This window comes from Vulpes lagopus, chromosome 7 (assembly GCF_018345385.1).
Source record: "Vulpes lagopus strain Blue_001 chromosome 7, ASM1834538v1, whole genome shotgun sequence".
NCBI classification, from domain to species: Eukaryota; Metazoa; Chordata; class Mammalia; order Carnivora; family Canidae; genus Vulpes; species Vulpes lagopus.
The window spans coordinates 70,805,936-70,950,114 of record NC_054830.1 but is presented as its reverse complement, the minus strand read 5'-3'; positions in this window follow the sequence as shown (position 1 = coordinate 70,950,114).

Below are 144,179 nucleotides of genomic sequence, written 5' to 3'. Positions count from 1 at the left end.
AAAAAAATCAAAAAGAAAAGAGAAAAATATATAAAGAAAAGTAAATATTCTACAACACAATATCCTACTTTTTATATAGAAAGAAGGGAAAATTGAGAAAATTGAGGCATAGGAGCTTCAGTAACTTTTCTTGGCCCAAACATATACAGTGGAAATATATATTAGTGTCATTTATACTAGAGAGAGGTTAGATACAATCTAAGTATTCAACAATGGAGAAATTGATCTGAAACTTACAATAAATTGATTTAGAAGGCTATTATGTGATAATTACAAGATACAGAGCAATACATAGACATTCCAAATATATAACAAATAAACAATAAAAAATAATGTACATCTTCAGGAAATCAACTGTGTCTGAACATAAATAAAGGCAGAAAGCGAACAAAGACATAAAAATGCCTGTTTTGTTGAACATGTAAGATTTTTATAAGTCTGTTTTCCACTTTTTTATTGTGATGATATCATTATACAATATATTACATAACAGTCATCACTATATTCTCTTTGGGCTCCACAGCTTAGTTCCATTTCTGTTATAGAAAAATTGCTTTTCATATTTTAATTATATGCTTGCCCAGTTCTTCCATTAGATAGTAAGCTTCCTGAGGGCATTACTAGCACTAGTAGAGTGCCTAGCACAGAGAAAGTACTCATTTACTATTCGGTGAATGAGCGATTATAGTTAATAGTAAATTGAGCTGTGGAATAATGGAAAGAATCCCCCTAAAATGAAGGAGGCAATGACCACAAGGCCCTAATCCAATCAAAGGTCCTATTTCTTGTGTAATACTATAAAATATTTTTTATTCTGTTGTGTTTTGGTGGGGGGGAGGGGGTTGGCAATTGGGAGAGAACTAAAGCAGCAAAAGAGAAAACAGGAATCTTAGTATGAATTTGCTTATGAACCATTTGAATGAAATTGGTTTGGATTCTCAACTGTCAGAGCTTGATAACAGTTCTCCTAGCCACAAATTTGACAACTAAAACAAAATGGATCTTCCTTCCATCAGCAACACAGGAAACCCTGTTCATGGGTCTGTGTGAATGACCTCAATTAAGCCAGGCTGTGAAATGTAATATCTATGGAAAATAGGGTAAAGAGACATGTTTTCTATCCACTGCTTTATATTTAATCTTTGGGTCAAATTAGCTCCTCCAAAATGCTATGACTTTGGGCTCTGTCAGCTTAGGAACTCACAAGGAGATCTACTTGAAGCCCAATGTCATGGAGATTTGAATATTTCAATTTTAAGAACTGTTGTTTGAAAATAACATTAATGTCATTGAGAAAAACCCTGTTTGTTTTAGAACTCTAAGCTCTGTGAGACCAGGAACTCGTTTGTTTTTGTGCCTGAGAACTTTAGCATCTGGCCTGATGACAGTATTGAATAAATGGATAAATTTGTTGACAGCCACATTCTTTCTTCAGCTCATTATCTTTTATTTAAAGTTTCATATAAGAAATTTTACCTTTGAGAAATTGAGTGCTTTCTCTTTTTCTGATATAGATGTTAGGAAAATTAGCTTTTCCCTTCTCCTCTTCCTCCCTTTCCTCTCCCCATTCTCTTCCTCTGACTCTCCTCCTTTTCTCCTCTTCCTCCTTTGTGATGCCTCAGCTGTTAGTTTGAAACCAAAAACATTTGTAGCCAATTATAATGCACTTATAGAAATTCTAATGGCTATTATTATTTTCCTATTTTCCTCCTATTTTTTTTTCCAAGGCCCTACTTAATTATTATATATATATATATATAATATATATAATTTTATATATATATATATATATATAATTATTATATTATAACATAATTTGTAGCCTAATCTCTCCACCTAGCTTCTCTTAGCCGGGTTCCTCATTTGTAAAATGGGCATACTCTCCCTCCCTCCCTTGACCATGGTGAAGATTAAATAATCAAAGAGCTATGCAATGGGCCTTGATCAATAAATCCTTGTTTCCATTTTTTTCTTACTATCTCAAACCATTTTTTGAAAAGCAATAGGATTTAGACACGTATTAAAATACCTGACTGGTGAGGGCTCTCAGATTGCATGGCACTGTACCAAATGCATGTTGTGTGTTTGGGAGATGGAGACGATGATGGAGGATGTGCTACCTACCTTCACGTACTTCCAGGCTTGCAGTGGAAAGAGTGAGGTGACTTTGTTTGCAGTGAAATGAGATACCCTGTTCCATGAGACGGTGCTAGGAGGAATTGTGAATTTTTAAAAATTATTATTATGGTGGTCCAGAGAACATGAAGCAAACAAAGGTTTCCTGGCTACAGTTTGGTGTTGTTACATATGTGTAGGTTTTTGCATCTCAGCAGTGGTTTGTCGTTCCACTTCCTGTGTCTAACTTTTGCCACTTAGCAGGAGCTCCTGCCTCTGCCAGACTAGCACAAGAAACAGAAAACTCCTCTCTAGGCATGGACCATGGATGTGGTATGTGTGAATGGCTGAAAAGATGGAAGTGAGTTACCTCCTCTGACCCAGGTAACAAATAGGTACTGGTCCATGGAATACCTTTGTGGTAAACAATGAACAAATGGATATATAATATGTAAGGTGATGCTAAGGGAAGAAGCACTAATGGACTCTCATGAATTGGGAGGGAGACATGTACCAGTGTAGCCTAGGGACTCCCCAAGAAAGCTTTCTGTGACCGCTTATTCCTTGCTTATTATGCATTTGCACTATTGGCTATTTTTTCAGGTATGAAAATATTTAAACTTGTAAGTTATGAGTGATATGTAACTTGCCTCTGCTGTTGGACTTCCATATTATTACCATTTTGTTTTTGTGTTTCTCTCCTCCTGCAAATTGTGAGTTCCAGGAGGGCATGATCTATGTTCTTTTTAAGTTTGAGTCCCAGAGATCCGTACAGGACCAGGGACATAGTAGGTACTTAGTAAGTCTTTGATAAATGTAATTCCGCTCTCTTGGAGCTCACAGTCCAGAGGATGAAGTAAACTAGCCCCTTTTGGACAATCTTTGGTGAAAAGCTATTTTTTCCTGTTTGTTTTTTAATTTTCCAATCTCTTGTAGGATGATACTTGGAAAAATAATTTTGAAAAAAAATAAATACAAAGCACAAGGCTTAACTTTTTACTATTAGATTCTATAAACATAAACTACCTCTGTCAAATTACTAAACAAATTTCAAAGCATTTTTTTTCGTTTTCTCATTGCAGACTGGTAACCGTTTGCATACTGGCAGCAATCCATGGACCACATGGACCACTGAAATACATACAAATACACAAATAATGTGCAGGTGTTGTTTAAATGCTAATGAGTGAAATAGAGCCCAGCAGTGGAAAAGAGAATGATGGAGTTGGAAGGTGGTGGTGCTACTTTTGAAGGAAGACAGAGAAGCTTCCTGATGATGTGAGGTTTGAACAGAGAATGGAATGAAGTAGGAGTGTGAGCTTTCCAGATACCAGAGGAGAGTTTCAGGGAAAGGAAACCATATGAGCAAAGGCTCTGAGCCAAGATTCATGCTGTCTTTGACTGGGGGGCATGCAAAAGGTGGGTCAGATTACTATAGCCTATTAGATCATGAAAACTTCAGATTTTTTTCTTTTATTTAAAATTTGAACTGTGCAATATTGGTTTCTAGAATAGAATTCAGTGCTTCTCCACTTACATATGACACCCAGTGCTCAGCGCAAGTGCTTTCTTTAATCTCCGTCACCCGTCTAGCCCATCTTCCACCCACCACCGTCCATCAACTCTCAGTTCTCTATTGTTGAAAGCCTCTTATGGTTTATTTCCCTCTCTCCTTTTTTTCTTTTCCCCTTTCCCATATGTTCATCTGTTTCCTTTCTTAAATTCCACATCTGAGTAAGATCATAGGGTATTTGTCTTTCTCTGACTTGTTTCACTTAGCATAATATACTCTAGCTCCATCCATATCCTTGCACATGACAAGATTTCATTTTTTGATGACTGACTAATATTCCATTGTGTGTGTGTGTGTGTGTGTGTGTGTGTATACCACATCTTCTTTATACATTCATCAATTGATGGACATTGGGGCTCTCTCCATTGTTTGGCTATTGTTGATAATGCTGCTATAAACGTTGGGGCGCATGCACCTCTTCAAATCTGTATTTTGATATCTTTTAGGTAAATACCTTGTAATACAATTGCTGGTTTGTAGGGTAACTCTATCTTTAACTTTTTGAGGAATCTCCATACTGAAGAACATCAGATTTTATTCTAAGTCTTTGGAGGGTTTTGAGCGAAGGAGTGACGTGAATTATAACCATGGCTGAATAACATACTATCTGCTCATTGGGGAACAGATTACAGGACGGAAAGTTAGAAGGCTCTTGTAAAAATCTATAGAACAAATGATGATGGCTTGGCTAGGGAGGAACAGTAGAAATGGCAAGAAATGGCTGCAGTGTGAATTGACCTTGAAGGTTGTAGCTGATGGATTGGACACAGAGTGTGAGGAAAAGAGAGTGTCAAGGCTGACTCCAAGAATGTTGGTCAGAGCAAATGGCCAATGGTGCTGCCATTTATGTCTTGTCTTCAGTGTGCTCTGTGACAGAAGCAATAGTTTGGAGAGCTTTCCATACCTACAAATTGGTTAATATTTCAGATAAAATATTTTCCTGCTTAAGGGAATAAATTCTCCACTGTGTTTCAGTCCCAGCTACCCAGAATCATTTACCCTGTAGGAGTATCAGATAACTGAATAGCTGCTTTCAAATTTTACCTTTAAAAGACATATTACTGTATACAGAAATTATTTTCCTATATACCATCTCCCTTGAGCTTTACAGCAATCCTCCTGGGTAAGCAGAGCATTTCTTTCAATCTTCATTTTATTGATAGAGAAACTAAGGAAGCAGATGATGAGGCTAGTCAGTGGTGAACCTGGGTCTAGGTTCTAAGCTTTGTTCTCCTGTGTCCAGGGCTTTTTCCTCAACACCCGCCGAAATGTTACTATACTTGTGGAGAGTCAATAGCCTTTAGGCCCAAACGGGATCTATAATATTGTTTCTTTGGGAAAACAGATTTCAATTTATAAGCACTTGAAATTTGTAAACAGTTGGATTCTAGCCTGATAGTTAAGTTAGAGACTGTCTCTGTTTCTCTGTGTTAGCACAGCACCTTGCTTTCCAAAAAAAAAAGGGGGGTCCTTTGTAAGGAACATGTTAATTTCTTTTTTTTCCTGGCCCACATGTCCCTATAGGAATCCCCTTTTCAATCACTGGCATCACCAAAACTAGAAACATCTGTCATTTAAGACTATACCTTCTTTATCTCCAGCATCTCAGGAGTTACCAAATCCAGCCCATTCTACCTCTGAGAAACCTCCAGCTGTCCCCTCCTCTGTGCCAGTGCCCTGGTTTCAGTACCACCTCCCCCCCCCCCCCCCCATCATCTCTACCTGCGAGACTGCAGTAGCCTTCTCACTGGCCTGTCTGCCACCTGGCTTCCTGCCTCTAATCTACTTTCCACAATCCAGCCAAAGGGCTTTCTAAATGCAAATCTAGTCCTATTAAAAACTGACCTTATTTAAAAGCCTCTAGTGCTTCCAATTGCTCTTGGGATAAGATCCAAGCTCTTTAGAACGGCATACCAGGACCTTCGGAATTTGCACATGGGATACAAAAAATGAAAAAATGCAGTCCCATCTTCTGAGCTCACGATTTGATTAGGGAGGCCGGTGCACACACAATTTTAATGCACTATGAAAAATGTTCTCATAGTTATGTGCAAATAAAAACAACTATAATGAAGTGTGATATTTGTAACACTTCTATTATCATGTAGGATGTAGCCCTGCAACAGAGTAGTTTGGCTTGTTAAGGGAGCATTATCCAAAGTCATCTATGTACTTAGTTTACTCACTCTGTGCAGCAAAATTTAACACATGTTGTCTGGCAGGTTCATATCAAAGCAGACATAAGCTTACCTCACACAATACTTAGATGGGTTCTTTGATTTGGGACTTTGAAAAAGTGCAAAAGGACTTGTTGAAAATGTCTTCTTGTGGAGAATTATGTCTATTTCACTACACAGTCCTACTCAAGTACAATTCTGAATACTATTTTGTGGGATTCTAATGTTCATCTCCAGTTCTCCTTCATGAAAAGACTCTAAACCAGTGGGACAAAAACAAAAACCCAAACCAAAAAAAAAAAACCAAAAAAACTGTGTCTTTAATGTTTGCATTGTTCTAGTTCTGCTTTTCCTCTCCTGTATGTCATTCTGGACTGAGATGCCCCGCCCTCATTTCAGGGTTCTTAACTAAATATTTTCATAGTTCTTAGGTTTTGCTTATGCGTTTGTTTAAAGGAAGTTGTTGTTTTTCAAAATCAATTTGTTTTTGTGTTTCTGTTCCTCGTATCTTACAAAGCCCTTACTCAGTGTCTCTGTGAATGATCACAGGGCTGTGATACTGGATTGTGTACTTTAAATCACTATATATGAGAAAATAAATTCCTGTTCAGACTATGAGCTGAAAAAGGCATCCCCATGTGCAGTACACCTGGCACTACCTGAGTGACCTCATTACATTTCTGCAGGATAGCGGTAGCTCAGGGGAATTAATCCTTAATCTAGCATCTCCTACTGTCTGCTCCTTAAAACATGTATACTAAGAAACACCCAGTGAAAAAGAAGGCGTATACTTGAATAACCCTGGAAAACTCTGCACATTATATCTGATCTAAGGTGCATAGAACATTTTAGTGGTATTAATAAATGAAGCAGTAAAGAAACACTGTTAACTCAGTGTTTACCAAACTTACTTGACCACACACCTCTTTCCATGTTGCACCCATTAATAGTCATTAGAAGAAATGATGGCGTCCTCACTTTGAGTTAAATGCCAATAGCATTTGTCACTTACAATTTATTTTTTCAACATTTTATTATTAAGGTTTTTGAAGTGACAAAAGAATTGAAAGCAATGTACAGCAAAAGCAAATATCCCCAGTGTCTAGATTCTACGGTGAACCTTTTGCTACACTTGCTTTATCCATTATTTGTTTCTCTCTTCCCACTAGACTGGAGTGCCTCAATGATTATTAATCTAATTTATCTTTATTTCATTGGAACTTAGCAGCATATCAGGCACCTATAGGTAACCAATAGATATTTGACCCATGAATGAATAAATACATTTTTTTTTATTCCCTCAGGTATCTTCCTAGCACATCCCAGAAACTGAGCTTCAAGGGACGTGAAAGACCAGAGTGTCCCATGGCCTTTCTAAGTCTGAACAAACATACACTCAAGAGAAGACACAGATCCTGAGATAGGTCTTCTCTTAAGCCAAGTGGAAGCCTGTAACTTGCCCACTGTGAGCCGACAAGTGGCCCAGTGTCTCAGACCCCGCTCATCTCTGTACGTACAGTTCATTTTGAGAGGAGGCAGCTTTTGCCGAGCCAATGAGCTCGGATGAATGAACTCACAGCTGGTCTGTCAAGTCTCGTCCACATGTTGGATTCTCCTCCCTTTGCAGGTTTCTTGCTTTCGTGAGATCTTGGTGTCTTCTTAATTTCCAAAGACGTTTAATTTCCACTCTGATTTTATCTGCCCTCATCTTTCATTCCTGGAAACCTGATCCTTGGTTTGTCTGATGATCCACCTTCTTCGTTTGTAACTGCAGATGGAGGACAGTTATTTAATAGGCCTTTTGTCCTTTTATCCCCTAGTGTCTGATTACCTACCACAGGTCCTAGGAAAGCAACTGCCCGTGTCCTTTTATTTCTTTTCTCTTTTTGTATGAGCAAAACCAACACCAACAAAATCTTGATTTTCCTCAATTTTTAAATTTGCTTCACTTTCTCTTCCAATGAACCACATTCTAACTTTTCTAAGATTCTTTATCTTGACACTTGTTCTTCTCTCCTCTTTTTTCCCTGTTCTGTTCTTTTCACATCCCTTTTGATTTTCTTTTTCTGGTAGAAAAGAAGTCAATACTGTATACATGTAGAAGACACAGGCTTGAGGGTTATAACCAAATCAATAAAGTATACTGAATGAGCCTTCAGTGGTTAGGCTAAGGCCTCCCATTTATTTTTTCAAACATAGTTTCTAGTGCCCAATTTCCAAATGTGGCCGAGGTTACCTAAAGCCTGTATTTGCCGCCTCAGTTCCTCTATTTGGATACTGTTTCTGGTTCATTCTGTTGTACTCTTGTCAAAATACGACTCTCGCTTCAAAATTCCATTACAGATCCTCCCTTCAGTATGAAGCCTTCCTTGATTTTTCCTTCAGTATAGAAACTCCTCTCTTTCTCTTTGAATATCCTTAATACTTAGTTTCTGACCTCTCATTTGACATATACTCAATCTCAGGTCTAAAAATGATGTAAGTGGGTTTTATCCCATAAAAGTTTTAAAAAACATAGTAAAGCAATTCTTTACTTAAAAAAGTAGAGTACATATGCTCAGTGATATACAATTCAAATATAGAAAGAATAAATATTGAAATTAAGTCTGTCCTACTCCAGGTACATTGACAAGGGTTTCCATTCTCTTTTCTATCTTTCTGGATATTTTCTGTGTTTTTTTTTAAAAATACGTGCAGTAACATATCATATGCACTATTCTGTACTTTGTTTTTCTTTTTTAATTTTTTATTTATTTATGATAGTCACAGAGAGAGAGAGAGAGGCAGAGACACAGGCGGAGGGAGAAGCAGGCTCCATGCACCGGGAGCCTGATGTGGGATTCGATCCCGGGTCTCCAGGATCGCGCCCTGGGCCAAAGGCAGGCGCCAAACTGCTGCGCCACCCAGGGATCCCCTATTCTGTACTTTGCCTTTTAAACTTAACACTTTATATATTAAAGCTCATTCTTTATCTATTGTGGCACCTCCTTCTTTTTAATGACCTCATAGTGGATATTTAGAATGTTTCCAGTGTGTTTCAGTGAACACTATACTTTAGAATAAACTCTGGGAGGGGAATTGCAAGATCAAATCATATGTATATTTTTTTTCACTTCATTGGTTTGTTTTATTGACGTAAAGTTTGTATATAGTGAAATACAAATACATGAAGTGTACAACTTGATAAATTCTGATAAATGTATGTACCCCTGTTACTCACCACTCTAATCAAGATATTGAGCATTTCCATCACCTCAAAGTTCCTTTTTAAGTCAATTTTTATGCCTCTAGTAGTCAAACACGGCCTTATTTCTAACCACAGATGAGTTCTGCTTATTCTTGAACTTCATATAAGTGGAGTCATACAGTATGCACACTTCTGCTTACTGGATAGTATTCAATTTTATGAATATATCACAACTGTACTCATTCTCTTATTGATGGACATTTCAGTCATTTACAGTTTGAGAATGTTATGAATAAAGCTGCTAAGAACATTCTTGTAAAATTTTTTAGGAGGTATGTGTTTTCATTTCTCTTGAGTAAACATGTAGAGTAGAACTTCTAGGTCATAGGCTAGATGTATTTTAACTTTGTTATAAACTGCCAAAAAGTTTCTACATTCCCACCAGCAACATAGTAGAGTTCAGCTTTTTCATGTTTTCACCAATATTTGGTGGTGTCATTTTAAATATTATTTACTTGAATGAATATGAAATGGTATCTCACAGTGGTTTGTAAATTGCATTTCCTTGATAGCTAATGGCGTTGAGTACATTTTTGATGTGCTTGTTGGCACATATATTTCTATTTTTGTGAACTGTCCAGGATTTTTTGCCATTTAAAGAATTGGGAAAATTTATCTTTTTGCTATTGATTTGTGTGCTTAAAAATATATTCTAGGTACAAGTGTCTTGTCAGATATATGTTTTGTGAATATTTCTCCCAGTCTGTGGCTTGTCTTTTTCTTAGCAATGTTTTTTGAAGATCAGGTGATTTTATTTTTGTGAAATTTAGTCTATCAGTATTTTTTCTTTTGTGATTATAACAGGTTCTGTTCTTACGAAGAAATGTTTTCATAACCCAAGTGTGCAATAATATTATTCCATGTTTTCTTCTAGATATCTTAGAGTTTGGCTTTCATTTAGGTCTGTGATGCATCCCAAATTGTATATGTTGTAAAACAGGTTTGAAGTGCTTCTTACTCTCATATCTTCCTGTGCCTTCCTTAATCCCCATCACCTTTTTCACTCAGGCTCCCCTCTGCCTCCCCTCTGGCACCTGCCTCCCCTATGGCAACCATCAGTTCTCTGTAGATAAGAGTCTGTTTCTTGGTTTGCCTCTCACTTTCTATTTCTCCCCTATGATTGTTCTGTTTCCTAAATTTATTTTTTTCCCTAATTTCAAATATGCATGATATCAATTTGTCAATAGAATACTAGTCCGCCATCAAAAAGAATGAAATCTTGTCATTTGAAATGATGTAGATGGAGCTAGAGAGTATTATTGAAAGTGAAATACCCCCCCCCCCAAAATATCTTTTTATAGTTGTTCCAGCATCATTTGTTGAAAAGCCCTTCTTTCCTCATTGAAATGTGTTGGCATCATTGTTGAAATTAATTGTCCATTTATAAGTGGCTTTATATCTGGGTACTCTGTTCCACTTCTTTTTATGCCAGTACTACATTGTCTTGATTGTAATTCCTCAACTTAATTCTTTATCTTCGAAGATGTCTTGTTTAGTCTAGCTTTGTCTTTGCTTTTCCACATAAATTTTGGAATGAAAAGGAACCCTGTTGCATTAAACTTATAGATCAATTTAGGAAGGAGTAGTATCTTACAATATTCAGTTTTTTTTTTTTTTATCCATTGACATGGTAAATCTATTCATTTATTTGGTCTTCTTTAATTTCCCTCAGTAATGTTGAGTGGTTTTCAGTTTAGAAATTTTCCCCCAGTATTGGTTTTTAAATTGTATGTTTTAAATATATATTTCAAATTGTCTGTGTGCAAAATACCTATCAACAAAATAGTTTCCCTATTTTCCCATCCCCTGAAAAATATAGATTTTTAGAAGGGATTCGGTTTTTGCTAGGTGAATGCTAACTCATTTTAGTTTTTGCATTTATTTTATTGTGAATTTGAACATCTTTTCATATGTCTAAAGTTTTATACCTCCTTTATTGTGAGCATGTTCATGTTCTTCAACAACTTTAATATAGGCTGTAGGTCACTTTCTTCTTGATTTTCAGAAGCTCTCTTTATATGCACAAAAATATAGCCTTTCTATGTGTTATTTATTCTCCCAACTTTTAATCTTAACTTTAATTTTTATTTGCTATACATAAGCACTTGAAAGATATAGCAATCTTTAAAGATTCTTGGGTTTTGTATTATACTGAGAATATCTCTAAGATTATTTTTAAAATTCTGTGTTTTCTTTGTGGAATTTTATGGCTTCAGTTTTTAGAATTAAGCCTTTATCCATTTGTAATTTCTTTTTGGCAAGGATCTTGTAAAATATTTATGTGGACAGACCTTTACTTTCTCTAGAAGGTACTCATTTATTGAATTAATCTATCATATCTCAACACTACCATATCATATGCTAAATTCCTATGTGCATTTTTTTCTTTTTCTTAACTCTCTATTCATGCACAATTACCACACCAATTAAATTATACTGGTATAGAATATGTTCTAATACCTTTTGGAGTAGGTCTCCCACATTACTTTTGCTTTTCAGAATTCTTTTTGTTATAGTGTGCATACTTATTCTCCCACATGTAATTTAGAATTTGTCTCATTCTAAAAATAAAAATTCTATTGGTATTTTATTAAGTTCAAATCAAAAGGTGGGTGCCTGAGTGGCTCAGTTGGTTAAATGGCTGACTCTTGATTTGTCTTGAGTCATGGTTTCTGGGATGGAGCCCTGCATCAAGCTCAGCAGGGAGTCTGCTTGAGGATTCTCTCTCTTCCTCTGCCCCTCCCCCCATTTGTACACTCGATTGTTCTCTCTCTCTCAAATAAATCTTTTTAAAAAGCTTTTTTAAAAAAAGATGAGGTCAAATTTATAGATGTTTAGAAAAAAATAGACATCATCACAATATTGTGTCTTCCTATTTAAGAATGAAGTATTCCTTTAATTTATTACAGCCTTCTTCTGAATTCTTCAACGTGTTTTAAAGTTACCTAAGTTTTGGGCATATCTTGTTAGGTTTATTTCTATGTATTTTTTGTCTGTGGTTATTTTCTGCTATTGTAAACAGGATCTTCTTTTATAACATGATAATAATTTTGTGTTTATACAATTGATAGCATTCTGTAATCCTTGCCTTATTTTGTCTTTGATAGGAATCCTTTAGTGGTTTACTTGTAAATTTGATGGTTGCTCTCTTCTCCTACCCTCTCTTGCTCTCTCTTGCCCTTTCCCACTCTCTTACTTCCTCTACTTCCCTCTCCCTTTCTCTCTCTCCCCCTTTGTTTGCACACACATATCATGTATTATTAAGTATGAACTGATTTATATTTTAGTAAAAATTATAAAAATTAAGAATAGATGTTGAATTTGATTAGATATTTGAGATATATTTGAGTATTTGAGATATATATTTTTTCTAAAGGTTTAGTGGAACTCAACATGAGAGACTTAACCTGACCCACTCTGGGGGAAAGGGGTGATTAGTTCTTTGACAACTTTGTGTCTCCTGTGACAATTTATTTGCCTTTATTTTCTTATTTGTAATTCTTGTTTTCCTGGAAAGTCATCCATTTCATTCAGGTTTTCAAGTTAATACGTAGTCAAGCAAAATAGTCTTTCATAATCTTTTATATTCTATATGCAGTCAGTTCTCCATTCTCATTTCCCATTTATATACTTGTGCTTCTCTACTTTGTTTTTAAAAACTAAAATAATTAATGGTTTATCTTTCTTAATGACCTTATTAATATATAATTAGTACACCATACAGTCTACTCATTTAAAGACAGTCAAATAGTTTTTAGTGTATTCAGAAAGTTGTGCAACCATCACCACAATCTTAGAACATTTCATCATCTTGAAAAGAAACCACATATTCATTTTTTCCCATTTCTCCCCAACTTCCCCCACTTCCTGGCCCTAGGTAACTACCAATTTACTTTCTGTCTATAAATTTGCCCATTCTTGACATTTCAGGTAAATGGAATGTAGTATATGATCTTTTGTGATTGGCTTCTTTCATCTAGCATCATATTTTCAACTTTTATCCATCTTGTACCATGCATCAGTACATCATTCTCACTGCCAAATAATATTCATTTTATGGATATACCACATTATTTATCTGTTCTTCAGCTGATGGATGTTTGAGTTATTTCCACAAGTGCTGTTATGAATAATGCTACTTTGAACATTTGTGTATAAGTCTTTCATGGGCATATGTTTTCATTTCTTTTGGTAGGAGTAGAATTGCTCAATCATGTGTAACTCTATGTTTAACATCCTAAGAAATTGATAAACTGCTTTCCAAAGTAGCTGTGCCATTTTAAATTCTTATAAGCAGGGATCCCTGGGTGGTGCAGCGGTTTAGCGCCTGCCTTTGGCCCAGGGCGCGATCCTGGAGACCCGGGATCGAATCCCACATCGGGCTCCCGGTGCATGGAGCCTGCTTCTCCTTCTGCCTGTGTCTCTGCCTCTCTCTCTCTCTCTCTGTGACTATAATACATAAATAAATAAAAAAATTTAAAAAAAATTCTTATAAGCAACATATGAGGGTCTTAATTTCTCCATATACTTACCAACATTTGCTTGTGTCTCTTTTTTATTATAGCCATTCTAGTGAGTGTGAAGTGATCTCTCATTTTGGTTCTATTTTTTTTAAAGATTTTATTTACTTATTGAGAGACACAGAGTCAGAGATATAGGTAGAGGGAAAGCAGGCTCCCTGCAGGGAGCCTGATGTGGGACTCTATCCCAGGATACTGGGATCATGACCTGAGCCAAAGGCAGATGCTCAACTGTTGAGCCACCCAGGTGCCCCTGTGGTTCTAAATTGTATTTCCCTATAATGGCTAGTGATTCTAAGCACTTTTCTTTAGTGTTTTACTAACTATTTGTATATATTCTTCAGAGAAATGTCTATTCAGTTCCTTTGTCCATTTTTATTTGGGTTGTCTATTACTAAGCTTTAAGATTATTATATATGAATATATACGTATGTGTATTATTAAGTTATAAGATTATATATATGCATATGTAATTGACACATAGCATCTTCTCTGTATATGGTGTGTAGTTGTATTTTATTGTGTTTTAGTTTTTTTTCTACTTATTTCTGACTTTATCTCTTTTATATAATAGCTTTAATAGTTTAATCATAATTTTGCAATAAAATCTTGTAGCATGGATTCTTTTTAATTGGTTCTCCTTAAAAATCTTTTTTTGTTCAAATCTGTTTTTCTAAATAATTATTTAGGTTTATATTCTAAGATTTATTATCTTTATTATTATAACCTTGTATAATTAATTCCTCATTTCTTAAAGACAGTATGTATTAAGCAATGATGAAAGCCACATTCTTAATTTTCTCCTACCCTTGTTCATTTTTCCTTTTTTTGGTTCTTCTGGTGTTTAAAAATATATACATATATTTATATATAAATGTAATATATTTATATATATATGCTATATATTTATATGATATTTATATCACTTATACATTGTAATACTTTCCAACATTTGTATTTTACACTTATCATTATCAGAATTATTTTAGACTTAGGTTTGTGGCTACCTGAATCCAATAATCACTGCCAGACTTTCTGTAATAGTTTTAAATTCATTTCTTAAATTGCATAGGTTTTTCCTCTCTGTATAGTTTATATTCTTTGGGTCTTACAAGTTCAAAATGTTTTTCTCATGTCTTTATACCTGAATTTTTCAAATTTTTCCTCTAGGGTTTTTAAACATAGTGTTACTGGATTCTGTTCTTAAAAATTGTGCTTGATAAACTTGAGATTAGCTTGGTATGTCTTATTCCTTTTTTTTTTTTTAAGTACTTTCTCCCAACATGTGGCTTAAACTCATGACCCTGAGATTAAGAGTCACATGCTCTACCAACTGAGCCAACCAGGCCCCCTTAGTATGTTTTAGTCTTATAGTTAATATTTTTGTTTGAATGACCAGAAGTTTTTTGTTTTGAAATGTGATAACATTATTGAGATATGTTTGTAGTTAGTGGTACTGTAATATATTCATTTTCTCAGACAGATTGGACTATATTAATTTGGATTCAAATATTTTCTTTCTGGAAATTTTATTTATATATTTATATCTTGATTTTGTGTGTGTGTGTTTTGTTCTCTTAGGAACACTGATCATATGTATAAAAGATCTCCAGTTTATTTTTCATTAATATAATTTTTCTCCAAGCTATTTTAATGAATTCTTTCTATTTATTTTGATTACTTTTTGCAATCTCATCCTACTTTACTATGTTTACATAAGATTTAATTCATTTTTGTGTACTGTTTATAATATGGTCTTTATTTAATTACTTTTCCTTTCCTTCTTTTCTTAGGCCTGACCTCTTATACTTCACTTTCTTCTATCATTTCACCACATAGTCCCTAAGCTCTTGTATCTCTACTTTGGGTTCTTTGATTTTTTTTTAACGTTCTTTGATTTGTAACAAGTTTTGTCATGATTTTTCTCTGCCTCTTTTATACATGCATTTTTTTTTTGAGAAAGAAAACAACTTTTTCCATTTCTTCCTTTTTTTTTTTCTTAAAGAATCTTTGGTTCTTTTTGAATGTAGCTTGAGTGAAATAAATTATTGGGTTCTTGGATTGCATGCATAGGAAGTTTATGAGAAAGGAACAAACTTATATTGCAGATGAATAGCAGTCTCCTCCTTTCACAGTGAAATGAAAGTCTCTCTATTTCTCCCTTTTTTTCTCTCCTCCCTGTGTGTGTGTATGTGTGTGTATGTGTCTGTGTGGATGTATGTGTGTGTGATGTTTTTTTTTAAGAGTTTAGACATTGTTATTTTCTCAGTGTTTGACTTTTTCTTTCACTACAATTCATCAATAGACTGTTTCTTGTAAATATGGAATGTCTTCCTATTTCATTGCTTATCTCTTGCTACTTTACATTGCCTGGGCCTCTCAGTCTATTTTTTTTTCCAAAGATGTGATTATTGTTTTTTGCTTTTTTTAGTGCACCATCTGTTTTGGTGATTGTACTCCCCTGATATGTTTAAGATTTGCTCCTGCAAGCTTCTTTTCTTGAGCTAATCCCGCATCTTGACATCTTTTAATCATATACAGTGGTTTGAGATTATAGATTTTCTAAATTTTGCAAAAAAAAAAAAAAGACTATGAATTCTGTTGTTTATGTTTCTTATTACTTTGGGAGTGATAGCTGAAAGAAGAAGATATCTTAACACTAGAAGTCTCTTTATTACGTTGATTTTAATGTGTTAATCTTTAAATAGATGTGAAGAATAGAGAGTAATTGAGACATTAAGAGGAAGCAAATGTTAAAAATAATTACATTAATAAAAAGATTAAAAGAACAAAAGACGGTATTGGCATGTTGGACCCATCTATTGGTCTATTTTGAAACTTATAGAAAAGTTTAGAAAATATGAATATAGGACCCAACATTGGAACACTTGAACTTAATTTATGCCTCTGTTAATTATTATTTTCATCATCTTGGACAAGTGCCTTAGCCAGTCTAAATCTCAGTTTCCTAATGTGTAAAATAGGGACAGTAATGTATTTTTTGCAGTCACTTGTCACCTAGAACATATTCAATAAATAGCTGCTGTTTTGAATATAGCTTATATTCATTCCAAGTGCTTTAGCCCCCCTCCTTTTTAAAGTTATAGCTTTTTAAAGATTGAAGACATCAAGAAAGCTGAACCTGAAAATGTGAAGACATGTGCTCTTGTTTTAAGAGGATTATATCCTGGTAAATCTTTGGTTTTCATAATAGACTGAATCCCTAAAAGTTCTCCGTGCTTGCAACATTTGACTGTTCCTTTAAACATTAAACTCCAAACTTTCAACCCATTTTGCAGTATAATTATAATAGTGTTATTATCAATTATGTTTGTCTTTAAATTTTTTGTGTGCAAAATGTAAAATAACCTTTTTTTTCTAACTAGACAGTTCTTTCTGTTATAAAAGAAGCCCTTTATCTAACTGTCTTCTATGTTTATAAGAGAAATACATTTCACTGGTAACAACTAATATTAACACAGTGCTTTTCAGTTTGCATATATTCTCATTTGACCTCATTTAATTATGGAAATTTGGGCCATGAGATAATGGATGTTTGACAGAAACAACTTATTCAGACATATAGACTGCTAAAAAAATCTGGATTTAAATTCTTCAGGGGTTCTATTCTAGAAACCAAAATTAATCAAATCCAGGTTTTCTGACTAAGATGGATAGACATCTTAATGGAAAGATACCCAATTTTGACGTATATCATATGGCCTAGTGTTACTTCATGATAACAATATGGAGTTGGATGGTTTCTAAAAGATCCACCAAAGAGTAGAAGAACTTAAATAAATGTAACAGCTTTTATTTGACAGCTGGCAAGTCTTAACCTTACTGAGCATCTATTTTCTCATGTTTTTAAAAAGGATAATAATTATTAACTCTGTTCATTGTAACAAGCATTTTTTGAAAGCCTCCAATGGACAGAGATGGGATTAAAATATTTTATAATCTGAAAATCAAATGAACTTTGTGTGAAAATATTTTGTATTCTGTAAAAAGTATATGTAAGTCTCAATGACATACTTACCTGCTAAGCTATTGGTTAACAAGGAAAATACTTTATTGCTCCTTCTTGGATAAAATCTCATGCATTTTATAACAAATGTGCTTTTCAGAGTATCTGTGAAAGTATTGGCTGGCATGCTGTTCTCATTCAGTACACAAGTTTTTCTACTTACCCAATTTTCTATCCATTTGCAAGTAGTTCTGAGCACAGGGCCTCATTGACTCTACAGGTCTGTTCATAACTTGATCCTCAAGGATATTGCTTCTAAGAATGACTCTGCGTAAATGGCATGAAGGACATAGTTATTTGAAGTTATCCTGGCAATAGACATTCAGAGACATGGCCAAGTGCTTTCAGAATGAGCCAACCAGTTTCTTCTTCCTTCAGGTACAATTTTGACTCTATGGAGAGATTTTTGACTACATTTGCTTGCTCTATGTTGTTACTTAAGAATAGTGATTTGGAACACTTTTGTGATCTAACCTAGGAGTTTCCAAATAAAAGGCTATTAAGAGCTATTTGTACTTTATCACAGTCTTCTCCACTCTGAATGACACTGTATGTGTGTGTAATGTACAGTTGTATCAGTGTCTCACACTTTTGAGTTGGAATCAGTTCTGGTGCTGATTAACTTCAATCTCTTTTAAGCCATTGTTTATACATCTATAAAATGGGTCTACTTCCTAATTTTCATGGCCGTGGTAAGGATTAGAACTCATGTATATAAAATGCCTAGCAGATGATAAACCAGGCACAGGGTAATGTTAATTCCCTTTTCCTGAATTCTGAGGTAGTAAATAGAACACATATTTGGAATCAGAATAAGGCTCAAATCCTGGCTCTGCAGCTATAAGCTTTGTGACCTATGAGGAGTTACTGAATCTCCTGGGGTTTCTGTTTTCACATTGTGAAATAATAACATCATTCTCTGCCTTGAGTGCTGTTACTAGGATGAAATGAGATAATGTAGTTAGTAAAAATGTATTTTGCTATAAGAAATAGAGAGTTGTTAGTATTGATTATTAAGTAATACTTATTTAGTATTAAGTAATACTTATTTACTTATTTAGTGACAGAGTAGAAGGAGCACCGGATTTGTTGTCAGAAAGTCCTGGCTTCTTCCTTGCTCTGTGGCATGTTACCCAATCATCTCTTGGTACTTCAGTTTTCTGAATGGTGGACAGAATTAAAATTACTTACTTCATAGGATTGTTCTAAAAATTAAATGAGATTGCATATGAGAAAGCACCCAGAACGAGTTTGGCACACAGTAGGTTTTCAAGAAATGTTGGCTGATTTTAGTTGCATGCGTACAGAGGGATTTAGGTCTTCTAATGGAATTTGAGAGGCGCATTTAAACACACAGTATTTACAAGTCTTTCCTGTTTTCTCTAGTTCCCATACAGTTGGCCACATGAAACTACTTCCATGTGCTAGAAGTTGGTCTTCACATTTCTTTTTGTAGGGTTAAAAACATCCACAGGAAAAGAGTAGAAGCTAGTTTGCATATAAATACAGGGTACATCATGTATAAATGTTTTAATGCCATCTCCTTGGAGACACCTATAAACAATGTTCTAAGCCCATGACCTTATTCCTGAAATTGAGTGAGGTATTTTGCACACAACATTTGGATTAGTATGAATTCAATTTTGATTTATATATTTTTGGTGTCTAAGATATGACAAGATGCTAATGTAGCTTAAAACATTAAAACAACTTGGATTAAGTCTCATTATATTTTCAATCTCAGCTCTTTTGTGACCCTCAAATTCACAAGGCCAGAAAGTAGTTTCCAATGATATTCCTACTTTATAATTTTTAGACCTACATAATAAGCTGTTGGAGGTAAACTTCTATAGAAATAAGCGGGAGTTTTCACTATACTCTGAGTCTAGACTCTAGACTCCTGGGGACCTATATCAAAATACAGATAAGTGGTTCCATAATTTTGTAGTTCCCACTATTGCAGAGATTCTGCTTCAGAGTCTGGAATGGGGCCCAATAATCTTTATTTTAACAAAGGTCCCAAGTGATTTCAATGAGGGTGTTGTGCAGGACTTATTTTGAGACACTTTGGTCTATACCCACACCTGAGAGTACCACTAGTAAAAAGACAAGGCGCATGAGTAGTTTTCAATATGAAAATACCCAGTGGAGCCCATGCTAAACCTTATGGAGTCCAGTAAAATGACAAGTTCTATGCTTTTCTTTGCATTTGTGGATCTCTGTCCATTAAATTCATGGTAAACTAATTTTCTGGGGCCATTCCAAGTCCTGGAGCAGCTCTAGGCCATTTGGCATAAAGAGGGATTTCCAGATTTAATAACCAGATGCCTTATAAAGCAATTCAGGGGGCACCTGGGTGGCTCAGCCAGTTGAATGTCTGCCGTCAGCTTGGGTCATGGTGTCAGGGCCCTGGGATCAAGCCCTGCATTGGGCTTCCTGCTCAGTGAGGAGTCTGCTCCTCCCTCTCCTTCTGCTGCTTTCCCAGCTCTTGTGTGTGCTTGCTCTCTCTCTCCCTCTCAAATAAATAAATAAAATATATTTTTTAAAAAAGCAACTCAGTTTCCACATCTGATGTCAATGTGGCAGATACTACAGATTAGTTTACCCAACAGCTACTTCCACTACCTTTTTTTTTTTTTCTCATACTTTTCTGTACTATAGGGGCTGGAAAGCCAAAAGCTACATTCTGACATTACTGTGCAGTTAAGATTTTTATAGGTTACCTAGATTCTACTAAGCTGACACAATGATAGGAGATTTGGAGAACATGCATGAAACCAAATTTTATCACAGAAGTACTTGTTTCTCATAGGGCATCTATGCTGGACATTCTATTTTCCAGTCCCTTTTGGCAGCAGCAATGGGACATCTGCTGAAGTCCAGTAGTGTGGTTGGACATTTCTCCTGAAAATGTAATTCCAAGGGGCGTAGCATTCAGTTTTATTGTCCTGACTATCCAATACGTTCTGTGAACTATTTACTGCCCTCCAATATAGATCTCTTTCCTTAAGCCAGATATAATGGTTTTTGTTGTCTGCAACTAAGCTGCCTTTAGGGTAGCTGGCTTGAAGCATATAATGAGTTTAAAGCTAAAACATTTCTTTTACCTATCTACACAGACTAGTCTTCTCTGGCCTTTCTTGGTACAGGCCACCAACCTGTAGGTCACTCTGGAGTCCATAGTTCACTTCTTTTGATGTATGGCACGATCCCATCCCAGGCATGCTGATATCTTACTTTACTGGTCTGAATTTGGATATAAAAGATTGCTGACTTTCCCGAGTATTTGTTGTAAAGGTATAGTTTATACTTTTCTAGGAATTTTTTTCCTGTATACTTTTTGTTTAGGAAGGATGATTCTCTTCTATCATTTTCCCCAATTCATCCCTGGGAAATGAACCCATATAAAACTGAGATAATTTTAGAATCATGGATATGCAATGGCTTCCAAAATCAACTGGAACAATAATCAATAGTAATAATGCAATACCAGTAGCTGTAATATCTTGAGTAATTACCAATCTCCAAGCAACATGCTAGAGTTTGGCAGAAAGCATCTCATTTAATAATTGGTAAAGTCTCAGATGGTCTCATGGCCTCTAATCAGTTTTGTTTTTGCTGCACATCTCTGTTGCTACCAGAAACCTTAAGTCGTGAAAACATAATTCTGTACTATCCATAAATGTTATTCTCTAATTTCTGTTTCTTCTTCTCATAGACACTGTGTGAATATACTTCAGGGAGTTAAAAAAAAAGTAAGCAACAGTGTTATTTGAATATAATTGGCAGGCAGCCTGCCCAAACATGCCCTGACAAAGCAATGTTCTTTAAGTGTCTGTCTTCCTTGGGAGTCCATCTTAGTTGCTTTTGTTGGTTGGCATCTATCAATGCAGCCTGCAAAGAAAATTGTCACTGCTATGGTCCAGGACGGATTGATGATTTTATTGTATAGTGCCTGATAGGTAGTAGGTAGTCAACATGAATGAGCTATCCTGGTTCCACTGGGTATAGCCTCAAGGGACATAAGGTTGACTGTAGGCCACTACAGGACACTGTGTGCCCTCAGCTGTGGTTGCCCCAAGTAGGTCTGCTCTGGGATGTCAATTCTTTCTGTGAGGCATTTATTTCTATTTGCAGGAACTTTTCACTCTCTGTGTCTGTTACTGCTCAAAGGTCACCTAAAATGTAGAGCTTTTATTAGCTGCAGTGAAAGGATGTACTTTCCCCTGAATGCTCTCTGCCAAGTGCCTTTCCCATTCTCTTATTAGCAAAGGAATGGATTATTTCTTCACTTGCCTAGTCTGTGAATCTCTCTCTCTCTCTCTCTCTCTCTCTCTCTCTCCTTCCCCTCTAATTCCCCTCTTTCTTTTAGTCTCCCTCCCCCTCTCTCCTCAAACTTAATTGTCCTCCTGTGTTCTACCTTTTCCCTGGGGGGAATGATGGAAGGATCTTTTTTTTCCTACTTTTTTTTTTTTTCAGGTAGAGGGTTCACCAATTTTACAGAGGGATATAAACGCAAAGGATTTCCCCCATTGCTGAAATCATGGTTGTTATCCTTCTTCTGCATGGTACTATTAAATTATTCTGTGGTGTGTGTGAGAGATTGTGTTTAGCTACTACCTTCCTTGTCACACAGATGACATGGGCAGGGAATAATTGTGATAATACAAACAAGTAGAGGCAATGGAACAAGACATATATTTGGCTTCTGCCCTGTAAGCCTGAGAGTCCAGGTGAAAAGAGGTAGATTTATGGCTGACGTTAAGCTCTTGTGATAAGACTTTTTCGACTTCTAGCTGGTTCCTCATTCATGGCCCCAAAACAGGAGAAGTGAATATATATTTGAGAATTTGAAAACTTCCCAAGCTGTAATTCACATTTATTTGCATTTCTTTTCAGAAGAGGAGATGGAGCATGGGAGAACATTCTGTTGATGAGGATCAAACTCACAAAACAGGATGGGTTCACATAATTCCTAGAGTTATACCAGTATTACCAGTTATTAATATGGAATGTTACTGGTACCAGCTTGCCAATGGGCCTTGGAAGCTTCTGGGCTGCATTCAGCTGGCATTGGCTAATTACCTGCACAGCCATTCCTACTGTCAGGATCATTTTATATAATATTTAACAAAAGAAAAAAAGAAGGCTGCAAAGGAAAAATAAATCCTGATTTTTTTTTTAAATCATGGTTTCTTTTTCTAACCTCTCCTAAGCAATAGATGTTATACTTGGAATCCTACCTGGGTTCCAACAAATTACCTATATCAATGATTTCTCCAAACATGTCTATCAAAGAAAAAAATTTAAAACCCATAAAAGTGGGAGTGGTTGCATAATGTTCAAGGACACAATTCAAGGTCCAATTGAAAGGCTGAAAACTAAGGTAAGGTACAAGATAGCTGGACATTACATCCCTCAGTTAAGTGAAAGAGTCAATTATCTAAGTTCAGAATGATGCAAGCATTACTTCATTGTTGTTCTTGTGAGAAATACCCAAGAGGATTGAGTTGACTGTAAGGTCATTATGAATCAGTTGTCTGATGTGGCACTAGACTTCTAAACTTGAAGTTAAAAGTCCTATCATCTTTGAGTTATTGCCAATACCTAGCATCGTTTTGGGAAAGTATCAGTAATAAATACATGTTTGTGGAATGTGACTGTTATGGGTGATCTTAGAGATATAGAACAAGAACTCTATGAGAGAAACATTAGGATAAAAGAGATAAAAAGAATGTGACAAGGATGCAGATGTATGCAGAAACCGTATTACAAAAGAAGCAAAAAAAAAATGGAGGGTTGCTTTTCTTGGCAAAGTAAAGATTTAGTAAGGGGAAAGCTACATGGCAATTGTATTTAATTTTTTGAAGAAAATAAGTTTGTCTATTTTGTCTCCAGAGAATAAATCATTTTCAGTTGCAAAAATGAGAGAGAGGCAATTTTACCTAAGTACAAGGAAGAGTTTTAAACCATCTATGGCTTGGGATCCCTGGGTGGCGCAGCGGTTTGACGCCTGCCTTTGGCCCAGGGCGCGATCCTGGAGACCCGGGATTGAATCCCACATCAGGCTCCCGGTGCATGGAGTCTGCTTCTCCCTCTGCCTGTGTCTCTGCCTCTCTCTCTCTGTGTGTGTGTGTGACTATCATAAATTAAAAAAAATAAAAATAAAAAATAAATAAACCGTGTATGGCAGAAATTGCCAGTTGTCCTCTAATATTAATTGTCTCTTATTTACATTGCAGTAGAACCTTTTTTAAAAAATATATATATGTCTATGATGGTCTAGAATAAAGACTTCCTTTTAACCATGTATGGAATGTAATTGAGTTCTGGTCAGCTGGAACTGAGCAGGAATTATGATTGCAGCTTCTGATTGTACTGTCAAAAAGAAGGGATGTGCATTCCGCTGTCCTCCTTTCTCCTTGTCACTGGGAATGTAAACTCATGACGATAGGAACTGAAAAAACTACCTTGTAGCATGAGATGGAAGTTGCATGTTGAAAACAGCAGAGTGAAAGATAAATAGAACCTGGGGCTCTAATGACTGTTAGAACTGCCATATCAGACTTGGACCATCTACTCACAAAAATAAACTACTAGATTATTAAAGCCAATATTATTTTGGGTTTCCTTATAATGGAGTAACTAGTACCTCATCTGTCTGTTCTTTCCAACAAGTGCTTTGGAAGATAATGATCTCTTATTAGCAGGTGAGGTCCAAACAAAATTACTGTAGAGGAAAGTATTTCATTGAATGGGTGGCCGGACAAAATATCTTATGTGATTCATCATCATAGGTTAGATATAGAGCATTTGAATGATACTGGAATTGCTTAAGTTAGTCCATACATTCAGAAGCTACTTTTTTTCTGATTTAAATTCTAAGAGGAGATAGAAAAATGTGCTTTGTGAGGACTAGCTGAAGGAACTGGGAATATTTACTTCTGGAAAAGATAAACCTTAGTGGTTTGGGTTGGCAGCATGTGAGAGCTATCACCAGTTTGCTGGTGGGCTGTGATGTATATACGAAGTAAATTACACCTCTTGGCCTCCACAAAGGACAGAATTTGGGTCACTGGGTGGAAACATCAGGATCATAGTTGGAACTATAGCTGCTTATGCAGGCTTTTTTTTTTTAAATTTAATATAAATGTCAACCAAGCTTTGGACTTTTTTTTTTTACATTGGATCGTATTTTGTTGGTTAGAATTCAGTCTGTTAAGGTCTTTTGGAATCCTGGTGATGACATATGATCTAGCAAAGTTTTCCCAGATATAGCCCATTCTTCCTACTTATTAAGGCTAAGAATTAATGAGGTGATATTTTGGAAGGAAATTCTAAATGTTGCTAGAGTTACTTGAAAGGATTATCTTGATCGGTTCTGTTAATGACTCCAATCTAGAGTTTTATGAGTCTCTCACCGGGTTTCATAAGTGTCCCACCCTGGAAAATCTGACAGTAATCCATATACTGAACATATCTTAGTCATATATCTTTCAAAAACTAGATGCAAAGAATTATGGTAGTGAACTTTACTGACCAAATTAAAAAAAAAAAAACCTAATATTAAGACAGTAGCTGGAATAAGAAACTGGCAGATCTCCATTTTCCTCTTCATAGCCATGTTTCGAGGCTTAATGTGGGGCTGAGACTGTGGGAAAAAGCTTTCTCTTGCGCACCCTTTCACTGCTCCCATTTTCCTGGAGTGCATGATGTTTAAGGAGAGAGAGTTTTGGATCTCTCCTTTGCTCTCACCATTGACTTTCTCTACATTTTTTATCCCTATTTTTCTGTCTTCTTAGGGTTTTTTCAAGCTTCATTGCAGGTTTCTTCTTCTCCTATGAGCTATTCTTTCATTCAACTACCTTTTTTTTTTTAATTTTTATTTATTTATGATAGTCACAGAGAGAGAGAGAGAGGCAGAGACACAGGCGGAGGGAGAAGCAGCTCATGCACCGGGAGCCCGATGTGGGATTCGATCCTGGGTCTCCAGGATCGCGCCCTGGGCAAAGGCAGGCACCAAACCACTGCACCACCCAGGGATCCCCTCATTCAACTACCAATTCATCCAACAAACATTCACCTATTTGCAGTGCACACACTCTGCAATGCACTTGGCTCACAGAGATGAGTAAGATTCATTCACTCATTCCACAAACGCTTATTATGCTAGGCAGAGCGTATACAACAGTGAACAAGAGAGATTCTCCAAGAGCTTTAAGCTAGTGAGGTGGCTTTAACCTAAAGGAGGATTACAGACTCATCAGCAGATAGTAGTAAATATTTATGGGATGATTATTTAATCATTATTTAATCCTAGTTACCATGCTAGGTGTTTTACCTGCTTTGTCTCATGCAGTAAAACCAGCAAGGCAGATGGTTTTCTTGTACCCATTTTACAGAGGAGGGAACTGAAGAACAGTAAGATAGATAAGTAATGTGCCCAAGGTCATAAGTGATGTTACATAATGGAACTGAGTGTTTCATTCCAGGCCCTGCATTATTAACCAGAGGTAGAGGTGGGAACCGGACTGCCCTGGTGGAAGTGGGTGTTTTATCACTGAGATTGTTTAGAATTTCAGGTACATCAAACTTTTAGTGCTTTTTTACTTTCAACTAATTTTACATATTCTACATACAATACACTCTTTATTGCCTGCACCCAGGGCAGATGACTCCTGTCACTGCCCTTGGTACTTCCTCTCCGCTTAACCCCTATACTCTACTGCTTTCCCAGGTCACTGTAAAACATGCAGAAGAAATGTAAAAGAATCAGGGGAGCCTGAAAGAAATGAATTCATCCAGAGGGTTAGAAGAAACTGGAAGAGTTGATGCTTTAGCTAAGCCTTTTAATGCTACGTAGAAATTTGCTAAGCAAAGTAGGTGAGAGGTGAGGGGTATAGGAAAGGGTACTCCAGGCAGAAGGAATTGCTTGAGCAAAGACATGGATACAAAAACACTACGTGCAGAAACTGACAAATAGTTTGATGTTTACAGGATCCAAAAGTCAGAAACAAGAGTGGACAAGTAAGCAGGGGCCAGGCTACCCGGAGGGAGACATGCTAACCTAGGAAGCTTTAAATTTCATCCCAAGTGCAACAGGAATCATTGAGGTAATGTCAACAGGGGTGATGCATTCAGATCCGAGTTTTAGCAAAACACACTGGAGGACAGATTGAAGGTAGTTAAGACCAGAGACAGAGACCTTTTTTCCAACGATCTCTGAATCCCACACTTCTCCAAATTACCCTCCTTTGCCATCACCATGTAACAGCCGAGTTGGCAAAGTCAGAAACTGGAGAGCAGATAGGGGACTGCCTTCAAAAATGCAACAGCACTGGTCAAGGAGCTATTGCTCAGAGTGTGTCGCCAGGGAGACGGGAGAGTCACGGTTAATCTAAGGAAGGCTGCACATCTGAATAAAAGCATCTCTGTGAGGTAACTGTGTCAGCTTCTCACTCCAGCCGGTAACAAATTACTCCATCTCTGGCAGAGGTGTACTTGCTGACTATTTCATGTGGTAACATTGGATTTGCAACATGAAACACTAGTGTTAGCTGAGGGTATAGCTAGCAATTTGAAATTGGTACACACAGCAGTCAATCTATTGCTCCCCATTTCCATCGTCCCCAAAGTAAGCTTGCCATTAAACGCAGTGTGAGATCTTGCCCAGTGGGGACACTACTACCCACAGCCAGCTGCAAGCTCTCCACCCTCTCCCCTTTCTCTGCTTCTCTGTCTGTCTCTTACAAACATGGAAGAAATAAGATAACCTTGGTATTTGGATAGGGCTTTTGAGGGCACTTTTTCTCCCAGCCCCTTGCTTTCTCATCTCTTCCGAGTGCATAGGAAGGGAGCAGAGGAGATGGAGAGAACGAAAGGGAAGCAGGGAGGCAAGCAGGAAAGGAAAACACATTTTATCTACCTGAGGGGCCAGTTTATTATCTTGATTGAGGACAAGTAAAGAATAAACAGAGACGTCAGCTAAATTCATTTTGACAAGCACTTATTAAACCCTTATGCTAGGCTCTGATAACCCAAAGATGATTAAGACAAGCTCTACCTTGAGCTTGCCCCAGTTTGGTTGTGAAGATACATGTACCATGCAAAATGACAGAAGTACATGATTAGTACAAAAGCAGCCCAAGGAAGGACTGGAACTCTGAGGGTTTGAAAAAGATTCTTAAAGAGAGGGTATCTTGGCTAGAAGTTTGCCAGACATGCGTAAGGGAAGAGGAAATATCCCAGCCATGGAGAGCATTGCGAGGATAGATACAGAGGCAAGGAACAGCATTGCATAATCTAAGAACCAGAAGTGGTCCAGTGTGGCAGGATCGGAAATTGTGAGGGTTGTAAAGCAGCAGCATGGGACAAGATCCAAGAGGTTGTCACATGGCAGAGGAGAGGCTAGAAATGTAGCTCTAGGATCCATGGGCATTTTCCTAAAGAAAAGAGGGAGCTGGTGAGAGTCTTCAAGTTAGGGAGTGACATAATTAGATCCAAGTTTCTAAAGGATTCCTCCTGTGGCAATGTGGGGAATGGGTTGCACAAGGGGGAGGACATAAGATGCTGTCTAGGGGGAGGCCTGATGGCTCTGAATTCAGGTGTTTTAAGTGGAAATGGACAAGAGCATTAGGTTTCAGGAACAGGTAGTTGATGACCATTATGGACAATGATGTTAACGCCTTGCAATTCTGTACTGTTTACAAATTACAAAGGGAAACTGGCCCTATATTTTTCTGTCTTCTCTTTATCTTATTAGGCATTGGCTGTAGGATCATGGTTAATTCCACCAAATCTGGGGTCAAAGAACCTGAATGCAAATCTCAGCTCCACTGCTTACTGGTTGTGGGTCCTTTACCCAAGAATTATAACTTTTTATTACCTTATTTAGACAATGGAGGCATATATAATGATGTCATCTATTTCATTGGATTGTTACAAAGTGGCTTTAACTGTAGTTGCTGGAGACCAGTTGCTGGAGTTGTATTTGTTTCGCTGTCTTCTAGATTTGTGACTTTGGACATTAACATTTAAAACAGGCTTTAGAAAAGACAATAATTTCTTTTTTTTTTTAAAGACAATAATTTCTTAAATGGATAACTGAATATTTTATCTTTTATCTTTGCAGTATTTTCCAGTAGCCATCTTTGAACTAATAACTATAGTTTTGGGCACCAAGCAAAAAAGAATCCATTATTAAAATGGTAGCAATTGCTTTTATTTGCATATCACTTTACAGCTTTTAACATATTTTAGTAATCATTTCCTCATCGACAGTGGCTTATACTTCTCAGTATTTCTGTGAAGTTACCGGTGGATGAGTGGTCACTCAAATATCCCAAGAGCTGGAATTGACAAATTAATGGTCAATGTTTATCTTGCATCTCCTTGTTGAAGGCACATGTTGTAGAGACAGCTATTATGCAGTGAAAATTGCTTAGAATGAAGAGTTGGAAGACCTGAGTTTAAATCGCTGTCCTGTCATTTATCAGTCAGGTGGCTTGATAAATTGCTTAAATCCTTTGACCCTGTAGAGTTTCATGTATAAGCACCATATGTGAAAGTGCATATGCAAATAGCTCAAGTGGAGCCTCAGAGAGCAGGGAAAATCAGAAAAAAAAAAAAGGGAGAGATGAGAAGGGAGAGTTTTCTAGGAACGAATAGTTGTCTTGTAGGCTTTCAATTAATTATTCAAACTATTCTCTATAAGCCCAATTCAGGGACTAGGAATTCTCCGATGTTGGCCCATTCTAAATCCTCAATCTTTTTTTTTTTTTTTCCACTCTAATAGGGGCTCAGGAAGCCTTCTCTAAGGCAGTTTCCAATAATACTTCCCCCTTTCCCTCTTTTGGGGTGCAAAAGAATCTAGTGAAAGCATGTTAATTTTGGAGTCATTGAATCTGAGTTCAAATTCCAGCTCTGTTGCATTCTAATTATGTGATCTTGGGTATGTTAATTAACCTCAGGACCTCCAGTTTCTCCATGCATCATGACATTGTCGAGAGCCTTGATAGGAAAATGAATGTGGACCTCCCAGCACAGATCCTGGCATATAGCAGAGGCTCAATGTTCCTTTTGTTCTGAATTTCCTTCTTTCTTTCCTTCCTTTCATCAGTTGGTCTTTCCTTCCCCTCTCCCTCCCTTCTGCTGGCTCCCTTAACCCTCTGCTCCTTTGACTAAGTGGATTCAGTTCTGGAGACAGAATGGCTTACAGTTCATTTCAGGACACAGATATTTTGAGCTGTTTGTTTTCCAGCTTACACTCATGTTTTCCAATTCAGGTTACGTTTCCTGCTGGAAAACTGGGCCCTCACAAGAGCTTTTGGCAGCCACAGACTGATTTGGTTGAGAACCATCCCTTCCTTGGCAGGCAGTCGAGGAGAGCCACTCTGTGTGTGCGGGCGGTAATTCACACTCCTCTGAGGTTGGACTGCTCGCCAAAGTCACTACCCACACAGCTCCATCTCCCTTGAGATGGAGACATCCTTTTCCAGCTTAATAGTTATGTGCTCTCTTGGAAATGGAATACAGAGACACTGGAATAGATAAAGCTGGGCTTTGCTCATATCCTCTCTTAGAAACTGGGTATGGACTACTGGGTCTTTAAGATCCCAGAAAGGGGATGAAGAGCCGAAAGGCCCAGGTCACTAGGGCAATTTTGTGGAAATTGGTCCTAATCTACTCAGATGCTCCCTTGCTCCTAGGCTTTGCCTCTTAGCAATCTCTGCTGGCTTTGATACTGGATTTATTTGAAACTTAGGTGGCCACACATGGTGCTATCTCTACTTTATGTCTTGTCTCCCATTCAATCTGTCAACCCACCCAGAAGCTTACCAGTATTTTATCTTAGCTTTTTCATTCTTTATTTTTATCTTCAGTGTTCCCCTACTGAACCTAACTTAGCATGTCTAAAACCAAACATTGTAATTGTCCCCCTGCTTCTCTTTGGTCCCTGAGTTTAGGGAAGACCATCATTAGCTCTGCAGTAAAAGCTGGAGACCTGGGGGGTGATCCCAGACTCTTCCATGTTCCTATCTGCCCTCTCTCCACCCAACTGGTCATTTAGAACTATCTCCTAAATGTCTCTTGAATTTGTTCTTTCTAGTCTTAGCTACCCAATTCCTCCTCTCTAGTTAGACTTTATTATTTCTCATTTTGATTGTTGCAAAGTTCCTTCCTCTATTTTTTGGTATAATCTTGATGTAATGTATTTAAAACTCAAATGTGATTGTGTATTTCCTTTGCTTAAAATGCGTCACTGGTTCTTGCACCATTAGCTATAAGATTAAGTTGAAATGAGGGAAATGAGTTCATTCTTCACCTTCCCCTTCTCTTCTCTTGCACCTTGGCTACAATAATATCATGACTCCGATACCTTTGATCCTGTAATTTCTCATACTTGAAAAGTCCTCCATCACATATTTTGTCTTGTTTATTCATTTATTCACTCAAATCACCAGTTTCAATGTCTAGTGTAAAGACCTCTTCTGTTTAAAATAGGGTTTGCAAACACTGGACTCAGTAATCCCTAAAGTGCTTTCTGGCTGGAAAATCCATGATTCTGTGAAATCTTGTACTTCATATTTAGAGTCACCTGCTTTCTCCCATCCTTATTTTTTTTTCCTGGAAGCCAGAACAATATCTGCTTTAGAAACTATGTTGTGGACTGACAATGCCCTTTAAAAGAAGTCAGAAATTGAAGATCAAATCCATAGACATATTGCCGGCACTGTTTGTGGAAATGAGACTCAGAGCAGAAATGGTAGGAAAAAATGCCCCAATTCTAGTAGAAAGAGAATGTGAGCTCAGAGATCTCATGGGACTTGACATTTCCATCGATCATGGCTAGCAAGCATGGAAGGGGAATGACTTGGTTTAATGCAAATCCTCTGGATCTAGTTAACCATTTGGAAATCATGAATAACAATCACCTTCTCCATTAAGACCCAATTCTTGTCACCAGCCATAATAAATACATATCATATTGCCCATGCATCAATGTTACAGTGTTCTTCTGAAACAATCCCCTGAGATATACATCCACCTACGCGTGCACTTGCATGCATGCCCATGTGCACACACGAACTTATTTATATACCACTTGCCCTCTAAAACACAAAATAAGGTTGATTGATAAATAGATGAATAAGTGCTGTTGCTCTCCGTCTCAATTTATAGCACCCTATCCAAACCGTACCTTTGACCTTCCCGTCAGTATTCAGCCATCCCAGAGAGACTTTTGACAACCAGGTCCTGCACATTTCTGTGTCTTCTTGTTTCATTACCAACTAGGCTCCCCATGCCTTGCTGTGCTCCCAAATTTCCCAGACTTCTACAGTTTCCTCCCCCAACACTAACTCCATAGTCCCTCTCACCCTAAAACAAAATCTGGCTTCCCACTTTGGGGTCTTGCCTCACTTACTTGAACTCAGTCTTCCTTTGATTTGGTTTGTTCCCGAATGTTCTAGGAAAGTCTTTTCTCCAGTTCCCATATCAAGTTCCTTGCCTCAGGAATCCACCCTGGTAGTCACTGCTGGAATTGCCATGGCCTGGCTGGGTCAGATATTGAACTATTATCTCTTGGCTCCAAACTCAGTCTTCTGCACTCAGGTTTGTTAGGCAGGGACTGGGAGCCTGTACACCTCTTTTCTGTTTTCCCACCAGGCTCCATGGTAGATTTTGTCAATAGGGAGAGCCAGAGTCAGACTGCAAGGCAGGAGTCTCTTCCCTGTGGGCTTTTGGTGGGTTACCTCAGGCTTCTTGTACCTCCACAATAGCAAGGTGTTTCTGCAGCAGCTGCTGAATCCAATTTTTCCAACACGAAGAATCAGCTGCATGGCACCTTTTCCAAGACACAAATGCAGCCAAGCAGTGGGCATCCCTACCCTCAGAGATCTGAGGGTCTCTGGGACCCTAGTCTATTCATGAGATGTTAATCCACACTTCTAAATTTTAATTTCCCCTTTTCTCTTTGTTCTTCCTGTCCTAGGGGTAGTAGCTCTTTCTACATTTGCTATGTCTATTTATCTCTTAGTGTATCATATTTTGTCTTTTGAGATATCTAGTTAATATTTTTTTTACTTGAATTACAATTTTTATATTAAATTCTTCCTGTTAAAATAGCTGGGGTTATTCTTTCTATGAGATATCAGCTATGGAGGAGATGACTTATAAAGGAATTCTCTTAAAACTCCCAACACTGTACCCATGAATATGCTGGTGTAAGACCCTTTCTCAAATGCTTAGGGAATTTGTTAACACTAATGCTACAGTCTAAAGAGTTGGACTTGCCACTTACCTATCCCTCTGGTAGCTAAAGAAAGAATAGCATTTCCAATTTATTTTGGATCCCCCTGGTTTGTGACAATGCTAACCTCAGTTCAGGCATGAATATCATTGGGGACTGGACTTGACACAGGAACCATGGATGTAATGTACCCTACATACTGTAGCCAGCTAAGTGGACAATGGGAATCTGTTGTGTAAGAGACTTTAAGCTCTTTCCTTCTCATTATCAACACTGTCAGTACCTATCTGCGGGACAGAGAGAGCTTATGTTCACAGATACTTGCTTTCCCACCATCTAGCACATGGTAAGGTTGCACTTTTGCACTCGTCTCAAAGTTAGGTGTGATCATGGGATTTGCTTTGCTGTATTAGTGTGTTGGTATTAAAATTGTCTTTTGTACAGCATATAGTTGCATCTTGACTTTTTATACAACCTAACAATTTCTACCTTTCATTTGAGGGTTTAGTCCATTTGTGTTACACTAAGTATTGATATTATTGAATTGATCATGTTATTACTTATTCCAACTACTTTTTTTTCATTATTCTCTTCTACATTTCTTGCCTTGTTCTGAATTAATCAGTTTTAATATTCAATTTTACTTTCATAGCTTTTTAACCATACCTCTTTTCATATCTTTAACTGACTGTTCAGTTTTTAAATAATGATTACCAATGCACCTTTAGCTTCACAGTGCTCTTTACTCCTTTGCATGAAGCACAGGAAAATTGCAACCTTGATTTCATCATCCTTTGTGTTATAAACATATATACACACATTTTTCAATTCATATATACTATAAACACCATAACAAAATATCGTAATTTTTGTTTTTGTTTAAACAGTCATATTTTTGAGGAAAAGGAAGAAAGGAAAGGAAAACTCTCCCCCATATTTGTGCAATATTTATCATGGTTAGTGCTACTCTTTTTTTTTTTTTTTTATCTGTCAGACTGTCTATCTAATGTTATTGCCCCTTAGCCAGGAGAGCATCCTTCAGAATATTTTGCACAGTAAAAATCCTGGTGACAAGTCCTCTCAGCTTTTGTTCATTTAAAAATATCTTCATTTTGCCCTTATATTTTTAGAATAATTCTACAGGGTATAGAATGCTTGGTTGTCAGTCTTATCCTTTCATCATTTTAAAGGTGTCAATTCCATTGCCTTGTGACCTTCATGATTTCTGATAAGAAGTCAGCAGTATTTGTATCATTATGCTTCTGTATGTAATGTATGATTTCTCTCTGGCTGTGTTTAAGATTTTCTTTTAACCTTTGGATTCAACCATTTTGATATGATGTCATATGATAATGATTATATTTATTCTACTTGAGGTTCACTGGAAATTTTGTATCTATAAATTGAACTTTCTCAAGTAATTTGGGAAATCTTTGACTTTAGTATTTTTCTCTGCTCCATTCTTTTTGACTTTCTTTTGGAACTCCAACTATAAATGTATTAAACTTCTTAAACTTCTTGATATTGTCTCACAGGTCATTAACATTTTGTTAATTTTTACTCAGAATTTTTCCTTTCCCTTCTTTAGTTTGGATAATTTTAGTTCATCTGTTCTTGAGTTTACAGTTTCTTTCCTCTGAATTTTTTAGTGTTCTGTTTCAGTTCTAAAATTTGCTTTTTCTTTCTTATAGTTGCTACTTGTTTGCTAATATTCCCCATTCTTCACTTACTAACACATATTTTCATAGAAGTTCTTGAACATACCACTTTTTTGAAGAAGAGGTCATACATTCTTTTTACCTTGAGTGTCTAGTAATTTTTTATTATATGTGTACAATGTGGAAGATATATTGTAGAGACTTTTTTTTTTGGAAGAGTTTTGTTATTTGCTTAATTAACCTGGCTGAACTTAACTCTAAACTGTGTCTTCCTTGAGAGGAAATAGTTGAAATCTCTGCCCAATTACTTCAGCTTTCAGTGCTTGTATTTTTCCTTGTTCAGCAGTCAACCAATACTTTTAGCAGAATTTATTTGCAGATTTTTGCACTCCCTCCCTCTAGTACTTCCCCCTTTCAGGATCTTTTCTGCCCCTCCCCCAACACACACACACACACACTTCAGCAATTTTGCCAACTCAGCACTTCATTCTTTAATATCTCAAGATAGCAAGACGAATTTCCTACCACCCTGAGCTACAGAGATTGGGACATGCCCTCAGGTAAAAAGCTGCCAACTACAGATCTCAGCAGTATACTTCTGTCTTACAAGAATTGATCTCTCATCCAATTTCTGCCAGGTTGTGTTATTATCCAATGCTCTTAAAAATTATTTTTAATACATTTTATTATTGTTATCTGTAGAAGAGTTAGTCTGGCTGAACTACTTTGCCATTATTGGAAGTTGGAACTTTATTAAATTCACTTTGCCTTTTATAATCTTAGCAACCTCTTTGAGAAGTCAGCTATAAATAAATATTATAACATTGTATTGTGCTTTCAGTTTATGAAGGATTTATATATATATTTTCTTTTTTAAACTTTGACTCAATCTAGTTAGGAAGATATTTCATTGTTCCCATTTTACAGATGAAGAAATTGAAATTCAGAGACATTATCTTATATAAGCTCATGCATCTAATAGAATTGTCTTTTGAACTCAGTTTTGCTAATTCTAAGCCGTGGGCTTCTTACACGACACCAAAATTGTCTCCATAGGGAACTTCTGCCTCCTAACTGAGGCCTGGATAGCTTTCATGACCTGCTCATAGAAAATTTGTGGCTGGATGTGGCTGAATGGCAACTGGAGAGGGAAAGTCTTCTCTGAAGCCTGGGCACGTACCACTGAGCAGGGTCTGCCAATTCCCACGGATATTCAGCATATGGAATTCTCAGGACTGCATATTTGTTCCTTTGCCATGAACTGGTCCCCTAAAGGTTGATGGACCAATGCCTGCTTAATGCAGGTTCCCCAAAGCATCATCCTAGGGGGCTTATCTGCAGATTTAGATTCAGAAGAGGCATGAAAGTGGGATGGGTCTGGCATAAGATGAAGACCATTGAGGAAACTGTCCTGGCTACAGTGATTGGCTCTGGAAGTACAGCCAAGCAGGAAGGCACTGAGCCCAGAGAGCTTGGCAAGCTTATCATGTACCAAGCCTGGCTGAGCACAGGGGTGTGGGGTGTAGGGGTAAGAGGCACCTAGGCATCCCATGGTCATAATCTTGGGAAAGTGGGCTCTAACCCAGACCAGACCCCAGAAAAAGAGCAAGACCTTGCCGTAAAGATCCTGCTGAAGCTTTGGGGCATCTCAGACACCTGGAAGAATCAGATTTGGGGCTTCCATTCTACTCTTTGCTCAATAACAAGCCCTATGCCAGGTATATGTTTTGTTTTGTTTTGTTTTGTTTTGTTTTGTTTCTTAAATTTGATTAAGCAGGAACTTACAACCAAGTCTGATAACTGAGCCAACACAGAGAAAGAGTTCTATATGGAGGGTACTGTTGGGGGTCTCCCCAAGGGCTCTGGGGAGCCAGCTTGGGGCTAATATTGGAGCTTCATCACAAATAACATGAAAAGCCTGCCAAAGTTTCTATCCTAGGCATTCAGTGACCATAGGTCGCTAAAGCCCAGATTTATGTCTATTTTGAATGATTCTCTTCTTCTCTGGCCTCTCCACTCATCCATGTCCCAAGGATTGATTTTCTGGCCCTTCTGGGTTATTGGCAGCTGGAGAAAGCATGGGCCACTATTCTGCTTGACAGGCACTGTCTGTGCAGAGCTGGATCACAGCTTTCATAGGCTGCCAGTCTGACTCGGAGGGGGCTTGATGAATTCACCATCCAGAGAGTGCCCCTAGCGAGCCTGTTCCTGGAGACTGGGGTTTGCTCCAGAACAGCAATTCTGACAAATTGACAGGGCAATGGGAGACCATTAGACTGCCAAGTACCTCTGTAGGCAGAGAGTGGGACACTAGACCCATTTACCACCTTTCCATAGAAGTCCTAGGTGTAACATTAATGTCCAAACTGACCCACTGAGACCCAGTTGCCACATCATTCTGTACAGATGGCCAGATCCACTGTTATCTGGGCATAAGAACTCCTATGAGTGGCTCATCCATGTCTGTCTATTCCCACTGAACTTTTTTGCATGCATTCTGAATGGCCCAGAAAGCCTTATACCATAGCCTTTTGTGTGCTAAGCTCACTCTTGATTTCATATTCTATTACTAATAAAACTCTCATTTTCTCTTTGTCCCACTTTCCTCATCTACTTATTTTAAATTAGATTTTATCTACTTTTATATTGAATATATTTCGGTAATCCATCTTAAAGTGTTTTATTGAAAAAAAGGTATAAATAAATAAACAGGCAAATAAACATAATTTCTGTAGGAGATAGGCTTGAGTTCCATACAATGGTGAGAATTTTTCTCCATAGCTCTAGGTAGTAGAGAAAGTTACAAGTGAATTTTAAGCATAGGTGGATTTTCTTGAGTTCCTCCTGTAGTTTATTTTGGGAGATGATAGTTCATTTCGAAGGATAAATATTCCAGTAATGTGCTAGAGCTTGTTTGTTTTCATGAGAGAGAATTTGTTAAATTTTAAGGGATCTTTCAAGTTGGTTGATGACACTCTGGTAACTTTAAGTCAGCCAGAGAATTTTTTTTTATATGTAGGGTTTTTTTTTTAAAGATTTTATTTATTCATTCATGAGAGACACAAAGAGAGAGAGAGAGGCAGAGACACAGGCAGAGGGAGAAGCAGGCTCCATGCAGGGATCAACATGGGACTCTATCTGGGGACTCCAGGATCATGCCCTGGGCCAAAGGCAGGCACCAAACCGCTGAGCCACCCAGGGATCCCCTATGGTAAGAGTATTAATGCAATAAAAGTGGTAAAAGGTTACAAAAATAAAACTTTTTTTTTTTTTTTTAGAATTTGTTTACCAGCATATCTACTGGGTGTTGCCCTCTCCCCTTCCCCAAATTTGGACATGAACTAGTAAAATTGTCCTTTTAGACTTAAACTGCAGACTAATAAATTATGGCTCAAAATAGAGGGTAGTACAGTCTGCTGCTTTCAAGTGCCTCATGGAGAGAGATGTGGGGAATACAACCAGTCTTATAGAAGTACCAGTTTTCTGTTGAGTGAGTACCGTATATGATGCTGCTCAGTTGATGGTACTGAATGTTTTATTTACTGTTGAGGTGACCCTGCTGTTATTACAGGGTGTGTGTGTGACTGTGCATTTGCATGGGAGTGCATGTGCAGATATGTGCAGGAATAGAAGTTGTCTCTCTGCAGTGCTGCCTTGAGTGTGGTCATCAAAAACCACATAGACCCTGAGCTTCTGATAGTTCCTTTAGGTTCTCAGAGGGGGAGCGACCTCATTTGCTCAGTATTACACTTGGAGAATCGTGTTTCATGCCATGTGTAACCTGACTTTCCAACAGGCAGCATTTAGGTAACTTCCCCAGGAGTCCTGTGGGAAGGGTAGGCGGCTGAGGAGAACCAGTTCTGGGATCTTCCTCACCTAAGACCATGCCCATTTTCTACTGAGGAATGATGCTTTTTCTGATGACAGAGATCCAAAGCAACAATGTGTTCATTGGAACAGGGTATGGTAGCCATGGAGGTATGTATAAGTGAAACATTACAGAGGTGGGTGTGGAAGTCTCTGTTCTAGTGTTCCCCAAGAAGTGAGTTGGAGACTTAATGTACATTCCATGAGGGTAGGAAAAATCTATCCCGTTGATAATGAATTTCCAATAAGTTATCATTGGCAAATTGTCAAGGCTGTCTCTCTAACATTGCAATTCTGTGGACTCTGAGCCGGATGCTATTTAACATTTAAACACATAAACTCCTCTGATTCTGGTGTTTCCAGGTTGCCTTCTGATTGTGATTAGGCTTCCATGTAGATCTTCTGTAGGGAGAAACTGTGGTTCCTGCTGACAAGATTGTTATGGTCCACGTGACAGTTCTATCTCAGATCAGAATTTTTAAATGGATATTGTGATTTATCTTTCAAAATTGTACTAGTTTGGGTATGAGTGTACTTCCTAGAATTTAAATCAACTTAGGATCCCTAGCAAGAGTGAAATTTTGGACCAACCTGACCATGGACAGATCCTGGAGTGGCACAACCTCTGTGATGCTGCTGCTCTGTGAGACCAGTCCGAACTTGTCCAAACCTGTCCTGGTTACAGCCAGCTTTTAATGTGGTTATATCAGCTAGGGTTCCACCAGGGAGGAAATCACTCCAAGCATTAAAAACAGGGAAGTTAAAGTAGAGAATGGCTTACATAGGTAAAAGAAAAGCTGCAAAGCCAAACTGAGAACAGCAAAGTAACCCACCTTCCAACAAAAGAAGCTTTTTCTGTCTGTAAACTGTAGTGACAGAGGATGGAGGCACTGCTTGCTGTCAGAGTGCAGGGGCTGGGGTCACCAGGGGAAAGCTGGAGCTATGGGAGGGGCATCACTGATTCCAGAAGTTTTGTCCCTTTAGCAAAAAGAGAAATGAGGAGAAATACCTTGGCTTGTCTATTCCTCCTCTTTCATTTCCTGCCAATGCCTGCCATTGGCCGAGTGCAGATCACACAGGTGCTGGGGAAATGTAGGCTTCAGGATCAGTCCCCTACCACAGCCTATAAAAGGGAACAGAGTTGGTAAGGCAAAGGGACAGATCCCATTAGCCACTTTGCCCCTTTCTCACCAAAGATTGCTGGGGGATGTATACGAGTTAGATTAAATCAGTGTTACATTGAGCAATCCCTGAGTTCCCCTTAGGGCTGTGGTTCTCAGTTGGTGTTAAGGGAACTCCTGGTGAGGTAATAAGAGGTCTGGGTAGGAGTTAAGGATTACAGAACAAGAAAGCACTCTCCCTCAATTCTTAGGTCAACTGTTTGAGAGATTTTGCATCTAAGACCTTTGCTTCTTTAGGAGCAACTGTGGAGAGCATGAACTTATCTTTCTCCTTTCCCGGGAGCTAGTATCTTTAATGTGCTGTTTCTCAACAGGATTATTGTAGTTTTCAACTTCTAATGGAATTCTTACATTTAATTTTCAATTTAAAGTAACATTAATAGCTTCCCCTCCCCCATTTTAATACCTTTAATTGGCAAAGGACCTGGTTAGCATTTACTATATGCATTTTTCTCTAACCCTCCCAATAATATTATTAAGTAGACAATAATACCCCCAATTTGTAGATGATCATATAAGCTTCAGAGAGGTGAAATAATGAGTTCACATGGTTATTATTATACATTTGTGTATTTGCTCTCTGTCTTATTCTACAACAGGATTTACAGGAGCTCACATGGCCAGTAAGAGATGGAATTAAAACCAAAACACAAATCTGTGCTCTTATCACTAAAATGAGTTTCTTTTCCTGCTCTATGATATAATACCAGGCTACATAAAATCCCAGAGATTGGAGATTTGTCCTCCTTTACCCACTTGCCAGACTATTTATTGAATATATCTGAGGCCTTTATCTCAGGGTGGAAGCACAGGTCCTGCAGCCAAAGGACTTGAAGAGATCAGATGATCTCTTGGAAACTAAATAGTCCTTCTTTCTTCTAAAAGTTTGGAAACAGAAAAGTTAAGGGACACATCCAAGACCACCTGTGGTGCTATCATTGCAGTGGGATATCTTCTAGTTGCAAGTTGAACAGGATTCTTGGTTTGTCTCTTTTCAGGCAAATGTGCATTGTTTGGGGATCCAATTTTTTTTCTGTTGGTGGCCAATCTGGCTTTGATCCATGAAGAAAACATGGAAAACAAGATGGAGTTTTTTTCATGCAAAGCACCCACATTGGAGTCCAGTTGGATTTGAGTGATCCTGAGGTGGCATATAGCTCAGCACATATTTCTTATGTTCTCCTGAGTGGGATTCCTTTGGATGAGTGTGATGGGAACTTCTAATCTGCTCAGGATGAATCTAACAACTGAAGCCATAGGAGAAGACTCATTATTCTTAGGCCCTTGGCTCTCCACTTGAACGGCTTCCTAGTCCTATCAATCCAAAAAGCAGAATGAATTTACTTTATTTGGCAGCCGAAGTTTTCACAGGGGTCTTTGAGGCAGTCCAACAGATGCCCCCACTCCATGTTCCTGACCTCAGCTCCCACCATGCATAACTTTGTTCACTTCCATCTACCATATCTGCCTCTTCACTTTACAGAAGATATATACTTCTATTATTTGGTTTATTTTCAAATTAAATGTACTTCTCTTTCTGTTTTCTGCCAGGAAGGCTCTACCCCGAAATATTTCTTGGTTCTCTTTTTCTCTTTCGAATCTGTGCTCAAATACTACCTTCTCAGAGAGGCCTTCCCCAAGGTACCAATGTCCACACCTATCACTCTCTAGTCTTCTTTTCCCACTCCCATTTTTTTCAGAGATCTTATCACCCCAAAAAATATTACATACCTGTTTGCTTATTGTTTTTCTGTACCAATTAGACTTTAAATCCTGAAGGGAGGATTGCAGTATCAGCCATGTGCTTGCCCATATCTCCAACTCCTACAACAACGTTTGGCTCATAAATAATTTGTTTAATGAATGAAAGAATAAGTGAATGAATGAATGACCTCTCTTTTTTAAAGATTTTATTTATTTATTCATGAGAGACAGAGAGAGAGAGAGAGAGAGAGAGAGAGAGAGGGAGGCAGAGACACAGGCAGAGGGAGAAGCAGGCTCCACGCAGGGAGCCTGACATGGGACTTGATCCAGGGTCTCCAGGATCACACCCTGGGCTGAAGGCAGGCACTAAGCCACTGAGCCACTTGGGCTGCCCAATGAATGACCTCTTATCTCATCCCACTCTACTGCTCTCCCTGAGGCCTTATCACCCTTGCCTAAATCATTCTAGTAACTTCCTAACTGATATTCCTGATTTGCTCTCCTGATATCTCCTTCATACAACTGCCACAGTGATCATTCTTAAATGGAAATCTGCTCATGTCTCTCTTCTTTAAAAACTTTCGTGGCTCCTTATTGCCTATCAGAGCTAGGTTCTTGCATGCCTCCCAAGCATAATCTCTTCCTTAGTGTGCTTTGTGTTATAAAAAATAAGATTAAATCTCCCATCCTTCTACTGTATTATTTCTCCTGTATTAGTTTCCATTTGCTATTGTGACAAATCACTACCAACTTCGTGGCTTAAAACAACATTTATGGGCACCTGGGTGGCACAGTCAGTTAAGTGTTTGACTCTTGGTTTTGGCTCAGGTCATGATGTCAGGTTTGTGAGATAGAGCCCCGAGTGAGCTCTGTATTCAGGGCAGAGTCTGCTTGAGATTCACTCCCTCTCCCTCGTCCCCTCCCCCTCCCCTACTCACACTTTCTCTCTCAAATAAATGAATATGATCTTTAAACAACAACAATAAACATTTATTATCCATCAGTTCTGGAGGTCAGGAGTTGGCCACAGGTCTCCCTGGGCTATGATCAAAGTGTTAACAGGGCTGTGTTCTTTCTGGAACTCTGGAGGCTCCAAGAGAGAATCTATTTCCTTGCCCTTTAGAGCTTCTAGTGGCTACCCTCATTCACTGACTCATAGACACCTCCTTTCATCTTCAAAGCCATAAATACAATAGTTCTCTGATCTTCTGTAATCACATCTTCTCTGATTCTTTCCTTGTGCCTCCCTCTTTTATCTTTAAGCACCCATATTGGACCCACCCACATAACCCAAGATCATCTCTCTATTTTATTTTATTATTATTTTTAAAGATTTTATTTATTTATTCATGAGAGACACAGAAAGAGAGGCAGAGACACAGGCAGAGGGAGAAGCAGGCTCCCTGTAGGGAGCCCAATGCGGGACTCAATCCCGGGACCCCAAGGTCATGATCTGAGCCGAAGGCAGACGCTCAACCACAGAGCCACTTAGGCATCCCTCATCTCTCTATTTTAAAGTCACCTGATTAACAACCTTAATTCCATCCTCAACCTTACTTCCCCTTTGCCATGTAGCCTAATATATTTACAGGATTTGGGGCATTAATAGGTCATGGACATCTTCGGGCTTGGGCATTATTCTGCCTAGCATAGAACCTCTGCCAGATTCCTTTCTCCCTTATTTCTATATGTATATATCCTATTCATTTATTTCATCCATCCTTTAAAGCCCATCCTCTAGTTAAAAGTAATGCTTCCTTTTACCCCCACAACATATTTTTGCAATCTTCTCTTAAGGCAATACTTTTCATATTGTATTTGTATATGTCTTATTATTCAAATCAGAATGCTAGTACTTGGATCACAATAACTAGGCATAGTTCATCATTATAAAGAGAATACTTCCATAAAGAGAATACTTCCATGTGCATGTAATGTTTAATAATCTGTTGCTGAAGAATGAATTAGAAAAAAAGTAAGAAAAGAAATGAATAGAAAAATTTAAGAAAGAAGTGAGGAAGAGAGAAAAGGAGGGATGCAGATCTTTTGTAGGTAATATACTTTCTTTGCAGACATGGAAAGGAGATGATGGCTAGATCTTCAGGCTACATTGTGACTATTCTGTAGTTATTTCATGGGCAGTCAAATCTGCTTTGATTTAGTCACTCATGTGCCTCTGTGTTCAGCTCAGATGCTGTGGAGGTGATTTGGGCAAAGGCTTGGGATCATTAAGGCTTTAGTTGTTCACAAACTCCTGCATTTACTATCTCATAAATTGTACTACCACCCAGAAATCCATCAACTAGAAACCCTGAGTCCTCCATACCCAGAAGATCCAAATAAAAGGCTTTTTCCAATAGGTCCCTAAAGTTTCTAAGATCCAACTGTATTAAACATCCCTGAATTAAATTATGAGAAATTAAGGGAAATCGGATGACAAAAAGCACAGGTCTGGCATGAGTTTCAAATTCAAGTCTTCACTTAGTAGCTGTATGACTCTGGTCAAGTTATTTTCCATTTCTGAATCTCAGATATTGCCTCTCTAACAGGGAGCTAAAAATACCATTGACCTCATAGGATTGTTGTGAGGGTAGAAGGAAATATATATATATATATATCTCCCACCCACCCACCCACCCACCACAGTACCTACACAAGAGGTGTTTAGAAGAGAGGTTTCTTTTTTGAACTTCTTCTACCAACACCTTCCAGCCTCTGAGGCAATAGCAACTGCATCAAAGGCAGCACCTGAAAAAGGAGCAACTGTGGCTCAAAAGTGACCTCGCATCGAACTAATGACAGTGGCCAGGGGTAAGACATGGAACTTTATCAGCTGAGTGAGGTAGACAGATCAGCCCAGTGATACAGCAGATGTTTCCTTTGCTTGCACTTTGCTTCTGCATCTTATCACAGATAAGCCCCAGCTATTCTTTTGATGGCTGTTATTGTCATTTCTCTCTCAACTGGAAGTTAAGAAGAATCAAACCCAAACTAACAATAAATGTATTAACCAATTAATAACCACCCTCTACTTTGAAGTGTCAGGTGTCATAGAAACATGGGATTTTATTTTCACTGGTCTTGCACCAGGAGTGCTTAGCTACCAAGAGCCTTATTTGTTATCATGATGGAAACTGGATATGGGGATACAGTTAGGGAGGAGAAGACAGCCATCATTTCTTGATGCCTTTTTAAAGGCTTGCCTCATTTATACTAACTGAAGCTGAGGCCAGGAATGGAGAAATTATCGAGCCCCTCACTTGAAAAAGTGAGGAACTGTCAGATATAGTGCCTGGCAACAGAGCACATTTGAAGAAAAGGGATTTTATAAAGGTTTATGATAAATTGTGCCAACTCAAAGCCTCCCTTAATAGGGAAAAGTATTGCTTAGGGCCGGGTATGTGATGACTTGTGGGTAATCATTCTCTCCTGGTTCTTTTACAACTTTGGGGCAATAGCTTTTCACTATGAAACATTCTGACTGTGAGTATCACTTGTTTATATTCTGGACATCGTAGCATAGATGTATATACTGACCACAGTCATACACTTACAGATCTAGAACACTGAAATGATTCGTAGTCACAGAAAGCTAATTGATCGATATGGAGAAATGGCAACTCTTGAGAACTAAGAGTGAAAAGCTGATCCATGCTTTGTTCTTTTTGGTGTGCCTGAACTCACCTACTTTGCTAAATCCTGCGCTGCTAAATCTCCTCTTTGCGCAGGGTTTTCACCTGAAAAGTTGCTAGCTAATGAGCATTTATAATACAGGCAGAGCTGAACTTTTGAACATGTCCTTGGAAATTTAAGTGTGGTAACTGGTGAGGGTTATAAAAGATACGGAGGAATTGGGTAAGTTATAAGGGTGAAGGTATTATAGGTAGAGTGTATTGCATGTACAAAGGAATAGGCTACTCTTCATTCTCCCCTTTATCTCTCAAAAAAATATAATGATATCTTTAAGGAACTCAGAGTGGCTGGAAGTTAAGGGACATAGAAAGGAGTTTGTGGGAGATGGAGTAGGAAAGGCATGAAGGACATTGTTACCAAGTTACAGACACACTTCTCTGTCAGAGAGGACACATGAAAGCTTTTTGGACAGGTGATTTTCATCATCAGATGTTTATTTGGGGGAGTTAGATCTGGCCAAAGGGTTTTTGTTGGTAAGTGGTGCCTACAAGTGGGGTAGGCAGTTTGCCTCAGGTTGCCAATGTTGTAGTCTAGACTGGGGATTAAGGGCCATGTCCAGTTTTGGTGTTGTAGACAAAGAACTAGAATACTAGGCTGATTACTAACCCAGGGATTCAAATAAAGGGCCTAAGGCAGAAACCCAGATATCTGCCCTCAGGGATGAGATAAAGGCAGGTTAGCAGCCAGAATATCTGTGTCATAGGTTCAATGATGACTGGTCTTGGACTCTTTTTATCCTTCATGGCTCTGGCGAAATACATGAATGGATGGCCCAGATCTGAAAAGCTATAATCTGGCATAAAGTATGTTGAGTCTTAAAAAAGAAGGTTAGACAAAAACTATGAGTTATGGAAGGCAGAGAGCATATCTTACTTGAGGATGTGGGATTCATGGAGATTAGGACATCTGGATGTTTATCTAAATGTAAAAAGTTAACGGAGGAAAGGAAGGGAAGGCCAAAGGCGAAAATGGAGTTAGGAGAGGAGTCTAGGGCAAGGATGATGTAGTCCAATTAGGCCATAGAGGGAAAATGACAAAAGGAATAATCTTAGAATTCCTTAATAATTATGACTCCTGAATTGTATGAGTTTTTAAATCACCTAGGAAGAACTAATTTACTCAATATTATCTTAAACATTTACCAAGATCTAAGCATTCTGTCAGTCTCTGGGGACATAGAGATTAATAATAACAGTAATAAACATTTATATAGTGATTCCTATGCACCAGATATTATTCTAAAATTTTTACATATAGTAGTTCACGTCATCTTTGCAGAAATTCTTTGAAGTAGCTACTGTTTTTATTTTCCAATTTGATGTACGAGGAAACTGAGGCACTGGGAGGTTAAACATCTGCCTAAGAGGTTGATTGTAGAGCTGAGATTCAAATTCAGGCATTTGGCTTTTGAGTCTGGGCTCTGGACCACTGTGCTATGCTACCGCTTCAGAGTAAGTCATGGGTTCTACTCTCATACTGGATCAACTACAGAGGCTAATATATGAACCCAATTATACCACAATAAAGTTGATTAAAAGATAACCAGCCCTCCAAAATAAAAGTTGAAACAAAGGCATTTTCAGATAAACTAAAGCTGCAAGGATTTGTTGCCAAAAGATTTGTCCAATAGGAAATGATAAAAGAACTTCAGACTAAAGATAAATGACAGAAGGTGAAAAGTTGGATCTACAAAGAGGAGTGAAGAACATCAGAAATGCTGAATTTGGCAAAGGTAAAGGATTATTTCCTTTTCCCCTAGTGAAACAATGTGTCATAAACCCAGACTTCTCTAAGGAAAACAACCTGAATATGTCATGTATCCATGTTTCACATACAATTTGCCAGTGGAGACTTTTCCTGTGAAAAACTGGGAAAGATTTGATCCAGTTAAGTCTGCAAAGATACTCAGGGATTTTCTCTGATAGCATCCCAAAGCTCCAGTTCATTTATGACTAGAAAGTCTCAGTGGGCAATATGCCAGTCCCACCTGCTCAAAACTTCCTTGTTAGACAGCAAAATCAAGTGGTAAAAGGATAAAAATGCAGTCTGTGAATTCATTACAGTTGGAAGAAGGCTCAGGACCTGTAAGTTCTCTCCAATTACACAGACATAGGTATGTAATTATGGTATGTAATTTAATAACAGTACTTGATCATATCATTACTTTACGAGCCAGCCCTAGGATGCTGATGATTTTGAAAAGTGCCCCAAACTTACAGAAACTACTTGAATATTAGGAAATCATACATGTATAGTCTTGGAATGACTATCGTAAATTGCTTATGATCAAATGTATGTTAGGTCAACTATCAGATCAAGACATTTTGAATGACTTATAGATCCTATTTCATAATTTGGGACTTACCTTAGGTCAGGTTCCCTAAGAAGAAGAACTTGAGATGAGAATTTGAGTACCCAAGATTTATTATGCTCAATGTTTGCATGTACATATTTTTTTCATGTTTTTACTTTAACTTGCCTATCTCTTTGTACTGGTAGCTTGTCACTTGTAAACGATATATTCTTATGTTTTGCTTTTTCAAAAAATCCAGTCTGACCAACTTTGCCTTTTAAGTGAAATGTTTTGTTCACTTATAATTAATGAAATTACTGAAATATTTATGTGTAGGCCTATCACTTGTGGTTTATTTTCTATTTGCTTCATCAGTTTTGTAGTTTTTCCTCTTATTTTCCTATCTTATTTTGGTTAATGGTGTGTTTTCTAACATACTATCTTAATTCCTCTAAGAGCTTTTTAGCCATGTTTCTTCATGGTGTTTTTAGTGGTATTAACTCTAGGGTCTTCATTGTGTATCCTTAACTTATCACAGTGTACTTAGAGTTAATACTGTGCTGCTCATGTAAAATATAAGAATCATTTAAAATAATTCCATTTATGACTACATATTTATGCTACTTTTGTCATTTATTTATAGTTATATATGTTATAAGTCCCATGATACGTTATAATTGCTTAAAATAATTAGTTGTCTTTTAAGAAAATTAAGAGAAAAATAGTTTTATATTTAACATGGAGAGCATTCCTTTCTCTACATCTAAACTTTCACTTGATACAGTTCACATTCACTCTGAGGGAGTTCTTTTAGTATTTCTTTTAGTGCAGGTATCTTGGTAATCTCTTAGTTTTTGCTTATTTGAAACTGTCTTCATTTCTTTAGGTAGGTTAGCTTTTTTTTTAAACAACTCTATGGAAGCACAATTTACTAAAAATAAGATGCATTCATTTTAGGTTTTAAAAGAAGAGTCAGAATGAAAACTCAAAACTCACAGTAGACATGTTTAACAGTGAAACATTATTTAGATCAGGAGTTAGGCAAAGATGTCCATTTTTACTTCTATTCAACGCTACACTGAAGGTCCTAGCCAATTCAATAAGATAAGAGAAATAAAAGACCTGCAGACTTGAAGACATAAAATTGTCTTTCTCTGCAAATGATATGGTTTTATACATAGAAAATCTTTAAAAAATTTCTCCAAGATTTAATAAATGAATGCAATCACAGAGGGTAGTAATAAGGGACAGAGGGCATGAAACATGGAAGAAGGGAAAGCCCATAGTAGAATATATTGCTGTTTTGGCTACTGCTGTTGATAGTTGTTGATAGCTGATTGCTCGTCTTCTGAGAAGTCTTAATGAATCCATTGAGAACCATCTACTCAGGTGAAGAAAGAGGAGTATTTCCTTTCCCATTGGTTGGAATATTACCCATAAAGGTATTATCTCTTCCGTACTCTGGTTTGTATGTGAATGAATACCAAGTAGGTTGCCATGAATCTCAGAACTTTGAAAGGCAAGAAGTGAAAGGTACAAGGTGCTGCCAGGTTCCACATGAGGGAAGCTGGTTAAAGTCTTCATTGAAACTGGTTGATAAAGCAATTCCTAGAAATAGAGGCAAGACCCAGGGAATCTGAAGTGCTACATAAGAGGTATCCAATATAGTACATTTGCTCACTATATCTCCAAGCATGTTTCTGAGGGCAGAGGGAAGCAGCTGCTAGCTAAGATTAAGGTTCCTTTCTATAAAAAACAAACATGTCAGATAGGCCATAAGAACCACAGGCAATGGGAATACCTAAATTCCAAATAGCTTCCTTTCCCCATTCTTTGCTCAAGTTATAGAGTCATGGATCAAGAATAATAAACTCATCAACCCAGATGAGTTAACATGTAAGTGGCTAAATATGCTCATATATACAGAAGTACTTCTAGCAGGTCAATGGAGAATTGCCAAAAGAGAAATTTAGATATTACAGATTGTGATCCTTGTTCTACCAAGCAATTAAAATAAGGCAATTAAAATACTTTGTTCTATTATAGGACAGCCCGGGTGGCTCAGCGGTTTAGCACCGCCTTCAGCCCAGGGCAAGATCCTGGAGACCCGGGATCGAGTCCCATGTTGGGCTCCCTGCATGGAGCCTACTTCTTCTGCCTGTGTCTCTGCCTCTCTCTCTCTCTCTCTATGATGAATGCATAAATAAAATCTTAAAAAAAATACTTTGTTCTAAGATAATATATACTGTTATAAACAATTTCAAATATGCAAAAAAGTGAAAAAGATTTCAACTATAATTCATCACCTGGACACAATCATTTTTAAGATTTTGGTATATAAAACTATATATATCAAAAATCAACTTTTTCAGTGGTTGTATAATATTTCATGTGGCAAATTTATCATGGTTTATTTAAACACTATAATTTCTTGAATTAAGTTACTGGCATTTTTCATTTGCTCTTATAAATAATACTTCTGTATTATTTAAGCACATGTCTTTTTTTATACTTAGGTGGTCAATTATGCAACACCAAAAAGAGTTGGCTTTGTGGAAATACTAGGAAATACTAATGTTTTAAAATTTCAAGTGAAGAAATAAAATGGCTTAGGGACAAATCATTAGTTAGAATCATTGTCATAAATGAGTGGATTTAGATGAAATCTATGTGATGGAATTCCAGAGTAATACATGGGAGTGTTTTTTTTTTTTTTTTTAACACAGGTAAGTATATTGGGGAAAGGCTTCATTTATAAGGGGGCATTAAAGTTGAATGTTGAAAGAAAAGTAGATTTATTTTTCCAGACAAGAGAGGAGAAGAAGGAACAATTTAGGAAGAAAAACACATAGAGTTGTAAGAGTATAACACACTAAGGAAATGGGCTATTTAATGGAGCATATGGTGCATGGAAGGGAGAGAAAGGCAAATTTTGAGTTACAAAATAAGTAGTTGGGATCAGATTGGTCAGGGCCTTAATTTTATGCTGAGTCATTTGAACTTTATCTCATAAGTTATGGAGAGTCATTGAAGATCTTTGAGCAAAGACCATTGATGGATAACAGTTCCATTTTTTAAGATGGAAACATAGTTAGATGGATAATTGAACAAAAGTCAGCCTCATCTAGGCACACTTGTCCCTGATGTCCCCCCCACACACTCAGTTGTGTATTTGTCTTCCTCTCTGCTTTCTGTCCTCAAATCCACATTTTTCTGAATTTTTCTCTAGGATGTGTTGTTGCCCTTTGATTGTTCAAACGCTTTTGAATGCTCTTTCCTTATTCAGTGACTTCAGTTTCCTGCTTAGCTATCAGTAGCTAGATTTTAGTGTCATCTGCAGGTTGAAATAACATATACTTCCTCCTCAAGCCTCATCACCATAGATTCCTCAGTTAATTCATTCTTGTAGCAGTCGCAACAAGAAAACTGTGGTGGTGTGAAGAAAGGCTCAGGAATGGCAGAGTTGACTAGTTGTGACAGACCATATGACCCTCAAAGCTTAAAATATTTACTATCTGGCATTTTACAGAAAATATTTGCTGATGTCTACCCTAGGTCAAAATAAGTGAATGGTTATCAGGCAGTTAATGAAAAGCAATTAATATGTAGACACATTCTTGAAATGTTTTAAACTTTCAAGTAAAGAAAAAAGGCCACAAATATTTATATAAAATAAAAGGTCATCCAAAAAGGAATAAATTCCAGGCTGTTCTAACACATTATGTTTTAAAACAGTAGAGAAACATCTATATAACTATGGAAAAAAAGTTTGTGGCCTAGCCAAGTTATGACATTTGTATGAAAGCTATAGAAAGACATTATCAAATGAGCAAAGACACAGGAAATAGTCTTCTCATTTATCTTTCTTAAAAAATTACTTGGAGATATATTCCAGATATCTCTAAGATGAATAAATATAAAGAAAAGAAAAGCTCTAATGTAAATATCTTAAATGATTCTTGAAAGGGCAAATATACATAGTGAAAATAATAAGTAGCCAAGGACAAAAATTCTATATATTACCAAAAAATAGGATTTAATAAATAAGAGGATATCATATTATGCTGATTTCCCATCATACATTGAGTATGTAAATCTTTGTATGTGTGTGGGCTATGTATCTTATTCTTAATGCTGAAAATTAGAGATATATCAGTAAAACATTTTTACGAAACTTAAAAATATTCACCTTCTAAATAATAGGGGAAAAGGGAAAAGAAAACATAATTTATATGGTAAAGAAAATTGTGGAAGAAATTATTGCTCTTTGTTGCTGCCTGACCCTAACACTATAGAGGAGATTTGAGAAACTACATTATATGCTTTCAAGGAAAAGTAACCTGGATTGATATTTTATAGAGAGATAGTGAAGTGTGATTGTTAAGAGCCTTTGGATATTTTATTTATTCATGCAATTAACATATATTTATTGAACATCTTACTATGTGCCAAGCACTATTCTAGGAACAAGGGATAAAATGGTGAATAAGACAAACAGTATTCCAATCTCATTTAACTTACATCCTAGTTGGAAAGAGAGAAAGGAGACATAAAAAACAACAAAGCAAATGAATGAACAAGATCATTTGAAATATTATTAACTTTTACAAAGGCAATTGAGAGGGATTGTGAGCAGTTCGTATAAAGTGTGCTGAGTGTTCAGAGAATACCTCTTTGAGAAGACACTTGAGCTAAGACTTGAATGTCCCAAAGGATCCAACAATGAAAATATTTGGGGAAAGAGTATTTCAGGTATAGAGAGGACCAAGTGCCAAGGCCCTAAGTGTAAGACTGCACTTATATTTGAGGAACAGAAAGAAGATATATATGTGCTATGGTGTAGTGAACTTGGGTTAAAGTGGTTCCAGATAATGTTGAAGAGATTCTGTAGGGCCTTATTGACTGTTGTGATAAATTTGGCTTCAAAATTCAATAGTAAGTTATTAGAGGCATTAACTATGGCAACAATATGATCAGATCATTCATAATAGGGAAAGGTCACTCTGGCTGTTGTAGAGAAAGGATCCAGGGAGGAAAACTGAATGAATGGAGGTCAATTAGGAGCTTACTACAGTTATGCATGTCAGAGACAGTGGAACCTTCTAATCAAGATTGTAGCAATTGGGATAGAAAAAAACAGATCTTGGGTATATTTTGGAAGTAGAGGAAAATTGATTTGCTTATAGATGGGATATTATGTAGAAAGACAAATCAAGGGTATCTCTATCTTGCACAATTGGGTATAGAAGCATGTTTTGTAAAAGAAATCATGAATGTTGTTTAGGCCATGTTTTTTTTATAAATTTATTTTTTATTGGTGTTCAATTTGCCAAAATACAGAATAACACCCAGTGCTCATCCTGTCAAGTGCCCCCCTAAGTGCCCACCACCCAGTCATCCCCTGCCCTCCTCCCCTTCCACCCCCCCTAGTTCGTTTCCCAGAGTTAGGAGTCTCTCATGTTCTGTATCCCTTTCTGATATTTCCTACCCATTTCATGTTTAGGCCATGTTAATTGAAATTCAAGAAGTCACTCATGAACCAAATGAACATGTTAAGTAGCAATTGAATATAAGTGTCTGGGTCTTAGTGGAAAGGTATTGATAGATGCTTAGGTTTACATTCTAGCTGGATTACTTAATGGCTATTTGACCTACAACAAGACTTACCTGTCTCTACCTTGACCTCCAAATCTGAAGAAAATGGGAAGAAGAATAGTACTTCTAATGGATGTGAAATGTTGAAAGTATATACTATATGTGACTGCTTTTATTATGGGGACTGCCACATGGTAAGCTTTTGTTGTCTGCTACTTATCCTATTAAAATACTTTTAATTATATAGAATTATATAGAGCCTCAACTGGTTTAACAAATAAGAATAATTTATAAGTGATAGAACAAGAAAAAAATTAGATAAGATGGTTATAATATGGATTAATTCAGTGTCTCAATAAATCAAGGGCCAGGTTCTGCTCTGTTTGTTGTATGTTTGTTTTCTGTGCTCTTCTTGATATATCACTATAGTTCTCCTGATTATGACAACTAAATGATAACATTTAGTGGAAGAAGAAAGATTATTTTTTCTTATCCTTCTCTACTTAATGAACTTTTTACTTTGAAAATTTTCAAGAATACAGAAAAATTGAAAGAAAAGTCTTTTTGGCCAAACCATTTGAAATTAAGTTGCAGATATCATGACACTTCATTCTAAATACTTCAGCATGTATCTCCTAAGAGAAAGGATAATATCCTACATAAAGACAATACAATTGTCAGACTTAAGGGAATTAACACTAATTCCATAATATCATTTCAAATCTAATGCATATTCAAATTCTCCACTGGCCTGCAAATATCCTTTATATCTGTTTTTAAAATCTAGGATCTAATGATTATGTGCCATTGCATTTGTTTATGAGTCTTCAGTCTCTTTTAATCCGGAACAGTACCCCTACCTTTTTATTTTTTATGACATTAATGTTTTGAAGAATTCAGACCTTGTAATAAGTACCACATTCTATACTTATCTGATTGTTTCCTTATGGTGTCATCTAATTTTTTTCTCTATTCACTGTATATCCAGATATCAGGCCTAGTGCTTTGGGTAGATTCAGATTATTTTTGGCAAGATAACTTCCTGGGTAATGCCATGTACTGTATATTGCAGCATATCAGGCACAATATCAAGATGTCCTACTATTGATGATATTAAGCTTGTTACCTGGTTAAGGTGATGACAGTCCTATCTCCTCATTACAAAGGTACAGTAATTAATCTCAGGGAAGAGGATAATACTTGATCATCTTGTTCTTCCTCAGCTAATGATTTTAGCATCCACTGACAATACTTAGTTGAATTGATTATTAGTTACATAGAAGGCTATAAAATAGCAAATTTCTATTCTATAATTCATTTCATGTATATTAGTTGTGTTTTTCTGTAAAGACAGGCACCTCTGCTTTTACTTAAATGTTACTATGGATTCATACATTTAGTTATGTTAGTTATATCATCAATTATAGTGATTACTCTTTTTGATATTTAAAATGTCCTACATTTTGCTAGTTGGAACTCCTTCAAGTTGGTTCCTCGGTGCTCTTGACATTATTTCTTTAGTCTTTGAGAGTTCCTTTGCTTTCTGGCACAATAAGGTATCTAAGATTAACCTTGCCCTTTTTTTTATCCCAGACATAGATTAGCCATTTCTACAAGAAGTCATTGTTCTCTCAGGTGGGGACTGGCATTCATTCATTCATTCATTCATTCATTCATTAGATTTTATTTATTTATTCATGAAGGACCCAGAGAGAGAGGCAGAGACATAGGCAGAGGGAGAAGCAGGCTCCTGGTGGGGAGCCTGATATGGGACTTGATCCCAGGACTCTGGGATTACACCCTGAGCCAAAGATAGAGGCTCAACTGCTGAGCCACCCAGGCATCCCAGGGGACTGGCATTTAAAAACCAAGATATGTTGCTGGGTGTGTTTATTGATAATTATTTATCATTCCTTCTATCTTCTTTTAACGGAAAGAACTAGGGTTCACATGAAAAATATATAGTCTATATAATCATAAGTTTATATTGGTATTTCTAATTCAAATCCAGTATTATACTACCTTATTTTACTTTGTTTTCATTTATTTTCCTTAAAGTGAACATATTGATTTCTAATTACTGATATATATATATTACATATACATATACACATACACATATATATGTATCAGTAATTGTATATAAATACACAGTTGACCATTGCACAGCATGGGTTTGAACTGCACAGATCCACTTATACCTGGATTTTTTATAGTACTATATATGTACAGTACAGGACTATATACAGTATTATATATGTATACACTTATACCTGGATTTTTTTTTACAACAGAGTACTATAAATGTGTTTTTTCTTCCTCATGATGTGCTAAATAACATTTTCTTTTCTCTAGATTACTTTATTGTAAGAATACAGCATATTATGCATGTAACATATAAAATATGTGTCAGCCAGCTGTTTATGTTGTTAGTAAGACTTCTGGTCAACAGTAGTCTATCAGTAGTTAAGTTTTGGGGAGTCCAAAGTTATGTGCAGATTTCTGACTCTGGGCTGGGGCATCAATGCACCTAACCCTGTGTTACTCAAGGGTCGTGTGTATATGTGTGTGTGTGTGTATGTAAGCTGAAAACTATAACACCAACATCCCTGTGATTAAAAAAAAACCCCACCCACCAAAACCACCCACAAAAAAAATTTCAAGATATTTTGTAGTGGTATGTGTGGATATGACACTATGAATGTAGTCAGAAAAGTATATTCAAAAGTTACATGATATAATTGTTATAACTTTGATACAGAGTATCAAGTATGTTCAGTTGTTTTATCTGTCTTTTTTAGGAATAAAGAAACCTTTCCTAGAAGCTCTGGGGTGGACTTCCCAAGTCTCATTAGCACCAAAATGGGATTTTAAAGATTGTCCTTGACTAATCACTATTTATTTCTGAGTCACATGGAGGATGGATAGAAATCAGGACAAAATCTGGACTCTATAGCAAGGAAAAAGGGAAGAGCTGGCTGATTGGCAGCATCTCTGTTACACCTATTATTATGACAATTCTTACAAATTTCTAGGACAATTCTTACAAATTTCTAGGTCACTTAACCAGATACCTGCATATATGCCATCCTATACCTTTTAGATTAATATATTTAAAGATTTTATTTATTTACTCATGAGAGAACACAGAGAAAGAAGCAGAGACACAGGCAGAGGGAGAAGCAGGCTCCATGCAGGGAGCTAATGCAGGACTCTCTCCCAGGACCAGGACCCCAGGATCACAACCTGAGCCGAAGGCAGATGCTCAACCACTGAGCCACCCAGGTGCCTGTAAATTATTATTAAAAAAATACAAATCCCCACTGTTGGCATAATCATGGTGACAATGATACTTCATATGTTATTGATGAGTGTGTAAATGGGAATTTATCATTGTGAAAATCAGTTCGATATGAATTTATATAGTTTGGTTTAGAAATATAACTCCTTTGACAGCACCTGGTGGCTCAGTAGGTTAAGCATCTTATTCTTGATCTTGGTTCTAGTCATGATCTCAGAGTTGTGAGATCGAGCCTTATGTTGGGCTTCATGAACACTGGGTGTAGAGCCTGCTTGGGATTCTCTCTCTCCCTCTGCCTCTCCCACCACCACACTCATGTGCTTTCTCTCTCTCTGTCAATAAATAAGTAAATAAATAGATGAACAATAAAAATATGACTTCTTTGAATTTGTCATGTGGAAATGACTAAAATAATATGAACAATTTAAATGTCTACATTGTGAAATGGTTAATTCAATCAAACGCAGTTGCTTAATGGAAGTATGGCTCCATCAAAAGTGATAATTATAAAAACCATGTGGTAATCATGTCATAGGAAAAGTGTTTATAGAGTTGAGTGGAAAAACCCCAGAATATAAAAGTATGCCTGTGCAATTATTGTAATTTAAAAATTATGTTTGTATATAGACATAGACAAAAGGTCAGTTTAATGGAGATGGGTGGATGGTGGACTGTAGGTAAATTTCTAATTTTATTTAGAATTTTGTTAATTTTTTTCAACTAAAGCAAAAACAAAGGCAGTTAGGGGAAAAATATCTCTCCCACGTTCTGAAGTCAAGAGATTTATCCAAGCTCTTAAGCAGATCTAAATCTTCTTTTTAAGAAAATTTTGATTGTATCTGCAAGCATTTTCATAGCCTAACTCGCCCCTTCATCTGGGAAAGTATAAGTCAGATTCCACAATTACCCTAACAGAATGTCAATTGTGCCACTGGAATGTCTCATATCAAAAGCCGTTGGAATTTGCTTCGTTCAGCCACACAGAGGAACTGCACCCTCAGTGCTGCCAGAAAACTCAGTCTGGAATTGATTGCTATAGTTCTCTCCCAGAGCACTGTTGAATTGATTGCTTTTTGAGAAATTCTCTAAGGGATTTGCTGACCATGTGCCTACTGAATTGCCTGTGTCTCTGGCTAGAGCAGAACCTGAAGAAGGAAGATCCTCGGGCTCATCAAGAAGAAGGGTCTTTTGGGAGAAGATCCATTCTTAGAAATGCAGTGCCAGGAGTTGAAATTGGGAACTTGGAAAATATGATAAAGAGAAAAAGCGGGAAGTAACCATTTGGACATCCAAACTAAAAGGCCAGGTAATGGAAACATTCAACCCAGCAGAAAATGAGATTATCAAAGCATGTATGAGAGGACATTTCTCTTATATAGCTCCTGGCCAGAGCAGGGTAAACCTCTCAAGGGTTCTAACTCAATCTGGATCCATTACAGGAGCCCATTCCTCAATTTTTCTGGGCTCTGTTCTTATATGCATGTTTGTGGATTATGTTGGCTTTGTCCATTTAGAATTGCCTTCACTGAGTAGCAATTTAATATTTTCCTCTTTGCTGTAATAAGAATCTCTACAAGAAATAGCTGTGTGAAGACTGTTGTTTTATCTTCTGTAAAGCCACTTTGAAGACATCATCTGTTGTTTTACTCAACATCTAAGTGATGAATTCTTCTTACAGCTATGTGATAAATGCTTTTTAGAATTCTTTTTTAGAATGTAGTGCCAGGAAAACATTTCTCTCTCTCTTGAACTGGTTAGTTATTTTTTTTTTTAACGTCCTATGGTGAGAACTCTGAAACTATGATTTTACTTCTCTTTTTGCCTTCAGTGCTAGGAAACTCACAACTAAATGTAATGCTTTAATGTATAGCTTTTCTTATGGTTTATATCAGGCATAATTATCTTCCTTCCTTAAAAATATGATTTTTGTCATATATGCAAGTTAGGCTATGAAAATGCTTGTAGATGTAATCAAAATGTCCAATTTACTTAAGTGTTGTTTGAGTCACTTAAAATTTAGAAGGGGCAAGAGATTATCTGTAAAGAAATATCCAATGAGAAAGTTGAAAACAGTGATTTGTAATAGAAAGAATAGGGGTTTGGGTATCATACAGACCTGAGTTCAAATTCTTGCTCCTTTACTTGTGAGCCTTGTGAGTCTGGGCATATTGTTGACTTTGATTAATAATCAATGTCCCTATTTGCAGAGTAGAGGTAATAGGTCAGATAAAAATACACAATAAGTTTACTGTGTATGTTAAAGGGTGTTCTATCTCCTTTTGAATAAGCCCTATCATTTTAGCCTGGAAGAGAGAAGAATGTAGGGAGATACAAAGACTGTAATAAAATATAGGGAAGGCTATTATGGTTCAAAGAATTAGCAGAGAGAGGACTAGTGGATGAATGTCCTGAGAAGGTAGATTCTGATTATGAAAAAAAAAAAAAGCAGTTTTCTATTAGATTATTCTAACAATGGAATGAGGTTCTTGGTGCTGCAAGAGGTGAGCAGAATTGAGAAGTGCAGATCTGAAGTACCTGAGACAAAATTTGGATACTGGATGGAAGACTGTCCCAAGTGTAATATGAGGTTCCGCCTGGCTGTATGTGATCCTGTTACTCCACACCTAACCTCCTCAAACTTGTTCTTACTAACCAGACTGATCACATCAGACCACGGTCTAACCAGGAACACTAAAAAAAAAAACTTGGAAAGTAAGTTCATGGTTCTGAGGGTCATTTTTCATTTCTTAAGAGTTGCTTTTATCCAGTATTTTGTAGGTACTGTGAAACCCATGAAAACCGTAACCAAATATATGGAACCTAGAGTTAGTGACAAGAGTTTCTCATGAAAAATTCCTTTCTGATTAAAAGTAGCACCCCTTTCACACTTCCCGTGTTCCTCCTAGATATTCTGATCCAAAGTTTGAGGGTAGATCTTGACTCCTCCTTACTGAGTCTGCCATGTCAATCCTATAACCAAGGCTTATCTAGTCTTCTTTGAAATGTTTTCACACCTACCTTTCTTTTCTAGCTTAGCCTTGTGGGAGGATTTAGGCATTGGAACCACCCACTGCTTGCTTCAAGCTTTAGTTCTAACCTTTTCTAACTGGATGGCCTTGAGCAAGTTATTTAACCTCTGTGAACTTCTGTTGATTTATCTGGGATGGGCTTACTCTTAGAGTTGTTTTAAGAATTAAATAAAAGAATGAGGGCATCTGGATGGTTCAGTCGGTTGAATGCCTGCTTTTGGCTCAGGTTGTGATCCCAGGGTCTTGGGATCGAGCCCTGCATCAGGCTCCCTGCTCAGAGCCTGCTTCTCCTTCTCTCTCTGACTGCCACTCTGTCTGCTTGTGTGCGCTCTGTCTCTCTCTCTCTTATATAAGGTGTTATACTATATGTTGGCAAATTGAATTTTAAATTAAAAAAATAATAAAATCAAAAATAAATAAATTAATTAAATATTTAATAAATAAATAATGTATGCAGTTCACCTAGTATAGGGCCGGATGTGTAATATTTGCCCAATAAATCTTGATTTTCTTTCTTCTCCCTTACCTTCTCTAAGGGCTTCTCTGATTACATTAGTCAAGAACGCTAATATCTTTCATCTGGCAATCAATTAGATTCTCTTATTAAACTATTCTACAGTATCTTACTATCCAGCTTCTGATGATATTACAACTCTGCTCCTAACTAGACTGTAAGCCCCACTCATTCATTTATTCATTTATTTTCTTAATAGTCACTTATTTAAAAGTGACTAAGTACCAATCACTGATTGACACTTTAAATAGATATAAGAATTCTGTTCTTGAGGGGTATATATCCTGGTACCTGGCACATATGCTCATACATATCAAATGAGTGAATGAATACTTCAAGTATCACAATGTAATACTGTAGTAGCTTAAGGCAAAATGGATAAAGAGACTGGAAAGAAACCAGGTCAATTAGGTGATTATAACAATAGGCTATGTGAAATAAAAGCAATATCTGAAGTAGAGAAGGGACAACAGAGAGGGAAAGCCTAGGAGACAATTGAGGGATGGTATAAAGATTTTTGGATATGAGAGTGATTCTCATGGATGGAGTGGATGCATCAAAAATGATCCAGTGACTGACTAAGTTAGAAGGAATGAGCAAATGCAAATGTATAAATCAATATTTTGAGTGTTAGTGACCTTATGGTTAGTGACACCTGAAGTGCCATTAACAGGGACTGGGATTTACAAACTGGAGGATGTTTGAAAGAAAGACGAGTGAAGCCATAAATATGTGTTTGATTTGAGGTGCTATTGGGACATTGAAAGAAAGATGTGGAAGTGTTAGCGAAAAATTTGGGATGAGACCCCAGGGGATAAGTAAAGGATGTAGTCAGATTTTTCCTAGAAAGACAATGTGGAGAAGAGAATTTGAGGGAGAGGGAAAAAATGTGCAAAAGCTCACGGTTGAAAGAGCTGGCACCCTTGAGTCTGTTACAAGCAGTGTGGTAAGAGCAATGTAGGGTGTAGGGGGAAAGATGGGAGCTGAGTCTGGATCTGTATGTCAGCGTCAGGTTATACAGGGCCATGTTGAAAGATGAAGGATTCTAGAATATGTTTTGTAGGTGACTGAAGCCATTTAGGATGCACCTGGGCTGATCATCAAATGGAGAAATACACGATGGATGAAATCTACAAAGTGAACTTGGAAGTAGGTTACACAGGCCCCAAGACCTGAGTTGAAATTACCATTTTCAAGCTTTTCTGAATTCTGGTACTTAAATTCTGCCATCAAGACAGGTTCTTCCCTGTTATTAGGTTCAATTAAGCTTTCTGCTCTGGATAAGAAGCCCCCTTCCTTCTTATTCCTCTCTTACTTCTCCTTCATCTTCTTCTAAGAAAGAGAAAGAAAATGACCTTTCTTACTCTACAAACCTCAGCAAACTCCAACTCTGGATCCCAAAGGAGGGGAATCATTTTTCAAAGTCATCCAGAGGAGATGCTGTAAGTGATGTTGCCAGCAGGGTAAAGTCACCCCTTACACTGTTTTTTGAGTATCTATGATGGGGGTAGTGGAGGATTTGTACAAGAAGATCCAGGCATGGATTTCTCTTCAGACAGGAATTCTCTGGCACAAATCCTGGAGTTCCTATTTCCTAGGAACACTTCTTCCTTGATTGTGGTCACACCTGATCTAATGATTCTGTAATGAGAAGCAGCATGACATTGCCATCTTATAACCCTGACCCGCATGTGAATGTGTTACCAAAGGAAAGGAAACTGGGGAAATCAAAACAGGAAGGATTCTATTATCAGGCCAACATGCCCACCGTTGCAGTGCTACGAACGCCTTATTGGCATTCCTATTCACGTCCAACCCCAGCGTAATTAATCACTGGTGCATTTGCTATCCCAGGCTACAAAGATATGTCTTGAAGCCTTTTCAAGTTTCTTCCAAGCTTCTTGCCTTGGCATTTTCCCAAGCTGCTTCTTGAAGAACAGCAAGCTGGTATTTGGAGCATATGGCGATGGTCTGTTTGTGTGTTCATTAAATCAAGATACCAATGAAAAGAAAGCAGAAAGCTTTCTGTCCTTTAAATGAAATTGTCAACCCAGATATCTGCTGCCTTTCCCAAACCCTGGCCTGAAATGCCTGGCAAGTGGGGTTGTGTTATCATGACAAATTAATTCATATCATACTTTGATCATGGCCTGAAAATTTTTTTGACATCAATTTTCAGAAGTTGCATTCGGAAAATCAGAATTCACTAAAGTGCCTCCAATTCCTAACGACACAGCAGAGACCTCTTGCTCTACCTAGAGTGTCAACCTCTTAGGAAAGAAGGGGAGGGGAAACTTTAGAGCCATGGCAACTGTGTCAAAAGGCAATGTTGGGGGGCTCTTCTGTGTGTGTGGCCAAAACCCAACAGAAGGGGGCCGTCTTGCTGACTTGAGCCCTGTGCACAGCGTGGTGGCTGCCTCTCCCCCCTTCCTTTTCCCCTTGCTCTTTCCTCCTGCCATGTAACGTGTCAAAAGCAAATGAAAATTGAGAGGATTCAGCTGAAAATAGAATTGAATTCTATTAGTCAGCCTAATAGTGAAGGTGCATTTGGAAATACAGTGCAGTATAGCTAATGTTTACCACTTGACTACTCATGCCCCAGGCTCAAAATGCATAATGATGCAAATTAAAACCCAGCAAATGGAGGAGCTGGAATCTCAAAGATAACCATACCTAACGCAGGGTGGGACAAAACATCTGCTCTTTAATTAATCTTACGTAAAGACTGAAGCACTGCATTAAGATGCACAGTGTTTATGACAACTGTGTTTTTTGTGGTTAACATGCTCCTGGACTCCCCCATGTAATTGTTGCTGCTTTGTAACTCACACAAAGCCCCCGCCGAACAACCCCCGTCAGCTAGAGAGGAAAATATGGGCAGGAAGGGTACCGAGAAGGAGAATATGATGATTTTGGAATATAAATCGGGCCAGGCGCCAGTCACAACTCTCATTCCCTACTCGTGGGGTCGAACCAGGTAGTGGAAACTTGTTCAGAACGTTTCATTGTTCGGTGTGGGAAATCAGCTGTACGTTTCTGTGTATGTTGCACACACACACACACACACACACACACGCATACAGGCACGTACATGCATGATACATACCCGTATGTCACATTTTACTATTACATAAAGAGCTCTTACGTGGCACAGTGGTCCACATGATGGGCTCTGGGACCAGACTCCTTGAACCATTGCACTGTTTGCTAAGCCGCAGTACTGGGTAAATGGCTTCACATCTCTGTGCCTCTATTTTCTCATCTGGGTAAAAGGCCAAATCACGATTCCATCTTTGGAAGGTTGTTGCGAGGATCGCATTATTATCATTGTAATTACGGCTTACAGTGCATTTACCATGTGCTAGGCATAAATGTAATTCTTCATTTACGTGAATTAACTCATCTAATCTTCCCAATAACCCTATCTCATAGTTAATAAGCTAGTAGAGCTAGTAAGACTCTTAAAACAGTGACTGATACATTTTAAAGTAGGCAATAGATGCTAGCTATGATAATTCTCATCACTTTTTGTGTCATTGATAATGCATATTATTAGTTAATCCTCACCACTGCCCTGCACGAATGGGTCTGTTGGTTTCTCTACGGAGACAGGTTGACGCTCAGAAAGATTAATTCAGGTTCCTAAAGCTACACATTTGGAGAGTGATGGACAAGGATTCTAGCCCCAAATTAGCTGACTTCGAATTTTGTGCGTTAAGCCCCTTCTTATTCTACACTTGGGGTGATGGGTGACTGTAAAAATTGAAGGGGTAAAAAAGAGGAGAACGGTTTGAAATTCATTGTGATAATGCGTTTGTTCACATCAGTCCCACCGAATCAGGCATGCTCAGCTCTGAAGGAAAATGGAGGTTATCTCAGATGTCAAAACACTTCCCTGTGAACATTACTATTTTGGACACTGGCCATTTTACAAATTTCAATATTCATTTTTGCTCCACCGCTGTTTGATATTCCTGTGGTACTTATTCACCAGGCATGATGGTAATATTATGGAAACGGTGAGGCATCAAGATCTTAATTTTGCTCTGACATGGAATCTATTCCTATTTCATACACAGGTTGGCTGTTATTTTCTAGCAGATGCTTTAAGGTTGATACATATAAAATTCACCCTCTGTTTGGAATTAAGTAGAGGGGGAAAGGGGAACAAAAACAACAGCAACAACAACAAAAAAGGATGAAGAGCGTAGTGAGATGCTTCTGTGGTTTTGGTGAGTTGTTTTTCTTTCTTTCTTTCTTTCTTTCTTTCTTTCTTTCTTTCTTTCTTTCTTTCTTTCTTTTTTTTTTACACTGAAATGGAATCTTTAAGTGTAAGTATTTCAAAGCACCAACATGAATTCTCCTGTTTGCTGGGTGAGCTTCATTTAGTGGTGTTATTTCCCCATGGATATTAAGAGTCTTCCTGAGAGGAGCACAAGAAGCTAATCACAAACAAAGAGAAGACGGCAATGCTTATTCCCAACCACCTTGTTCCTTCCACTGGAGGGGGCTCTCTCAACCCCTTCTCTTAGGATGTGAAAACAAACCAGATGGGTGTGCTATCTCCATCTTTTGGCCTTTAGCAGAGTCTCTGGAACAAAGCAGGGCAGCAGGGCTTCTTGAAGACTTGCTTGGAGAGGGAGAGGCTGGATGGAATCTTGAATACAAATGATAGGTTATGCTTGAAGCTGAATAAAAATAAGCTATCTGGAGAATATATAGAAGTGGCATGCATGCTGCCTTTGGAAAGATTCATTTTTATTTGTCTATCTATGTATAAAGGAGGAAGATAGATAAATTGAAAGGAAAAGTGCCATTTCTGTAATGTTCACTGTGGCAAAGGGTTTGCAAACAATATAAAAATAGCGGCTCTTCCAAAATGACGGCTTCACTGGAAGTTTATCCACCTCTCTCTCTCCATTCCTTGTCACCCCCCCGCGCCCCATCCCATCCCCCCTCCAAATAGTCAAAGCTAGTATAGTCACTATGGGGAAAAGACAGCGATCTTTTGTATGTTGTTATAATTAACCAGGCCCGATTCATCATCAGATTATAGAATGGGATGCAGTGTTAAAAAAAGAACTAAAGGAAGAAACCAGGAGAAATGACCATTTTAATTGCATGTTTATTCTCTCTTCGCTTTCCCAAATTGGTTTCGTTTCCTCTGAGTGGGGTAAGTGCCAGGGTATTCATATGAGCAGGGGGCCAGGGTGGATTCCAACATTTACCAGCATTTGAATTACCTCCGGATGGTTTGGCGGCCTCTAAATTTATACCCTTGAAGGCACAGCAACAAGCCTTCATCTCCTATGGAAGAGACTTGAAAGCATGCCAGAACAGGACCTCCGTCCTCCCTTCTTAGAGTCCTGGCACGTAGAATCACACAAGAAAACAAAAGGCATTTGTGAGGAGCCGTCCAGGAAGAAAGATTAACAATATAAACCGAGGGGGGAAAGAGAAAGAAAAGAGAAAGCCCTTTAAAATGGTTTTGTGCTTATTTTAATAGAACTTGCACAGTCCCTGAATATCCTCTAATCAAAACCAAATGCTTGTTGCTGTACAGCACTCTTTCTTTGTTCACTGGTAATGCCCACTCTGCTCCAGTGGGGGGTGGGGGTGGGGGGGTGAGGGGTGGGGGGGTGGGGCCGGGTCTGGCTGGCTTATCTTTCCACCAGGAATAAACAATGTCCTCAAGGTTAGGGCATGCGGCTGACTTGAAAAACCCTAGGAAAAACACCCATTGGCAGCTGGACCTTGTGCTTCCGTCACCCCAAATGCCTGATGAGAAACTTGAAGATTTTTTCTTTTATTCCTTTTGATCCTGAAACATGTCAAGAAGCAGGGAGAGGAAAGGGAACTCCTTTTTTTCATCTCCATCTCCGTCTCTTATTCACTGTCAGTCCATCTGTTCACCTTTATCCGGGGGTTTTCTTCTCCTTTCTCCCCTCTTCCCCCTCACCCGTCCTCTGTCTACCTCTGTCCCTCTGTCAGGCTCTGACTCACTTCAGAAAACCGATCAGCTTTCAACTTGATTGGGTAACGTTGTCTGACCTTGACTTTATGTGGGCTGGAAGGATTTCAGTCTTGGTTTTATCAGGATTAGCTTTTTATCTGCACAGAAGTGCCCGAGCAAGTAACTCATCTCCTCGTCTTTCACCTTAGACTTGCTGCTTTCTCCTCTAATTTCTCAAACAACGTGGAGAAAATAAACAGAATGATTGAGATGGTTATGGCGATATGACTTTTACTACGGCACAGAAGGGACGAAGCCATAATCTAGTCCTGGGCTCGGGATCAATGTCTTTGGGTTATGCTGGGTGATGTTATTAAGAGAGTCAGCAGTGTGTTTTGTTTTTAATGCCAGACAGTCCTTTTCAAATGCTTATGGGGTGTCCAAGGCATTCTGCATGGGGGGGAACGGGAAGGAAGTGGAAGACCATAGAAACCCAGATACACAGGATCTGCACCTTTTCATGTTGCCCCAGCTCCTAGCAGCACAAATTGACTTTGTAAGATTGGCTCTGAAAATGAATACCCAGGACATCACTCTGTGTTACTTTCTGTGAAATTACTTTTCTGAATGAAAATATTGAATTCCTTTGAAAGCAAGTAGTATAATATCTCTGGAAATGAAAATCCTGTGGAAATCACAAAGGAAAGAAGACTGAAGGATATGAAAGCTTTATATCTCTAAATGTTAGTCAGGCCCTGGATTTTTTTTTTTTTTTCCTTGACAACAATCATAACTGCTCTTTCTGATGTTGATACACTGGGCGCTGGAATCTCCTAGATGCTTCTATTACAGATTTATGTTTTATCTCCAATAAACAGCCAATATCATTATCTTAATTTACTACAGCATTTGTATGCACTCGGCGCTTTTTGTAGTCTACTGGCCTAGCAAGCCTGACCTGCAGAATTTTCCTTGTCTCAAGGGGAACATATTGACTTACCGCCAGGCTCCTGCTGAAAACTGACAGATGAACAGGGCAGATCCTTCTGAGGAGGAAGAAGCGTGGACGACAGCCTTCTCACACTGCGTCAACTACCTGGTACTCACCATTATGCCTCAGATCATCTTGGGAGGATCGACCTCCACCCTTCTTGTTACATTGACAGGTTCACCAACCAACTGTAGAGGGAATTTCTTGCAAACGAAAGTACTCTCTCTTAAAATATGTTCCCCTTTCCCTCTTCTTACTCAAGTTCCTTTGTCTGGATTAGGTGCATCACCTTTGTTTTTTAGGTACATTCTTAGCTTTGGTGTCATTTATTCTTTTGTTTGTTTTTTAAAGAGCGAGGTGTCTGTTGTCAACTGAATGTTGACAATAAAATGCTCCCTCAACTTCTTTCCAAATCAATAGTTTAAAAAAGAGAGGATCTGGAAGCCCAATCGAGACAAAGTGATTCCAAAGGAGTATTACATTTCTATAAGGACGTGGAGCGCTCTGCCCAGATGAACTGCAGGCCTGCCTGAGGCTGAGCTGAGCAGGACTACAGATAAGATGGCAGGGACGCTGTCAGCCGTGTTTGAGGAACATGCAGAGCAAAGAGGAGCTGGGTGACTGAGCCAATAGCTTGATTTCCAAAAGCTTTAGAACACTTGAGGATGCTTCTGATTTTAAAATAGGTTAAAATGAAAAATTTTAAGTAATTGAAAGAGTATGGTGATTCCTGGGAGTTAGCAATCCTCTCTAAGAATACATTATCACCTTCATTTCATTTTGCAGATTAAAAACTGGGCCATTTCTAAAATCCTGTAGTCCCAATAGCAGAATATTTGACCTGGTGCTTTGTAAAATCCTAGAGTGAGGATGAAACAGAGCTCAGTGGTTTTCAATTTGGTGGATGTATAATGGATAGTCCAGAGGAGTGTTGCAGAGGCTGTCAGGAGGGACATCTCTGAAGAAATGCAGAAGCCATAGCTCCTGGATCTGACTGGGGCCAACATTTTTATTGTTCAGTGATAGATTATGACTTATTTGTTACAGTTGCTGCTGATGCAAGTCTTGAAGGAATAGTAAAGAATATGTTTTGTGCCAACATTAGGTATAAGAAAATCTCAACAAACAAGAAGGATGTCATTTAACTTCATAATGGAAAGTCCAATGCTTGAATAGAAGTATGGCTTATTGTGAAACTGCACATTTTCTGAAATGGATGATTTGGGTCAATGCAGTCAGCGTGAAAACCTCCTGATTCTTCTGCCCTTGCCCAAAAGTTTCCCGGAAAATGTTCAGCCTCAGTTCGGCCCCCCAGAGAGGTGGTCAAGCATTCTTTTGGATCCCCCACACTTTTTTAAGTTACTCTAAAATAACTAATAACTAATAATTATACTCTATGTTTATATAATGCCACTATATGATTTTACATATGCACAGATTCTAGCATATAGTGAGTGCTCAAAAAACATTCATGGATTGAGATTCTGAGTTGTTTAAATTCTGTTGCTCTGCTCTCTTGTATACCCTATGCTGCCTTCATCATTTGCTCTTATGCCCGGGGACATTCCTTCTTTGTATCTCCATTTACAGAAGTCTGTCAATGTCCCGATAAAATATTAGTGACAATTAATATCCTAAGTCAAATTTCTGATATTAATTTTTTATACCAAGTATTCTTAAAGTCCTTTGGCAAGGTTAGACTTGTCACCGATTAATGTTCCTCAAACCTATAAATATAATTCTAGTGTCCTACGTCTTAGAGATCAAAAGCTTAGGTGTACAGACATTCCTTGACAAGACCAGTGGCTGAATTCTTTAAAAAAACATGCCAGCCTTGGGATCCCTGGGTGGCTAGCGGTTTGGCGCCTGCCTTTGGCCCAGAGTGCGATTCTCGAGACCCGGGATCAAATCCCACATCGGGCTCCTGGTGCATGGAGCCTGCTTCTCCCTCTGCCTATGTCTCTGCCTCTCTCTCTCTCTCTCTGTATGACTATCATAAATAAATAAAATAAAAAAAAAAACATGCCAGCCAAAACCAAACATACCAAAAGCAATTTTCCAATGGAGTAATGACGTGGACAGCGATTTAGGATATTTCAGCTACTCAAGAGGTATATCACTATGTCTATAGTTACTGAAAGTTGGACTCATTTAATAAGTATATAGGATGGGAGGTGGGGTGAGCAGAGAAAGAGTTGGAGGCGACAAATCAGCTTCCTTGATACTGCCACGGGGGTGATGGTTGTGGGTCATATCTCATCCTAGGAGTTTCTTTCTATGCTTAATTAAAAATCGTTAACACTGAAGTAAGTACCACATGCTCTTATGTAGCTGTGTAATCAAAAGTAGTTAATATAGAGAAAGGAAACTGCAATGCAGGAAAATGTGCAAACAGCACGAATTTGTCTCACTTGAAAGGCAATGGAGAAACAATGGAACATGGTCATTCATGGGCAATTAGGGCCCCAGGTACTGTGGTGCCCACTTCTTATAGTACTTGTCACTTGTTACATTACTGTATTATTTCATTAAAAGGCCTAAATAAAATTATGTTGTACACCAAATATGTAAAACAAATGTATGTAGAACCAGAAGTGTGCACATAAGCTTTTATGAAAATGTTGTAGATCCATGAAATTTTTTTTAAAATTTATCCTTGAGGCTTGAGGTATAATATGTGTATAGTTAAGTGAACATCATACATTTTCAGTCTCAATTTAGAACATTCTTTTCTGGTGTCCTTATAAACCAGCAGTGTGAATGGAAACCTAGTTTTGACACCCAAGCTATTTTTCTTCAGGTTACTTTTTACCAATTAGGAGCAAAGAAGTTTTTTGCTAGACTATGTGTCTTGAGTTAGTTTAGAAAATATGTGCATCAAATATTTCCTACCTCCCTACTGTGATGGGTGCTGAGAACCTGGTGGGAAAGGAGAGACATGTAAAGAAGTTATCAGAATATGGTGTGGTTAGTGGTTTCTTAAAGGTATGTGTGGAATCTCAGAAGAGTGCAGATTTGGGGAGTGGATTTCTCACAGAGGGTTTCCTGAAAGAAGTAGCAACTAGGTTGAGTCTTGAAGCTGGTTTATCATTTTCAGAATTTAAATGAAATGTCAAGCTATAGAAGGATTTTTCCAAACTTTCTAGTCTTTCTGTAAGGTAGAAGCAAAGAGCTAAAATTTACTTCGGTGGCTAAGTTGGATCATCCCCTCTTGCTCTCTATCTGTCAACTCTACTTTTCATTAGAAATAAATTTGAAAATTTGAAAATAAATCTCGAAGTGTCTTGAGCTGGTTGCTAAGATCAGTTCTTGAAAAAGGGTAAGTCAAGATCTTCTCATATGAAGTACTGAGCAAATAAATGAAAGGGAAACAAAACTTTTTAATGGTGCAGTGGTAGTAAATCTCTCTTGGTAGGGGGAACTCTATTTTTCTTTTTTTTTTTTTTTTTTTTTTTTTGTCCTTCAGAGGAGTTTAAGTGGGAGTGGAAGATTCCATGATGGGGTATTTGGAAGGCCTCATATATAGCCATATAGCTAAGTAACCACTGACAGTGCAAAGGAATTCTGGGGAGGTAGATGGGGCTCAGATGGGAAAGGAATATCAGGTGAGTCATTAATATCTATACATTACAATACTACAGTCAAAGCTTGGCTTAAAGCACTAAATGTTGTTACTCCCTCCTTATGTTGGCACAGTATTGGAAAGGACTGGGCAATGTGGGTAGAGAAACGTGGTAGAAAAATAAAGGGATGTTAGTCCAAGTTTTAATTCATCACTTATTAAAAGCATGACCTTTCATTGCCTATTAAACCCTTAGGACTCACTGTTCTCATCAGCGGCATGTTGGGGGGCAAGGGAACAGGTTTGTAATAGATTATCTCTAAAAGCCTATGTAATTTGAAATTTTTTGAATGAATTTTTAACACAAGTTGTTTCCCCTGCCCCAAAGGCTCTTCTTCTCCAGATTATAGTATGTCCCATTCTCTCACTTCCACCAAATCTCTACTCAGTGAGACCTTCTTTAACCACTCTGTAGAGAATGACAATTTTGTAGAACTCTCTTTCCTATCGCTTTCATTTTTCTCCACAGTCCTCAGGACCAGCTGACATAATACTAGTCATTTGTTGCCCTCATCAGAATGGAAGCCCCAGGAGGGCAGGGTCTTGGTTCATTGGTTTTTCCTTCGTGCCTAGAATTAAGCCAAGTGCATAGTAAACTTGTGTGTCTTTCCTCCAGCATCTGCTTATTCTCACCCCAACGTGTTTAAGGTTTCTTTAGACTCATGCCAGCTTGAAACCAATCTGCTTTCCTTCTTTTGGGACCTTATCTCTACTTGTAGAAAGCCCACAGTCTCTTTTTATACTATAGAACATAGGTTTAGAACCTCTGATCTAGTGGAACAGGAAGGTCTGAGCCACAGTGGTAGCCATAAGATTAATGACATATATTGAAAGAAAGGGAAGCGGTAAAAAAAAAAAAAAAAAAAGGAAAAAAAGTAAAAGTATGTATTTTTTATAGAGAACCTCAGAAATACAGATGAATTAATCTTATTAATTTGTTATTGATAATAAATTTTAGTTTAAAAGAGGGCTAATGACTTATATTTAGTTTGGCCACGTGGCTCGGTGGCTTTGGTAAGTAGCTTCCATGTAAAAAATCTGTTAGGAACTTAAAAGGGGTTTTAAGAAATCTACTGTTAAGAAATATGTTAGGGATGCTGGATGGCTCAGTCAGTTGAGTGTCTGACTCTTGATTTCTGCTCAGGTCATGATCTCAGGGTTGTGAGATTGAGCCTTGCGTTGGGCTCTGTGCTGAGGATGGAGGCTGCCTAAGATAATCTCTCTCCCTCTGCCCCCACCCCTGTTCTCTTTCTCTCTCCCTCTAAAAACAAAAACAAAACAAAACAAAAACCAGTTCATGTTAATAATATGGTACATACTTATTCTTTGTTAAATCCTTTGGAATGATTCATCAAATTTTATCTTGATCTTGTACAGGAATTTAATACGCACAGATTAAAATTGTATCCAGAGTCAATAACAATTACTACTGGTTCACTTCTTGTAATATGACCCTAGTCTGCCCTCAGACACATAATTATTGGGAATCACTGGCCTCTTAGTTTCTATTTCAGTCTGATTATATGTGTTGTTTTTTTCCCCCATAAAATTCTTAAATAGGCTGTACCCTGATCAGATGGGTCATAATCGGCCATTGGGCACTTATATTATAAAACACAAATGGCAAGAGCTATGAAGAGATATGGTTCATGGGTGAAAGAGAGGGGAGAGTAGACATCTGGTAAGTCTATTCATTGAACAAATACTTATTGAGCATCTCCTATGAGCCAGTACTGCATAGGTACTAAGCATATAAAGATAATTAAGGCACACTTCCTGCCCATGAGGGAATTGATTTTGGCAGAAATGAAGAAGAAAGCAGAGGGCATTGGGTGGATAAAAAGATTAAAGCTCAAGACTTGGGCTTGTCAAGTTTGAGATGAGAGTGATACATCCAAATGGTCTTTAGTATGCTTTTGAAATGAATAAAAAGTCTAAGTTCTGTGAGGAAAAAGCAATGAGTAAAATGGAAGCCCAGCATGACATGGATGTGAAATCTGTTTTGTATTGGGAAGTATACATTTGATACTTCATGGATGGAAGAAGGTTTTGTTTTGTTTTGTTTTGTTTTCCTAATTTAAGTTAGGACTTCTTGCCAAGTTTCTGCTTAGGAATTCTGAACTGAACTTCAAATGTTTAGGGGCTTCTGTTTTAAACACATTTGGAGTTGTGGCTTCTTGTTCAAGGAAGAAAACCCCTTCAAGTACATCAAAGAGCTGCAAAAAAAGATACAGTATGTTGACAATTTGTGTAAGGGCATCAAAACCAGAAAAATTTCTCTGCTGTACACACAAATTTCAAAGTTAGGGGGAAGGTTTCTGGTGAGAGGCTTCTGTTGCTATATTAAACCCCAAATACTTGGGAAATAATTTAACACATTCACTGTACCAAAAGTGTGACCTGGGCTCACCCAGCAATTTCAAACCAAGGTCTAGAAGATGTTTTCTCTGGTGGGTGACCTTTAAATAAATTGTAAGGCTTCTCACTACTGTACCCAGGTGAGAAGTCAGGGAAAAGAAGCAGGGGGAGAAATCTTCCCAGAACATCAGAAACCATTTGACCCAGAGCCTTGGGGAAACTGCTTAAAAATTCAATTTAAATCACAGTGGCCAGGATCTAGTGAGGGGATAATGGAAGAAGATTGCTTGTGCTGATTCAGGACTCATTTCACTCCTTAATCCTATTGAGGACTTGGTAAAAGCAGGTACAGAATAAAACCTACACCTGCAAGGGGCAAGCCCACTATTAAATTTTTGGCAAAAGAGCATGAGCGTCACACCCACACTGATATGGTCTAGAATCCCAGCTCCATCGCTTACTATCTGGGTAAGCTCAGGCAGGGTTCCCTAACTTCTGCAATTCTCTGTTTTCTCATTTGGAAAGTGGAACCAGTAACACCAACCACAACAGATTGTTGCTGAATAAATGGATGTTGGACATAAAGTGCCTAGCAGACTACTCGATACTTAAAAGGAACTAAAAAAATGTTCCCCCCTCCTCCTCTTTGCCTTTCTGTTTTCTTTCCCTTGAGAGGATAAAATCATTTTAGGACTAGTGTAGGTTAAAGTGAGGATTTCAAGTTAAGAACTCAAGGAGGTAATTATTTGTATCCCAGTTCCAGCTCTGCCACAACTCTCATTATATGACCTGAGGCAAATCACTGAACCTCTCTCACTTCTGTTTCCTCACCTACAAATTGAGGATGGGTTTGCAATTTATAAATATTTATAAATTGGAATAAAAGACTTCAGTTCTTACATAGGAAAATGCCTTAACAAAATGGTCAACAGGGTGCCTTTGAGTTAAGGTTCGTAAGTTGCCACCTGGACTCCAAAACTAACTTGCCATCTGACTTTGGTCTAGTTACCCAAGATCATTGTGTCTCAGTTTTCTTATCTGTTGAACAGAAATAACAGTAATAGTAGCTTATACCCTATAGATGTGAAGAGTAAATGAAATAATGTAGATAGAATATTTAGTGTAGGCCTGGCACATAGTAAATGCTCAATGCATATCTTTATTTTTCTCAGGCAACTTTGTTGGAAACCTCTTTGCTTGTGGTCAGAGAAGAAAAATTGAATTAGCAGAGAAATCCACAAGTGTTATTTTGAGCTACTCTGGCCTACAGACCCTGAATAGACCTTTCAGATTTCTGTTCCATAGTGGAGTGTAGACTACTGGTTGTCCCAATGTTTGGGAATCATTTTGGGAACCGTAAGAACTTGCATTATTCCTGGAACTGCTCACTCCTCTGAGCCCCTCTCTATGAAATTTGACCTTTCCCTGGAAGAAAAGGGCCTCCAATCACAACCTGATGGAATAGTGTTGGGATTGATCTAGTTTGCAGTAGTTTGTCTATAGCTTAAGAAGCCTGCCCTACAATAATCACCAAGACCTTCAAGCACTGAAAGTATAGAGGATCACGATTTGATTTTGTTGTTGGGAAATCAGAGTCTGATACACCGTTGTTCTGATTCTCTTGCTCAAGTACACTTAACACGGGTTCAAACCTGAATTAGGCAGTAAGAGTTGCTAGCCATATTCCCTTATGCAGCCTCACAGAGGGGAGAGGTGATGTCTTCTCGGTTGCTGTGAATGATGAATCCAATTCATTGCACTGTCTAAAAACTCTATAAAGGAGTTCCAAGGAAGGAAATGCCTATGGCAATCAGCAATGCAACCAGAGAAAAAAGGGCATGATCAGGGCCAGACTGAGATCTTTGGAAGACTTTAGGTGCTAAAAAATTAGTGTCCCACCTCCACCCCCATTGCTGTTCTCCACATTACATGCAATTGAAAACAAAGGTAAGTTACAAAGTAAGTGTAACCAAATCCAATGAAGTTATGATTTTTCCATGATGATTTAAAAATATGTCTACACACATATATATTTTTTAAATCCCTGGCTTTTTGGTGCTCAGAGCACAAGTTAGTTTGCCATGGATAATTAAGCCTGGGCTGATTATCCTAGTGATCCTGACCTAGGGATCACCATACAGAGAGAGTATCTGAGATATCTGGGAACTGCCCCACTGATAAAAGAATATAATGAAGTGAATGGATCATTTGTTAAGTGTTTGCTTTTCCCAGTGGAAAGGTAGAGCTGACATAGGAATGATGTCTGCCTAGGAGTACAAGTCCTCAGCAGTAATAGCACGCATACAATGTTGGAGTTAAGTGCACATTCATTCAGAACTCTGGACTCAAATTAACCTCTTAGCTGGTTTCCTTTACTCCAGTCTTATTTACTGCCAATACATTCTCGATATTGTTGCCAGAGTGATCCCTTTAAAAAATGTGATCATGATAGTCCTCTGTAACACTTTATATAAAACCTCACCATTGCCTGCAGAATAAAGGTAAACTCCTTTGCACCTTAAGGTTCTTTACAACGTACTTTCTTCCTTCCTACTGACTTTCATCCCTCTACATTGCTCTAACCAACCCTTGCTTCAGCTGGGCACAGAAACACTCTTTCCAGCCCCTACGTGTTTCCACCACTGCTCCTTCTGCTCCACTTTCAACTACCTGGTAAACTACCAGTTGTGTCTCAGAATCTGGCTTCCCAGAGTCTTTAGGCAGATTCTGTTTCTCTCTTCTGTGTCCCCCACACTGTTGGTTCAGTCTCTCTGGTCACAATTCTGCTATGGCCTTTCAGACATGACGGTTTACATGTCTGCATCCTCTTTGCAACTGTAAGCTCCTTGTGGGTAGGGATTAGACTTTGTTCATTTGGCTATCTTCATTGCCTTGTTCAGTTCCCAGCACACAGTAGATGCAAAATATTATTTACTGAATAAACATAATCACTCATAAATTGACAATAATACAATGATACCTACCTCCATGGTATATAGCTGATCATATAGCTGGCACTCTGTTAGTTGAATAAATGAGCGAGTGAGTGAAAACCTCCTCTGAGCTATTGTGAAAATCAAAATGAAAACTATGGAGGCTTTATGAACTACGAATGGCTGGGTTTGAGGAACTATTACTGCAATTGCAATGAACACAGTCCCCTGGCTTTCATAGCAGGGTGGCCATGTGCAGAGGGCCTTAGGAGGCAGCTTTCAGCTGCCTGACTGTCACCCCAGGTAAGGAAAAGGCAGCGTTCCATCGACTGGACGTGTAATGGGGTGAAAGTGAACCTGCTGCTATACCTTTCACAGCTTGTGAAGGCTGTAATGAAAAGATCTGAGAGACTCTTTCTCCCTGGTCCTGGAAGAAGAGTGTCATAAATGTCCAATTTACCACTGATTGCCACATTGGCCCAGGGACTCCCCATTGAAACATAGCTAACCAGAAGTTCTCATGTTGAGAAAATAACTTAACCTCTTTTGTCACCCTAATTGAGTAGCAAATTTGAATAACTGCCATTAATTGAGCAACTTCTCTGTGTCATGTGTTGTGCTAGCATCTCATTCGATATCCACACAATCATATAAGTGGGTGCATTGTCACCATTTTGGGGACACAAATCTCAGTTGGATTAAGTGTTTTCCCAAAATCATTCTGGGTATCCTTCAGCTTTCATTATCAAACATGTCCCATGACTCAGTGTCTTGGAACAACAAGACTTTAATTCTTAATCATATTACATGTCCAGTACAGTGCCTGATGTCAGCTCTGGCTCATGCTCCATGTGTCGTCTTTATCCCAGAATCCAGACTGAAAAACTGTCTCTATCTGTGTACGTTATTCTCATGAGAGAGAGAAAAGAGCAATGGCCAGCCTTCCAAAGGCTCTTAAAGCTCTTCTGGATTGTGGCATGATACATTACTTCAACTCATATTCCATTGGCCAAAGCAAGTCGTTCAGACAAGCTTGAAGTTAAGCTTGAAGCTTGAAGTGAAGGGGATCAGAGTAAGTGCTTCTCCCATAGAGAGGCCTCTCACAAGTCCCATGGCAATGAGTAGGGATGAATAATTGGGAAGAAATAATTAGGGGCAATAGTAAGTGACAGAGTTGAGATTAAAAGTCCAGTTCTTCTTAATCTGAAATCTAGGTTCTTTCCACTTTACCAAGTGGTCTACTACTGGAACCATGCTGGAGGTTTACTAACTTTGGTGGTGAGAACTCTGAGTAAAATTCCAAGGCTTTTGGATTCCTGGAAGTGCAAAAGAAGGAAGAAGTAAGAACCCTATCTTGTCATTTAACAGAACAAGATTACAAGTGTGTGTCAAGAAAGTCTTGCTCTGTTGTCTGTCAGTGTAATTGACATGAAAAACCTACTCTCTCTCTCTCTCTCTCTTTCTCTCTGCAGCCCTTATTGCTCTAGTAAATCTTCTACTGTACCTCCCATTACCCCTTGCTTAAAGCACCGATTATTCCTTTATTAGAGCTCAGCCACAAGTAGGCCATGAATTTTTATGGCTTTTCCAGATCTCATAAGGCAATGAGAAGCATCCATTTAAACACAGTTACTAAACTATCCCACAGGTTTATGACCTGATATAGCATTTCACCACCATTTACAAGAAGCCGCACCCATTCACCCCGTCTTTGAACATTTAGCTTCCTTCTTGAAAAGAAAGAAAATTTCAATTTCCTACTCTCAACACCCCTAGTGGTTACCTTGGGATTTGGCCGGGTTGCAATAGGACCATTGGCTAAAATCTGAATGTCCTACCTTTGGAAATCACTTCTACCTAGGGAATGAGAGTTCTTTCAGCCTCCACTAGCTCTGTTGTTTATTCTGTTTAATTTATGTGTGCTTTTATTTAGCAATTTATTTATTACACATTAATTTCATAACTGCTGTCAGACACTGTGCTAGATATGACGATGTGTGGGCCACTCAATTTCTAGTCATTTTGCTGTGGGCCATTCTTCTATAAGGAAACCAGGAAAGAGAAAAGAAACTACTGTTTCTTGAGGGACTTCAAGGCAATCCATGTACACGGTCTCATTTGACTATTTCCATATCCTTTGCCATCTCACCTTGGACATGGCATAGCTGTCCAAAAGGCAAAAACATTTGCCTTTGAGTTTTGTTTGGAACCTCAAGAATATGATTGAGCATCATTGGGTGTGTGGGTCTGAACACAGAGCTTAGTTTAATGAAGAAAGAAACATGGTCCTCAAAGCAGTTCAATTTCTGACAATAACCACTGTATTTGCACAAACTTCTAAGAACATCCTGACTCTTAGCTTCCATATAATGAGATTCCTTTCCCCTGAGCTTTTTACCAATAGATTGTAGACCTGCATGTCTATAGTTACTGGACATTCTGGATTTTCACAGGTACTTTTAAACTCAACAGGTCTCAAACTAAATTCACTATCTCCCACATCCACCTACTCTAAATTTGCTCATCTTCTTTTCTTTCCAACTGGTCAGAGGGCAAATCATTTACTCATTCACCTGCTCTTGCAACCTGGGAGATAGCCTTTACTCCTCCTTGGCTCTATCCAGTCAGTCATTGAGTCCTACTTTTTTTGCATTCTTGTTTTATTTCAAACAAGTAGCATCCTCTCCATTGCTACTAAGTCTGCCATTTCTTACCAAGATTCCTACAACACCACCTCCAACTGGTCTTCTTGCCTCCAGTCCTGTTCTGTTCTAGCCAATCTTAATAGATATTTCCAGAGTGACTTTTCTACACCAAAATCTGACCATATCACTCTCCATCATAAGGCCTTCATTGGTCCTTCAGAATGTTCAATGGAAAGGCCTTTCTTCTCACTACAGAATCATAAAATCCTTCATTAGCAGTCTTCTCATCTCCCACTTCTGTGAGTAAATTTCTCATTCCTCAAAATGCACATTTCAAACCATTCATGTCAATAGGCATGCCTGATTCCTGAAATCAGGATCCTTTTTAAAAAAATTCTCACATTTATTTCCTCTGTCCTCCTAGAAAACCCACTCCTAAAGTCTTAGTTCAAACCTTCTTTCTGAAGGAAAGTGCTGTGTGATGTCTTCAGACAGGACAAATCCCTTCTGCCTTTGGGATTCCATGACAATTTGAACTTCACTTGATTTCCTAGTATTTCATCTCTTCTAAACTGCCAGCTCAGGGGAGCACAGTACCACATCTTATAATACACACCCCGTTTGTACTGCTTACTTAGACTTTCCACATCCTTTGTCTGGTTGATCCTCCAACCCTGTCGGAGGGGTCACTGTTTTCCCATTTTACAGATGACAATCAGGTTTACTTAATGTTTCAAGGTTGTGCAGTTAGTAAATGGAAGGCCCAGCCAAGTGTCCCCTCTGCTACATGCTATGTGCTAGTATACCTCTTTACTGTTTGTGACAATAGCAGCAGCTTCTCTCATGTAGACAGGAAGGGCTTAGCAGGGGCATCTCGATGGAAAAGAGGCCCAGCTGAGTTATCTTCAAGCTGCATTTGCGAATACAACCTCTGTTGTATTTGGATTGTGTTATACATCACTAAAAATTGTGATGTTTTCTGAAGCCTTTTTTATTTCATACATTGTATAATATTGAGAAAATCTGAGTTATCTGTATTAAAAAACACTATCATCATTGTACTGTTTTATTCTTGGAAGTGTTCTTTGGCTACTGCGTGAGATTGTGGGGAGGGGCGTTGGCCTCTCTTTAGTGAGGCTGCTATCATCCTTAGTGCATTGCCAAGCATGGACTAGAAGCTCAGCCTAAATCCCCTAAGTGTAGCCCCAGAAGAAATGTTTTCACGAGGTACATGCTTAGGGTTCTGGCCTCAGGCTGACTGCAGGTGGATAGAAGATGTGTCCACATAAACATTTCTGCATCTGAGGAACAAAACTGCTGCCTGTCTTATCTACTGTGCTAATCAAATACCCCTGAATAAAGACACCTATGTGGCAAATTCCTTCTGGATTTTTGAACTAAGGAATTGATTCTCCTAAAGATGTACTGAACTTCTTTTTATCACAATAGTGATAAATAGAGAATAGCAATAGTTACAGAAACTGGTAGAGCCCGAACCTACTGAATCAGTTATTTGGGAGCATAACAAATAAACTTGATTCCTCAATCCCATCCCCAGCAATTCTGATCGAGAGACCTGGAGTGGGCTAAGGAATCCGGTCAGTGCAGATTCCCAGCTCTCTGCAGTGCACTAATGAAGCCACTGTTCAGGGCATGGGCCCCCAATAATTTCAGCCTGAGGAGTGTGCTCCCACAGCTGTCAGTGCTGGGCTGAGGAGGCTCCCTCCTGGTCTCTGGCTGTAAAGAGTTCCACTTGGTACAGAAGGCAGTGTATGCACCTCAGAACCTTGGGAGCTTTTCCTCTCTGGCCTGAGGGCACTACTCAATCTGGTGAAATGTGAGCCCCAGGACTGAAGGAGGTCTCCACCAATTGGCATCTGTGTCTGCAGACATGGAAATGGGGCATCTAGGTCCATAGGGAAGAGCATCATCTCAGTTTCCAAGGAAGCACTCAAGGGTCAGCAGAGCACTGATGGGGAGCCTGAATTTCTCAGAAGTAGACTTGCCCAAGGTCATTGAGAGTTAGTGGCAGAGCCCAAATAGGAATCTGAGTCACTTAACTCTTAGACCAGTGCCTGTACCACCACAGCCTGCAGCTGCCATGGACATTGGAAGGCGGTTCCTGCCCTAGCTCCAGCTCTTGTAGGAAGAGAGACAAAACATGGGATTAGAGTGACTGCTGCATATTAAAAAAATCAGCCCTTTGTCTGTCTTTGAACAGATCGACTGCTCATGCTCCCATTATTAGGACAGAAACTTCCCAGGAGACAGACAGGAGGAAAATGAGAAGGATTCAAGGAAGCTCTGCATTGGGGACAATTTCTTTTTCTTTTTAAATTTCAAGTTAATGTGAACCTGCTTATTTTTCCTCTGCATCCTTAGTGACTACCAAATGCTATTGATTTATGCCACTTTCTCTAACTGGCGTTCTAATGGGTCCACAAGAGGAAAATAAAATATTTAATAAAATAAAATGTGACAAACGAACTCTTTGAGTGAGGCAAGCCATATTACTGAGAGTTGCCGATGCAGCAGAAGGTGGAAGGAGGTCCCGAGAGCTGGAAAGAGGCCCCAGTGAAGACTGGGTTGGGTTTTGAATATTTTTTAAAATTTTAGATTGGAGAGATTTGACCATATTATACATAATCTGATGTATATATGTATACATTTCATCTCCACTCGCCATCCTTTTGTCGTTCCTCGTTTGCTGCAGTCTGAGCAGGGTTCCCTATTATGTAAATAAGGGAATGAGACAGATGGTGCCACAAAGCAATGAATTCATTTGGGGGGAGGGCTTTAATTATGGATGGGTGGGCCCGGCTGTGTTTTGGGTTCAGCAAACGTCCCAAACGTTATGGGATTGGCAAAACCCCAGATGCAGTTTTCCAGGCACATTTTAAAATCCTGTCATATTTGCAGGGGAATTGAAGTTGGGATTTGTTTTCTGTTCTTTATTAAATTCCTCAAGTTGCTGGCCCCGATTTTTAGCCTCTGAAACTGTGGAGGAATTTGAGCAGTGTTTTAAGGAGCTGGTCTACAATTCTTTCAAGACTAAGGTACTTCGTAGGTACTACTGAGCTTTTGATTGATATTTTAAATTTTTTTGGTTTGTTAAGAAAATTGGGGATCCAGGGTACTAAAAAAAGGAAAATTAAAATTATTTACATACCCAGAAATGACTGCTATTAATTTGTTGATACATTGAATTTTAGTATTTTTAGTACACCTTCTGTACACCATTGAAATCTCACTATACTTGCCATTTTATATCTTGTATTGTTCTTAATAGTACATCATAACCATTTCCCTTTATCACATTTTTCATAATTTTCATGAATATATAATAGTTCATTGAGTTTATGAATCACTTGAAAGAATTAAAACCATATATTTTAGTGGGCATTTGTTTCACCCAGAATAATGTAAACTAGAACTGGGTTTTGTTTATGTCCTTGGTCAGAAACAGATGAACAGAATAATCAGAAATGGCTACAGGGACTTTTTTTTTTTTTTTGGGTGCTATTTAAGGTCAGTGTCAATGATAAATTGATTTAAGTCATGTGGCAAGTTCACAGTCAAAGGCAGAAGCTCAAAGAGAGACCTAGGACAGGCTGAGTTGGGAACATAGTATACACAAAGGACTTAGAGCTTTGGATATTATTACATAAAAAGCAGAATGCAAGTTAGGTGAAAACTTAGGGGAACAGAGTAGATCATTAGCATTTGTGAATTTAGTATCCGTGAATTCAGCTATTCACAAGGGACCTTGCAAGGCCAGGATATGGGGTGATTTATCATTTTGCTGCAAGAGCACTTTAAATCACATGGGTTTGTAAAGCTTGCGTTTTGACCAAGCCACTCAGTCTACGAACCTAGCCAACCAGCCAGCTTTTGTGTTTTAATCAGTTTTGTGGCTTTGCACTCCTTGACGAGGACTTAGCAATTCTCATAATGTGATAAATTGTATTTCTTTGTGAAAAAACTAGACAAGAGAAGAACATCAACTGTACGAGCTGGTGCTGAAAGGGAAGAGAAAATAAGAAGCCTTAGAGAGTGATAGTCCCTTGCCAGGAAGCTGAACCCTTGGATTCATTAAGGAAAGGAATGTCACACTTGGCAGTGCTCTGGCTCCATGACATCAACGAGTCCACCATACGCTCTGCACAGCATTAAGCAGAAGATATTTGTGATTCCACTTCAGGCAACACACTACTCTGTGCAAATACTGCTCATTAAGTAAATTATCAAAGTGTAACTTAAATGTTTCAGTTTTTCTTTTTTCTTTTTTTTCTGGGAGAAATTAGGGTGATATTTGTGAATGTCCTGATTTACCAAGACCTTAGATGGAGCAAGGATTTATTTTCACAAAACCTCTTTTAGTGAGAAGTTGCAGTGAGTCCATCTCAACTCTGACAAATTCTGAGTTCTCAGTAAATTCCAGAGAAGTGAGGTAGGATGAGAATAACCTGCTGAGGACAGAGCAATGAACTTAATAGGCAAAATGTGACTGGTGTGGACCAGCAATTCAGATCTCCAATGAGCCCAAAGAAAGCAAGCTGTCTGTACTCAAGTACTGAGTCTACCTGTGACTGATGAGGGTGACCCAAAGACCGCTGTAAACCAAACATGCAAATTCGCTTTGGTCTTGGATTGGAGATCCACAGAGAAGCTGGGCCCAAAGGAAATCACTCTGTCAATTTTAAAAAGCAATACAAACGGAAACTATTGCAGACAGAATCAATATACATAGCCCTGACTGGTCACAGGCAAAACTGTGGAGGAGACAAAGTTGGCTTCTGAAGTCTTCCCACAGAGACAGAGTCCATTGTACAAATATTGATAATATTGATATCCTATCTGTTCATTACATCATACGCTACCTTGTTCACTTCACCTGCCTGAGCCTCAGTTTCCTAATCTGCAAATTAGGGGCAGCACAAGCTCTCTAACAAACCAGTGCTTCACGTTTTCTATCTGTGCCTCCCCAGTACCAGAGGACAAGGTGTTTGTTCCTTTGGAAGGACCAGAAAGTTAACTGCAAAGCAGCTTAAAGCAAGCACTCACTTTTGTTGTTTTGTATGACAAACACACTCACAAGAACGTGCACTGTCTGGCCTTAGCACGCTCTCCAACGTGGTCCACCACCTCTCCTTTACCTTGAGTGCTTCTTTCCATTTCTTTAATATGTCCTATCCCCTACCTGCTTCAAGGCCTTGGCTCAAGCCATCCTATCTGCACCCACCTCCCTAACACTTCCACTCCCTGCCTTTCACAAACTTAACTCTTCTCATCCTTCAGATAATGCTTTAAGTAGATTTTGTAAGAATTGTGATGCTTTCCCTCCAGGATCAGCGGGGACTATACTAGAAAACACCTACAACCAATATGACTAAGAAGGAAAGGGTGTTTCAGGAGATTCCTCTTATGCCCCTGTTGAATCATTACCATATTTAAATCACAGACCTCCCTCAATCTGTTTCACTAAAAAGAGGCTAGATCTTTAGAGTAGATTCATTTCAGCCAATAAGCACACAAGGATGGTGCCTACTGAAAAGAAATTTTTCTTCAGGTAGAGTTGACAAACGGGCCACTTCCCCTTAGATTTCAATTCTGTAACTTATGGTTTGGATGGCATATGAGTCATGTTTGTAAAAGGAATGACCTCAGCTGACTTATGGTTTTTTCTCTCTGTATATAAAAGTCAGAAAGCTTAAATCCCTGGAAAATTATACAGATCATTATTCTACAGTGAACCTTGTTTCGTTTTGTGCCTTCTATCACCTTAGAAAGAAAAGGGAAGTGTTTTCACTATAGTGATGATGGTCTTTGCCATCTACCAAGTTTCTCATGAGAGGAATTCTCTAAACAAAAATGAGGGCTCAGATGGGAAGTGAATAAAATAATAGACACGTGTTCACTGAAGACCTTCTTTCCCAATTATTTTCAGCCTCATTTTATGACAGCCATTCTTTCAGGGATAAAGCTTTTCAACCCATTAAATACATATGTTTTGGGAAAACCAAACCAAACCAAACCAAACATGTTTTGTTATAGGAGAGACCTCATTGTAAGAGTTGTAGGTCTCTAATCGGACTTCCTGGGTTCAAAACTGATGTACAAACTGGCTTTATTTAGCTTTTCTATGACTCCATTTCATCATCTACAAAATAGGATTATAGTAGAACCCATCCTAAAGGACTTGGTAAACCAACGAATTTGGACTAAACCAATGGGTACTGTGCTCGGAATCCCTTGTTGTTTTTTTTTTAAATACTGAACTTTTTTTTTTTTATTTAAGATTTTACTTATTCATAAGAGACAGGCAGAGAGAGAGAGAGAGAGAGAGAGAGAGAGAGAGAGACAGAAGGAGAAGGAGAAGCAGACTCCTCACAGAGCAGGGAGCCCAATGTGGGACCCTGGGATCACAACCTGAGCAGAAGGCAGACACTTAGCCAACTGAGCCACACAGGCGCCCCTGGAAACCCATGTTTCTTACAAGAGTTTCCAAGAGGTACTGATCAAGAAAAATGTGGGGTTCAAGTTTAGGTAGGACCATACAAGAACAAATAATAATAAAAGTAGAATTTTGTGGTGAAAGAGTTGGAAACTCTTTGGAACAAAAAAGATGAAACCCCTTTCTGCCTATTTATCTATCTTTATTCAGTTATTTATACCATAATTTGATCTCTTCCTAAAAGCTACTTCTGAGAAAGGAAGACAACAATTTTGCTTTTATATAATGCTGTAGGAAACATCTGAATATTCTTTCTAGCTTATTAAAGGAGAATGATAAATTATTTTAATTTTAAAAAATTGGGTATCCTCTTGATCGAATAATATGCAATTATTAAAATATTATGAAGGCATAGCAAAATGAAATTTATATTTTAATGATTAATTCAAAAAAACATTTGTTGGGAATCTTATTCTGTTCTAGGCTCTGCAGATACAGACATGAAATGTAACTCCTGATAGAGCAGTTTACATAAAATAGAGGAGGCAGTCAATTAAATAGACACATTCCTGAGGAAAGTGATGACTGTGAGCATTTTAAGGACAGAGTATGATTTGCTAGGCCAATGGGTAGAGGAAGTCAGCTCACAAGAAGGCATGAAGCATGGGAGAACATTGTTGTATTTAGGAAAATAGGTTGCTGGGCAACAGGGAGAAATATGAGGAAAGACAGGTGAACAGATGAAACCCTAAATGTGAAGATGCCATGCTAAGGAGTTAACTTTTACAGTGGAGGGTCATAAGAAGACATTGAAGGGTTTTCATTTAGGAAACTAGGAACTAATGAGTTGCAGAGCCTTTTTTTTTTAAGATTTTATTTATTTATTCATGAGAGACACAGAGAAGCAGAGACATAGGCAGAGGGAGAAGCAGGTTCCCCATGGGGAACCTGATGTGGGACTTGATCCCAGGATCCCAGGATCCCAGGATCATGACCTGAGCCAAAGGCAGACACTCAACCACTGAGCCACCCAGAGGCCCTGATTTGCAGTTTTGAAAGCCCAATCTAACAATAGTTTTAAGGAAGAAGAAGAAAGGAGAATAATATAGTTATGGAATTCATAAGGTAATTGATGCAGTCCTGACAAGGATGAGCAAAGGTCTCAGGAATCCTATATAATGTAGTGTTTTCTTCTCTTACCTAATGCAGAAAATGTATCCCATTTTTAAAAATATTTTATTTATTTATTCATGAGAGACAGAAAGAGAGAGAGGCAGATGGAGGCAGAGGGAGAAGCAGGCTCCTTGAAGGGAGCCAGATGCGGGACTCTATCCCGGGCCCCCAGATCACACCCTGAGTCGAAGGCAGATGCTCAACTACAGAGCCACCCAGGTGTCCCAAAAGCATCCCATTTTTGATAGGCTTATTCTTCAGCTATGCCATTACTCTCATATCAACTCTGCAAAGGAAAGAGGAAAAATAATTATTTAAAAAGTATTCCTTAGAAATTAAGCACTGTGCCAGTTGCTTTCACATATTAACATTGTGAAGTAGGCATTATTTCTAACCATTTCTAGCTGAAAAATCCCTGAATCACACTTTTTGTGAATATATTTCCTCCAGCATAAATATTTTCTGAAAGCGGAAACTGCATTGACTTCAGAACTTTGGAATGTCATTAGAATAGCAATAATTCTGCCCAATATTATTCTTATATCCTGCCCTTCATCCTCAAACTATTCATTTGTGGTATTCATCATATGTACCAGTTCTTCCCTCTTTGGGGCATATGTTAGAATTGCACTTCCTACCTCCTTTTTGCCTGGATGAGTCCATGTGAGCAGTTTTGGTCAGTGAGCTTGAGTGCAGTTGAAACACATCACTTCAAAACTGGATCATTTAATTGGCAATGTGAGACAGTCCAAGATTTCTCTTCTCTTGGCCATGTTACTCTGTTAGCCTGAATCCTGGACTGAGGATGCTGATAATCCCAGAGCAAAGGTGTAAGCTTGTACATGGTAGACATGTTGTAATATTGAATAATAAGCCTTTCGTACTTTAATCTAGAGTTTCTCAACCTTGGTACTGGGGAGGGACACTGAGTAATTCTTGATTCTGATATTGAGCAGTAATCCTGACCTCTACTCACTAGATGTCAGTAGCACCCCTCCCCCAGTTGTGACAACCAAAACTGTCCAGATATTGTCAAATGTTCCCTATGGAGAAAATTGCTCCTGGTTGAGAACCACTGTTTTAAGCCACTAAAATTTTTGTTCATTAGTACAGTATAATGTAGCTTAAGACTGGCACATGCCCCAAACTCCTGTTTTCATCTTTTATTCCTTCCCTTGTAATTCTCCAAATATACTTTTGATCTGTAGGACATTGTGTTTTACATCCTCACTTTTTTTTTAACTTTATAATGTATTTAAAGCTATTTAGCTCAAATGCAATTAAAATTTGTCCTTTAATGATCCCCACTCAACTTAGTCACAATGATTTCTAATAATATATGTGTCCCTTGGTAACAGTTGTCATTAAAATAAGTAGGAAATGTTTTTTATTGTATCCCAGTTTAGTTTATTTACAACTCTCAGCTTGCTACCATAAACTGGCTAATTCTAGTTTAATTGGGGATATACATAAGGAAATCACAGAACACTAAGAAAGAAGTCTCCTGTGCTCAAAGAGTTCGGGCAAGTAATATGCACTCATAAGAAAATATTCATAATGTACTCTGTGTATTCTTTTATCAGACCTGTGAAGTTCTTAAAATAGTACCTGGTACATAGTATGTACTTAGAAAATGTTAAACATTAGTATTATAAGCAATACTATTTTTATACCATTTAAAAAATTTCCCTATGCCCTGTACTATGCAGTAGATTCTTCAAAAGCGAGAACCATGTCTTACTCACTTTGAATTCCTGGTGCTTGGTACTTTGGTACCAGGCAGATATTCAAAAAATGTTGCATGAATGAGCATGAGTTAAAATCAAAGTGAAAATATGCAATACATTTCACTTGGATTTAGGAGAGACAGAGAGAAAGAACTTTGGACAGACGTATTCAGGGGTATTTTATGATGGTACATTCTTTAAGCCAAAGATGAAGAATTTATTATTTTTTTTTCCAAATAAAACACATCGTTTATTGTTTTTCGTCGGTATCATCATAGTAAGCTTACAGAATTTAATGTAAATTGTGCATTCTAAGTAAATATATAAATAAATAGTAGAAAAATCTATTCACTCTATTTCTTTTTTTTTTTTATAATTAACTTTTATTGGTGTTCAATTTACCAACATACAGAAAAACACCCAGTGCTCATCCCGTCAAGTGTCCACCTCAGTGCCCGTCACCCATTCCCCTCCAACGCCCGCCCTCCTCCCCTTCCACCACCCCTAGTTCGTTTCCCCGAGTTAGGAGTCTTTATGTTCTGTCTCCCTTCCTGATATTTCCCAACATTTCTTTTCCCTTCCTTTATATTCCCTTTCACTATTATTCATATTCCCCAAATGAATGAGAACATACACTGTTTGTCCTTCTCCGATTGTCTTATTTCACTCAGCATAATACCCTCCAGTTCCATCCACGTTGAAGCAAATGGTGGGTATTTGTCGTTTCTAATTGCTGAGTAATATTCCATTGTATACATAACCCACATCTTCTTTATCCATTCATCTTTCGATGGACACCGAGGCTCCTTCCACAGTTTGGCTATTGTGGCCATTGCTGATAGAAACATCGGGGTGCAGGTGTCCCGACGTTTCATTGCATCTGAATCTTTGGGGTAAATCCCCAACAGTGCAATTGCTGGGTCGTAGGGCAGGTCTATTTTTAACTCTTTGAGGAACCTCCACACAGTTTTCCAGAGTGGCTGCACCAGTTCACATTCCCACCAACAGTGTAAGAGGGTTCCCTTTTCTCCTCATCCTCTCCAACATTTGTTGTTTCCTGCCTTGTTAATTTTCCCCATTCTCACTGGTGTGAGGTGGTATCTCATTGTGGTTTTGATTTGTATTTCCCTGATGGCAAGTGATGCAGAGCATTTTCTCATGTGCTTGTTGGCCATGTCCATGTCTTCCTCTGTGAGATTTCTCTTCATGTCTTTTGCCCATTTCATGATGAAGAATTTAGAAGAAAACTTTGTACTTAGTAGTAATTTTCATACTGGATTATTTTGTTTGTTTCTTTTTGGGGATCAGTAGTACAAGTAATATAGTATGAGGTAATTGAAGTGAGAGTTTGGATCTGAAGACTCACATTGGAGTCAGCCCCACTGCATACGGTCTGTGTAGGAAAACATAATCTTTCAAAGCTTTGGTTCCTACATCTGTAGAATGATAATTATTAATAATATCTGCTCCCCATACATGGAAGTTTTAAGGGATCTTCATGATGCATATACAACATTTAATAAAAGCTCATTCACATGAATATGTTATTGCTACCAGTTTATAAGTGCTAATGAGAAATCTCTAAAAACCAGGCAAATGAGAGCCTATGGAATAGATATGCAAAGATTGATGGAAATGACTAGCATTTCATACCTGAGCAACTAAGGATGAGATAACAAAATGAGAGAATAGATCAACTGTCTTAAAAATAACAGGAAGCCAGAGTCCACTTACTAATTGCAGTTAGTTGGAAGTACCTGGGGTTAGACAACAGGATTGTGATTCACTACAGAATCTAACCGTTGCCTTCCCATTATCAAGAAGGACAGAAGATAAGGGGTTCTAGTCTCCAGTTATGGTTTTATTCCTGCCTGAGGCCATCTTAATTATATGTGCCTTCCATGCCATTTTCTCACCTGATTTGAGGAAAAGATAAAATGGTTTGGGAACATCTCAAATGGTTTATTAGAAAGGAAGGAAGAAATTATACAGCAGGAAAATGAGGAATGAGAAGGGATTGGAGAGGAATACCAAAAAGCTGACAGACAGACACTTGAGCCTGAGAGGGGGGAAAAAATGAGATGGAGTCATAATCCCTACAGCTAGCTATTCAATATGTAGGAGGTTTTTTTCCCACAAAAAGCAAGCTTTTTACCAAAGTGTTACTTAATACTCCATAGAAAATGAGTGGGATTCATAAGTATGAGTAAGATCAAGAGAATTTCAAGAGAAGAGGCAGACTTGGGTGGTTTTGTGTCATCCTGTGGCTTCTTTGGACTTGATGTGGCCAATCAAGATATAGCCTATGGCTCCAGAGGGTTTGACAAACTCTGTCTGAGATACCCCTCAAACCCCTGACCACCTTCTCCTCGTGCTCCCTTGTGTGATGAGAAATAACATGCTCCAATGATGAAAAGCTTGATCTTTGTCTCTAAATATTTGACAGCCTTACATTTAGGATGGAAGAGGCTGGTTTTGATGGCTCTAGAGACAGAATGTGGGCCAAGCAGAGGTAGGTTTTAGCATAATGTAAAGAAGATCTTTCTAAACTGAAGGTGCAGGGAAAATAAAATGACTAGAAGTACTTGAGTAGAAAGTAGATAAATATCCACTTGATGTGGTAAGGAACTGGTGTATAAATCCTTTACAATTCAGCATTCCTGTCGCTAGTCCTATCTCCCACCCAGCATAGGCATTTTCTTTATAGCATCCTTAGAAAATGGAGCCCTCTAGCCAATATTTTTTGAGTACTTGTTAAGTGTGCATGCTACTTGCTGTAGTTTGATCTTTTAGAGGTGGCAATTCATTGATTTATAGAACAAATTTCCTGCAAAGGGTAGAGGGAATGATTTCCAGAGTGCGGGTGGAAGAACCACATTTAACCAAAAAATTAAAATGAAAGAATATCCTTCGTTTTGAGAAACAGAAAACTTCAAGTTTCAGTACTCAATGTTTCTATTTTGTCTTTTGTTGAAGATACATAAATGCATTGTTTTCTAATGAAGATGTTAATCAACATTTATTTAGCACTTTATAATTTGGGAAGTCTTCACATTGAAAAATTTTCACTTAGACTTCAGAAAAACTATTATTATACCAGTTCATAGGGAAAGATGCTTAGAAAATAATAGTAAAAGTTGAATTCACATCTATGTGCGGGGACTGCGCTGAAGATTTTACATGTATTATTGGTTAGTCTCATAGTACCTGTACAAAGTGGTTATCATTCTCATTTTATTCCCAGGAAGCAGAGGCTAAACGTAGCAACATAGCCCAAGAGGTGAAGCAGGAGGTCTTAATAAATTGGGCCCTCACCAGCAGAACAGAGGGTCAAATATATCAGATCAAAAATATAAGAAACAAGAGTTCAGGATTTTTTCAGTACTCAACTAACATGAGTTTGACACTGTTCCTGGTCTCCGGGAGCTCATGGTCTAGAAGGATCTGGACCACATGTCCACCTTCTAGGCTGGGAGCCTCAGAAAACCTGCCTGGAAGTTCATCTAAAATATCTAAAATATGGCCACAGTAACCTCACCAGAAAGGTATGAAGATCATAAGGATTTGCCAAAAGCACATATTTACTAGGTAGCAAAGCTTGAATTTGTAGCAATTCTATTGGAATTCGAAACTTCAAACTCTTCCAGAGTCTCTAAATTTAGCCCAAACTTCACCTCACTGAATTTAGAAGGACAGAACACCTCACTGAATTTTATTGTCATACTTGAGTGACTCTCTTTGCCTTCAAAGGCTTTTCCCATACAACTTGAAACCCCAAATTTTCAACAAATAAAGTAACCGTTTTAAAACAACAACAACAACAACAACAACAACAATGCACACACATTCTGGCCACTGTCCATATTCCATCTCACAATTTCTTTTTCTTCACCCACCCTGGACTCCTTTCTCTTTCCCCTCCCTGCAGGGTAGTAGCCCTATGCATCTTTATCTCAAGGTGAACTTGTCCAGCAGGTTGATTACTTGCTAGTGTAATAGAGCACCAGAACTAGCATTGATGTGTTGTTCAAGGTGTGCTATTGACTTCTGGGAGGTGCTAGGTCACTTTCCATGCAAGGTATTTTCATTCTTTTTCTTTTTAAAGAGAATTCATTATATCTCCTCTAACCATAATAACAACTCTTCAGATAGATACTATTATTATCTTCACCAAACAAATGATCAAACTGAAACTTGATGAACAAATAAGAAAGATAATCACTGACACAGAATATAAGTGATAGAGTCAAGATTTAGTCCCAAATTATTAGAACTCAGAGACCATGCTCTGCAGTATGGTTCTCCTGGTCTCCTTGGTTGCAATCCCTTTTCTGTAAAATGGAGTTGGGTCAATCAGCTTCGTTTCATTTCTAGTGGTATTTTCTTTTCAAACAAAAATGCTATGAGGAACTTAAATATGTAAAAGGAAAAAGCAGTTTTTAGTGTATTTTTTTAGTTACGATATATTATTTACACATATTTGTACAGACACATATGTTTATTTAATGTATGCTTATTATTTACTATAAAGGCACTAAAAAATTCCCACATAAAGAAGTTTTTTCAAAAGATAACAGTTTTTCAACGAATAAGCATATTTTTCTATTGACAATTAGAGAAGATTGAAAGAGAAGTAATAGGATATTTTTATTTCAAGATTGAGTCACGAACATGATCGGATAGCTGCTTACTTTCGTGACTTGGTAAGCATCTCATTTGGGGACGGTTAATAAACTGGCTCCTATCTAGCTGGTTGAAATGTCTTTGGCAGGAAATACTTTTCAAGTATATCTGATAACAATATAAGATGTCTTGGTGATTGCAGTTTTAAAAAAAATCTCAGATGTCTTAGCACACCTCCGTGTGTCATTTTTCAAGAGTGTAAAAATCTACTTTGTTTTTTATTCAGTAGAAATTTGAAGTTTCAGTTTCCTGCTGACACCTTATTTGCAATTATAAGCATGAAAATACCAGAATTCTGAAAAGCTGTTGTATTTTTGTTAGCTACTTAATAAATGGAATCCCTTCACTGACAAACACAATTTTTTCTCCTCTTTTAAAATCTTTGAAATATTTGTACTAGTACCTTGCCTTCAGTTCATCATATAAGTTTCCTGTAAAAAAAGGAAATTCTGGAATATACTGCCAATATAACACTAACAATTCTGAAAGTTTGTGTTTTTTTTTAATTTTTTTTACTTTTTAATTAATTTTTTTTATTGAGGCATAGTTGACATACAATTCTATATTAGTTTCAGGTGTACAACAGTTTTATACATTACACTATGTTCACCATGCATGGCAAGTGTAGTTACTATCTGTCATCAAACAATGTTATTACAATATTATTTGACTGTATTTCCCATGCTGTGCTTTGCATCCCTATGAGTTACTTATTTTATAACTAGAAGTTTGTACCTCTTAATCCCCTTCACCTATTTAAGGCTGCACCTTAATATAATGGATTATTTATGTGGCCTGGTACAACTCTATTTAGAAAGACATTTGAATGTTTCTAAGAAGTTAATACCTAATATTTGACTATACAGTATTATTAAAGCTTCACTAGACAGCTGAACACATAGAGCCATTACTTCTGTGACTTTCATATCATTTGTACAGATGTAACTATAATTTCGCCAGTTTAAGATAAAATATATATATTTAAATTTCATCTGCGTGAACCTAGCGTAGAAAAATAAGAAATATATGGAGAGGCACACTATTAGTAATGAAGTTCATTAAAGAGTTCACAAACTGGGGGATCCCTGGGTGGCGCAGAGGTTTAGCGCCTGCCTTTGGCCCAGGGCGCAGTCCTGGAGACCCGGGATCAAGTCCCACGTCGGGCTCCCAGTGCATGGAGCCTGCTTCTCCCTCTGCCTGTGTCTCTGCCTCTCTCTCTCTCTCTGTGTGTGTGACTATCATAAATAAATTAAAAAATTTAAAAAAAAGTCTTTAAAAAAAAAAAAAGAGTTCACAAACTGACCAGTTTTCACTAACCCACCATGTATCTTGGGTGTTTAAAACTTTCACTTCTTTCAAGACATATCATCTGAAATTGGAAAAGCTCATATGTATTTTTATTTTTATAATAGTTTCCTCCTCTTACATTGAAGTTAGATTTTTTAAAAAGTACTGGGTTTTAATACTTTCCCTCCATAGAATCTGATTCTGTCATGGGAGGCAGTGCATGTTCATGTCACTAACAGGCAACTTGTGTCAGATTTGAAAACATTAAAACTGTTTAATGAATATTGAAAAAAGCAAATAGACTTATTTATTTCTTATTGCTTTTTATTTGGATATTACTAAACCGTCAGAGACCATATCACTATGTTGGAGTAATTGATTCCATAAAACATACTGCAGACATGGGATAATTTTGTGATCATAAACATGGATTCCTCCAGTTTTTCCATCCACCATTGTAGTTTCTTGATTTTGAGTGAGTTCGTGTGAGAGTTGTCAGCACTTGACTTCATTCCTTATATTATTCTCAATTGGTTGACATTACTTGATACGTCAATAAATGCAATATGTCATATCTAATTTACCTTTTAATTCTTTCTTTCTTCTTCCTCTTCCCCTTCGTTCCTTCCTTCCTTCCTTCTTTCCTCTCTCCCTCCCTTCCCCCTCTACCTTCCTTCTTCTTTCCTTCCTCCCTCTCTCCCTCCCCCTTCTACCTCCATCTTACCTTCTTTTCTCCCTCCCTCCCCTTCCACCTTTCTTCTTCTTTCCTTCCTCCCTCCCTCCCTCTCTCCCTCCCTCTTTTTCCTTCTTTCCTTTCTTTCTTCCTTCTTTCCTTGTCCCCTCCCCCTTTCATCAGTTATTTCTTTCTAGTTTTAAGGGTATTTTTTACACATCCTGAAAAAAAAGAAAATGTTAGACAAAATAACTCTATTTTTTTTTGCTTTATCAATAGAAAGTCAAACCAGAACCCCCAAGATTTAAAATTAGCACTAAAACTATGATATAATATTTTGACTCTACACATTTGTGTTCCCTTCTTATTGCACTATTGACTATTAATTGAAGATGGGAGCATGTGCCCAGCAGATGTAACAGAGTCCTGCTTGGCATGGGCACTGTCTACATGAGCTGAGGTAGCAGCAGGCTTGCTTTTGTTCAAATTTATGAGAGTTGACATATTCAGTCTTGAATTTTTTTTTAAAAGTTCAGTGCCGAGCTGTAACTTTCCTGTCCAGTGGCATGTTTGCCATAAGTTTTTTTTTTCTCTCTCTCATTCTCTCTCTCTCTCTCTCTCTCTCTCTCTCTCATGCACACACATACACATATTCACATACTCCTACCTATTGGAAAAGTGTTGAGATCTGCCTCAAAAGAAATTAAAATGGTAAAACAAGTTTAAAGTTCCAATGACCCACAATATGTTGAAATTTGAGTCTGTGCATTTTTACTTGCAACACTTAAAATATATTTTAAACATTTTTATGCCTTAAAATATATAGATTTGAGCATCTGTACAGAATTCCAGGTCTTCACAAGATAGGATTTGGAAACTGATTGGGATGGGATCCAATCATTTCCAAGTTTCCTTTCAGCCCTTTCTCTGTGATGGTTTCTCTGTAATCATATTATTTTCTCTATTTTCTTTCTAGTTTCTAATTATTCTCTCTTATCATTAGTTTCTTCTTCACTATCTGCTTTCTATCAGAGAATATACACATTTGAAATGTGGCTGGTGTGACTGAAGAACTTAATACTTTAATTTCATTAATTTATATTCAAATGGTCACATGTTACTAATATCTATGTGTTGGACAATGCAGATGTGAGCTATGCTTCTATACATTCATTATATAAAACAATGGAAGAAGAAATTTGAAAGGCCAGTAAACATGTGAAAAGACGCTGAGGCTCAACAGCAACCAAAAATCAGGTATGGTTTTTTTACCCTCTGGACTGACAAGAAACATAAAGATCAGCAATATGTTTTCGAGAGGGTGGAAGAAAATGAGTTCTTTCATACACTGTTGGTGGGAGAATAATGATAGGGTCTTTTTAGAGTCCCTCTGGCAGTATCTGTCACCCATTAAGCCATCCATACCCTTTTCTCTGCAATTCCAATTCTGGGTATCTGACTTCTAGAAATACTGACACAAAGATGGACAAGAATGTTCATCGCAACACCATCTGTATTATTGAAAATTGCAGAAACTACTTACATGCGGGACCACATGGGCGATGGACTACACAACTCCAGTGGGTGCCGTTCACCTGTGGCTTTTATGAATGGTGCCTCTGGATGATGATACTCTTTGGAGTCCCTGATATATCTAATAATGTCAAGGGGGTTAAGTACCTTATGGTACATCTCATCTGTAGCCAGTAAAAAGAATGAAGTAGAGATCTATGTTCTGGCAAGGTATAAGTCCTGCTTATGAAATGAAAAATATCATTTGTAGAACTGTGTGTACAATTAAATCCCTCATGTTTAACAAAACAACAACGTTAAAAATAATTTTTAAAAAATCCAATATTATGTGTGAGGAATTTCAGTATAAAGTTTAAGAGTATAGGCCCTAGAGCCAGACTGTCTAAGATTGAATTGTGTCTCCAACACTTGTTAGCAGTACGTACTTGGGACTAAGCCCACCTGTGCATCAGCTTCCTCATCTGTAAGGTGGGTATAACAACAATGCCTATCTCTGGATTGTTATGATGATTAAATAAATTAATGCATGAAAAGCCTTTAAAACAGTGCATGGCACATAATCAGTATTATTGTTATTAGCATTATTATTACTATATACTTGTGTGAACGTATCTGAATATCCATTTAAATGTTGAGAGAGATATACAGAAGCATACACATTAAATTGTTAGCAGAAAGTTCTACTAGACAGTGCTGTTCTATTTGTTTTTATATTTTACGTGTATTTTTCAAAGATTGTTACCTGCCTTTTAAGACTTTTAATATCTTTGTAATATATATTTTTTTATTTCATGCAGTTTTAATGTCTTTTACTGTATTTGTGATTTGCTTAAAGAAGCTATCTTACTCCATGGTTATAAAAATATAAAGTTTAGTTTATCCCTTTAAACCATATGAAATTTAACTTGGTGTGTGGTGTGAAGTAGGGATTCAGTACTGGCTTTTTATTTGTAAATATATATTTTTTATGAGAGATATTTTTTATTTTTTAAGAAAAATGAGATGATAAGGTTACACTGGGGGTTTAATTCTTCGTGTTAGCATTTGGCTGCAGCTGAGAGGACAATGCCCCATTTATAGGGGCCTATGTCCTCTAGTTCTCATGGATTCTTTTGCTCCTCATCATCTCCAGCATGCCAGATGATAATTTAACCATGATTGCCGTTATTGTTTTTTATAGGAGAGAACCACTTCTTTGCCCCCGTGTCTTTATTAAAACTGTGAATATCAAAGATGGACCCCAAAAAGAATGCAAACCTGGTCTTTAGTAAACCAACCCTACTCTTCTCATGTATATTGCCACATGGCTCTTTACAGGATCAACTGATTTTTTTTTAAGATTTTATTTATTTATCAATGAGAGACACAGAGAAAGAGGCAGAGACACAGGCAGAGGAAGAAGCAGGCTCCCTGCAGGGAGCCTGATGTGGGTCTCGATCCCAGAACCCCAGGATCATGACCTGAGCTGAAGGCAGACGCTCAAACACTGAGCCACCCGGCACCAAGAACCATCTGGACTTTTGATTCATTGATCTGTGTGTCTATTCCTGAGCCCATATCACATCCTTAAATTATCATGGTATTATAATAGAGTATTTTCTACACTCTGGAATAACGGATGTAAATATAGATTATCTATTTTTAACATTTTTTCTCAACCCACTTAAAAATCATATATTTGTAGTCCCATTTAATGAATAATAACAGCTTTTGGAATATTAGTCAGCCACTAGAAAAAAATGAAATCTTGCCATTTGCAAGAAAATGGATGGCTCTAGAGGATATAATGCTAAGTGAAATAAGTGAGTCAGAAAAAGACAAATAGCATATGATTTCACTCTTATGTGAAATTTAAGACGCAAAACAAACAAAAAAGGAGACAAGCAAATAAACTCTTATCTATAGAGAACAAGTTGATGGTTACCAGAGGGAAGATGGTGGGGGAAATGAATGAAAAGAAACAGGTAAAGGGGATTAAGAGTACACTTTTCAGGATAAGCACTGAGTAATACATAGAATTGTTGAATCGTCATATTGTACACCTGAAACTAATGTTAATTATACTGGAATTAAAATTTTAAAAACTTTACAAAAAATAATAGTGTTTATTGATAGCTTACTACAGGCCAGATCCTCACAATAATCTTGTGAATTAGCTATTGATTGAGAACTAGAATCACAGAATAAATATTTTTTTAATTGAGATACAGTTTTTACACAATGTTACCTTAGTTTCAGGTGTACAAGTCTGCACGTTATGGTATCCATGCTCACTGCAAGTATAGCTACCACCTGTCACCATACAATGCTAAAAGGTTAAATAATTTGGCCAAAGTGACATGGCTCATATGACACAGTTTTTAGATCCTCAACATCTCTGTGTATGCCTCCTCATAATATTGTTCATAAAAGTCCATTATTTAGTACCTATAATCCTACTAGCCTAAAATCTAGTTTATCAATCTTTACAAAGAACACATTGAAAATTATTATTATGTTTTTAATAATAAATTTATTTTTATTGGTGTTCAATTTGCCAACATACAGAATAACACCCAGTGCTCATCCTGTCAAGTGCCCCCCCCTCAGTGCCCATCACCCATTCACTCCCACCCCCCACCCTCCTCCCCGTCCACCACCCCTAGTTCATTTCCCAGAGTTAGGAGTCTTCCATGTTCTGTCTCCCTTTCTGATATTTCCTACCCATTTCTTCTCCCTCACATTGAAAATTATTAATATGATCTACTTTTACAACATATTTTATTTCTTTAAATCTTCGGTAATTCCTAGATCACATCTGGGTTGTGTTATTTTGTTGCTTAAGATTTTTTCTTTTTTTTTATTGAGGCATAATTGATGTACAACATATTAATCTCAAGTGTACAACATAATGATTCAATATTTGTACAAATTGCAAAATGATCACCACAATAAGTCTAGTTTACATCTGTCTCTATACATAGTTACAAAAATTTTTTTTCTTGTGATGAGGACTTTAAAGATCTACTCCCGCCCCCCCAAAAAATAAAAAATAAATAAAGATCTACTCCCTTAGCAACTTTCAAATGTGCCATACAGTAGTATAGTCACCATGTTGTCCATCACATTCCCATGACATTTATAACTAGAAGCTTTTACCTTGTGATCTACTTAATCCATTTCTCCGACTCCCCACACTCTGCTTCTGCTGATCACCAATGTATTCTTTGTATCTCTAAGCTTTTGTTTGTTTGTTTTAGATTCCACATATAAGTGAGGTCATCTGGTATTTGCCTTTCTCTGTCTGACTTATTTCAATTGACATATTACCCTCAAGGTCTATATATGTCACAAATGACAAGATTTCCTTCTTTTTTGTGGCTGAATGGTATTCCATTTGTGGGTATACACAAATAATATATACAAAGCATATATGTATGTATGTACACTCATACCATGAATTTTTAAGGCTTTTATTTTTCTAACTGTATTAAAAAATACAGGATTGGATTTCAGGAGTCAAATAGGAGACATGAAAATTTTAAATTATGTTGCTATTTGCTAAAGCAAAATGGTAGAAAATTTTGTTCATGCAAAACTGTTCGAAGGGCCATGGAGAAATGTGTACACTGACTGGACCTGGCTTCCTGTGTGTATGAAAGTAAAGATATTGCTGGCATTCAGGGTGACATGACAGTACTAAACATTTTCCATTCAAGTCTTTTATTTTAAAATTTAGGGAAAAATAAAATGGCTTTCCATCATAAAAAAATTCTTTATTTATTCATCCATTAATAGACACTTGATTCCATATCTTGGCTATTATAAATAATGCTGCAGTGAATATGGGAGTGCATATATCTTTTTGAATTAGTATCTTTATTTCCTTCACATAAATACCTAGAAGTGGAATTGTAGGATCATATGATGGTTTTATTTTAATTTTTTAAGGAACCTCCATACTGGCTATACCAATTTACATTCCCGCCAACAATGCACAAGTGTTTCCCTTTCTCTGCATCCTTGCCAACACTCGTTATTTCTTATCTTTAAGATTATTGAGTAAATGTCTGGGTTATTTATTTTCAGTCTGTCCCTTCTCTTATGAAGAGTTTGATGTCTTTGCATTTCCTTATGAGTACCACTTTGGCTTATATGTTTGTATTTTTCCAATGGAAACATTAAAAAAAATATTTATTTTTTTGCTTATATGTTTTGTCATGAAAGACTTTTTACATTTCTGAATCATTTGTATGTTTAAAAATGTTTTTTGAGTATAACTGACATGCTATATTACATTAGTTTCAAGTGTACAATGTCGTGATTCAGCTTCTCTATATGTTATGCTATGCTTACCACAAGTATAGCTACCATCTGTTACCATTGTACATTTAATTTTGATCACTACTTTAATAGCATTATATGAGGAGACATTCTAGATTTCCAAATGAGTAGATTATTTGTTTTTGGAGTGTGCGGCAGAAAAAATGCCACAAAGTCACCCAATCCTGGTTCAGTTCTCCTTTATTCTGAGCAGATGGGAGCCTGCACTCCACAATCCTCAAAGTTAGTCAGGACCACATGACTAATTATGGCCAATGAAATGTGCACAGAAGTGACATGTGACACATCCAAGCTGAGGCCATGAAAAGCCCTATTTCATTGCACAATTTGCTGGACTTCTTGTCCTCTTGAGTGATAAAGATGGAGGCCTTTGTTGAGATGGCTGAACCACAGGATGGAAGGATCTTTATTGGTGAGAAGGAGAAACAACCTACAATGGATCTTGTGTGAATAAGATACAAACTTTTGTTGTTTGGGGCCATTGAGGTTTTGGAGTTTCTACCTTAGCATAGACCTGGCCTAACCTGATAAGTACAAACTACTATTTTTGCTTCTATCAACATCCTCCTAATCATTAACACTGCTTCCTATTAGTTAACTCGCACATAGTAGCAACATTAGTCAAGAATGTTCTGTATTAGGGAAACATAACAGAAACTTCCCAGTACTGTCAATTTACAAGTATAACAATGGTTGTTCTTGTGTTCTTAGCCTTTTGTATGCAGATACAGTGTCCTCCATTCACTCATTCATTTACCTTTCCCGGGTCCCTGTTCTGTACAGTATTTTATGCTAAGCTCTCGATACCCTCTGTTAAAAAGCATGTACAAGGGGAGAAAATGCAAGTTTTCCTGAAAGTTTTAAATAAGGATAACTGGAAACAGATGCTCCTTTGGCCTTTGATTCCCAAAATCACCACATCACCCATCTTCCTCACTTCCCCCATGATCATGGCTCATTGCTGAATTTTTCTTGTTTTGATCATTTTCTTAATTATCTTGCGTTTTGTGGGTTTCATTTTTAGATAGCAGCCCGACTGCCGCTTCTGATTTGTGCAGTTTTTGCACATGCTATTGTTTGCAGACACATTTTGGCTAGGACTTCATCTGATGAGCCATTTGTTAGTTCTGATTGAGTAGGTCACTTGTGGGCTCAATTAACCACTTGCCCTTCATCTGATGGTGCAAGTGGCCAATTGCACCTGCAATTAGCTAATTAAGGGTTTGGTCATTTCCATAGGCAATTTTGCCTTTATCTAATTGTGGGGCTGTGTAAGATTCCTTTCATCATTTGAACATCTACCAGACAGTGTAGGCAGAAGATGACTCTTGCTGATGGTACAGTTGCAAAAAAGGAAATTAAAAATTTTTGTTTTGTTTTTAATTTCCTCATATGGATTTTTTCCAAATTTTTTATGTTGTGGTAAAATACATATAACATAAAATTTATCGTCTTAGCTATTTTTAAGTGTATAGTTCAATGGTGTTAAATACATTCATGATGTTGTGCAACCATCGCCACCATCCATGTCCGTAACTCTTTCATCTTGTAAAATGAAACTCTGTCATTAAAGAGTAGCTTCCCATTCCCTACCTACCCCCAGGCCCTGGCAACCACCATTCTACTTTCTGTCCCTATGACTTTGGTGACTTTAAGTATATCGTGTAAGTGGAATCATAAAGTGATTGTCTTTTTGTGACTGGCTCAGGAAATTTTGAAAATTGTATTCTCTAATACAGTTATTCAAGGTAGACAAAATTCACAAATTAAAAGCCTAGAATTTGCTCTGTTCAAATTTAAAAGATCTCTATGTAGATGTTTTAAAAATATTTTGCTTAATGGGTATTTAGCTGCCTAACATCTTGTCTCACATTACAAGCCTAGAGAATTCCTGGAGAGAGAGAGAGAGAGAGAGAGAGCGAAAGCATGAGCGCATAAGTGAGTGTGTGTGTGCACCTGCACATGTTGAGGCTTTATGTACATGAACTCATTTCAAGAATTTGCATTCCTGGTCTGAAAGAACTGAAGGTGCAACAGAAGCTAGATCAGGCTCTCAACAGAGAAATCGTAGAGAAAAAGAGGGCTCTGAACTCAGGAAGACAATGGGGGATTTATCACTTCTATCCTTTTGAAAAATGTTTTACGAATGGCTTTTCATGGATTAAATAGTTCATTTAAGAACCAAGAAGCAGAACTAGAAGATACTTAAAAAAATCTTGTTTTAAAATTTAATGCCAGGATGAAAGAGCTGCAAACATCTCAGAACCCCTCTTCCATCTATAATACTAACTGAAAACAGTTGAGTTCTTCCCTTCTAGAAAGTGACCAGTACATAGGCAACAAGCAGAGAAAGCACTTATTGTCCAGATTTTTCATTGTATATAATCTGTTGGAATCATAGCCACACAGTCAATTTCTATGGCCCATCTGTCAGGACATTGAAATTGCTTTATTATACAGAACCCGCTCACAGATTCCATGGACTCAGTAAGGAATATTTACCGAGTGTCATCTGAGATCTCAGAGGTTCCATAAAACACTTAATTAACATACAAAAGCCACTTCAGCTAAGCCTATACCTACTTTCTGAATATCAGTTACTGATTTGATTACTCCTGAGGCTCAGGTCGGCTTGGGGAGAAATTGCAGAAGCTGGAGAGCAAGCTAGAGGCAAAGCAAAGTGAGCAGCTTCTGACAGCTGCTATTTTCTCCCTGGGGCGTAAGAGCTGGTGACATAGCTCCACCAAAGAATCACAGAAAAAAGGTCTGTAGAACTTCTTTTGTTTGTTCTTCATCTTTTGGTTTTATTTGTAATAAGCAAGAATTCTGCCTTGTATTGATCATTAGTTGTTCACGTCGTCTTATCTACTTGCTTTGCTTATGTTTACTGCTTACAAGCTATGTGACCTTAGACAAGTTACTTAACCTCTCTGGACTTCAGTTTCCCTTCTTTTAAAGGGAAGATACAGTCTCCCTCATGGAATTACTGTCATGATGAAATGAGATAATGTTGGATTAGATGGGACTTCTCCCAGCACTGTCAGCCTGTGGAGGGCTAGAGACTAGCCTGTTAAGATCAAGGATTATTGCTCACCACATTGCTCAGCGTATAACAGAGTATTTGCATAGAGTAGATGCTGGAAACATAATTATCGATTGATCGGATGATTATTAATGGAGCTACCTCAGCAGTAGTAATGCTGGTTCTGTAGTGTTGGGCCTCTTGTGTGCACCTGACCTCATCTCCATGTAGTTACTTTACAAGTGTTTATAGCAATTTCCGAGAATATGCTTTCCTAGTGCCACGTTTATTGCCCTGTCTCTAGCAGGGCATTTGCTCAGGGCCACCAGCAACAGGGAAACAACTCCTAGAAGCAAACAGGACCTGGAGCCTATGAGACATTCCAGGGCAGATAGAGAAGACCCCTCTCCCTTGCTTTGTGTCAAATTCTATTACAGGAATTTCCTTGTCGGACTGCGTGTGACTTGACGTTTCATAAACCTTTAGGAAGGCCGTTCATTAGGTGTTTTCTTTAGCCTCCTTGTTTCATAGGATGCGGATGTAATGAATCCCTGTGGGGACTGTGCTTGGAGATAAATCCAACAGCCACCACACCAGTCTCAGAACGATAATGCCCTCCATTGGGCTGCTCCCTCTTCCCTGAGTCCTCTGCCAGGAAACTCCTCGTGCCTTTGTGCAGAAAGACATCTGGCTAGCCTGCCCCATACTTGTCAGGCATATCTGGACATGTCTGAATGCACATTTAGGCTCATGCTGAGACCTATGTTGTATTTATAAAGCTCTAAAAATGTTTGGTGCACAGTAGAAACTTTTAAGATGTAGGTATCTTTCTTTCCTTGTCCACATCATACATTGTGATCGTGGATGATTTTCTTTTTCAGATTTTCAAATTATTTCTTTCTCTCAGATACAGGGGAATTCTCAAACTGAAGTGTTTTGTTTTTTAAACTAAAGTGTTTTGAATCATGGTGGAGGGGTTGGGCTTTCATGCTTAATTGCTCTAGTTACCAGTTCTATGGAGGCCTACAATAGGCTTGAACCCAGGAGAGGACTATTTAAAAATATTTCTTCTTGAAGACACAATTGGGCCCTTAATCTCCAACCATCATGCGGTGTCTCAAACAAGGTGACTTCAGAGAATCTTCACAGTTTCACTAATTTTGGCTAAGTTTGACTGAGGTAGTAAATGATGGTTTCACATGTCTGTCATGGGTTGGCTGTGACTCCATGTCTACATCATGGCAGGACCCACGATGATGGAGCAGCTCCTGTCTGGCACCTACCAAAGAATAGATTCAACCTGTAGTTGATTGGGAGCCACTAAGTGTTTTAAAGCAGGAGAATAACATTATTAAGTCTGAGCTTAAAACAATCACTCTGGTGCTGGGGTGGAAAGAACATGAAGATGAATCTGGTAGCAGGGGAACCAATTATTAAGGCATGTGCCAAGTGTTATGGACAGGATGTGCAATAATAGTATCTGCTGAAAGTTGTTTGTGGCATGATGGAGGCAATAGGGTGTGGGCATGGAGAGGAGAGAATTTGCACCCTTACTACTAGACAGTCTATTAAAGAGAAGGAAAAGGCAGTCCAGATTAGTGACCAGTTGCCGTAGAGACAGGCTAATTCCTGGAATGTATAGTGAATGAAGGGCACAGCACAAAACCCAACAAGACTTCTGGCTTGTGTAAAATGACCCACCACCCCAGAAATACTTTCGGGTTCTTGGAGAGAGAGAGAGCTATTGCTAGCCCGGGGCCTGCAGTAGCAGTTCAGCATCTTGGCAAATGAATTTTTGTCTTCTTGCACCTGTCAGTGTCCCAGTAATGTCCTGCTAATCTCTCAGTCTCATTTGTCCCAGGGTTTGCTTTCCATCGGATGCAACAACTGGCAGCTCAGGCAATTAGGATGGAGACGCACCCTCTTCGAAATACATACGGGGCTTTATTTTCAGGAAGCTGCCCGGGTCATCTCCTTAGGTTATATTTCTGGCTGTGCCAGCCATCTCCTTGAGGCCACCATTTGTAGATATATTCATTGAAATTTTAAGAGCAAGCCTATGCCTTAGGAGGAAGGGAGCTGAGGGGCCTTAGGTATTTAAATGGGCTCTTTGTAATCTCTCTTTCTCTGTGGTTCACTGAGCAAGCTAGCCTTGAAGCACGGCATTGATCATTCTCCTCACAGCCTCCTGGAGAAGAATGAGCAAGCTGTGAGAGATTTATCTTCAGGCTGGACCCTCCTCCAGCTGTGAGTGACACAGTCAAAGGAAGGCTGTCAGTGCCGCCCTTAAGGTGGGGTAGGGGTGGGAAGACATATCCTCCATCAGAAAGTGCTGGAGGTAAGAGAGCCCTCTTGGCTGCCAAACCCCTTCCCCCAAAACGAAAAGGAGGGGGCCTTGAATAGAAGGGGATCTCGGGATGGGCAGAGCAAGAATCACCATCCAAATAATCGACTGTGGTTCTCCCCTTTTGGTGCTGGGAGCCAGGCTGCAGCCACATCTGCGAGCCTTCAGCTCAGCTCAACATGTCTCTGGTGAGGAGACTTCTCAGATTTCAGGAGCCCTGCAAGGCTTCGGAATGCCTGCCAGTGAGGAATTTGAACATCAAAAGGTTCAAAGGTGGTTGGAAAATCCAATCCTCAAATTGTCGGAAGCAAAACATGTCTTCTCTGTCCTATTTTTATGACTTTAATAGTAATAACCGGTGGTACTAAGAATCCAGGGTAGTCTCAACATTTACCTAGCAGACCCTTTCTTTTAAGGAAATCAACCCTGCAGCATTATCTTAATTTTTATAAGCTGGGGAAGGAGGAAAAATTGTTATTTTATTTGGAGACCCAGGGCAGTTTTCGTGATATTCATAATGGAACGTTGTAAATCTGGGGAGTCAAGGTTCAAGTGTGGGTCTCTTTGCATTTGACATAGTTTTATTTTGGGTCCAAGTGAAGTATATTTTTAATAGGCAAGACAACACTTCCTGCCTTCAATCAGAGATAATACCAGACTGAGATAATATTCTGAGACAGCAAGTTGCATTTCAACTTAAGATAAATATGCCCCCAGTAAGATTTCACTCATTCTGGCTTTAGAACATGTCATGTCCAAGGTCAATTAATTGTACTTGCAACTTAAAGCCAATCAAGAGGATGAGCTAACATGAGGTTTTTTTTGTTTTTTTTTTTCAAAATGAAAATTTATCCTCAGTGTTTTCTTTTTCTATGTTATTTCTCAAGAAAAGAAGTGCATGCATTATTCAAAAATTAGAAAGAAAAGAAAGAATGGATTAACAGTGGAACATGACAATGGACCAAGACATTTAAAATAAATTTTTCCATTTAAAATAATTTTTTCCTAAATGGAAATGTATCAACTGAAGAAGCTTTCCATAGCTTCTGTGACCTTGAAATTTATGAGATTGTGCTTCTGAACAAAATGACTGAGCCTCCTGAATGAGCAGATCTCTGACTAATGCATTTCATTCAACATTTATTTTTGAGGACCTTTTTGGAAAGATACATGGGAAAACAAGGTATGGATTCTGGTCTCAAGGAGGTTATAGGCCAGGGGGCTTTGATTTTAAAGTAGATGACTATGCTTCATTTTCTCGACTTCTTCTCAACCTCAGTTTGATCATTTATAGCATTGGAATGAAAACATCTCTTATCTTCCTCCCTGGGTACTTTGAGAACCTCCTTTGAGAAGGAGGAAAGAAGAGAAATGGGAGGGGGTTTGGGGAAGAATTTTGAATTATTATGGTTGTTGATAGTTGCATCCTACTTTTAAAACCGGACAGGAAGTCTTTTTGTGAGTTACTCATAGGAGAAATGTATTATTCCTTTCCTGTGGTTGCCTAGAAACAATAATAATCTGATTTTCTTGGTCCTCACTCTTTTCTCCTCTGCCTGTTCAAGGCCTAATTTGAAACTGCCGTAGCTGAAGATGTATCTATGGTCTGTCTATGTGGCACTTTGGGTATGAGCACCCTCTATGTGCAGACTTTGAGCTAGGCATTTTCATATTAATCATCTCATTAATCCTCTCAGAAACCCTATGAGGCACACTGCTTTCACTTTATGTACAAGAAAACAGAGAAGTTAAGGATTTGTTCCAAGATCAAGAGCATAAGCTAATAAAGAGCAGGGTTGGAATTCAAATCATCTGATTTGGCTTCGATTTTCTTGGAGTAAGTAGACATGAAAGCATGTTCCAGTCCTGGGTTCTTCCTGTGAATTTATGAGCTTCTCCTCTGTTCTTATTCCTTGACCTGTTTAGTGATGTATGTCTGGTGCCCAGTCTCAAACCAGGCTCTGGGTGTGACTAAAGGGTCAGGTGACCTGGGTTCAAGTCTCAACTCTATCTAACTAAGCTGAGTCTTCATTTCTCATTTTAAAAATGGTGATGATGACATGGATTTCTTTTGAGGATTTGATGTTAGAATGCAGTCAGGGCACCTGCCATATGTTAGTAGGTACCCAGAAATCTAATCTGAATTTCGATTCCAATCTCTTCTGAGCTTCGTCCAGAACTAGTTGTGTCCTGTGAACTGAAGGTACACTTGGGGGCATTTTTGACATATTTGGTATCATGGAATCCTCGTTTCCCCAGGGCTTCATATGTAGACAAGTCTGCTAGAAGATGGTGTAGCTTCAAATAAAATGCATCACTGAAAAATACCTTAGAGTCCATCTAGTTCAGTGGTTTTCCCAATCGTTTTTATTAGTGGATTTTTCTTTTTAAAAGAATCTGAAAAAGAATCATATTATGGAAAACTGACAAAAGGAGTTTTTCTACATGGAGGGATGCAAGGAAGCCCAAAGCTGGTCAGCTCAGATGCTCATCACAAAACTTGCCTCTTCAAAACTGAGGTTTTTCAGAGCAGTGTTTGAAAAACATTGATACATCTAAAAATCTTATTCTGCAGATGAGGCCCAGGAAGAGTAACTTCATAGAAATAATCCAACCATTTTAATATATCAAGGCATCATCTGCAACAGCTGGCTTGATCTTATATTCAACTATAGAGTAGGGTGATAGAAAAATTGATGTGTTCTATTTCTCTTCACAAAGGATTTAAAAATCTTTCCCCCCTTTCTTTATCTTTCTTAGAGATTATATATTAATGACTATTTGCCTTGACCACAGAGGAGAAAAAAGTGGAATATCTGAAAGAGACGTTTCTAATTCATCTTTAAGAAATAACAGTTACTCAGTATGTATCAAGAACCTGAAAATTTTTCATGGCCTTTGACCCAGTGACTTCTCTTCTGGACATTTATATAAAGAAACTAATTTTAAATACAAGAAGTGATTTATACACGAATGTTTATCATCATATTAATTATATTAGAATAAAAACTGTAAACCAACTGTATAGTAAACATTAGGTAGATTGAGTGATAATAGTCCTTTAATTCAATGGAATATTATATAGCAATTAAAATTGATTTTATATGTGAAATACTTAAGGATAAAATTAACAAATATGTTCAAGATCTATATACTGAGAGAGCACTGGGGTGGCTCAATGGGTTATGTGAGGGACTCTGCTTTTGGCTCAGGTCATGATATTGTAGGCCATGGGATTAAGCACAGAGTATCATCTGTGCTCATTGGGAGTCGGCTTAAAGATTCTCTCCCTTTGCCCCTCTCCATGCTCGTGCTTGCTCTCTCTCTTTCTCAAATATATCTTTTAAAAAAAGAAAGATCTATATACCAAGACCTACAAAACATTGCTGAGATCAATTAAATAACAAAATCAAGGAGAGATATACCATGTTGGTATCAGAAGATTCAATATTATTATTATTATTATTATTATTATTATTATTATTTAGATTTCTCAAAATTGTTCAATAGGCTCAATGAAATCCCAATCAAAATCCTAGCAGACTTTTTAAAAAATAAATTAGTACTATGATTGATTTAAAATTTACCTAGAAATGTGGAATACAGAATAGCCAAAGCAATTTGGAAGTTGGAGGGCTTGCACTATCTGATTTCAAGACTTCTTATAAAGCTACAGTGATCAAAATAGTATGATGTTAACATTAGAAAAAACATATAGTAGGAACACAATAGTAGTTGCAAAATTAAAGGACAGAAAAAAACAGATTTTTATTCAGCAAACTAGATTTTGAAAAGAAATTTTTAAAGTATTACCAAGAAAAATGTCTCAGAGTCCTAAATATATAGATTTAGATATAGATAGATAATATATATAGATAGATTTATAGATTCCTATAAATCTTGTTTATAAATGTGTGGTCTTGTGTCAGTTTGAGATTTTATGGATTTCGGTCTTGTCTTTGGAAACCCAAATAGTTCAGGGACATCCAAAAGTTGAGAATCAAGATCCCTCTGTATTGCAAAGGTAGGATCAAATAGGCAAGTTTGTTTTCCCATGAGAGTCACATTTCAGATTACATCTCATCTCAGGGTGATTTATTCAAATCCTCCCAATCCAAGAACTTTTGCTTTACTGCCCATAGAAACAAACACTGAACAATTTACAGAAGAGCAAAATGAAAATGTTATTAAGGGAGATATGTATGTGTGTGTGTGTGTGTGTGTGTTTGTGTGTGTGTGTGTATATATAATTTTAAGTAGTCCATTTAAAGTTTTAAACTTTTTGGTATGTAAAATTCTCAGCAGCATAGCAAAGTATAATCTTTGGGCTATGTAACTTCATTCAATTCACTCTATTTATATAACTACCTAGGGTTAACATCAAGCATATTTTTCAAAACGTCTTCTAATTCCAGGTTTGCAATTCAACTGAAAAAAAAAAATCAAAGGCACCTAAGAACATTTATGACTTAAAAAGTTTTCTTTTCTTGAAATAAAAACTACTGCTGGAGACCTCTCCTCCCATATCTTATCAGCTCAACTACCTAGTGTGATTTGAATCGCCCAAACCTTACTTTAGAAAAAAAAAAAGAAAAAAGAAAAGAAAAAGAGAGAGAGAGATACAGAGAAAAGAAAAACCTTTGGTAAAGTAGGTTCCTTTGATCCTTTTCTGCTACTTATGAAAACTCACACTGTATGTTTAACACATTCCCAACAAGCCAAGATAATGAAGCACATGGGACACCAAGACTTAATTCCATGTCTATTTCTTTATTTAAAAAAAAAAAAAAAAAGGAAAAAAAGAAACATGCTCTGTGGGCCAAGGGAAGAATGGAGTAGACTAGCTAGGAGCGAACAGTTAGAAGTGGTTATGATTGCCGAGCTGGGAGATATCATTAAAAAGCAAACTGGGGAGCTCCAGTTTAGGATCTGAGGAGATTATTGATTCAAATCCTTTAAGGCATTCTTCAAAGGACTTCTTAAAAAAGTTGTATTGTCTGAGGAGTTTGGGGCGAGTGGGAGTGTATGAGTGTGTGTGTGTGTGTGTGTGTGTGTGTGTGTTATACAAGGGGGGAGATTAGTGGTTGGGAGGGCCATGCCTGCATGAGGTACAGGGTGATGAGTTGTATGCATGGTTGTGATTATCTTAGGAGTTGGTCTGAGTAAATACAGGTAATTGCATAACAGGTTTTCTGGGTACTGACGTATTTATGGTTCAGGTTCCCTGAACGTTAGCTTCTGTAGCTATAATCAAGGCCCTCCAGGAGTTGGGCTTTCTTCTTCTCCTCCATCATGTCCTTCAGCTCCTCAGAGTGCTGGATTTAAGTGCCATCAAATCACACTGTCTGGGTTCGAACACCTGCCTGCTTACCAGCCACATGACTGAACATCATAGTGTTGCTGGATTAAATTAGATCATTACACGTGTTAATTATTGGGTCATGTAACATTTAAGTATGGATCAGCTGTGCAACTCACAGACACTTTAATTTAGTAGATATTCTTGGAAATCTTTCTGTGTGCTATGTATATATCGTTCTCCCAATCTGAATATCAGATGCTGTACTAGTTTGGTGGGGCTGCTGTAACAAAATGACACAGACTGAGTGGCTTAAGCAACAGATTTATATATTTATTTTTTCACAGTTCTGGAGGCTGGAAAGCCAAGATTCAGGATGCTGGCAGCTTTGGTTGTTTTCTCCTGAGGGCTCTCTCTCTGACTTGCAGATGGCCACATTGTCACTTTGTCTTCACATGGCCTTTTCTCTGTGCCAAGTATCCAGGGTGTCTCTTCCTCTTCTAAGGACACCATTCACATGGAATTAGGTCTCTCCCCTAATGGTCTCATTTTAAATCAATAACTTCCTTAAAGATCTTATTTCCAAATATATTTACAATCTGAGGTATTGGGGGTTGGGCTTTTCACATATGAATTTAGGGAGACACAGTTCAGCCCATAATAGGTATTCAGTCAGAATTCTGCTTTTTCAAAAAGTTAGGAGGACCTAGAATACTTTCTTCTACATTTCCACTTGGCAATCTCTCTCTTATATTCAGCCCAACATAAATAGTCTTTTTCCTCTACAGAGTTCCTGTTGAAATCACATACACAACTAGATAAATTCCTTACGTATAATCTGTTGTAAAAATTAGTATACCACAATATACCCCATGTAATACATATATATGTGTACACACAATATGTATATATATGTATATACATATAGAGAGAGCAAAAGAAACAGGTTTTTCATAGTCCGTATACCCAATTAGAATGGAAGCTCCATGGAAAGGGGCTATTTTGATCACTACTGCCTCTCCAGAGCCTAGTGCCTTGACATAGTAAGTGTTGAGTCTCTTATTCTCAATAGCTCAAAGGTTAGAAACCTCTTCCTAAATGCTCAATAGCCTCTTAAGTACAGGGAATATATCCGTTTTCTCTTCCTACTCGTCATAACTTAATAAAATCGTTGAACAAAATTATGAAAGTTTTCACAGGTTGACATTCAAGTCTTTGAAATTATTTATGTAGACTATAAGCAGGGATGTAAACATGTTTCTTTTGATCCAGGAGGGATATATATATATATATATATATATATATATATATATATATATATATATCTCCTTTTTGATTATGAAGCCATGATTAATGAAAAGAAAGGCTTCTGAGTAAAAATATCAAGCCACGTTTGGGACCAATTGCTAACAGTGTATTTCTTTCTTTGAGAGTTTCTTTTCTGCACACAAACTTGGTTTGATGGTTTTGACTGACTTGACCATGCCTTGAGGCAAAGAAATATGATAACTATGTACCTAGGGGTGGATTAAGACAAAATAAAGGGCCATCACAGGGCTCTATCCAATTCTGGCTTTCCACAACTCCCTCTGGGTAAATCCTATAGCTTACACCTGTCCAAGGCAGCAGAAACCTAGACCATCACATCTGTCAATGGCTGCCCAAATAATTAAAGCCATCTGTGCCCAGCGTCCCAACACGTCTCTGAATCAGTACGCAGCTCCATAATTTTGCCAACAAGAAACAGCTCCAGAACCATTATGGTTAAATAATTTTTAATGAAAGAAACTAAAAAAATAAATTCTCTTTGATCCCTCATGATCAATGCAACAAAAGGTCCCATAAAATACAGCATCTGAGATGTTAGAAAATTCTTCAAGATAGAGATTCTAAATCTCCAAATTGAGTTAGAGGTCAGTGCATGTATATGCCTGAATTGTTTTGTTCAGCACAGGGAATCCAACCTACCTGCTCTCTTTGTGCATCTAGTGATGAATGTGTTGACTGATTGGAATGCAGCCAAATGCTATTTCATGTTGAGTCTTCTCCTCGGGGTATTATGAGGCCTCGCAGGGCAGTGTGAGACAGAACAATGCATGGTTAAGAGCTCAGGCTCTCGAGTCAAACACAACCAGGTGGGAGTCCAAGCCTTGTCACTCTCTTGACCTTGGGCAAATTACTTGGCCTCGCTACATCTGTTTCTTCATCTGTAAAATGGAAATGATAATAATATCTACTTCATTAGTTATAGTGAAGATTACATGAGAAAATGCATGTTATACACTTAGAAGACTACTTGGCACATGGCTGGCATGCAATAAATATCAGTGACTATAGTTTTTGTTATTGTGGTTGTTAAGAATCCTGGGTTACACAGCCTTCTGCTTGCAGTAGACATAAAAAGGACGACTGAAAACGGGCTCCCAATTCTATTTCACATTCAATATACTTGCTGTATTATTCACTTGGACTTGTTAACTGATAAAGTCTCTGGACTGAAGTGATGGAAATAACTCAGAACCACCTACCTTTGATTAATCAATTAGCTAACAAATTTATAAGATACTTTCTATCTTCCAGACACTGTGTTAGGTACATTTTATCTCTATCGATTATCCTCAGGGGAACCCTCTGAAGTAGCTGTTATGAGTGTCTCCCCTCTTCTTTAGGTTAGCTTGCTGGCTTTTCAGTGGCCACACACCTCTAATAATCTCAAAGCTGCGACTATATTGTGGTGATATATTTTTTTGTTTGCCCAGAATTCTTTGGTTTGATTAATCTCTCTTTACCCATTCTACAATAATCCAATCCAATCCCTTTGGTTTGAGTAGGACTAAATCCATCTTTCCTGGGGCTAAAAGGAGGTAATAAAGATTCAGGACTAGATACAGATATCGCTGTGGTATGGCCAACTTATTTCTCAGAGACTCACATTGAGGGAAAGAGGGTTTCTTTTTTTCTTGAGATTGCAAGAAGTATTTCATGGAAACTTGAGAACTTGAAAGTTATATTTACCACTTGCCTAAAGCATACTTAAAAATAAAGACAACACAGAGAAAAGAAGAGAGAGAAAGAGAGATTGAGATTTAATAACATCTTTGAAACCCCTGGATGCAGATGAGCCTGAAACTAGTTATGTAAGGCAATAAATTCTCATTGTCTTGGGCTAGTTTAAGTTGAAATCCTACTAATACAGTTCTAGCTAACAGTTGGTTCTGTGGAATCCCATGCTGCTTTATCACACTGTGTAAGAATATTATGTTTGAACAAAGGATATTTCCTTTTTGTGCAAGTGGCTTTTCTACACACTTGCCTTATTGGGGATCAGTAATATTTTTTTCCTAAATAGATTAGTCTAACTCCTATATTTAAATGCACAAATGTCCTTACGATGTTTATATGTTTTTACAGCCTGTTTTTATTCTTCTCTTCCCTAGATTTCAAATTCACTTCATAGTGAAGCAACTTTAGAATTTGTAAAAAAAAAATAAATAAATAAAATAAAAAAATGCATGTAACACTTGCATTAAGGTAGCTTTAATATGGTGAGAAAAGTATTAACTTTGGTATCCAAAGACATATGATGGACTAGACTATAGGCTCTGTGACTTTGTAGTTGTCTGAGCTTGGGTAAATTGCCCAGCTTCTTGGAATCTCAATTTCCTTATCTATCAGTAGCAGGTATCTACCTACTTCACAGGGTTAACACAAGAGTTAAATGAGATCATGCTTGCAAAAGTAAACCATTTTAACTTAGTATCTAGTGCCAATATCAGGAATTTTATGAGAATCATTGGATAGTGGTGATCATTTTCCAATTTGGAAATTATTTTTTTTAACATATAGGGATTGAAGTTCAGAGAAGAAGCAATAATCACCCATATTCTCTCCTTGCCTCCCCAAAATGAGTCACTGTCAACATTTTTGAGATGTTTGCATCTTTTAAAAGTATTTATATGTATTGCTTTTTAAATTTATACAAACAATAAATCAACTGTAACTTAAAACATTTAGGCCATTATAGAAGAAACTATAGTCTCCTGAAAACTCCTGTCTCCATATTGATGTCCTCCACCAAATAGTACCAAGAACATACTCTGATGCATTTGTCTAGTGAAAGAGTTTCCAAAATTCTTTATATTTTTCATTCATATATACATATTAGGAGAAATATAAGATATTGGTTTCTGGGTTTTTTTGTGAATGATTCATGTTAATATGTGGAAATTGACTTGACTCCTTTGAACATTTTATAGTACTTCTCTGTGTTCATGGAATTGTTTTCATTTGTTTCTCTGTGGATAAATATTTTAATTTTTTTCATATCACAGACACTATTACATTGTATCTTTTGTGTGTATGTGCAAGTCTTTATCCAGAACATATATGTAGAAAGAAATTGCTGGGTAATTTAATAGATCCCACCACTTCCCCTTCAGATTTATTGTACTAATTTCAAGGTCATGAGCAGCTATGTTTAATTTTACTCTTCCCACTCCCCAGCCCTGCCCTTGCTTTTCTTGTCTACACTTGATATTATCAAACTTTTTAATCTTTATCAAACTGGTAGCATTATGATAATTTATTGCAGTTTTAATTTATATTCTCTGATTGCTAATGAGGCAGAGATATTTTTCATAAGGCAATTCTCATTTCATCTTCTGTAATTACCTACTTGTGTCCTAGAAACTATCATTGGCTTTTAGATTTTTTTTTTTATAGATACATAAGAATTATTTGAAAGCTTCAGATGTTTATCCTTGGTCTCTTTTGTATCTGAATATTTTACAGCTGTGACTATTTTCTCTCAGATTGTCAATTGTCTTTTACCTTTGTTCATTTTCAAATTTCTTTCTTTTTCATTCTATTTTTGCTATATAACTGATTTTAAGAAAGTCTTCCCAAATCTGGCATATTTTCATTGTCCGTTACTATCTTGGCATAAAATTAGAATTATTTTCCTAACTATGGATCTTTAATTCAACTCAGTCTTATTTTTGCCTGTGTAAAAACCAATCTTTTGGATTCCCATTCTATACCATTGATCTATCTGCCTGTTCTTGAAACAATACCACACTGTTTTAAATCTGTGGCTTTGTTGTATGCCTTGATTTCTGGAATGACAGAAATGATCAAAATGACTTTTATTGTATTTGTAATGTTTTTTTATAAGGCAGAAAAAAGTTAATGAGCACAGCTGTGTGCTGAGCACAGTGGGAAGCCTTTTCATCATATTTTATCTCATTTTATCCTCATGTCAGCCATGTGAAGGAAGTGGTATTGAATAACTTGTAGATGAGAAGACAGTTCAGTGAAGATACTTAACTTTCTCAGGGTCACATAGTTTCTAGGTGGTGATTTGAGTTCATGCCTGTCTGACTCTAAAATTCAGTTCTTTCCTTGATATCTCCCACATTCCCAGGTTCAGACCATCTTCGAGGAAAACAGTAATATCTGACAATTCCTTTCATTTTTTTAAGCTTTTTTATTCTGCAGATTAGATCCTTAATATTGCAGGAAGCTGAAAGATGAGGCCATACTTTAATCAGCTACGAATAAGTTGTGTTGAGGACAAGAAAGATAAGGAGAAGCAGAGCTTTTGGTGAAATTGACCAACTATTTTTTATTTTAAGGAACAGTACAGTCCTGACCCTACCCCCACCTCTTAGCCTTAAGTTTTCTTATTTCTGCTAATTAGTTCCAAATGTTCTTCAGTTTTTTGTCTTCTCCTCCTCTAGACGGAAACCTAATGCCAGCAATGGGCACCAAGCCTTCCCTTTGGCCTTTGCTCCTTATGGCCTGGTCACTGCCTTCAGCAATTAGTAAATCATGGACAATTTCAGCTGTCACACTGTCTTGGATTTGACTCTGACCCCTCTCTGGAATCTGAAGTCTCTTGAACCAATCTACCATTTTACCACATGGGCTTTCTTCCTGGAGAGGAACATGAAAAATACTTTGTACCGGTGCTGCAGGAGTTCCTAGCTACAGACTGCCCACTTGGGCTTTGAAATCTTTCCAGTTTTTACCTGAGAAGCAGGTAGCTGTTAAATTTATCAAGTTGTTCACTTTGCCATGGAATAGGAGAAGTCTAGACTTCCCCCACCTTTTCTTTTAAAGAAGAATGAGGACCTGTCTCTGTTGATTTATGATTGTGGAAAGAGGAGAAGGGCACAAGATAAAAGAAGAGATGAGGAATGCTATGATAGAGTGGGTAACACCTGAAGGATCTCCCCTGCCTGGAGACAAGGGGGATCTTACAGACTATTAAAGACAGGCAGGGTTTGTTTGTTTGTTTGTTTGTTTGAAAATAATTTATTTTTTCAACTCTTAAGATGTGAAACTACATCTACTCTGACTTTTCCATGCTGAGGACTTTGATGCCCCACCTAGCTGGTAGCTAGGTCTTAAGGAAGGATTTGTGAACATGGAGAAGCTTTTCTTCATTGTATGGCTTAGTTCCATTTCCTGTAGCATGAAAGGCTGATGAGTAAAAAAACATATTCTTGTATTTTTAGACAGCAAATGAACAATTGAAATGATCACATATGAAAAATCAAACACTTCACAGGGAAGCAAGTTTATAGTTCAGACCTGACCTGACTTTGGCCTGGCCAGATCCTTTTGCAATTTGAGTTACATCTTGACTAGTGCCTTTGCATCTGAATCCTCTGAAATACACACAGATCAAGGGCACAGAGCCACAGAGACAGTAATGGGAAAAAAGGAAATGGAAAGGCCAGGAGAGCAGAGTTACAAGAGAGACCACATGCCCTTACTTGCCAATCTGATTTTGGAGAACAGCCAACCATTAAACGCAATGATCACACTGTCATACTGCTGAATTCAGGAGATTGTGATCACATCACTGAACAAACTGTTTTCTTCCACTCAGAACACTTCAGAGTCTAACCTTGAGAAAGGTTGAGGACATACCACATAATGCAGTATCTCTGAAACACTGAATGTGTAGCTGAGTCAGCTTGCAAGAATGAGAGTCAACTGCATTCTAGTTACAGCTTTGCCCTTTCCTCTATTATCCTAGGTGGTCCTTGAACAGAAATTTCACCATAAAGGACTATAGATTTCTAAGAATTAAAGTGATGAGTTAAAAAACAGAAGTTCTAACATCCTTTTAAGGTGAAAAGGAATATGGAAATCTTGACAAATACCTGTTAGCTGCAAAGTATCATATTTCCTTGTGCCAGAGAATCATAGATGAGTGATTATTGCTAAGCATGAAGTAGTGCAAATGGAAAAGCCATCTAGGGGTCAGATTAGATTAGTCCTCTCAGTCATTGATCCTTGTTCAAATTCAAGAAGAAAAGTGTGAAGCCAAGCATCAAATTCTCTGTGGTCAGAGCCTCTGCTTATGGTCTTCATTAGCTAGTTGAAGAAAATCCCTTTCCTGTCTCAGACCTAATTGGTTTCTGGGCACTGTAGTACCCCAGTGCCATTGTTATCTTGTTCAGTATGAGCTCAGGTGCAGTTTTCTGCGTATGCTTGAAGCTAACTAGACAGCTTTAGTTACCAGAAGCAACTTTTGTAGGAAACATTCCCCAAATAAGTTCAAACAGAAGGATTGGAATTCTGAGAAACTTAGCTTTCTTTTTTTTTTTTTAAGATTTTATTTATTTATTCATGAGAGACAGAAATAAGAGAGAGAGAGAGAGGCAGAGACACAGGCAGAGGGAGAAGCAGGCTCCATGCAGGGAGCCTGACGTGGGACTCGATCCCAGGTCTGCAGGATCAGGTCCTGGGCTGAAGGCGGCACTAAACTGCTGAGCCCCCCAGGCTGCCTGAAACTTAGCTTTCTTGATCTGTGCTTGGAAATGATCACATCCAAAAAAGAATTTTTTTAAGAGAAACAAAAACCTTTGTGGAAGTGAAAATTAATGATCTGTAGTCCTGGGGTTTTCCTTCCAGTAATGTCCAAAGAAGCTAATATCAGACTATTTTTCTGTAGATAATAACTACAAATTCCAGAATAAAAATATAAAAAGTAATCATCTAAAGGCTTAAGAGTGAACAAACACAGGCACATTTTAAAAGAAAGGCAAATAAATAAATAAATAAATAAATAAATAAATAAATAAAAGTACATATCTAGAAAAAGAATAACACTTCGTGGTTTTCTTCCTTTTGTGTGTATGTCTGTTTATATGTATGTTTTTAGTCAAAAAACAGGTTCTAGTTTGTGTCATTGTGGTTGGCTAAAATGCAGATATAACAGCTGGAATTGATCTTCCTTGAATAACTAGTAAACAGAGTTCAGGGCAACCATGGGTGCTAGAAAGTGAGGGATAGAGGGAATATTAGAAAGGAGAGAATCAAGAAAGGAAGCCCTAAGTTCTGTGCATAACTTTACCCAGATATCTGGTTGACCTTTGAATCATGCATACACAAAACAGATTACAAGCCAACTAGTTAAAGCTGCAAAACTGAACTATGATTTGAGTTACAGACCAAGGACAGAATTGCAATTTGGGGCCTAGTTAATTGCCTGCTTAAAGAAGTTGGGCACTTGATGGGATGAGCACTGGGTGTTATACTATATGTTGGCAAATCGAACTCCAATAAAAAACATACAAAAAAAAAAAAAAGAAGCCAACACTCTTTGTTTTTTTTTTTTTTTAAGATTTTATTTATTTATTCATGACAGACACACAGAGAGAAGCAGAGACACAAGACAGAGGGAGAAGCAGGCTCCATGCAGGGAGCCCAATGTTGAACTCGATCCCCAGACCCAGGATCACGCCCTGAGCCAAAGGCAGACGCTCAACTGCTGAGCCACCCAGGAGTCCCATGAAGTCAACACTCTTTGGAAGAACATAGAATACAGAATCTCTACAGTGTAACATTCATAGTGTCCATGATGTAATCCGAAATTAGTATGTAAAAAAGAATAGAGGAAATGCAGATGACAATAAAAATATGAAAACAAATCATCCCTACTGGCAATCAAAGAAAGCCAAAAAATTCATTAATTTTATCTTACCAATTAGCAAAGGTTTTTAAAATAACCTAAGCCAGCAAAGGTGTCATCAGATGGAACCTCATCTGATGCTGTTTGGAGTATAAATTTCTTGAAAACCAATTGGGCTAGATGTATCACAATGCCTAAAATAGTTTATGCCCCTTGTCCCAATAATTCCACTTGTAAAAATGTATTCCAAAGAATTATCAGTTGTGCATAGTTTTATATGATATTCCTAAAAATACTTATAATTAATTTTAAAAGTTATCTGAGAATAAGGGGATAGTTAAAACAATTAAATATTGGAATAACTTATAGACATTAAATTATGTTTTAAACAAATATTGAAGATACAGGGAAATGCTCAGAATATAACACTGAGAGAAAATGGTAGGATATAAAGGGGACATACAGGCAATTTTAATTTTCTTCTTTGTATTTTCCTATATTTATCAAATTACACAGAGCATGACTTTTTAAATAAAAGTATTTATTTTTATGTATGTATGTATTTTTAAGTAGGCTTGACACCCAGCATGGAGCTCAACACAGGGCTCAAACTCACAACCCTGAGATTAAGACCTGAGCTGAAATCAAGAGTTGAAAAAAAAATGAAATCAAGAGTTGGACACCTAACTGACGAAGCCACCCAGGTGCCCCATGGATTTCTTTTATAGTAAAGAGATTGTATTTTTAGGGGTTCCTGGTAGCTATATTGATTAAGCATCTGCCTTTGGCAGGTCATGATCTCAGGGTCCAGGGATCAACCAAGTCAGGCTCCCTGCTCAGCAGGGAGTCTGCCTCTCTCTCTCCCTCTGCCCCTCTGCTCATACTGTCACTGTCTCATAAGCACTCTCTCTCAAATAAATCAATAAAATCTTTTTTAAAAAGAATATTTTTTTAAAAAAATGTACCTATTATCAGTATAACAAAACAGATTTTTGAAGTTGCTTATTTGACTCATTGTCAGCATTTGTTTTCGCTTCCTCTAGCTCACCTGCCCTTATTTTCTTTCACAGATGCTCTCTATTCCTGTTTAAGACCAACCACTTATGGCCCCCCCTCCTTACTCACATTTTTAAGGGCTTCAATTCCTTCGTTATGTGGATCTCTTCTATCTTTAGCCTCTCTCTCTACTTATTGCAAAATGATCAGTGGAATCAATAATGAATCACTGGTCTTGCAAGAAACATTTAAAAAAATTTTTCTATTGTCCCCAAAATATCTTTTTGCAAATTGAGATATAACTGACTTATGACATTATATGAGTTTCAGATGTACAAGATAATGATTCGATATTTGTACAGACCACAAAATGATCACTTACCTGCAATAAATCTGGTTACCTGCCATCCATTACCATACAGAGTAACAAATTTTGCTTTCCTTGTGATGAGAATTTTGAAGATTTACTCTCTTAGTAAACTTCAAAATATTCACTGTGGTGTTGTTGACACTAGTCACTGTGCTGTGGCTTATTACACCCCTGTGGCTTATTTATTTTATAACTGGAAGTTTGTGTCTCTTGATCCTTCTCATCCCTTTCACTCACGCCCTGTCTTCCCCTCTGGCAACCACCAGTTTGTTCTCTATTATCTTTGAGTTTTGTTTTGTTTTGTTTATGTTTTTAGATTCCACATATAAATGAAATCATATGGTATTTGTCTTCTTGTATCTGACTTACTTCACTTAACAAAATGCCCTCAAGATCCATCATGTTGTTACAAATGGCAAGATTTCAATTTTTTTTATGACTGACTAGTATTCCATTGTATATACACATCTCATCTTCTTTATCCATTCGTCCATCAATGGACACTTAGTGGGTTTCCATATCTTGGCTATTGTAAATAATGCTGCAGTGAACCTTGGGATACATACACCTTTTTGAGTTCATGGTTTTGTTTTCTTCAGATTGATTTTTAGAAGTAGAATCACTAGACCATATGGTAGTGCTATTTTTAATTTTTTTAGAACCTCCATACTGTTTTCCATAGTGAATACACCAATTTATATTCCCATCAATAAAGCATAAGGATTCCCTTTTCTCCACGTACTTGCCAATGCTTGTTATTTCCTATCTTTTTAATAATAGCCACTCTAACAGGTGACCTTGGGTTTGGTTTGCATTTCCCTGATGATGAGTGATGTTGAGTATCTTTTCATGTACCTGTTGACCATCTACCTGTATGTTTTCCTTGGAAAAATGTCTATTCAGATATTCTACCCATTTTTTATCTGATTTTTTTGTTTTTTTTCTATTGAGTCATATAAATTCTTTAAATATTTTGGATATTAACTCTTTAACAGATATATCATTTGCAAATATCTACCCCCATTCACTAGATTGCCTTTTCATTTTTTGATGATTTCCTTTGCTGTGTAAAAACCTTTTAGTTAGATGTTGTTCCCCTTGTTTATTTTTTTTGCTCTTGTTGCCTCTGCTTTTGGAGTCAGATCGAAAAATTCATTGCCAAGACTGATGCAAGGAGCTTACTCCCAGAATTTTCTCCCAAGAGTTTCATAGTTTCAAGTCTTACATTCAAGTCTTTAATCCTTTTTGAGTTTATTTTTGTATATGGTATAAGATGGTGATCCATTTTCATTCTTTTGTATGTGTCTTTCCAGTACTCCCAATACCATTTAATAAAGACACTGTCTTTTCCCATTGTATATTCTTGCTTCCTTCGTTGTAAGTTATTTACATACTCATTATTTTACAAACCCGTATTTGTGTGGGTTTATATCTGGGCTTGTAATTTCATTGATCTATGTGTCTGTCTTTATGCCAATACCATACCATTTTGATTACTATTGCTTTGTTAGATAGTTTGAAATCAGGGATCATGGGGCCTCCATCCTCAAATACCCATTATGTTTTATTTTATTTAAGTGGGAGAATAATTTTGTTTTTGGAGAGGATTCCAAAAATAATTTTTTATCATTGTAAGAGGAAAAATTAAGACAATTGAAGAAGTTAGAAAAGAGGAAGCAAGTATCTCTCCTTTGTCTCACTATTCAGACATAATCCCACACTGTATCTTAGTAAGTAGATAGGTTGGTGGGTAGAATGATGGATGCATGGACAGTTAGTTTGGGAATGAATGGAATCATACATTATGGCTTAGGACTGTGACAAAAAATAATCCTAAGGTTATTCAAATAGAATAAACAAAATAGGAAAAAAACTTAAAAAAATAATATAATGGAGGAGGTAGGGACCTTCTAGAAACTAAAATAATTATAATAATTTTAAATATTAAGGTATTACCTGATTTTTACCTGCATTTTTCATAACATTTAGTATATTGCCAACATTTTTCCATGACAATAAATATGACTCTACATATCATTTTAATTGTGCATAGTTTCTATTTCACAAATGTCCTACTTAGTTTTAAAAATGCATTATGAAATGAATATTTAGCCTGTTTCCCATATTCACTATTATAAGCAATACTTTAATAAATGTCTTTCTATTCATATTTTTGAAAAGTTTTCTCATGATTTCCTTAGAAGCAGATTTGCTGGATCAGAGTCATGTTTTAAATTTTGATACGAATTGCCATTTCTCCTTCAGAAGTAGGCTAATTTATATACTTCTACCTGCATTTTGTAAGAGTGCTCATTTTTCTGCATTTTACTAACTCTTGATATTATAAATTTTGTAAATTGTTTCCAATATAAAAGGTGAAAAATATTTTCTTGTTAAAATTTGAATACTTGATTATTTATTGATGTTTTGCATCTTTTCATATGCTTATTAATCTTTCAAATTTCTTTTGCTTTTCTAGTTCATATCTTTTGACTATTAATTTACTTTTTCTGCAAAATGATACATATGCATAATTTAAAAGTTCCACTACAACAAGGATTATTAGCAAAAAATGGCATTTCTCTGTTCCATCTTTCTTCCCCTCCCAAACCCGGTATGCAAAGGTAACTATGCTCAACTTTTTAAATGGCTTCTTCTAATATTTAATTTATTTAATTTTATGTTTCTAAATTATATGCTTCTTTGCTACTTTTTCATTTTTTAATTTCAGGAATTATTCTTAATTTCCTACTAGGTAAGGGGAAGATTTATTTCTTCTTCCACATTCCCCCCATCCCACCCTGCCTCTAAAACTCATTCAGTTCTCTTTGATCATCCTTTCAGTACAGATAATCATAAATCTGGGCTAAATTTATATTCACTCTCACATCATTATTGCATAAATATTACCCACAACTGAGTAGGTATTTTACTTAGTTTAGATTTTCTTTCTGGTTCAACTTTTTGTTTTTCCTGAAGTTAAGAATTACCTCATTTTGAGGTTTACTTAATTTTCTTTTTTTTTTTTTTTTTTTTTTTTTTTTTTTTTTAATTAACTTTTATTGGTGTTTAATTTACCAACATACAGAAAAACACCCAGTGCTCATCCCGTCAAGTGTCCACCTCAGTGCCCGTCACCCATTCCCCTCCAACACCCGCCCTCCTCCCCTTCCACCACCCCTAGTTCGTTTCCCCGAGTTAGGAGTCTTTATGTTCTGTCTCCCTTCCTGATATTTCCCAACATTTCTTTTCCCTTCCTTTATATTCCCTTTCACTATTATTCATATTCCCCAAATGAATGAGAACATACACTGTTTGTCCTTCTCCGATTGACTTATTTCACTCAGCATAATACCCTCCAGTTCCATCCACGTTGAAGCAAATGGTGGGTATTTGTCGTTTCTAATTGCTGAGTAATATTCCATTGTATACATAAACCACATCTTCTTTATCCATTCATCTTTCGATGGACACCGAGGCTCCTTCCACAGTTTGGCTATTGTGGCCATTGCTGATAGAAACATCGGGGTGCAGGTGTCCCGACGTTTCATTGCATCTGAATCTTTGGGGTAAATCCCCAACAGTGCAATTGCTGGGTCGTAGGGCAGGTCTATTTTTAACTCTTTGAGGAACCTCCACACAGTTTTCCAGAGTGGCTGCACCAGTTCACATTCCCACCAACAGTGTAAGAGGGTTCCCTTTTCTCCGCATCCTCTCCAACATTTGTTGTTTCCTGCCTTGTTAATTTTCCCCATTCTCACTGGTGTGAGGTGGTATCTCATTGTGGTTTTGATTTGTATTTCCCTGATGGCAAGTGATGCAGAGCATTTTCTCATGTGCATGTTGGCCATGTCCATGTCTTCCTCTGTGAGATTTCTCTTCATGTCTTTTGCCCATTTCATGATTGGATTGTTTGTTTCTTTGCTGTTGAGTTTAATAAGTTCTTTATAGATTTTGGAAACTAGCCCTTTATCTGATATGTCATTTGCAAATATCTTCTCCCATTCTGTAGGTTGTCTTTTAGTTTTGTTGACTGTATCCTTTGCTGTGCAAAAGCTTCTTATCTTGATGAAGTCCCAATAGTTCATTTTTGCTTTTGTTTCTTTTGCCTTCGTGGATGTATCTTGCAAGAAGTTACTGTGGCCAAGTTCAAAAAGGGTGTTGCCTGTGTTCTCCTCTAGGATTTTGATGGAATCTTGTCTCACATTTAGATCTCTCATCCATTTTGAGTTTATCTTTGTGTATGGTGAAAGAGAGTGGTCCAGTTTCATTCTTCTGCATGTGGATGTCCAATTTTCCCAGCACCATTTATTGAAGAGACTGTCTTTCTTCCAATGGATAGTCTTTCCTCCTTTATCGAATATTAGATGGCCGTACATTTCAGGGTCCACTTCTGGGTTCTCTATTCTGTTCCATTGATCTATGTGTCTGTTTTTGTGCCAGTACCACACTGTCTTGATGACCACAGCTTTGTAATACAACCTGAAATCTGGCATTGTGATGCCCCCAGCTAAGGTTTTCTTTTTTAAAATTCCCCTGGCTATTCGGGGTCTTTTCTGATTCCACACAAATCTTAAAATAATTTGTTCTAACTCTCTGAAGAAAGTCCATGGTATTTTGATAGGGATTGCATTAAACGTATAAATTGCCCTGGGTAACATTGACATTTTTACAATATTAATTCTGCCAATCCATGAGCATGGAATATTTTTCCATCTCTTTGTGTCTTCCTCAATTTCTTTCAGAAGTGTTCTATAGTTTTTAGGGTATAGATCTTTTACCTCTTTGGTTAGGTTTATTCCTAGGTATCTTATGCTTTTGGGTGCAATTGTAAATGGGATTGACTCCTTAATTTCTCTTTCTTCAGTCTCATTGTTAGTGTATAGAAATGCTATTGATTTCTGGGCATTGATTTTGTATCCTGCCACGCTACCAAATTGCTGTATGAGTTCTAGCAATCTTGGGGTGGAGGCTTTTGGGTTTTCTATGTAGAGTATCATGTCATCGGCGAAGAGGGAGAGTTTGACTTCTTCTTTGCCAATTTGAATGCCTTTAATGTCTTTTTGTTGTCTGATTGCTGAGGCGAGGACTTCCAGAACTATGTTGAACAGCAGTGGTGAGAGTGGACAACACCCTGTCTTGTTCCTGATCTTAGGGGAAAGGCTCCCAGTGCTTCCCCATTGAGAATGATATTTGCTGTGGGCTTTTCGTAGATGGCTTTTAAGATGTCGAGGAAAGTTCCCTCTATCCCAACACTCTGAAGGGTTTTGATCAGGAATGGATGCTGTATTTTGTCAAATGCTTTCTCTGCATCTAATGAGAGTATCATATGGTTCTTGGTTTTTGTCTTGCTGATATGATGAATCACATTGATGGTTTTACGAGTGTTGAACCAGCCTTGTGTCCCAGGGATAAATCCTACTTGGTCATGGTGAATAATTTTCTTAATGTGTTGTTGGATCCTATTGGCTAGTATCTTGTTGAGAATTTTTGCATCCATGTTCATCAGGGATATTGGTCTGTAATTCTCCTTTTTGGTGGGGTCTTTGTCTGGTTTCGGAATTAAGGTGATGCTGGCCTCATAGAACGAATTTGGAAGTACTCCATCTCTTTCTATCTTTCCAAACAGCTTTAGTAGAATAGGTATGATTTCTTCTTTAAACGTTTGATAGAATTCCCCTGGGAAGCCATCTGGCCCTGGACTCTTGTGTCTTGGGAGGTTTTTGATGACTGCTTCAATTTCCTCCCTGGTTATTGGCCTGTTCAGGTTTTCTATTTCTTCCTGCTCCAGTTTTGGTAGTTTGTGGCTTTCCAGGAATGCGTCCATTTCTTCTAGATTGCCTAATTTATTGGCATACAGCTGTTCATAATATGTTTTTAAAATCGTTTGTATTTCCTTGGTGTTGGTAGTGATGTCCCCTTTCTCATTCATGATTTTATTAATTTGAGTCTTCTCTCTCTTCTTTTTAATAAGGTTGGCTAATGGTTTATCTATCTTATTAATTCTTTCAAAGAACCAACTCCTGGTTCTGTTGATCTGTTCCACAGTTCTTTTGGTCTCGATATCATTGAGTTCTGCTCGAATTTTAATTAACTCTCTTCTTCTGCTGGGGGTGGGGTCTATTTGTTGCTTTTTCTCTAGTTCCTTTATGTTGAGGTTTACTTAATTTTCTACTTACAGAAGTCTCTATAAGCAAATTCTCTGCCAGAGTAATAACACTCTTAATGATTTAAACACTTTAGGTGATCTATAATTTCCTTTTTAAAAATCTGTCTCCATCATCTTGCTCCAATCTCAAGTAGTTGATTTTAACCTGCTACAGAAATCCTACGGCTTCTTCTTGCTAGTCTGAAATTCTTTTGCAGGCCCCTTGTGTTTCAGCCCATTTTCCTGGACTCATTTCATCCTTTTCCCTAATTTTGCTATAGGATATAACTCCAGTATAATACTGACAAAGACTACATGAAACCATTTACTTTTGAGAACTTGTATTTCTAAAAGTAAAGTTTTACTACTCTCACATTTGATTGATAATTTACTCATATATATAATTTTAGGTTGGAAACCATTTTTTTCCCTCAAAATTTTAAGGGTATTTTTTTCCATTGTTTGTAGCATCCATGGTGGTGTTGGAGAGTCCAATGCTGTTCTGATCTCTGATCTGTTGTGTTTTTATCTTTCTTCATGGAGATTTTCAGAATCTTTTCTTTATTCTTAAGACACTAAAATTTCATGATGTATTTTCAAGCCCTTTTCCATCACTTGGATTGATTGGTAGGAATAGCCTTTAAGAAAATTTATGTCCACTGTTTTTTTTTTTTTTTTTTTTTTTTTAGGAAATTCTTTATTTCTTTGGTGGTTTCCCTCTGTTCTCTGTCTCTGTCTTTCAGACACACACACTTTCTCACTCTCTCTTTCTAGAACTCTTATTCATTATAGCTCTTAAATTAGCCCTCTAATTTCTCATAATGTTAGCTCCCATTAATTCTCATTAGCTTATTTTTCTTTTTTCTAGCAGAATTTTTAGAGTTTCTAGACTCTGAGAACTTCCAATTTTTACTGGATGTTTTCTTTTAGCTATCATTATGTTCCTGTGGTTCTTTCTTATTCCCCACATGCTCTCTTTTTATAATGTCACTTTCCTTTTTTCTTCATTGATGCTATATCTTCTTTTATTGTTATGAAGATATTATATTTTTAAGCTTACTTTTTATCCTTGTGTTATAGCTTTTATTTTGTGTTAATTTTGCTTTCTGTCTTTCATATCTGAGGCTTTCCATATATATCTTGTGATCCTTGTCTAATTATATTTTGGAATCAGGCACTAGATATCTAATTGAAAGCCATGTATAGGGGTAGGAAGTTGGTATGCTTATAAAACAGTGGGCCATTAGTAAGGCATCAGAGTCACTCAGTTTCTGTTCTCTACCCTAACACTTTTAAAAGTGTTATGGACATCTTCCATTTGTATTGTCTCCCCTATTATTCTTTTTGTCTCCAGGTCTATACTTTGTCACTCCTTTACTGTCATTATACTGGAATTCCTGAAGGGGGAACCTGAGTAGGTATTTTACTTAGTTTAGATTTTCTTTCTGGTTCAACTTTTTGTTTTTCCTGAAGTTAAGAATTACCTCATTTTGAGGTTTACTTAATTTTCTTTTTTTTTTTTTTTTTTTTTTTTTTTTTTTTTTTTAATTAACTTTTATTGGTGTTTAATTTACCAACATACAGAAAAACACCCAGTGCTCATCCCGTCAAGTGTCCACCTCAGTGCCCGTCACCCATTCCCCTCCAACACCCGCCCTCCTCCCCTTCCACCACCCCTAGTTCGTTTCCCCGAGTTAGGAGTCTTTATGTTCTGTCTCCCTTCCTGATATTTCCCAACATTTCTTTTCCCTTCCTTTATATTCCCTTTCACTATTATTCATATTCCCCAAATGAATGAGAACATACACTGTTTGTCCTTCTCCGATTGACTTATTTCACTCAGCATAATACCCTCCAGTTCCATCCACGTTGAAGCAAATGGTGGGTATTTGTCGTTTCTAATTGCTGAGTAATATTCCATTGTATACATAAACCACATCTTCTTTATCCATTCATCTTTCGATGGACACCGAGGCTCCTTCCACAGTTTGGCTATTGTGGCCATTGCTGATAGAAACATCGGGGTGCAGGTGTCCCGACGTTTCATTGCATCTGAATCTTTGGGGTAAATCCCCAACAGTGCAATTGCTGGGTCGTAGGGCAGGTCTATTTTTAACTCTTTGAGGAACCTCCACACAGTTTTCCAGAGTGGCTGCACCAGTTCACATTCCCACCAACAGTGTAAGAGGGTTCCCTTTTCTCCGCATCCTCTCCAACATTTGTTGTTTCCTGCCTTGTTAATTTTCCCCATTCTCACTGGTGTGAGGTGGTATCTCATTGTGGTTTTGATTTGTATTTCCCTGATGGCAAGTGATGCAGAGCATTTTCTCATGTGCATGTTGGCCATGTCCATGTCTTCCTCTGTGAGATTTCTCTTCATGTCTTTTGCCCATTTCATGATTGGATTGTTTGTTTCTTTGCTGTTGAGTTTAATAAGTTCTTTATAGATTTTGGAAACTAGCCCTTTATCTGATATGTCATTTGCAAATATCTTCTCCCATTCTGTAGGTTGTCTTTTAGTTTTGTTGACTGTATCCTTTGCTGTGCAAAAGCTTCTTATCTTGATGAAGTCCCAATAGTTCATTTTTGCTTTTGTTTCTTTTGCCTTCGTGGATGTATCTTGCAAGAAGTTACTGTGGCCAAGTTCAAAAAGGGTGTTGCCTGTGTTCTCCTCTAGGATTTTGATGGAATCTTGTCTCACATTTAGATCTCTCATCCATTTTGAGTTTATCTTTGTGTATGGTGAAAGAGAGTGGTCCAGTTTCATTCTTCTGCATGTGGATGTCCAATTTTCCCAGCACCATTTATTGAAGAGACTGTCTTTCTTCCAATGGATAGTCTTTCCTCCTTTATCGAATATTAGATGGCCGTACATTTCAGGGTCCACTTCTGGGTTCTCTATTCTGTTCCATTGATCTATGTGTCTGTTTTTGTGCCAGTACCACACTGTCTTGATGACCACAGCTTTGTAATACAACCTGAAATCTGGCATTGTGATGCCCCCAGCTAAGGTTTTCTTTTTTAAAATTCCCCTGGCTATTCGGGGTCTTTTCTGATTCCACACAAATCTTAAAATAATTTGTTCTAACTCTCTGAAGAAAGTCCATGGTATTTTGATAGGGATTGCATTAAACGTATAAATTGCCCTGGGTAACATTGACATTTTTACAATATTAATTCTGCCAATCCATGAGCATGGAATATTTTTCCATCTCTTTGTGTCTTCCTCAATTTCTTTCAGAAGTGTTCTATAGTTTTTAGGGTATAGATCTTTTACCTCTTTGGTTAGGTTTATTCCTAGGTATCTTATGCTTTTGGGTGCAATTGTAAATGGGATTGACTCCTTAATTTCTCTTTCTTCAGTCTCATTGTTAGTGTATAGAAATGCTATTGATTTCTGGGCATTGATTTTGTATCCTGCCACGCTACCAAATTGCTGTATGAGTTCTAGCAATCTTGGGGTGGAGGCTTTTGGGTTTTCTATGTAGAGTATCATGTCATCGGCGAAGAGGGAGAGTTTGACTTCTTCTTTGCCAATTTGAATGCCTTTAATGTCTTTTTGTTGTCTGATTGCTGAGGCGAGGACTTCCAGAACTATGTTGAACAGCAGTGGTGAGAGTGGACAACACCCTGTCTTGTTCCTGATCTTAGGGGAAAGGCTCCCAGTGCTTCCCCATTGAGAATGATATTTGCTGTGGGCTTTTCGTAGATGGCTTTTAAGATGTCGAGGAAAGTTCCCTCTATCCCAACACTCTGAAGGGTTTTGATCAGGAATGGATGCTGTATTTTGTCAAATGCTTTCTCTGCATCTAATGAGAGTATCATATGGTTCTTGGTTTTTGTCTTGCTGATATGATGAATCACATTGATGGTTTTACGAGTGTTGAACCAGCCTTGTGTCCCAGGGATAAATCCTACTTGGTCATGGTGAATAATTTTCTTAATGTGTTGTTGGATCCTATTGGCTAGTATCTTGTTGAGAATTTTTGCATCCATGTTCATCAGGGATATTGGTCTGTAATTCTCCTTTTTGGTGGGGTCTTTGTCTGGTTTCGGAATTAAGGTGATGCTGGCCTCATAGAACGAATTTGGAAGTACTCCATCTCTTTCTATCTTTCCAAACAGCTTTAGTAGAATAGGTATGATTTCTTCTTTAAACGTTTGATAGAATTCCCCTGGGAAGCCATCTGGCCCTGGACTCTTGTGTCTTGGGAGGTTTTTGATGACTGCTTCAATTTCCTCCCTGGTTATTGGCCTGTTCAGGTTTTCTATTTCTTCCTGCTCCAGTTTTGGTAGTTTGTGGCTTTCCAGGAATGCGTCCATTTCTTCTAGATTGCCTAATTTATTGGCATACAGCTGTTCATAATATGTTTTTAAAATCGTTTGTATTTCCTTGGTGTTGGTAGTGATGTCCCCTTTCTCATTCATGATTTTATTAATTTGAGTCTTCTCTCTCTTCTTTTTAATAAGGTTGGCTAATGGTTTATCTATCTTATTAATTCTTTCAAAGAACCAACTCCTGGTTCTGTTGATCTGTTCCACAGTTCTTTTGGTCTCGATATCATTGAGTTCTGCTCGAATTTTAATTAACTCTCTTCTTCTGCTGGGGGTGGGGTCTATTTGTTGCTTTTTCTCTAGTTCCTTTATGTTGAGGTTTACTTAATTTTCTACTTACAGAAGTCTCTATAAGCAAATTCTCTGCCAGAGTAATAACACTCTTAATGATTTAAACACTTTAGGTGATCTATAATTTCCTTTTTAAAAATCTGTCTCCATCATCTTGCTCCAATCTCAAGTAGTTGATTTTAACCTGCTACAGAAATCCTACGGCTTCTTCTTGCTAGTCTGAAATTCTTTTGCAGGTCCCTTGTGTTTCAGCCCATTTTCCTGGACTCATTTCATCCTTTTCCCTAATTTTGCTATAGGATATAACTCCAGTATAATACTGACAAAGACTACATGAAACCATTTACTTTTGAGAACTTGTATTTCTAAAAGTAAAGTTTTACTACTCTCACATTTGATTGATAATTTACTCATATATATAATTTTAGGTTGGAAACCATTTTTTTCCCTCAAAATTTTAAGGGTATTTTTTTCCATTGTTTGTAGCATCCATGGTGGTGTTGGAGAGTCCAATGCTGTTCTGATCTCTGATCTGTTGTGTTTTTATCTTTCTTCATGGAGATTTTCAGAATCTTTTCTTTATTCTTAAGACACTAAAATTTCATGATGTATTTTCAAGCCCTTTTCCATCACTTGGATTGATTGGTAGGAATAGCCTTTAAGAAAATTTATGTCCACTGTTTTTTTTTTTTTTTTTTTTTTTTTAGGAAATTCTTTATTTCTTTGGTGGTTTCCCTCTGTTCTCTGTCTCTGTCTTTCAGACACACACACTTTCTCACTCTCTCTTTCTAGAACTCTTATTCATTATAGCTCTTAAATTAGCCCTCTAATTTCTCATAATGTTAGCTCCCATTAATTCTCATTAGCTTATTTTTCTTTTTTCTAGCAGAATTTTTAGAGTTTCTAGACTCTGAGAACTTCCAATTTTTACTGGATGTTTTCTTTTAGCTATCATTATGTTCCTGTGGTTCTTTCTTATTCCCCACATGCTCTCTTTTTATAATGTCACTTTCCTTTTTTCTTCATTGATGCTATATCTTCTTTTATTGTTATGAAGATATTATATTTTTAAGCTTACTTTTTATCCTTGTGTTATAGCTTTTATTTTGTGTTAATTTTGCTTTCTGTCTTTCATATCTGAGGCTTTCCATATATATCTTGTGATCCTTGTCTAATTATATTTTGGAATCAGGCACTAGATATCTAATTGAAAGCCATGTATAGGGGTAGGAAGTTGGTATGCTTATAAAACAGTGGGCCATTAGTAAGGCATCAGAGTCACTCAGTTTTCTGTTCTCTACCCTAACACTTTTAAAAGTGTTATGGACATCTTCCATTTGTATTGTCTCCCCTATTATTCTTTTTGTCTCCAGGTCTATACTTTGTCACTCCTTTACTGTCATTATACTGGAATTCCTGAAGGGGGAACCAAGATAAATGTATACATTCAAGCTGTGATGCCTGGCTGGAAATCTATACCCATTTTTTTCCCATTAAGAAGTTTGTCATTTTAATAATTCAGCAATAGTAACAATATATGTTTAAATATGTTTGATTACATTGTCTTATTGATTACATTTGTCCTTAATTATTTAATTTTCTTTGCAAAAAAAATTAATCCTTGTGTAGTCAAATTTCTCAAGTATATATCATGTTTAGAAAAAAACTTGCTCATTCAAAATATTCTGCAATATGTTTTTCTATTCCTTTTATCATTTTTCCTACTGTTTGAATTTTAACTTTGAATATAATTTTGCTTATATTGAGACATGATATCAATTTATTTTTTCATAAAATAAAAACTATTAAAGTGACACCTGGCAGTGTTTTTTCTAACCAAGCTCATATTACATCAGTATCCTATTTTACATTCTAATATATTTGTGGATCCATTTCTAGATTCTCTATTTTATCTCACTTAATAGCCATGCCCATTGCTGGACCTGTACTACACTTTAAAGATTACATTAGTTTTATATACATTTTGATATTTTTAATGGCAGATGTCCTCACTTCCTGATCTTCTCTATCTTATATTCTTTTTGTGGCTCCCATATCTGTAATTTTTAAAATGAAATTTGAGTCATTTTTCAATTTTGAATAAATTTCACTGAAATTTTTATAGCCTGTATAAAGTTGTAGATTAAATTGGGAGAGGGGATCTCTGGGTGACTCAGCGGTTTAGCATCTGCTTCCAGCCCAGGGCATGATCCTGGAGTCCCGGGATCAAGTCCTGCCTCAGTCTCCCTGCATGGAGGCTGCTTCTCCCTGTGCCTGTGTCTCTGCCTCTCTCTATCTCTCATGAATAAATAAAATCTTTTAAAAAAATGGGAGAGAATTCACATTCTTATTTATTTGAGTCATCTAGAAACATGAATGACTCAGAAGATATTCAAATTTTTATTCATAGTTTTGTTTATAGAGGCCCTGTATATTTCTTAATAATTTCATTCCAGCTATTATTGCATGTATGAATACCATACATTTTCATGTTAGTCTCAGATTTGCTTACCTTTTTCTATCATTCTATTATTTCTAAACAATTTTAGTTAATTCTTCCATATTTTAATTTCTTGTTCAGTAAATATTTCAACTCCCTCTATGTTCCAAAGTATTAGGCACTGAGGACATAATGTTAAATAAGAAGAGACATGGTGTCTGCCCTTGGGTAAATAATTATATCATTTGCAAATAATGATAACATTTTTTCCTTTCCACTATATATTCTTATTACTTATTTTTATTATTCTATTAAGATCTCTATTCCAATGTTGAAAAATGATAAAGATAAGCTTCATCTTTATCTTGTTTATAAGATTTGAATAAATATTCAAATAAATTTTATAACATTTGAATAAATTTCACCAGTAAGTATAATGTTTGCTACTAAATCCTGGTTTTTAAAAATCTCAGTGATGTTCTGGAATTTTCTTTCTGAATTGTATTTATGAAAGTTTTATAATCACAAATAATGTTAAATTTCATCAAAGTCCATTTAATTGCTAATTAATTAACTTGTTAAACCATCCTTGAATTACTGGAATAAACCCCACTTGGTAATTAAAGAGTGTTCTATTTTTATCCTGCTTGACATAATCTAATCATGTTTCATTTAAGATTCTTGTATTTATAGGAATAAAAAAATGATCTATAGGGTTTTCTTTGTCATCCTTTTTGATGTTTGATATTAGGATTACACTAATGTCAAAGTAAATGGGAAGTTCTCCGTAGCTCTTTACTCTAAGAAATATTTTTAAAAGCACAGTAATTTTTCCTGCCTTTGAAAAGTTTGAAAGAATTCACAAGCAAAATTAGCTAGATTTCTTTAGTGATGTTCTGTTGACACCTATTCAATCTTTTATATATGGTTATTGCTCTACTCATTTTTGTTTTTTAAGAACCAGTTTGGGAATGTTTTCCTTAAAAGTCATTCATCCATTTTATCAAATGTATTGGAATAAAGTAACATTTATTTGTGAGGTTTTTTTGTTTGTTTGTTTGTTTTTTTTTTTTTTATTTTTTTTTTTTTATTTATGATAGTCACAGAGAGAGAGAGAGAGGCAGAGACACAGGCTGAGGAAGAAGCAGGCTCCATGCACCGGGAGCCCGATGTGGGATTCGATCCCGGGTCTCCAGGATCGCGCCCTGGGCCAAAGGCAGGCGCCAAACCGCTGCACCACCCAGGGATCCCTTTATTTGTGAGTTTTTAAGTGTCTTCTGGATCTTTGATTTTATCACTCTTCTCATTCATTTATTTCTGTTTTAATCCTTTGGACCTTAGTTAAATTTCCCAAAGCACTATTTATTGGGGTTATGCTTTTCAGTGGTAAAATATACACCTTCAATGTCTATAATTCTTTGCTCAATGGTATTTTTGGTAGAGAAGAAGACACTTGGGTTTGATTTTCCATCCTAAAAATAGAAACTAAAGTGGAACTATTTGAAGAGATGATGGAAAAAAACAAGATGTAATAGGAACTATGAAAAAGGAGTTTCTGACAGAATTGGTCAGAAACAAATAATTTGGGGGTCAAAAGTAGATCTGTTGTATCTGTGCATAGGATGACATTTACCACATCAAATGTCTGACTTGTTAGGACCTATTATGTAAGATCATAGACACTTAACAGTATGCAAGAATTGACCAAAGCATTATTTCAATTTCCTCATTGTATCAATGCAGAAACTAAGCCACAGAGAGTTGAAGTGACTTACTAAAGCTTGCACAGTATGCTAATAAGATGTTTGAGGACTACTTAATCCGACAGAGTTCTTTATACTATACAACATGTTTTTGGTTTTTAAAGATAATATGTAGATATAGGTTAATAGAAAGAAATGTAAAGAGGCACTTCTATAAGTGCTTTATAAATATTGTTTTGATATGATGCCATACTCCATCTCCATTTCCTAGGTGAAGAACCCTAAGCACCAGGAGATTAAAGAAGAGTAAGTTATGATCCAAATCAAGTCTGAAATTTCTTTGAATTGATTGCTTCTCCTGTCAGTAACTCAATAAACAACGCCACTTCTTAAAAAAAAAATCAGTGAACAGTAGTGCTATGAAGAAACAAATGAGATAAGTCTTCATTCTTATAAATATTCGTGGAAAAGATCTTTAGTCGTTGCTACTCTTTTACTTATAGGAAAAATAAAAAGAATAATAATACTCAATGCTTGCAAGGGTCCAGGAAAATTGGGGCTCATATACCACTATTATAATAATCTTGGAACAACCAATTAGCAAACTAAGGGGAAATGCTATGTGTATGAAGGTATTTATTGCTGCAGTATCTAATAAAAGACTTGCGCAACAGAATTAATTATAAGAGAAGGTTTAAGTAAATTGTGGCACACATGAGAATATTGTGTGGCTAATGAAGATATCATTATCATTAAGAATACAAGAGTGAAACAATGCCCTTACTTCTGTGTCCTCACTTGTCTATATGTGGCTCGGTTGGCTCCATACACACTGAAATCAGAGCGAAGGCCAGCTGGACTCTTATCTGGGGACTCTGGGAAGAATGTACTTCCAGGCTTATTCAAGCTTTTGGCAGAATTCAGTTCTTGGCAGTTGTACAACTGGGGTTGCCATATTCTTGCTGGCTGTAGGCTGGGCTTCACTCTCATCTCCTAGAAGCTTTCTTTCCCCAGATCCTTTCATGGGGCTCCTTCCATCTCAGTATTGGAGAACCTCCCTTGTGTTATGTGCTTCTCACACTTTAAATCTGACTTTTTCTCTTGCTACCAACTGGAGAAAACTCTCTGCTTTTACGTAGCTCCTGTGATTAGGTTAGGTCCACGTGCATAATCTCCCTATCTTAAGGTTGATGTCTGCAAATCCCTTTTCCCATGTAACTCAACATAATCAGGAAACCAAACCAAGGGCCAATGGGGTCATGAGGTCATCTTAGAATTCTGCTTGACACACCACAGACAGCCACAGCTCCCACTCCCCCTTCCTTCAGGTCTTTACTTAGTTATTAACTTTTCAGCCAAAGGTTTCCTGGAATCTGTCTAAAATTTCAACTGTACCTGTCATCCTCACCCAAATGTCTATCTCCTTTGCCTATTTCTTCTCTCTCTTTAGCACTTACTTTTAACATACAATATATTTTACTTACTTATATTGTTATCTGTTTCCTTCAGTATATGTAATCTCAGTGAGATCAGGGACTTTGTTGTTGTTTGCTATACTTTTTGCTGCTGGGATGGTGCTTAGATTATAGCAGACACTCAGCAAATATGCATTTAATGAGTGAATAAATAAATGATACAAAATTATATGTAAAGTATGCTTCCAATTACTTAAAAATATATGGTGTCATGCTTTCTCCAGAGTCCATTGTTGAAGTATCACTTTCCTGTCACTTGTTGCATGGCTTCAGCTCATGGGTCTCTGTGAACCCAAAACTGAAAGCTTCTTTGCACCATGGTGGCTATACCTGGTGGCTTATAGTTACCACCATAAAAAAAATGAAATAAAATAAAAGTATGAATGCATATAAACACAATTAAAATAGTATTGTTTAGTTGGTAAGATTTTAGTAGCTTAAAAGCTATTTCCTAAACTTTGCATTGTTGTTATACTGACATAACAAAGAAAATGGCTGTTCTCTAGGGAGTGGGAATTAGCCAAGTATGACATACCTAAGTAAGCAGTTAGTTTTGAGGTAATGTTAAGGACTCTGGCTCATCATAGACACAAAAACATGCCGGAGGCAATGTGGTAGAGGAGAAGGAGCATGGGAAATGGAATCACAAAGACCTGGATTTGAGTCTCCTTTCTGGTATTTACCAGTTGTGTGACTTGAAAAGTCACTTAACCCCTCTGAGCCTATTTCCTCACTACAGAAATGAGGACACTAAATACTTTCATCATTGGGCTGCTGTGAGGATCATGTGCAATACTATTTCTATTACTTACCACAGAGAAAATGCTCAGTCTTTTTTTTTTTTTTCCATTTCATCCAGCCTTTTGATTGCCAAGAGAAAGGCTGCTTATGCTGTACCAACTTCTCTTCTTCATCTAACCTATATTCACTTACAGAGAAGGACTTTCTTGATAGGGTAGGACAATTATCTTTGATGAAAGGAATATCACCAAATTTAAAAAACAAAATTGGTTCACAATGATTGTAATTAGCTTAAAATGATAGAAACAGAAATTCCTATGTGGATATAAGAACTTATTCTTTGCGCTCCAAAAGACTTCCTTGTACTTTCATGTTATTGTACCTTGAAGTTGTTTAAATAACTCCATTCTATATGACAAGAATTTCAATGTCAAATATTGGTCCCTACCAGATAGAATGTAAAAATTTTAATCAGAAATAGGGAGCAATGTGTATAAGTTTTGTTAATTTCTCATTATTTGACCTTGAACCATTCACTTTACCTCTCTTGGCCTTGTGGTACATTCTGAGAATCCTTGCATGCATGAAAAATGGCTCTTTTTGGTGAAGTAATTCCCATAGTAATAAAAGCTATTATATTTTGAGCATCTAGTATATTCCAAGCATTGTGCTGTATACTTTACTTACATTATCTTTAAAGCTCAAAACAAGTCAAACAGCAGATATCATTGTCTCCATTTTATCTACAAGGAAGTTGAGTCTCAAAGAGATTAAATAAATTGTCAAGAGAAGCACAACTAAATGCTAGAGTCAATCTAGTGCTGTAATCTTATTTTGAATTTGGATCGTTCTTTTCAATGTGCTTACTCTCTGGTAGTTTTTTGTGTGTGTCAAAGAAGATTTAGCTCAACATTCTATACCTTCATCTAAGTCCTCAGATTTAAAAAGTTAAGAAAAGTTGATTTGTTCCTTGCTGTACCCTCAGTAACTAGCACAATACCTGTTACCTAGTAGGTGTTCAATAAATGACTTTTGAATGAATGAATGAACAATGTAGGACCAAGACAGAGCCCTGTGTCATGCCTCCATTGACATTGATCCTTTCAGTTATAAATCCACTAGACCATATTATTAAGATATCCTTGTTCTTACACTTTTATCTATAATTATTAAAAGGAGACATTGTGAAATGTTTTGGTGTGGTTAGATACACTATATCTGTAGTTTTCCCCCAAATCTGATCATTTTCCTCCAATCCTGATAATCTCTTTTTTAAAAAGTAAAGTTTAAGATATGTTTTATGAACACATTATTTCTTTCATCTTTCTTCCCTCTCTTAGAGTTCACAAATATTAAGTCTTATCACTTGTTCTAGAAAACTACCTGGGATAGGCATTAAGTACAACTGTACATTTTTGTAGCACACTCCTTTTGCTGAGGCAAGATAGTATTGTCTATCTTAATTCTTACAAATTTTCTGGCAGAATTTTAATGATACATTTGGGAAATTCTCTTAACAACCACAAGTATTTTGTTAAAAGTTGCAATGTATAAATACTGCATGGACATCTGACCTACATTATCTTATTTAATTCCCCCCAAATCCAGGAGGTAGGCATGAATATCTGAAATTTATAAATCAGGAAGTCAAGACTAAAAGAGCTAAATATCTGCCCAAGGCTACCCATTTGGTTGAGTAATATAGTCAAGTTTCAAAGCCAGACCTCTGAGTCTAAAGATTATGTTTTTAATGAATATATTCATTGTCTAAAATGTAACTTTTCTAGACCAGGAAGGACCTAAAGTGTTCTGTGACCAGTTCACCTGCTTTTGACTTCAATTTCCTTATTTTAGTTGATTTAGGCTAGGTTATGCTGCAGTAACAAATAACATTAGTAATTTCAGTTTTGTACTTATGTATCAAAATGTGTTTGCACGATTGCAATGGAAAATCATGATGGATAGTCATGCACAGACAGTTAACTCTTTTGAACTCAAAATGATACATAATTATGCCATCATGTCATGGCCAAGTCAAATCACATGGCCAAGCCAAACTGTAAAGAGTGAGGAATTAGAACCTTCCAATGCATCCAGAAGGAGAGAACAAGCTTTCAGTGATAGTGAGTAGTGGTAGTGTCCTCACAAATCCAGGTTTTTTTCCTGCCTTTGTCAGAATTGAAAATATTCTCCGTTTTAGCACAGTAACAAAATATGGATTGTGAAGTTCAGTTTTCATTAAAAATTATACATAGTATATTTTCATATAACATTTTTTGCCATTAGTTCCAATGTTTCCTTCTTGCATCTTACAAAAACTAAGTAGGCCCTTTTGGTTGTCCTTCACATTTGTCCCAAGAATCATATAAATCTAATTATTATTTTATGACCAGTTGGGTACCTTCATTGTTTATCTCTTTTAAAATATCCTTTAATACTACACTCATTAGAGCTTCCTGTGCAGTTATGCTGACCTTATGAAATTGTCCCCACTTTTTTTTTTTTCACCATTATGAAAACTTGCTCTTGTAAAGTTTTAATTTCAGTTTTTTGTGCCTGATGTCCCTGGAGATTTTTTATTTTGGATATTAAAGGTGCTTTGAAAAGAAGGGCTCAAAATGTTTATTTCTCCCCTACCTTTATTAGCAAGCTATAGGAGATGTGCAAAATAAAGGAGTTTGAAGAAAAAGAAAGAAACATTCAGGAAAGAGAAACTTAACACAGAAAAGTAGTGAAGCAGTGTCACAAGGTGACAGCTAAATAGTACATCTAGAGAGAACCAGTTCAGATTTCAGCAGGAGGATGGAGGATAGAGATCTCTGGGAAAAAAGTTCTCCTGGCAGTCTGATAGATTTGAAAAGTGCACAGATGATTGATCTGATGGAAAAAACTAAGGATAGCTGCCTTAGAGGCTACTCATGCCAAAAGGTAATCATTAACTCGAGGAAGAATAAATATTTTGTGAAAAAAATGGAACTGTAACTATTGAATTTGGCTTTACTATGTAAAATATTGAAACAATAATTTAAATACTGATATTGATTAAATGAATTTAGATATAGCAATGGTAAATTATAGCCAAATATCATCCATTCTGTATGCCTTTTTTTTCCTAAGTTTTTATTTTTAAGTAATCTCTACATGCAACATGGGACTCAAACTCAAAACCCCGAGATCAAGAGTCACATGCTCCACTGACTGAGCCAGTCAGGCATGCATGCCTTTTATGGTGAGACTTTATGTCAAGAAGTAGAGATGATCTCCCTTTCCCTAGAATGTAGGCTCTCCCTGTCTCTTGTGTTAACCAATACAGTGTGGGAGAAGTGATGCTGGAGCTTTTGGGGGCTGGACTGTATAAGATATTACAGCTTCCATTTGCAATATTTTGGAGTGCTTCCCTTTGGAATGCTGCCTTGTGGCTGCCATGCTCTCAGAAAGGGCAAGCAAGCCATGTGGAGGAGATCTAAGAGCTCTGATGGAAGCCCTGGCTGACTCCAGCTCCCAGTCAGGCCACCAGCTGAACACAGACACCACAGACACACAAGTGAAGCCAAGTAAGACCAGCCAAACCACCCAGCAAATGCAGAGGAGCACAATGAGTTATAAATCATTATTTCCTTAAGCTATACCAATTTGGGGATGATTTGTTATCCCCAAATAGAAAGCTAAAGCAGTATCTCCATTGTGAGGGTAGAGGAAGTAGAATGATATAAGGGAGCTAAGTCATCAACTAAAATACCAGGAAATTAATAAATAATAGCTTCAAAAGATAAGTCAGGAAAAAGAGCCCTATAAGTATATTACTAAAGATGTGGAGATACATACCAGTAGAAACAACCAAAGTGTTTCAGATTGTTGCCTGGGGCCAGACTGTGGGGTGGGCCAGGGGAATACTTTTTCGTTATAGACCTTGTAGTGGTATTTGATTTTTAACATGTGAACAGGAATTGCTTTAATAAAAGTAAAATTTATATATTTTAAAATTGTCCTTGGGATATACAGTCATATGAAGTGAGAGCATGTAAAGGCCTCAGGGTCTGGCAGATATAAATGAGGAGACAGCTCTAATTTGGTCGATGGCTCTCTGTTGACCTTCTGGCCTCTAAAGGTTTGTCCTCCCTCCTAGATCTCCTTTTTCTGTTTCTGTTCTTAGCTACTAGTTCAAAATGAGGATGTGTTTTGTCATACAGGTGAAGACTTGCACGTAACTTAGAAGAAAGGAAAAAAACAAACAAACCAGGAGACAGCAATAAACTGTCCTTTTTGTATTCAGCTAATTTCTATCATGACCCCATGTCTTAGAAGAAAATGTAGAGGAAATAGCCCAGAGGCCCTTCAACTACTAAAATCTGAAACAAAAGAATAATATCTTTAAATCACTGGCTCTGAGAATCTCTAAATAACCTGTACAATCTGCTGAAAATTACACTTGTAATTCTTATATGTTCTTTGGGGTCCCTCTTTACTTGTGACTGTGAATCTTAAAGAACTTGGGGTTCCTTCAGTAATACATGTAGAAATAGCTTTGGAAAATCTGCTTTTTCTCATTTCCTCCATCTTTCCTTTTAGAATTCTTAATGCCATTCTTTGGCCTATTAGAAGTGCTTGCTTCAAGCCATCCATTATTTCTTAGAGAAACACAGTCTATGGCTTCAGCTACACAGTTCTGACAACTGGACAACTTAGTTGGTTCAGGCTTTTAAAAAAATCAATCAAAGCAACTGTTTGGCAAAGTGTGTTGAATGATTTTCTCATTTTTCAGCAAGCTGTTGTGGAATTGTATCACTTCAACTCAAGTGTTCTCTCATTCCCCCAAATATCTCTCTACTCTTTCATGGGCTTTCCTTTTTCTGTCCTATCCTTGCTTCAGCCTCCAGCTTAATTTACCTTCAAAGGAAGCACCACAGGATTATGCTTTCTGGTTGGGTGATTCCAGTAATGAAGGTGGAGCTATTCTTGGGGAATGGATCAAAGAATATTTGTATGGTCAATTTGTATGCAAAAATGTTAAGATGGAAGGGCCAAGTGAAGCCCCTGTGCCTTCTCTATCCTTGCCAGCATTCCACACTGAGTCCATCCTTGGCCAGTCCAGCATCATCCCAGCTTGTTCCAGACCCACTGGACTTGGAATCCAGTCTTATGCTCACGGGCCATTCTCTAGCCTGCCAAGCATAGCAATAACAAAAGTAAATGGCAGCTGTTGAGCTTCTGCTATGGGTCCAACGTTCAGCTGGCTACTTATTGTTAATCCTTCCAACAACCCTGTATGTTAGGTGGGATTGATTATTCCCATTTTACAGATAAGCTTACATATTGTCCCAAGGTCACATAACTAGCCACATGTGGAGATAAGATTTTAGTCCATATTTTTCTGACCACAAAACCTCAGTCTACTTTGTGATATTGTCCTGGATATTACTGGCTCCTTGGGCCCTACAAACTGTGCTCATACTATTGTATTGACCTTAAGTAGATAGGTCCAAAATAGCTTAGCTCTGTGTTACATTGAGTCTCTTTTTCTAGGGGTTTCTCACTGCTACTCTATTTAATGGATTAAACTCTCTTGAGTTTATCTGAATCTGACCAATTCATTTAAATATATTCCTTGAACCCCTGGTTGCTATAGTAGAGGCTGTCTACAGTCAATTCTCTCATCCCCCATTGCCAGGTCTTACATGCTGCTCAAGACTTCAACCCTTAAAATACAAACATCTATAAAAAAAAAAAAAAAAGGATGATGGTCATATTCATTATTTACTCATGTCATCATGTTCTGAGTACTGTGCTATACTTTGCATGGGACAGAAAGACAAATACCTCAAGGAGCAACTGTCTATTAGGGGTGGTACATAAGTATAGGTATATACCACTAGTAGTAGTAACTGTAAGTATAAATACCTATGTAGCTCTTACCATATTTTAGGCACTTTACAAAGGTTACATCATTTTTCCCTCCCAACAACCCAGTAAGATAGGTTCTGATTTATCCC